The sequence below is a fragment of the Podarcis melisellensis genome (assembly GCF_964234715.1).
Source record: "Podarcis melisellensis genome assembly, chromosome: 17".
Classification (NCBI taxonomy): domain Eukaryota; kingdom Metazoa; phylum Chordata; class Lepidosauria; order Squamata; family Lacertidae; genus Podarcis; species Podarcis melisellensis.
The window spans coordinates 8,831,654-8,972,714 of record NC_138534.1 but is presented as its reverse complement, the minus strand read 5'-3'; the positions used below and the strand labels follow the sequence as shown (position 1 = coordinate 8,972,714).

Here is a 141,061-nt window from a genome sequence, read left to right as displayed (position 1 = left end):
TGTAATTGTGGGGCACCGGAATCGTTGCATCACATAATTCTTGATTGTGCTTTTCACTTATCGGCCAGGAGCAAGTTTCTTGCTCAATATCTTAAGGGAATTGCCGATGATACGACTGAAGCCAAACTGAGATATCTATTAAATGATGATGACCCCCTAAGATCACTCATGGTTGCCAGATTCTTGATCAGCGTCCTATCCCTAAAGAAGAGAAATGGACTCCTGTGTGGCTCGGATAATCCCTTTAAACCATGATCTATGTTTAGGATGTAATTAGGTGATATCACCATTGATGTCTTCTATTAATTTATGAGCAGAGGGCGATGTTTATGCTACAAATTTGTTGTAATGTATGATGTTGGTCTTTTGTTTTTGTTTTGCTTTGGTTCTTGTCTGTTTTTTTGTAAGTTTTGGCGGTTTTAAAATTGGAGGTTCAAGTACATTATGGTGGTGTGACGGGCCAATGGCCGTAATAAAGATCAATCAATCAATCATCCTTCTAACTGAGATAACAGGGTCTGGTGACTCGCAGAATTTGGCTACCCAATGTGAACTTTTTTTATGTACGCTACAGCAGCAGCAAGAATACTGATTGCGAAGTATTGGAAGACACAAGATCTACCCACCAGGGAAGAATGGCAGATGAAGGTGATGGACTATATGGAACTGGCGGAAATGACTGGCAGAATCCGAGACCAGGGAGAAGAATCAGTAGAAGAAAGTTGGAAGAAATTTAAAGACTATCTACAGAAACACTGTAAAATTAAGGAATGTTAGAAGGATGCTGGAATGAAGTTATGTGGTTTTAGCGGCAATGTTATAAAGGAGTATGTAAAAATGGGTTGTTAACAGGTGAGAATGTAAAGTTACAATATATTAAGATAAAGGATTACGATAAAAACAAAGATGGAAAGGATTTGCTGAATTAACTAACTGAACTAGAATACAAAAAAAGGAGGTGTGAGGAGGTCAAGGAAATAAGTAAATGAAAGATATGTTATGGAAAAATTGACTTTTTAAATTGTTTTTATTTTTCAGTATTTTGTATTTTTTGTTTTATTTTTTTTCTTATCTTTGTAATTTTTTGAAATTTCAATAAATATTATTTTTTTAAAAAAGAATTTGGCGACCCAATGAAATGGGTGTGTGTGTCCATTCAAAGTCAGATTTGGAAACTCAGAACGAAAATCAAAGCTGAAAGAGACTCTGCGCACTGTCCCTGAGAAACAATGCACTGTGGCAAAATAAATAACAGAAAGAAGATTTGGGGGGGGGGTGACCCCAAAAAAGACCTATAGAGATCTTTCCAAATCAGGCCAGTCTCTCCCCCTGCCCACAAAAAGCCTTCAGTATCCTCTCTCCTTAGACAGCCGGGGCTAGCCAGCACCCTTGGGTGAATGCTGAGGCAGCTTGGATGGGCCATGAAAGCCCACTGCAGTCAAGCCTGACTTGAGGACAACCCACACTGCAGAGCGAGATGTAAGTGCCCAGGTGACTGAGTGCCAGCTTATGCCATCTGCCACGGTGGCAGACGCAGAGAGGATTCCGCCCATCTGTTCCCTTGTTTGGATTACAGAGGAGAAGGCCTTGGACCGGATTTGGAGAGGGGCTCCCCACTCTCCAAAAGCATAGGAGGAGACCTGGCACTGGATGCACTTTGCCCTGCTGGGATGGACTCCAATGAAGAGTCCGCAAAGGCTGGGAGGGACAGCAAGGAAATGAACTAGGGTCACCCATCTCCTAGCAGCTACGGGTTTGGGGGGCGGTGGGGGGCTAGACCTACTTCCACTCTTTCCGTCTGGCATCTCCTGCCACTCAGGCTCCAGACTGCTGAGCAGCACGTGCTGTGGGAGCAGGGAGCAGAAGGGCACGGGGAAATTAGTGCACACACCAGCTCAGAGGAGCCTGGGAATATGCCACATTTCCAAGGCACGAGAAACCCTCCCCTCTTGGCAGTTCCCAGGCTTCAGCATCTGCCGTTCCTAAGTGCAGAGGGCAATTGTGTGCGTTCCAACGACGGCGCTGGGGCTTTTAAGAAGAGCCCCCCCCCGCACAGCTCCCATCCTTCGAGCCTTTTAAAAAGCCTCTAAAAGCCTCTCTATTCCCTTTGGCCTTCGCCACTGCTGTTCTCCACTTCTCCTGCAGTTCCTGTGCCAGCAGGATATCTCCCACTCCCCAAATGCATCGTAAACACAAAAGGCCTCCTCCACTCAGAATTTGGCTTTGGTCCTTCCAGGCCACAGGCAGGGATGGAAGGAGGTCCCTGAACAGCTGGGCACGCGCCTGTCACTTCCTGCTCTGCCCTCCACGCTGAAGCGGACCAGAAGAACCCACCCATTCCCCTTGCAAGCAAGCAAGCACACATGCAGGTCTCTGATAAACATATTGGCAGCGCCGGATTTACGTATAAGCTAAACAAACTATAGCTTAGGGCCCCACTCTCTTGGGTGCCCCCCCAAAAATTTCACTATTAATATACTTCTTCTTAATTGTACAGTGGTACCTTGGGTTACAGACGCTTCAGGTTACAGACTCCACTAACCCAGAAATAGTACCTCAGGTTAAGAACTTTGCTTCAGGATGAGAACAGAAATCGAGCTCCGGCGGTGCAGCGGCAGCAGGAGGCTCGATTAGCTAAAGTGGTGCTTTAGGTTAAGAACAGTTTCAGGTTAAGAACAGACCTCTGGAACGAATTAAGTTCTTAACCCGAGGTACCACTGTATAGCTTAGGGCCCCACTCTCTTGGGTGCCCCCCCCAAATTTCACTATTAATATACTTCTTCTTAATTGTACAGTGGTACCTCGGATTACAGATGCTTCAGGTTACAGACGCTTCAGGTTACAGACTCCACTAACCCAGAAATATTACCTCGGGTTTAGAACTTTGCTTCAGGATGAGAACAGAAAACGTGCTCTGGTGGTGCGGCGGCAGCAGGAGGCCCCATTAGCTAAAGTGGTGCTTCGGGTTAAGAACAGTTTCAGGTTAAGAACGGACCTCCAGAACGAATTAAGTTCTTAACCTGAGGTACCACTGTATTTCAGTTAAACAATTACTTTGATAAAATACATATTTTGTTATGTGCAAGTGGCTTTAGATACCTATTAGGTCCATAAATTACCATATAGCATATATTCAACACATGCAAAAACAGTGACAATTTGTTGTTGACAAAGGACAGCTGGACATATAAAGGGCCCCATTACCTTCAGTAGCTTAGGGCCTCATCAAACCTAAACCCAGCCCTGCTTATTGGGAAGCAAACGTTTCAAAGCAAGCTGACATGGAGGGATGTAGAACACCGAAAGGGCTGGACAATTTGGCAGAGGCTACAGATTTGGTCTGGGGAGATGTGCAAGAGCTTGCGCTTAGAACTGCTCTTTCCTTGTCCTTTTGCACCACTTTCTTTCTCATACTCTCAGCCAGTGTTTAGGGGTACTCTCATTTTCCTACTCATATTGAAACACTGCCCCTCAACGAGGCCAAACTTAGTTTCATAAAATCATAAAATAGCACCCATAAAATTCCCATGAAGGGACTGGGCACCCACAAATTTCAGTGCCACGGCCATGCATAATGCATGGTGCCCACAGCCCCAGGCACCCACGGTTGCGAGGCCATGTTGGAACTCTTGTATAGTGCTTAATGTTTTAATTTGTTGGAAGCCACCCAGAGTGGCCAGGGCAACCTAGTCAGAACGGCAGCATATAAATAAATATATTACTACTGCTGCTGCTACATATTTATCAATTTATAAGCGAACACCAGACAAAAAATTTCCATGTATGAATCTCATAATCACAATTCTGCTTGGAGAAAAAGAAGCCCTCTATACCTGGATCCAGGACAGATCCTGTTCACAACCAGGGGTACCACTGTATTTACACGATGAGTCCCGTCTGATTGGCTGATTCTGCTTCCCTCCTGGAGCCTGATTGGTCTTCTCCTGCAGACCAATCAATTGTTGCATTCTACGATCCTACCAGCCTAATAGGCTGATTAACTTCCTCCTGGAGCCTGACTGGTCTTTTCCTGCAAGCCAATCAGTTGTTGCATTCTAGGATCCTACTTGCCTATTGTTCTAGGATCCAAGCTTACTACATAACATCTATCAAATTGTGAAAGGAGAATGTGCTTTGTATAAAAAGGTAAAGGGACCCCTGACCATTAGGTCCAGTCGTGACGACTCTGGGGCTGCGGCGCTCATCTCGCTTTATTGGCCGAGGGAGCCGGCCTACAGCTTCCAGGTCATGTGGCCAGCATGACTAAGCCGCTTCTGGCGAACCAAAGCAGCACACAGAAACGCCGTTTACCTTCCCGCCTGTGTGGTACCTATTTATCTACTTGCACTTTGATGTGCTTTCGAACTGCTAAGTTGGCAGGAGCTGGGACCGAGCAACAGGAGCTCACCCCTTCATGTGGATTTGAACTGCCAACCTTCTGATCGGCAAGTCCTAGGCTCTGTGGTTTAACCCACAGCACCACCTGCGTACTGTGCTTCGTATAGGAAGTAGGTAAAGCACTGCAAGGAGGGCAGGAGGCAAAAACACAAAGAGAGAAATTCAGTGGGAGAGGTAGGAATGCCAGAAGAGCCAAGGCGGACCTAGTGATCACTGGCCAGAGAATCTTATAGCTGTGGGCAACAGCAAAACAGCAATGATTCCTCTTCTCCCTGTGGCCTTCAGTGGGGCCAGGCATGCAACCAAGCCTCAATAGAAAGGGGTAGGGGACTCATGGCACAGCACCTGTGGCTTTAGAGCCTTAGAAATGGAAGTAGAGCCCTTGCTGCGAGTCCTCTCTCTCCAGCTAGTAGGCCAGTTTTCCAGTTCCTAACCAGTAGGACAATTCTCCCTTCCTCCAGAAAGAAGGCGGAAGGGAGGAAGAAGAAGATAGAGCACATCTGAAAAAACAAACAACAGGACACAGTCTAGAAGGTGTGGCCTGGTGGCATCCCCTACCCATGGCTTTTTTTGTGTATGCCTCAGTTGTAGGCAGCAGACACCTCCGTCTCTCCCTGTCTTCTCTTGTGACCAGGCCTGTTGGCCAGTTCCCACACTTCCCAGAGCCCCCTCCATGACCTGTAATCATCTCTGTTAGGCGGCCTTTTGACATCTGGTTGTCAAGAACAGGAACCCACAGGACTGGAGGTATTCATAGTTAGTCACACATGCGTAAGAGATGATCCACATTTATGCACGCAGTGTAAGCACACTGGTGGGGATGGAAGCCTGCAGGTGATCAAACTGGGCTTGCATCCCACATAAGAGCCGGATCTGGTGGAGTGCCATCAATTCTATGTGCAGAAAGATTTACCTACTTCTAACAAGGCAAAGCGGATGCATTCAGCAGCAGAGACAAAGGCAGCTCATTGTTAACGGGGCAGACCTTACTGCAATGCCCTGGGCGCATTATCTATACGTACATCCCCAAACAGCCATATTCCATGTTCAAATCCGCCCAACAACAGTCAGATAAAGAATACTTGTCATTTAGGGAAGGAGGGCTGAGCCTGAACCGAATATCTGATGCAATTTCAGTTTTTGTGATTTTTGGATTCCTGTTTGTAGAACTGTAATGTATCCCATTCTGCAAGTTTTCTGTTCGTATTCTGATCAGCAGGGGCTCATTCACACTAATTTTTCACCGTGCTTTCTAGGTAAAGATTCACACTTGCCTGGTCCATGTCAGAGTACCTTTCTCTCTGCTGCTTCCTCCGCGAAAACCGGCTCTTCAATGCTCTTGGCAATCCACACGAACTGCCATGTGTTCCGATTCAGCACTAAAGAGCAGGTTTTCCTGGGGGGAGCAGTGGGTGGCGGGGGAGTGCTTGGACACAAACGGGGAAAGCATGAATCTGAAACTAGAAAGTGCAGGGCAAAAGGTAACTGTGGATGTTGATCAGGTTGATCAGTTTCTTTCAAATCGGTCATTTACTAGTTTAAAGGTTGGTGCTTGCATCAGTGATCATTCTGTATTCTTTTGCAACTCATCTCAACTCGGTGTAATCTGGCTAAGGATCTTCCAACTGAACATTTCTCCTGACTGTTCAGACAAGGAGGATATTGGCAGACAGGAATGTGTGCCGAGGAGGGTGACCAAGATGATCAAGGGTTTGGAAACCAAGCCTTATGAGGAACGTTTGAAGGAGCTGGGTATGTTTAGACTGGGAGACAGAAGACTGAGAGGTGTTATGATAGCCATCTTCTAATATCTGAAGGGTTGTCTGCCACATGGAAGATGGAGCAAGCTTGTTTTCTGCTGCTCCAGATGGTGGGACCTGGACCAATGGAATCTAATTATAAGAAAAGAGATTCCAACTAAACATTAGGAAGGACTTTGTGACAGTAAAGAGCTGTTCAGTGGTGGAACAGACTACCTCAGGAGGTGGTAGACCAGGGGCCGGCAAACTACGGCCCCCCAGGCTCATAAATCTGGTCCACGGACCCTGCCACCTGCTCAGTCAGTCCCCGGCCACTGCAGATGCCTCACCGCGCAGGGACTGACTTCCACAATGCTGGTACAGCTTCTGGGCGGCGGCGAGGCTGGCACGGCTTCTGCAGCCAATCCGAAGCATGGACACCTCTGGGCAGGCGACGACGCTGGTGTGGTTTCGGATTGGCTGCAGGAAGCTCCTGCAGCCAATCCGAAGCCACGACGTTTGGATTTGCGTGCAGGGGAGGCAACAGCGCGGAGCAGAGCGAAGGCAGTGCTGCTGCCCCCAGCACCTGAGTGGGGCTTTGCCCATGGTGACGGTGCATGCTTGGCAAGGGCCCCTGGCTTCCCCTCGGCCTCCTCCGACGCCTCTTCCTCTTCCTCTGCCATTGCTGCTCCTGCTGCTTCTCCTCCTCCCCACCGCCACTGCGCCGGCCACGGCCCCTTTCTGGGCGGCCGGAATATGAAGAAAGAGCCGTCGCCGTTGCAGGTAACTGGGCTTGGGCCTCAAGCGGGGGCCTGATCTCTGTCTCCCCACAATGAAGCGGAACATGCAAAGCAGAAGGGATGATCATTGCAAGAAGATTTGTGTGGCGTTTGCACGGAGCCAGCAATTATGCACGCACACAGAGACCTTGCCACAATATTGTTGTGACCCGTTGCATGGTGCACACTTACCCTGGAGTTGTTGCGCTCTGGTAGGATGTGATGTCAACTTAACTTTTACGCAGAGGGCAGGCCTGCTGGAATGAATGGACCCGGGTTAGGCATGGCCACTCATGTCAACAAGTTTACTCTTGAGGAATAAATAGGGGAGCGACTTCCACATAAATATGCATTTTTTAAAAAACTATAGTCTGGCCCCCAACAGTGTTTGAGGGTCAGTGAACCGCCCCCCTGTTTAAAAAGTTTGAGGACCCCTGTGGTAGACTCTCTTTCATTGGAAGTTTTTAAACAGAGGTAGCATGGCCATCTGTCAGGGATCCTTTAGTTGTGATCCCTGCATTGCAGGGAGTTGGACAAGATGATCCTTTAGATCCCTATTGGAAGACACAAGATTTACCCACCCGGGAAGAATGGCAGATGAAGTTGATGGACTATATGGAATTGGCGGAAATGACTGGCAGAATCCGAGACCAGGGAGAAGAGTCGGTGGAAGAAGATTGGAAGAAATTTAAAGATTATCTACAGAAATATTGTAAAATTAATGAATGTTAGAATGATGTTGGAATGAAGCTACATGGCTTTAGCAGAAATGCTATAAAGAATTAAGTACAATAGATTGTAAATGGATTAAAGGGAAAAATAAGGTTAGAATGTGTTAAGATAAATTATAGGACAGAAAATTGAGGAAGATGGAAAGGATTTGCTGAAATAATCAATTGAAGTGGAATACAAAAAAGGGAGGTGCGAGGAGGTCGCTGAAACAAGTAAATGAAAGATAATAATATTGAAAGTATTGGATGTGTTTTTAATTGTTTTTGTCTTGTTTTGTTATGTATATGAACTCTTTTTGTTTTTGTATTGTATTGTATTGTATTGTTATCTTTAATTCTTTTTCTTTTCTTTTTTTCTTTTTGTAATTCTTAAATTCTTAATAAATATTATTTATTTTAAAAAAAGATGATCCTTTAGATCCCTTCCAACTCTGCGATTCTATGATTCATGACACTTTTTCTTTTTAAGCGCCCATGTACATTCATGCTTTCTAACAGACTGAGCTGCAGGCCTAGAATTACGGTTGCAATCCTACACACACTTTCCTGAAAGTAATTCCCATTGAATCCAATGCATGCCTCAGTACACATGCCTAGGATTGGACTGTAAATTCCCTCCACTGAAAGCCTGCACCACATTTCATTCTCCTTTGCGGAGGACCTCCATATAACCTGCTATCTAGGAGGAACAAGCCAATCTGTTTGGGGCAGATCTACCTTCCAACCTGGATACTTCCTGCAAACATGCCATGAAAACAGAGTTGTTGTTTATACCGTCTTAAGGCAGTTCAAGCTGAAGGAAGGGAATCTTCTGCCAGGTGCCGCTTGCTCTGCCAAAAAACCACAGTGCTAGACCTTGAGTATACCAAAATCCTTTGTACTTTCAGGCTGTTGGTGCTGATCAGACAAGTCTAATGCTGCCGATATCAGTGGATCTCAGCAACTCCCTGAGGTGCCTCAGGGAGCAGATTTTGGGTGCCAATAAGGGTGGCAGAGTAGGGTGCTTCGAGTTGTGTGCTTATTGTAGGATCAGTGCCCCTCATGCATATATGTTTTTCTCAGCATCTACATAATGGCCATTAACAGGCCAGCTTGTCTTTCCCCTTCCATGCACACATTTAATCCGGATGTTACATATTTCCACAGAAAATTGTGTAAGTTAAAAAAATGTTGCTGGCAACTCAGTTTGTGTTATCTGAATGACCCCCTTTGAATATTAAGCCCCCTCTGTAATATTAAGCCCCCTTGGAGGCAGGTGGATCTCCCCCCGCCCCCCCGGGAGGGAGCACAGCCCACTAGGGAGTTCTTTTTCACAGGTCCTTAGAAGTGAATGGCAGCTTTGCAAGTGCCTGTTTGTTTCAATGGGGCTTATACAGAAACACTTCCTGCAGGATTTTGTGCCCCATGTTAATGAGTGGGAGCATTAGGGTGGCTGCCCCATTGATGTAAAGGTAAAAAGGTAAAGGTAAAGGACCCCTGGGTGGTTAAGTCCAGTCAAAGGCAACTGTGGGGTGTGGCACTCATCTCGCTTTCAACCAGAGTCGGTGTTTGTCCACAGACAGCTTTCCTGGTCATGTGGCCAGCATGACTAAACCGCATCTGGTGCAACGGGACACCGTGACAGAAACCAGAGCGCAAGGAAATGCTATTTACCTTCCCGCTGTGGCAGTACCTATTTATCTACTTGCACTGGTGTGCTTTCAAGCTGCTAGGTTGGCAGGAGCTGGGACAGAGCAACGGGAGCTCACCCCATCGTGGGGATTCGAACCATGACCTTCCGATAAGCAAGCCCAAGAGACTCCATGGTTGAGACCACAGCGTCACCTGCTCCCCTTGCCATTGGTGTATCAACCTCAAGCACCAAAAACCCCTGAGCTGGCTCTTGCCCTCCAAGAAGTCTCTAATTCTCAGCTATTAAAGAGAGCAGTTTTACATGCTTGCATCAGCCTATCCTAGCATTAAGGAACAATCCTTATATCTATATTGTTATAAATGTGCATCCCATCTGTTGGGCCAACGACGTACAAAAACCAGTAAAAGACATTCTGTTTTCACAGGACAAGCTTGTGTTTGGCAGAGGAGACATGCAGGCATGCGTAGCCCAGAGAGCACTTGAAAGGGTCTGTTACCAACCCTTGAGAAGATGGAGGGACAATTTATTTAGGAGATTGGGGCAGCAAGGCAAGCCTCCACTGCTCCATCTCTCTTTCTCTCTGTTCCAGAGCTCTGTGTGTCACTAGCCAGAGCCAGAGCCAGGCTGGGAGGTGGCTAGAGCCCCACCAGGCCACCTCAGAAGCAGGCATCCTGACCTGAGCGCGACAGACACTTTGGAGACACCCCCTCTTCCCGGAGGTGATGCTATTTCCCTCTCTGTCTCTCAGGATGACCCCAATGTGCCTAGCTAGTGGCAGCTGGATGGGACTAGAAAGCTGCTGCTCTTCTGCATGGCTGGAGGGCATGAGGACAGTGGTGTGCGTGCGGCATAGCCCACAAACAGCAACACTACCAAATGGCCTGGCTAACATCATGCCAGACTTAGCCATCTGCTCTGCCTGGGCCCTGTTCTCCACATGGCAGAGTTAGCAGCTCCTGCTCAGCTTCATCCTTGCCAAAGCCATTGGAAATATCTATTTTAAAGAAAAGAAGGGGGAGAGGGAAGACCCCCCTTAAGAAGAACTTCCACATGAGTTAGAGGGCACAATTGTACAACGCTTACAGTTTCTTCCTCTTATTTTCCGGTCCAGGCTCGAAGGCTGAGCATGAAAGCTGGGGCAGCATGACCCAGGAAGCCCTTGCTTAGCTTTAGCCCCAGACTTACTAGGTGACCTCAGGTCTCCCTGGTCCAGTCTGGCCTCCAATGCAGATCTACTGGATTAATGAGCTTGTATGTGTGGTGTGGCGCTGTGGGTTAAACCACTGAGCCTAGGACTTGCCGCTCAGAAGGTCGGTGGTTCGAATCCCCACGACGGGGTGAGCTCCCGTTGCTTGGTCCCTGCTCCTGCAGTTCGAAAGCACGTCAAAGTGCAAGTAGATAAATAGGTACCACTCCGGCGGGGAGATAAATGGCATTTCCGTGCACTGCTCTGGTTCGCCAGAAGCGGCTTAGTCATGCTGGCCATGACCCGGAAGCTGTAGGCCAGCTCCCTCGGCCAATAAAGCGAGCTGAGGACCGCAACCCCAGAGTCAGTCACGACTGGACCTAATGGTCAGGGGTCCCTTTACCTTTACCTTTTATGTGTGGTGCAATTTGAAAGGTCCCAAGCAAATCTGAAACGTCGTTCCTCTTATGTGCATCTTTGCTATTTAGCCAAAGGGTCGTCATTTGGGGGGGGGGGTGGAATAAGCAGATGACTCAGAACATGATTAAAAGAAAAAACAGCACAATATTGTGACACCCAACATTCTGCACCACAACGGCAATAATAAACATTACAAGTGAGATTAGTATTATTCAAATGCCCCAGCCTTCAAATTCACTCCCATTCTGACCCCCAAGATGCTAAAGCTCCAACAATAAGGGAGATTAAAGTCAGCAGACTCCCTCCTCCTCCTTTTGCTGAAGGGAACGCTCCTGTGCAATCAGTAAGCCATGTCACAAAATCTTCGTGGCACCGATGAAAAATTTAGAAAGAGAATTCAATGGGAAGGAAGCAGAGCACACCGCTGGGCCTGGGTACGAGAGGCTGGTGGTTGCTTGCCAAGCTGGCCTCTTTGCACCAGTCCAAGTAGCTTTTTATGCAGTTCTTCCCAACTGCATGCCAAATGGGGGGTTTGCTAAAGGGCTAAGTGTGGCCAGATCCACTGCTCCGCAGGGTGGGGCGGAAGGTTTTTGTTGAGCAAGGAGAGCTGAGTTTGGAAAGAAAGCATTCCCATTTGAGCACCACTTCTCATCTGCTGGTGCCAGGAATCATTAAGATGTTAGAGAAAGTGAAGAGGAGGGTCTCCAAAGAGAGGTACTGACAAGAAACAAATAGGCTTAAAGAGGGGAGGAAGCGAGGGAATGGGAAAATGAGGGACGAAACAACCACCCCAGCCAGTTGTGTTCTTGCCACTGACAAATGTGTTCATCCAGACCGAAGCGTTTAATTAACTTGAAAAAAGGAAAGTTGAGTTTCCCTTAAAGTAGGCTGACTCTGGGGGTGTCGGGATGGGAAGAGTGGCATGCACGGTGCAAGCTGGGAATGGCAGGGGAGTCGAGGAAAGCAATTTGTCCTCCTTTTTCCTCCAACACATGCAATTCTCCGGGGAGCGTGATGTTATTAGCGGGGCTCTTAAGCTTCCCCAACTCGCTCCCTCTCCAGGGAACAGGGGAAGGGGACGCCAGCTAAACAATTAAGTAAAAGGCAGTTTAAAGTTGGCAAATGCTACTCGGGGAGATGCTGCTTTTTAGACTCCGGGTCCTGGCTGATGAGGAACTGATGCCAAAGACTGTCAGCTGAAGGAAAAGAAAGCTTACGGAGGGGTTGGGTTTGATGGGAAACAAAGCAAGGGAAAAGTTGCAGGCAGAAATGGAGCCCGTCTAGATTCATTCAGCCTCAGGAGCACATACTTGGTGGGAGAAGTCTCAGGCAGCCGAGTGTCAGCACAGGACCACAGGCAGCCAAGCAGAATGTGTAAATTTTGGCAGTATTCGGTCCAAAGAAGGCTGATCGCTGAAGAATTGATGCTTTTGAATTATGGTGCTGGAGGAGACTCTTGAGAATCCCATGGACTGCAAGAAGATCAAACCTATCCATTCTGAAGGAAATCAGCCCTGAGTGCTCACTGGAAGGACAGATCCTGAAGCTGAGGCTCCAATACTTTGGCCACCTCATGAGAACAGAAGACTCCCTGGAAAAGACCCTGATGTTGGGAAAGATTGAGGGCACAAGGAGAAGGGGACGACAGAGGACAAGATGGTTGGACAGTGTTCTCGAAGCTACCAGCATGAGTTTGACCAAACTGTGGGAGGCAGTGGAAGACAGAAGTGCCTGGCGTGCTCTGGTCCATGGGGTCACGAAGAGTCGGACACGACTAAAACAACAAATTCGGTCCAAGGTCATGCTGGATTGCTGACCTAGGCAGAGCCTAGAACAGGCATCCCCAACCTTCAGCCCTCCAGATGTTTTGGACTACAACTCCCATCATTCCTAACCACTGGTCCTGTTAGCTAAGGATCGTGGGAGTTGTAGTCCAAAACATCTGGAGGGCCGCAGGTTGGGCATGACTGGCCTAGAAGCTTCAAAGTAGGCACAGGAAGTCAAAACAAAAGGCAGCATTGATTGCAGGCAAAGGTCTAAGCCAGGCCAACTTGATGCCCTCCTGATGTTCTGAACTACTTCTGCCAGCATGGCCAAAATACGGTACAAAAGGGGCTGGAACAAGGATGACACAATGCAGCAGCACGTAAGGGAGCTGGACAAGGAGACTTAGAAGAGAGATAAACAGAAATCACCAGGCTGTGTACACACTCCCACTCACTCTGCATTCAGGGCACTCCCATCACTGGTTTGGAAAGTAGAGTGTGCACAAAACAGTAGCTGCAACCCACACCTATCATTTCATTTCTTAGGAAATATTGCATTTTGGTGCATTTCCACATCCCCCCAGAATCCAGCTTCATTCCAAATTGAGAAGACGGACAACCTAGATGCATTTTAAATCAGAAATGTGCAGCAATAAGGGAGTTACACAGAGTAGGCCAAAGGCTAGTTTTTCTCCATGCAAAGAACCAGGTTTGATTCAGTAGAACTGACATACCCTCCAACATTTCTCCAGTGAAAATAGGGACATCCCATTCCATAATGATAATTTTACTATTTAGACTCCACACATCTTACTGGGTTACCCCAGCCACTCTGGGCAGCTTCCAGCATATATAAAAGAAAATAAAACATTAAACATTTAAAAAAAATACCCTATACAGTGGTACCTTGGTTTAAGAACAGCTTAGTTTATGAACAACTTAGATTAAGAACGCTGCAAACCCGGGAGTAGTTGTTTTAGTTTGTGAATTGTGCCTTGGAATAAGAACATGTTTCGCTTCCTGTTGAGTGTGTTCCATTTGTAAATTGAGTCCCCCACTGCTATGGCAAAACACACCTTGGTTTAAGAACACTTTGGTTTAAGAACGGACTTCCAGAACGGATTAAGTTCGTAAACTAAGGTACCACGGTATAGGATTGCCTTCAGACAGGTCGGGGGTCGAATAGCTCCATATCCTCCAACATTTCTCCAGGGAGAATAAGGACATCCAACCATACCCTCCAACATTTCTAAAAAAGAAAATAGGGACGTCCTAAGGAAAAGGGGGACATTCTGGGATCAAATCAGAAACCGGGAGGGCTTCTCTAAATCAGGGGCATCCCTGGAAAATAGGGACACTTGGAGGGTTTGCATTTATAGGTAGAAGGGTTGCCATCTCTGCAGACAGCTCCTGTAGCTGTGCTTTTCACTGCAAATCCATTATCAGATGATCATGCACATCCCCACACCATTGAAATAAAAAAAATTAAGGTCTTATATATATAATGTTCATAAATGTACTAAGCAAACACGCACATAAATATATAAACCACATGTCTGAAGCAGCACAGGAAAACAGCCCTGGAACCATTTTGACTCCCAAACTGACCAAATGTTTTCTCTGCAGAGTCAAAGGAAAATGGAAAAGCCTCCCCATTGTTTTTCCTTCATAAATCCTGTCTTAAGGGTATGTCTGTGTATGAATAGGGTGAGCCTGTGACTTGGCTCAGGAACTAAGTATTTATCATTACAGAAGACTGGCCAGGATCCCCAGGGTATCCAATCAAGTAAGCATTAACAGGTAACTTGCCAGACAGGAGGTAAACAACACACTCAGATTTCTGCTGTAGACCACCCTTTCTGTGATGTAGGTATGATGTATCTGGGGGTGGTCTTGGACTCCAAGGCGGGCAATTTAAAATGTCTATATAAGGGAGGACACACCTTGGTTCTGGGTCCTCCTCCTTTCCTACATGTGAGGGGAGCACCCTGTTGCAACGGTTTGATAAAGATCAGGCTTACTAGCTGCTTTGCTTCTCAATATTCTCTGGTTGGCCTCTGTTCTTTTCTCCAACTGATGGAGAACCTACAAAAGACTCTCTAAGGGCTCTTGGATACCCCATAAGGGAATAAGGGCAGATTTTCGCTTATTACACCGTGAAGCTTCACCTGTTGATTTCTACCAATCAGATTTCTTTTAAAAGCACAACCAGGAGAAATCAATGGGCTCCCTAGAGAGCAGCAGGGGGAGGTAGCCAAAGCCTAAGCCTTGGAAGAACAATATTGCACTTTCTTTTTCTACATTGCGTGCTTGAGTGGTTCATCATAAGGGGTACCAGGAAACTCCCAAGTTAAATCTTGACTGACCCTGACCGCTCTCTTTAATTTACTGCCTGCTATAAATCTGGAACAGCTTAATACTTCCAGTGACACAACACCAATGGCACTTAAACAATACTGGTAGTGTATACTTGTACCTTTGATTATGTAAACACTTGTTTCTTCCATCTGGTAATCATTACTGGACCCTTTTGTTGTCAAGTAATGAAACTGCTAGGATCCAGCAGTTGGGGAGCAGCCCTGGGGTGTCTCTCTAGAGGTCCCGTGGATATTGACACGTAAGTATTCTCAATTGATTGTGGAAACGGGGAATTACATTCCTTTCCTTGTGCAACTGAAATTAAGCTAAAATAAATGAATGAGCAATTAAGCTTGCTTCAAAGATGAAATAAGGAATGAAAGGGTCTGCCTGCAGGAAACAAAAACCGAATAATTAAAGTGCCAATTCAGGACTCTTGTGGTCTCTGCTGAAAGAAAACAACTAATCAAAGGGCCAGTAGGGGAGAAGCAGAAGCTACTTTTATTTTAGTTTTTAAAAGAGGGGTCAAAAGAGGAAATGATAAAGGAAAGGCAAGTTAGTCAGGAGAAGCCTAGACAGCAGACAGGTGGCACTGCAACTGGAATTTCAGGTTTTAAAATCACCACAAATCAAGGCTGGAGAAAAACAGGTAGAGTAAATAGAAATCAGGGACGTGGGTGGCGCTGTAGGTTAAACCACAGAGCCTAGAGCTTGCTGATCAGAAGGTCGGCGGTTCGAATCCCCGTGACGGGGTGAGCTCCCATTGCTCCTTGGAAATCCTGCCACCTGAGGCAGTCACCTCACCTTGCCTCATGGGTGGGCCGGCCCTGATGATGAGGAAGCAACCAAATTAAAATGTTAGTAGCAGAAACCGCTTCTGAAGAAAACAGAGACATTTGCTGAGTGATGTTGCCATATTAAGCACACGTAGGACTCCGCTATACAGCTGCATAAAAAACCCGTTTTAAGTGTGTTGTCAAGTGCATTATACAAATGTGACACTAGATGGCGATGGTGAGCTATGGGGAAATCCAATATTTTGTTCATATATATATATATATATAGAGAGAGAGAGAGAGAGAGAGAGAGAGAGAGAGCGCATTTTCACAACATTTTTTATTTATGTTAGATTCCACCTTAACGGGGCTTGCTTCTTCTGAGTGAACATACTTAGGGACTTGCCCGTGTTGTAGGGCAATGGAGAATGCAAGTACGGTACCTTATTAAGCGCTGCAGGAATGTACAGTCTTAATTCTGCTTTCAGCTGACTGAGGAAGAACAACAATTTAGCAGCCCTAAAAGGTTAAAAAGATGGGAGGGCAACAAAGAAACATTGCAGTTTGCAACGTCTGATTTTTCTTAGTAATGAAGTGAATAAATAATATTAATTTCAGAGAACACTACTAGTGTAGAAGCAGCCCTCTCTCCTCCCCACTTCCTCCACAAATTCATTACATTGAGGGTGGGGGGAGGCTAGAGAAAATCACTTTAAGAGATTGTTACCACAGGATAAACAAGTCCAAATTCAAATGTCCAATGAGAGATCTGAGAAGCCGATCCAATAAAAATTCCAGTAGTTGCCCAGTGCTTGTAATGGACAAAGAGAAACTTCACCTATTGCCACACTGATCTCTGCAAACTTGGGGGATGTCACTAAACTAGGGTTTTTAATTCAGGGAGTAACTAAAGGTAAAGGGTAAAGGGACCCCTGACCATTAGGTCCATCGTGGCTGACTGGGGTTGCAGCACTAATCTCGCTTTACTGGCCGAGGGAGCCGGCGTACAGCTTCCAGGTCATGTGGCCAGCATGACAAAGCCGCTTCTGGTGAACCAGAGCAACGCACGGAAATGCCATTTACCTTCCCGCCAGAGTGGTACCTATTTATCTACTTGCACTTGACATCCTTTTGAATTGCTAGGTTGGCAGGAGCAGGGACCGAGCAACAAGAGCTCACCCCGTCGCGGGATTCAAACCGCCGACCTTCTGATTGGCAAGCCCCAGGCTCTGTGGTTTAGACCACAGCATCGCCCCTGTCCCTTCAGCTTCCATAGTACTTGCGCCAATATTTGAAGAATTCAGACAGAGGACAAATGGCAGTTTGAGCATTTGTCAAAGAAAGCTATTTGTTTTATATTTGCCAGTGGGGAACTGGAAAGGATTTTGTTTATCCAGTTGCCTTATGCTACACATAGAAGGTGCAGTGGTGCTGAAAGTTTCTGAGAAGCAGAAAGTTTGGAGGACATGGGGAGAAGAAACAGAGTAATGCTGAGTCCCACTGTATAACAACACAGGCTAGAAAAGTGCTTTGTGTAAGCAACTTGAACTGAAAGGTGGTGGTGGGAATTCAGGGATGCAGAATTAATGAAATTGGAGCCCAGCCACGAAACAGGTTAACACCCTGACTCTTGGGAAAAGTTAAAGAAAGGATATTTAATGACCACAAGCGCCCCCGAATCATTCCTCCGGTTAAAACTAGTCCAAGCAGAGAACAAGCATGAGAGAGGGAGCGGAACCTTGAGGTAACAGTGCTATGTAGAAATCACACCCTCATTACAGGCCCTTGGGGGTAATTATTATTATTTTTTATATCAGCTTTGCAAAGGGATCATTACCCTTCCGTAGAAATGAGCCATTTTTCCAGTACAGCAATCCTGGTATCTCATTAAAAAGCATCAGGCTCAAAGCAAACAAACCATCACATGTCATTTTCATTTTAATAGGGGGAAATAATTATTCTCACAGCCCAAAACGTACATAAAAGTATCTCATAAAATAAGAGCCTGGTTTCCACCAAGTGTTCAAAACGAGGTGTGTGTGTGAGAGAGAGAGAGGTGCTGATCAACTGTTCGATTGTTAGCCGCCTACGGTGTGAAGGAATGTGAAAGCAGCAGAATACTCTAAATTTAAAATTGAGAAACAAGGTAAGAGTTTGGGGTGAAAGGAATGCTTCTGAAAGGCAACTGATGCCTCCTTGGGGCTCATCCAGACTCCCTTTTGCACTGCGTTTTCCAAGAACAGCTCTGCTTGTCCCAAGTCCACGTCCAAGTGGAGTTTTTCGTCCCGCCGCTTTCCCCAGGGAAAGCCAGAGTTTGCTGCTGAATCGGAATAGCAATTTGCAGAAAACCCAATCTACCTCATCTACTTTTGAAACACATTTCAACTCCATCGTTCCTTCTCCAAGATGGCTTCAAACCTCAGACTCTGACTTCTGTGGAATAAGGCTACCAACAGCACTCTCTGTTTTGATTGGACAAAGCTTATTCTATACTCCGTCCTTGTTTCAACAAACTAATTTTGGATCTCTAGAAATGGGGCTTTGGTGGGCTGGGAGATGGGGGCTCAAGGTTTTAGTAGCCAGAGCTGCCTCCTCCTTCCCTTCAACCATGATGTGCTCATGCTATGTCTGTACAGTGGTACCTTGGTTCTCAAACACCTTGGTTCTCAAACAACTTGGAACCCAAACACTACAAATCCGGAAGTAAGTGTTCCGGTTTGCGGACTTTTTTCAGAAGGCAAGCGTGCTGTTTTGAGTGTTACACTGAGGTCTGTCTGTTTTTGCAATTTATTTTGCGTTTTTGTGGCTGTTTTGTTTTTGTGACTGTGTGGAACCCGGTTCAGCTACTGATTGATTGATTGATTGATTGTGTGACTGCAGTACTGTACATTGTTTATTGCTTTCATTTTATGGATCAATGGTCTCGTTAGATAGTAAAATTCATGTTAAATTGCTGTTTTAGGGGTGGTTTTTAAAAGTCTGGAACAGATTAATCCATTTTGCATTACTTTCTATGGAAAAGCGCGCCTTGGTTTTGGAACACTTTGGTTTTGGAACAGACTTCCAGAACAGATTAAGTTTGAGAACCAAGGTACCACTGTATGAGCTCCAACTGGAGAGCCAACTGTTAAGGTCTCCCCTGAAAGAGTAAGTAACAGTCAAGTAGGTTTTTCGGGGGGTTTTAAGGCACAGTAGAGGGGAAACTGTGTGCCTTGGACCTATGTGTATCTCTCACGCACTGGCCAAGCAGGAGTTTCAATCTCTGCTGTCTCCCTCCTGCCTGAAACCTTGGAGAGTCACTTGGCATCCATCTGTCTCAGGAGACCATGGAGAGGTTTGCCTTCAGTGGTGAAGTCAAACCATTTGAGAAATACAGCACCTGCTGTGGCTGTAGAGACCAATAATGGAAGAGAGAAGTTTTGTTGCAGCTGGGGCAGATGCGCCATGGCATTTCATCTCTCAACGCTCCTCCCAGCGGTTATTCCTCCTCTGGTCACTGTTATGGATACAGGGCCTGACTGCTTGTCTCCAGGAGCTGCGGCCGTCTGCAAGATATTCCTACACAAATGCAAACACAACACTCTGGCTAATAACTGTTTGTAAATATACGTATGATTGGTTATGATATCATTCAAAATATACGAAAAAGCCACTTCAATATGATGTATATATCATACAACACATCTCACAAAATATACAAGTAACTACAAGTTGTTATATATATCAGAGTCAAACAAAGAATCAAACGAATCAATGAATAATGTAAAGGGAATTGGGGTTGCTCGTGCGTAAGTGGCCGCTGCTCAAGGCAACGTTGTCTGGCTAAACCTTTCCCTGGCTGGACAGCCCTTTCTCCGTGGCTGTGTCAGTCACTGGCAGAATCTGTCAGTGGGCGCTTCCTGAACTTCTTCCAGCATAAAAGCTCTTTGACACCAAGTCTCCGCCTAGCCTCCTTGCGCGGAAGTTTTCTGCGCAGAGTGGGTGTGGCCAGCGGTCCTGGGCTCTCCCCGCTGGTCTCTGTGGAAGAGTCTTGGAGCCATCTCTCCGAAGCCCTTCCCTGCTCCCCTTTCTTCCTGGTGTCACGCTGATTTCCTTCCTCAGAGGAAGTGTTCCCTCTCTCCCTACTGGGCCCTTCTCCTGCATCGCTAGGGAGCCTTACCTCCACTCTTGGCTCCGATGGCAGTTCCCTGACAAATAACAAGGAATGCCAAGCCGTCTCTCAAAGGAAGACGTCTCTCAGAAGTCTCAAAAGGACAGTATATCTGGAATAGTTCAACTGTTTGGGAATAAAGTCTCCATCAGTGAATAATTATCAATGAAATATTCATACTAGTGGAGATCATGCAACACAGGGGTTGTGTTTGTTCAGATATTCCTACACAGCAATGTTGATATTGCCAGCCTTCGTGTCTCGTTGTAACAGTCGTGGTATGGAAAACTGAACTGGATGAACCAATGGTAGAAGGGAGCCTCCTATAAGCTGCTGTCACAGGATAGGAGTCCTTTGTGGAGTACAGGCATCCTCCCACTTTTGCACGATCGACTACGCACAGTGCCGGGAAATAAACAGAATCATACCAGGAAATGGAAGGAGAGAGCGGAAGAGTTCTCATGGCTCATGAGGAGACCCTCCACGGTGCATGAAGAGACCAGAGGCACAGTGGGGCTTTGTTTAGGCTGCCAGTGTGGTGCAGTGGTTAAGAGCGGTGGACTTGTAATCTGGTGAACCGGGTTCGCTTCCCCGCTCCTCCACATGCAGCTGCTGGGTGACCTTGGGCTAGTCACACTTCTCTGAAGTCTCTCGGCCTCATTCACCTCACAGAGTGTTTGTTGTGGGGGACAAAGGGAATGGAGATTGTTAGCCGCTTTGAGATTCCTTAGGGTAGTGATAAAGCGGGATATCAAATCCAAACTCTTTTTCTGCTTAGCCTCCCTATCAGCTGGCATGTGGGGTGGCGCAGCTGCAACCAACCACTTTCCAACGTGTCCTCCAGCTGGCCCCCAGAGCTTCAACTCCAGATATTTTGGGCTAGATTGGAGAGCGGGAGAAAAAACTGGAGAGTGCGTTGGTGGTGGTGGTGTTTAGAGGCTTTTTAGAGAATGCTCCCCACTTACGTGATAGTCACTTATTTCACTTATGCATGAGGGGCCCCGGAACCATCACATAAATGGGGGGGGGGTGTCTGTATTATGAATGATGCAAGACCAAAGCAGCTTAATAATAGTTTCATGGTGCATCACCCAGTTTTGTTGTTGACTAGTTAGGTCTAGTTAGGGATGCGGGTGGCGCTGTGGGTTAAACCACAGAGCCTAGGACTTGCCGATCAGAAGGTTGGCAATTCGAATCCCCACGACGGGGTGAGCTCCCGTTGCTCAGTCCCTGCTCCTGCCAACCTAGCAGTTCGAAAGCACATCAAAAGTGCAAGTAGATAAATAGGTACCGCTCCGGCAGGAAGGTAAACGCCGTTTCCGTGCGCTGCTCTGGTTTGCCAGAAGCGGCTTAGTCATGCTGGCCACATGACCCAGAAGCTGTACGCCGGCTCCCTCAGCCAATAAAGCGAGAAGAGCGCCGCAACCCCAGAGTCGCCTGCGACTGGACCTAATGGTCAGGGGTCCCTTTACCTTAGTTAGGTCTAGTTAGGTGTCTGTGACCTATTTTCACTTACAGGCATACCTTGCGTTATTGAGCTTCGCAGATATCGGCCCTTATGAGAATGCAGGGGAACAGCGGGCAGCTTCTGGTCATGGGAGTGGGGCTGGCTAGGACTGGACCGGGTTTTTCCCCTCCTGCCCCTGCAGCCAGGAGCGCCCGGCTTAATAGACTACAGTACAGTGTAAACATAACTTTTATATAAACAAAACCCACTTTATTGCCGTATTATCTTTATTTTGGTGGTCCGTTATCATCTATTCACCATCGCTTGGCAGACTCTCCTTACAATGGTGTGGAATTAATAGATCTTTTTATAGTTTTAATTCTATTCATGATTGTTTTTCTATGTTTTAAGCTGTTCTTATTTTATCGGTAAGCCAGCTTGAGTCCCTGTCGAGGGAAAAGGCAGGGTATAAATAAATGTATATACTGTATAATGATGACAATCTCAAAATGGAGGCATCCGCTTTTATGGTGGGGACCAAGCACAGATGTGAGAAAATATCAGAACTGGATAAATATTGCAATTTGGAGGTAGCAGTAGAAGCTGAGAGGCCAAACTACTGTTGGCAGCCATGGTTAGTACAAAAAGGTTCGCTCCATCTTAAGAACTACAGCTGCTTTCTCACCCTTTATTAGAGAAATAGAAGGCCATAGTCCCAGGTCTGCACTGCAGGACACAACACATGTGTGTCATTATTATCAAGATACAGGCAGACATTAAAGTAAGTATGTTATGTACTAAGTTGAATAGGATCCAAAAGGCAGCAGTCTGACTGGTCCTAGAACAATGCAGCAGTCTGATTGGTCCGCAGGAGCCACCCAATCCAGCTCCAGGTGGAAGTGAATCCGCAACCTGATTAGCCTACAGGAGAATCCCAGAATTAGCCAATCACGTGCGGCCCATTGTGTAAATAATGTATATAAAGCAGATATTTTAGGGGAACATTCATTCCTCACTACTATGAGCTGAATAAGGAGCATGAAATCCACACTCGACTCCGAGTATATTTCAAGGTACAAAACCGGCAATTCACCAACCATCCTGCAACTGTTAGCTTCTAGTAAAAAATCAAGAGAAACGATCGGTCACTCTGAAAGCAAAAAAAGATGCCAAATGGAATATCATGCCAAATGGGTTGCTGCAAAGCGAAATCTGGTTAAATTGTCATGTCCACTGTCCCCTCAAACCCCGCTTTCCCGCTCATAAGAACGCAAGACCATAGAATCACAGAACTGTCAAGTTGGGAGGGACCATAAGAGTTCATCTAGTCCCAACTCCCTGCAGTGCAGGAATCTTTTGTCAGAGTCTGATGTGGGGCTCAAACCCACAAACCTGAAATTAAGAGTCTCATGCTCTACCAACTGAACTATCCCAACATACGAAAATCACTACTGAATCAGGCCAGTGGCCCATCTTGTTTAGAAAAGCTATTAATGTTTCATGTTTTATCATGTTTTTAATGATAAAATTGGGATAATGTTGGGAGCCGCCCAGAGTGGCTGGGGAAACGAAGCCAGATGGGCAGGGTATAAATAATAAAATCATTGTTGTTGTTGTTGTTGTTACTCCAGCATCTTGTTCTCAGCTGAAATGTTGTCTGTGGGGAACCAGGGAGCAGAACATGAGCAAAGAACAACACTCTCCCCTCCCAATTTCCAGCAACTGGTATTCGGAAGCACTGATGCCTCCAACTGCAGAGGCATAGCACAGCCATCATGACTAATTTATTAAATTTAAATTTATTTAAATTTATTTAATGTACTATCCTATACCTGCAGGTCTCAGGGAGGTTCACAGGATAAGATCAGAATATAAAACCACAAAGTATATAATCAAAATAAAGACAACCACCCAATAACAAACACACACCCTACACACATTTTAAAAGGGCATAGGATGTCAATCAAATAATAGCTATTGAAAGCCCTCTCCTCCATGAATTTGTCTAGTTCTCTTTAAGTTGGTTGGCCAGCGCTGCCTCCCGTCACGTGGAAGGGAGTTCCACAGGTTAACTCTGCCGCTGCGCTCTCCTGACTCCTTCCCGCTTCAGCGCGGACCCAAAGAGACTCAATGCCACCCCGCAGGGCGCGTCCCTTTAACCTTTCCTATCTCTGTGGCGATAACGATCAACAAAAGCAACTCTCCGCCGGGCGGCCCAAGCGCGCGATGACGTCACGTTCCAAAATGGGAGCCGCGGCGGCGGCGCGCAAAATGGCGGCGCCCACGCGACCCAGATCCAAGATGGCGCCGCCCACGGGTGGAAGGAGGAGCCCGGCTCCCAAGATGGCCGCCCTCCTAGCTCCGAGCTGCTGGCGAGCCGGCTCCAAGATGGCCGCCCTCAGAAGAGTCCGGCTGGCCCTGGGAGGCGTCCGGTTTTACAACGCTCGGCCGCTGAGGCGGCGGCTCGGAGGGGTTTACCGGCCGGACCCCGAGAACCCTCGCACGCCGGCCTGGCAGCTGACGGCCGCCTACGAAGCGAAGGTGTACGGGCGCCATGGATCAGCCTCCGGGGTCGACCCGGCCGGACTCTGGCCCAGTCCGGAGAAGCTCCGGGAGATGGAGGCCGAGGAGAAGGCCTGGTACCCGTCTCTGAGGGAGATGCAGGAGCGGCTGGACGCCAAGGAGCAGAGAGCCGAAGCCAAGCGGCGGGCGAGGTGAGAGGGGCTGCGGCCGAGGGCGCCCTGCTCCCCCCGGGTGGGGTCGGATAATATGGATAATATCGCTTAAGCCTTAAGGGATGGAAATATGTCTATCGACGATTGGTTTAATTGATTCATGCGACTTTTTAAAAATAATCTTTATTGCATATTAAAGCAATAAATATCCAAAGCTTCAAAACAAAAAAGGAAAAATACAGAAATAGTAAAAATATGAAAAAAGAAAAAAAGAAATTGATCAAGTACGCAAAGTTATTCAAAGGATACAAACGGAAATTTGATTACAGTATTCTATACTCCCAAGTTTCCAGAAAGAAATTACATTTATACTCCATCTTTTCTTTTCTTTTCTTTTCTTTTCTTTTCTTTTCTTTTCTTTTCTTTTCTTTTCTTTTCTTTTCTTTTCTTTTCTTTTCTTTTCTTTTCTTTTCTTTCTTTCTTTCTTTCTTTCTTTCTTTCTTTCTTTCTTTCTTTCTTTCTTTCTTTGCAGTCACGTGATTCATGCGACTTATGCCAGGGTGTTTTTGCTTGTTTGTTCTTTTTTATTACGTTATTGTTCTTTTTCTATAATTTTTATTAAATTTTCTGTTTTACATTTTAGAATGTTCATTCAAACAACCTTAGCATATCAATGACTTCCTTTCCTCTCTTTCCATGGTTCATTTTACAAAACATAAATCCCTGCATATTTTATATAAACTAAACCATTCGGTATTCCATTATTAACATCCATCAAAACTTATTTATGCTGCTTAATTTATCTTAATGCTGCCCACGTTTTCAAATAAACACAGCTTTCCTCCATATATCCTCTTACGTTATTGCTCTTTGTTGCTTTGTAAAAGTCGCTTTGGGATTCATTTGGGTGAAAAGCGGCGTGGAAATGGAATAAATCAAAAGCAGCGAGCCGCCTGCGAGGGTTGGACTAGATGACCCTTGGGGTCCCCTCCCAAGTCTGCAATTATAGGATTCTGTGAAATTTTGGCAGAATAGCAATAGAACAAGTAGATGTGTTTGTATTTTCACATATGAGAGAGTAGGAGGGAGAAGATGGGTCATATAGGACAGCTTGTATTATATATCCTGTCACCAGAATTGGTGAAGCCATGAGAGAGGGCCAGTGCAAAAAAATTTGCAAAAGTACAGGTGGCAGCACACATACTACAAAAACTATTGTATATATACAATAGAGGGAAAGGAGAGGGAGAGACCTTCACAATTTTTATCATACTTAGGGTTGCCATATTCCCTAAAGTGAAAATCAGGACAAAATTGTTGAGCTTGCTTTGGGGTGGAGGGGGCGTCAAAGTTTTCAAAGTTGGGTGCCATTTCGCCGACTGAAAATCCGGACATATGGCTGCCCAATTATGCATTAGCTTGTTCCAAAAAGATTGCAGAAAGCTGGGTATATTAGCACTATTGCTAAAGTATCCTCCAGGTTGGTAAAGCTGACACAAATAGAAGTAGCCCAGGAGGGTGTCTCAAACTTAAGTGGCTAGACTAGAGAACAATAGGTAATATTTGATATTGTAACACACATTGGCGGGGAATAATATGAAATGTGCCTTTTAAGAACTGGTTGTTGCCGGTAAGAAGAGCACCACTGATTACCTTTCTGTAAGGTGACTTAGCAGTCAGTAAACAAAAATGCCCTTTTGGAAAGACATGAATTGTACTCTCAGGATATGGGTCTCTGTGGTTTCTCGCAATGATAGACAACAGGAAATCTGATGTGGAAGGTACCACCCAGGTCACCTTTTAACTGCAAGGTGACACCAGCCTTCTGCCTGCCTGCTCCCAGTCCAGACTACACTGTGTCAAAAGCGGAGACAAAGGGCATTGCAAAAGACAAGACACTCAAAGTATGCTGGGCCAGATATAGTGTAGCCTTCAGCTGGTGGTAATTTTCCTTTCTGAATTCAATTCTGAGGACATTTAGAAGGAAAAGATTGATTTTGCCCCCTCGGTTGTTTCCTAGTTATGCAGGTGACTTGTAGGCAGGCTTCAACAACTACACTTGCCCTAGCAAATATGGCATGGTCTCCTCTTGAGCGCTGAGCAACAAGCCTTCCTCCCAACTTTGGTGTGCAGGGATCATCCTGGCAGCTTCATGGCAAGTCCTATCCCTTACTAAGGTTGAAAGGGAGACTGGAGGTGCTTGCCCTTGCAGCACCTTGGTCCTATAAGGGTTAACCCAACAAGCTTGGGTTTTCAGCTTAGTGGCAGGAGCTTCTGTGGCTGCACTCCGACTCTGGGGTTGCGGGGCTCATCTCACTTTATTGGCCGAGGGAACCAGGGTACAGCTTCCGGGTCATGTGGCCAGCATGACTAAGCCGCTTCTGGTGAACCAGAGCAGCACACGGAAGCGCTGCTTACCTTCCTGCTGGAGCAGCACCTATTTATCTACGGTACTTGCACTTTGTGCTTTCGAACTGCTAGGTTGGCAGGAGCAGGGACGAAGCAATGGGAGCTCACCCCGTCACAGGGATTCGAACCACCGACCTTCTGATCGGCAAGTCCTAGGCTCTGATTTAACCCACAGCGTCACCCGCGTCCCTTTGCTGTTGGGTAGAGGCACTTTTTCCCATCAAGCCAGCAGAGGGGAAGGCTCTGATGACCACAGTTTTTGTCTTCACTTGCAACGCTGGCCAAAATTTTGTAGGCCCTTGCTTTTAGGCTGGTTCCACATTTTCACTCACTGTGATCAGTATGCTGCTGCCCTCTGGTGAGCATTGTGAGTCTTAGCTGCTGCTACCTTGACTTTGGGGAAGGAGGTGGGAATTGTCCTCACAGTGGCCGCAAGATGATCCCTTCTACTCCAAGGCTGAGGTCCTTTGGGCGCTGAATTGCCAATCCACTTGGGGCATCTGGCCAATGCAGGTTGAAACAGAGAACACCTTACGTACCTTCCTTTCCATTGGAGGCCTGAGGCCAAGGAACATCATCTTGGTGATTACCAGGGCCAGTCAAAATTAAGGACATCTGCTGGCGTAATTCTCTCCCTCCAAAGGCAAACCTTTGGACCCATTTGGGATGGGAATTGGAGACTGTATTTCAGTGGTTCTGCTCTAGCAGGTGGACTGGTTCCATAACATGCTGGGGAACTGTTGCTCTGCCATGGCACTGGTAGTATGAAGTTCTGCCAGGGTTTATATCTCACCCTCCCCCAAATGCTCTTTAACATTTATGTTATGCTTCTGAGCGAGGATTTAGGACTGGCTACCATCCTTTTGACTGAATTCAGGTAGGATACCAGAAGTTCTGAACAAGTATCTAATGTCTAATGTGGGTAAGGGCTAAAAATTGACTCACAGTCCAGATAAATTGGAAGTCCCATTGGTAGGTGGCTTGTCTGAACAGGGAGGTAACAGTCAACCTGTTCCACTCTTGGTTAAGGGCCAGTTTGCCCCATGGAGCGCTGTTATATATGGTTCTCACACTAAATGCACAGGTGGCACATGCAACGTAATGCACATTCGCCTGGCACCACATGCAGTCCCTTCCAGATAGAGAGGCTGGCCACTAGTAACAATTTATGTTCCATTTTAAGACTCCTCTGAAATTTCAACTGGTGCAAAGAACACGACAGGTAGACTTCCTGGAAGCAGGGTCAGTCAGAATCCCTCTCAGTTATTTTAAAACAGTGTCAGTGGTTTCTGGTTCATTTCTGGGGTCAACTCAAAAGTGCTGATTTTAACCTATAAAGCCCAGTTAGGTTTGGGACCTGGGTACTGAAACAACAGTAGCAACAACCTGCTCTGTACAAATGTTAAGAATAAGAATACAGTGGTACCTCAGGTTACATATGCTTCAGGTTACTTACGCTTCAGGTTACAGACTCCACTAACCCAGAAATAGTGCTTCAGGTTAAGAACTTTGCTTCAGGATGAGAACAGAAATCGTGCTCCAGCGGCGTGGCAGCAGCAGGAGGCCCCATTAGCTAAAGTGGTACTTCAAGTTAAGAACAGTTTCAGGTTAAGTACGGACCTCTGGAACGAATTAAGTACTTAATCTGAGGCACCACTGTAGCTTTATTGTCAATGTACAACCTGTGTACAATGAAATTAACCGAGCCTCCCTCCCCCCCCCACACAAACACTCAATCTCACTGCACTCTGTGTGCTTGTCGCACAACACACCAACCCCGAAAGTCAGTTGCCCTATATTATTTTCGGTTCAGCAGCCTAACAGCCCATGGATAGAAACGTTTTTTTAGCCTGTTGGTACAACTGATTATACTTCTATATCTCCTGCCCGAGGGTAGAAGATTAAAGAGGTGCTGGCCGAGATGTGAATTGTCCCTGAGAATTTTTCTCGCTCTCCTAAGGCATCGATCCCTTGCGATGTCATCTAGCAAGCTCAGGGACAGCCCATGATAACATGTGCTGTGTTCACCACCCTCTGTAAAGACTTTCTGCCCGTGGCTGTCAAGCCAACGTACCACACCGTGATACAATATGAGAGGACACTTTCTATTGTGAACCGGTAGAAAGAGGTCATCAATTGTTGTTTAACATTGTTCTTTCGCAAGACCCTGGGGAAATGGAGTCTCTGTTGGGCCTTCCTAACCACCTGAGTTATATTGTTTTTCCAAGTGAGGTCTTCACTAAGGTCTTCACTTCCCAGGAATTTAAAGGAAGAGTCTCTCTCCACACACACACACACACACACACACACACACACACACCGATATACAACAGGGTTAGTTCCCTTCTCTTCCTCCGAAAGTCCAACACCATCTCCTTTGTCTTGCTAATATTTAGGTGCAAGTTGTTCTCTAGGCACCATGTAGATACTTTTTGAACCTCCCCCCTGTACGCTTATTCATCTCTACCTGTAGTTAGACCCGTTGTGGTAGTATCATCTGCAAACTTAATAATTGCATTAGATGGACCAGATGAAAATTGCCCACACATTAAGATCATCCTCAAGAGGTTTTGCTCCAGTTGCCTCTGCCTTTGAACATATGGTGACTAGGAAAGAGCCTTATTTATTGAGGTGTTCCAGCCTTGTAATGCTGTCCCAGGATGGCTCACCTGGTGCTTACCTTGTGTGAGTTCAGTTGCTGGGTTCAAACTATTCTAGTTGTCAGAGTTTTTTTAATTAAAAAATAGTTACATTGACATACTTCTTGCTGTTGCTCCTGCTGCTTTATTGTGCCTTTATTACTGAGTTATTTATATTTTCATTTTTTAAACTTAATGCTTTCTGAGCTTTTTTTAATTGAAATGTGAGGCTTGAGTCATTTTAGATCAAAGAATGTGGCATGTCTTGAAGTATTCAAAGGGAGTCTATATCTCTTTTTTCCAGCTTGTTGAGGAGTCTGCAGGTGTTTGATCTTCTGTTTTTGCTCTCTTCACAGAGAGGAGCACATTGCTGCCCAAATGGCCAAGATGCCAGAGATGATTGCAAACTGGTTGCGGGAAAAGGAGGAGCGCGAGACCAAAGAGCGTGAAGAGAAGGAGCGGCGGCAGATGCTACTGGCTGAAGCCCGTGAGCGATTTGGTTACAACCTGGATCACCGCAGTGCTCAGTTCCAAGAGATGGTGCAAGAGATGGAGAAGGCTAGAAAGAAGGAAGCCAAGCTGCAGAAGAAGCAGCGGAGAGAGGAGGCTCTGGCCAAAAAAGCAATGCAAAGCGCACCTGTTGCCTCACTCCCAGACAAAGAAGGGGAGGTGGTAGCAGCAGACGCATCACATCAGGTCACATAGTCTGTTGGGGCTCTGAAAGTGCAGACTCTGGACTGTGCATTGAGTTAACCTGGTGCAGAGGCCCAGCAAGCACATCTCTTGCAACGCTTGATCCTGCCTGAAGGTCATTTCCCAACTTTCTGCCCACCGATGAGAGAATATTCAGCTGTTCTCTCCCTATCTCTGTCCCACATGATCACCAAAAATGGATTTGGAGTATCAAATACCTTTGCTGCTAATGCTTCTGAATTCCTTGTTGGTGGATCCTGAGGGTGATGATGTCAAACTTTGACTTATATCTTTGCAGTGCAGTAAACTACCCTCACTTACTAGCTGGCTGATGTGTTGCGTGCAGTTACAGACAAATAAATGTACATGGTATTTTTAAACTTGGGTTTCTTATATTTTAAAATTAACAGACTAATAACAGGAGAAAGAACCCCAAACCTGCCAAGCCCAACATGTTGTCTATGTTTGTATTTTGCCCTTCCTTCAAAGAGCATAGAGTGTAATCCTCACAACAAAACTGCAGAGGTGGGCCAACCTGTGGTTTCTTCCAAGGCCACTCAGTGACCTTCATGGCTAGGCAGGGACTTGAAGCTCTGGGTCTTTGTTTAAACCCAATTCCAGCTCCTGTGCCACTCTGTGTCTTGATTAGTTGCTGTGTGTCCACCTTTTGAAGGGAGGCTAGAAAGTTGGCACTTCTTATGGGGCAAACGTGTCCTGCTACAAGCACACACAAGCTTCAGTTGTCAATAGAACAAGTGAAGTTAGGGCTTCTCCCCATCTTATTTTAGCAGCTACTTTAAATAGCACTTGTGTGCTTATTTATAGTACCAGAGTATTCATGAGCAACAAGTCACAGTGATTTTCTTCTTCCTTCGGTGTCTAAAACCATAAAGCAGGCAGCATTATTTGAACATATAAATAGGTGATGTGAAACATCATGTATTTCTGACAGCCCCAGCTTGCAAATGAGCACTAATAATTTATTAATTGCTTTGTTTGCATGTTTTGACACCCAGTCACTCCAGACCCCAATAAACAGCTTGCGGGATTTGACATTATCAGCTGGGCCCTGCAGTGCTATGAACTATCATCAAATGTGCAAACTTAATGGGTTCTGCTTCATTTTGTGTTGGGTAAGTCTTGCTTCAAATACGATCTGTTTTGCTCCTGAGCTCTTGTTGTGGAGTCCGCAACTGTACTCGGTTTGATGCGATTATGTTTCGACAGGCAAGGAGCAAATCCCACTCGGAACTTTTCGGTCAGACCTCTGCTGAAACCAGGGACAATTTACATGAACGGCTGGGAAAGGACTGATATGACTGCAAACCTCTGTCTGCAGAGAAGCAGAGGGTGTATTGTCATGTACAGCTATAGTAGTAGCATCAACGGTATCCTGTAAAAAGAGGCCGTAGGCTGCCCTCTCCAAAGTGTTTAGCTGGAAAGGCCTATATGTTGGTCCCTTTTCCACAATGGACAGGCCAAGAGACGTTTGTAGCATGGTGATTGCTTCCCTCTAGTGGAACAATTGTAGATTCAGATCTATCGGACTTCCATTTTCAAAACAGCCTTCATTGGGAGCTGATCCCAAATGACTGAACAGAAAGCAGGGGAAATGAAAGTGATACAGGCCTTTTAAAACTGCAACCCTAGCATGCTTAGCTAGAGTAAGTCTTAAAGAACTTGGAGGAAATTCTGAATAGACATTCAGAAAAGGTTCTGATTTTTTTAAAGTTCCTTCCTAAAAGTCCCTCAGAACTTTATTGGGCAGCTAGAATTTAAAGGGAGGACAGGTACACATAAGATCATCTAAAAGTACATGGAGGGACACATACATGTTCAGCTCTGTCTCAGTTTTTCCCATGACAAATTTGAGTTGCTCTTGATACAGTAATCACCACATGGCCATCCATATACAGTTGCGAACTAACCTCCATCTTTACGTCAACCAGTTAAGCTGCTGCTCCTTTTTGGGGCTGACAAATGCCTTACCCTTTAACCCTGGATTTTTGTTAAATTAAAGCAAAACACCTTATATAAATTATTTTTATTTTACATACATTTGTCAGAATTAATCACCCAGTGCTGGCACCAAAATTTCTACATAAAGTTTTAAAGACCAAACTATGTTAATAATTTTTTAAAAAAACAAAAAAATCTCCCACCCTTCCCCCATCCAGTTAGTAGTAGCGACAGGATTTTGTATGTTTCTGTTTTTCCTTACTTGAGGTGCACTCAAGCTTAAGAAGCAGCGGTGAGCTTCTCTTGCTAGTGGTTCTTTTTTTGGTTAGCATTTTGCTTCGGTTGACCCCCGTGCGGTGTCTACTTTTAGCATGTTTTCATTTTTTTAACGTCAACTCTCAAAACAACCTACACCCCCCCGCAACTGAGTGCCCATAGTGAAAGGCCCAAGTCATAGGCCCACCAGTGTTAACTTATCTACACACGATCATGCAAGATGTGGGAAGCATCTTAACTGCAATGTGTATGTAATTAATGAAAAGCAAGAAGGCAATGCAAAAATTCTCTTAAGGAAAGGGATGGCAAGAGATAAAACATTTGACCCACTCCTGCAGATTAAAAATTGAGTTACGTGTTCAGTGGCAAACCTTGCAGGGCTCTCTCAAGTACATGTCGGACCTATGCTCCTGTGAGTATGGGACAGAGTTGGTCACGGATCACATGGGGAATTTGTGGGAAGTGCCACGTTGTGGACTAAGGTACAGATCACAAGCTTGCCCAAAGAGAAGGGACAGAGACATGTGTGTGCATTATTTTTTTTAAAGGAACACTATATCCTGTTTCTATGGAGCACAGCACATAAGGCAGAGAACAGCTAAGGCAAGGCCTGTCATTCTAGACATCTGTCAGAAAGTTCTTCCTGATATTTAATCAGAATCTCCTTTTTGTAACTTGAATCCATTGGTTCAAGTCCCACCCCTCCAGAGCAGGAGAAAAGGAGCTTGCTGTATTGAGCCTCAATCTTCCTTAACCGGGCTCATGAATTGGGGTGTGCAGGTGCCCAATCTTTTATAAGTACATGAAAGCAACCTGCAGGATCAGGCCAATGACCCATCTAGTCCAGGATCCTGTTCCCACAGTGGCCAATAAGATGCTGGTAGGAAACCCGCAAGCAGAATTCAAGCACAAAAACACTTTCCCCTCCTGTTAGTGATGTGTTGCTATGTTTGATTTAATGCATTCTGTCCATGAAAGTAGGAGTGGAGAAGAGTGCCAAGGAGAGTAGCAAGAGAGTAAGTTAGCAGGCCACTGCTTCCCTCCACAGCAAATAACTTTCCACAAGATCAGTCTGTAGATGAATGGTGACCATGCAAAGGGGTGCATGAATCTGTTGCCGCTTTTATGCTCTGCCTCCACGCATGGAAATTTATTTTTTAACAAATATTTTACCACGTGTGCTCATGATATGAGCAACACTAAATCATGTGGATTGAATACTGATCCTCTCACATGGATTTAACACGCATCTCTAATAAGCAACCCTGAGTCAAAAGTGTGGCAGAAGAGTTCTGGGTAGACAGGGTTACCAATACAGATGTTATCTGCACCCTCTTACAGAACAAATAAGTGCTACCTACCATAGAAAAAATAAGAATGCAAAGTGGTTGTGTTCTTATTCCCCAACTCGGTGAATCCGTAGAACTAGTGACTAGAAGCCAATTCAATAACCACATTGAAAGGAAGACAATTTCAGATGGTAGGCCCATCAGCTGCTTTTAACCAGGATGATCAGCAATGAACATAAACACATGGGCAGCAGTCAAATGATAGAAGAGATCGCATTGCCCCGCAGCCGTTTCCAAAGTATCACAGTCCAGTTATTACTTAGAGGTGGTTTCACTTAAAATATTTACCCACCCTTGTGTAGGACATGAATGACTGGCTGTTACCCTGCTTCAAGAAACTGCTAAAAATCACCTCCTTATTCCTTTCCAACATTTGAAAACTTTGTCCTTAAATGGAGAACGTACCAAAAAGTTGTTTGCACTTTTGAAAACAAGAAGGCCACAGCAGAATGTTGAGATAAACCCAGTTTCTAAGCCAAAGTTGGAAGTCTTGGTAGGCGACTAAAACTTTCAGGTTCAACACCAATGTGAAATGAAAGGCCACCAGATGCAGGATCCAGGGTGCTGTGGCTTGCTGAGTTAAAGATCGGGGACCAAGAAGGAAAGGGGATTAGGATTTGCCAACAAAACAGGAGATAGTAAACCAAAAAAAGGAAGGTGGTGAGTACTACACCCTCAGGTTATTTCCAAGTCTTGATTTGATTGTTGGAGGAGGGGGGAGATATTAACCTTCATTTGTAGGACCTTGAGAGAGGAGGCTGATTAACGAAGATGAGGTCCTCCTTTCAGCTTCATTGATTAGCAAGCAATTATTTCCCCAGCTACTTCCTGGTCTTGGAAGTCAAAATTCTGATGGGTAAAAGCTTTGTCCATTCCCACACACCAAGTATCAAGCACTAGATTGGTAGCCAAGCAGCACAACAGGTGACGACAACACATTCCTTCCAAACACACCCACCCGAGGAAGGAGGGATCATCCCAAGACCTTGTACTTTGGCAGGTTCCCTCTTTGGTCTAGGTGCTCCTGAGAGCAACAGTTCACCTCCTCTTTCGAGAAAGAAGGCATGAAACACACCATTCCCTAGGAAGGGCTGTCTCCAACTGCACCATTTTCTTCCTGGCAGGCCTTGAGTTTGGACAATACAGCATGTATCCGGAAGAGAGTGCGTGACTCCATTGAATAATTCTTGTAGTTGTTCCTGTAGGGAGAGGCAATCAGCAGGTGTTATATCCTGGAATGTGTCTATTCTACTCATTGTATTTAACAGCATCCCAAGGTATGTGCACCTCAGTAGCCAACCAATGAAACAATGGTAATTTGGTTTCGGGATCATATGGGATCAAAGATCTGGTTCAGTACAAAGCAGCTTCATGTTTTGCCTTACTGGTTCTAAGATCTTATTGCCCAGAATGCAGTTTCAATGGTTGGATTAGGGGAAAGGATGAGTGGCTGGACTGGCAACCTTTATTCCTTAACCTCCATGGGGTTAATAAATCTTACAGGATTCCATATACAGGTGAAACTCAAAAAATTAGAATATCGTGGAAAAGTTCATTTATTTCAGCAATTCAACTTAAAAGGTGAAACTAATATATGAGATAGACTCATGACATGCAAAGTGAGATGTCAAGCCTTTATTTGTTATACAGTGGTACCTCGGGTTAAGAACTTAATTCGTTTTGGAGGTCCGTTCTTAACCTGAAACTGGTTCTTAACCTGAAGCACCACTTTAGCTAATGGGGTCTCCCGCTGCTGCCGCACCGCCAGATTTCTGTTCTCATCCTGAAGCAAAGTTCTTAACCTGAAGCACTATTTCTGGGTTAGCGGAGTCTGTAACCTGAAGCATCTGTAACCTGAAGCATCTGTAACCCGAGGTACCACTGTAATTGTGATGATTATGGCATACAGCTGATGAAAATCCCAAATTAACAATCTCAGAAAATTAGAATATTGGGAAGAGTACAGTAGCTATTCAATCCACGATATTCTAATTTTTCGAGTTTCACCTGTACATTACAAGGTAGCAAGAGCTTCCGAGGAAGCTTTTGCTCTCTTCCTTAAAGCCAAGCATTGTGGAATAAACTGGGGGCTCACTTACTTCGCCCGACGAAGCAGCTGCACAGCCTCTTCATTACGGCCTTGTGCCACATAGAGGAGACTCAACTCCAGCAGTGCATTGGGTACCAAGTAGTGATCATACCGGATCCTCTTCTCACTGCAGACAGGGAAGCAAACATGTACATGAAAAGCAGCTGGGTTTAGGGGGAAGGTCTACTTAATCTTTATTTATTTGATTTATTGAATTTATATACTGCCCTATACCCGGAGGTCTCAGGGCGGTTCACAGAATAAAATCAAGATATAAAACCACAAAATACATAAAAATAAAAACAATAGCCACCCCCCCAAGACAATTTTAAAAGGGCACGGGATGTAAATCAGTCCAACCAAAGGCCTGGTTAAAAAGGAACGTTTTTGCCTGGCGCCTAAAGGTGTATAATGAAGGCGCCAGGCGAACTTCCCTGGGGAGAGCATTCCACAGATGGAGAGCCACTGCAGAGAAGGCCCTGTTCTCGTGTTGCCACCCTCTGGACCTCTTGAGGAGGAGGCACACAAAGGAAGGCCTCATAAGATGATATCAGGGTCTGGGTAGGATATGGAAAGAGGTTTTGGAATGGAATGAACATATATGAATTAATAAGAGGTGGAACACAAATGGGAACCAGATGGTTGTGTTTGCAGAGGATTGTAGGTAGAATGGGAAGCAACCTACTCCTTGAGAAGCATCAAATTACTTTCAGCCATCCAAAGGGTAAGGCCTGAGAAGAGGATGCATGAAGCCCTCTTTCTGTGCCAGGCAGAATGATCCTTACTTTGGGGGAAGCCCAGCTCATTAAAGAAAAACCCATATTCTCCTCCAAATAGACTGGAAACTCTTGGGAATCTCACCTGCCATGGACAGCACTGAAGCAAGCCTCTGCTTCAGCCGAACTGTGCAAGTGCTTCAGAACCAGGCCTTTGAGAAGTAGTACCAGACACCGGTCGTCCACCTGGTACTCACTGGCTGAAGGTAATGGGGAAGAATAGGAAGGAAAACAGCAAAAAGAGAGGTGAACCAAGCTAAGCAGTTGCTGCCCCCAACTCCACACTTGAGGAGCAGTTGGCAGTTCATATGCATTCAGATTATTGGTCAGCAGACACTTCCTTTGTTCTCAACTGTCAGGGGTTCAGGAGCAGAGGCACAGGGGAAGGAGGAAGCGGAGAGCGAAGGGGAACAATCCGAAGGCAGTGTAGGTGAGGATGACAGTGGGGCAAGAGATTCCATGAGTCTGTCCAGTGATTCGGAAGATTCCCAGAAGGGGGCACCGATAGCCAGAGCAAGGGGGGTCCCGGGGGGGACGCACCAGACGCAAGGGACCAGCGGTGACTCCCAAAGCAGCAGCTGGAGATCGGGACCAGCTTCCCCACCGGAGCGTAGCGGGGGGGAAGGGTCCCACGTGTCAGGGCCGGCTTCCCCTCCAGGGGAAAGAGAAGATGAGTCAGGGCTGACCACGCCCCTATCGCTGAGTGAGGGAACAGAGGGGAAGTCAGAGCCAGCTAGCCCCCCCCCCCGAAGGGGGAAGCAGTGAAAGGAGCAGTGTAACGGTCAGGAGGAAGGTTGCCGGCTGGGCGCGCGCGCCAAGTTCAAATGCACAGGCGAGCGGCACAGCAGGTAGCCCGGATAGGGAACCAGGTCCTAAAGCCCGCCGGAAGGAGGGACAAGAGTCAGGGGGGTCAGCGTCAGAAGAGTCCAGAAAGGAGGAGACCCGGGGGGGCAGACGGACCCAGAGGAGAAAGGAGCAAAGGAGGAGGTGGAGCAAGGCTAGGGTCTTGAACTGGTGTCTGGGGGGAGGAGATTCAGACGGAGCTTCAGCGGTCTAGGGTTGAGACGTAGAGCTGCGCGCCGCGGCTTTGGAATCGAAACTGAACCTTAATAAAGACTTTTGTATATAACAAGAACTGGCGTTGGTCCTCTGTGAGCTGGGACCTTGGGCAGCTCTGACATCAACACTACAACTAGAAAGGAAAACTCAGTGTTTCCCTGCTTGCATGAATTTCCCTGCCCAGTTTACTTGTGAGCCGGAACAGACACTTTGTAAAAAACAGGCCAAAAAAGGAAGGCATCTAAGCTCCAAATATTATTTCCTGGGATCAAGGAATTGTAACTTTGAAATCCAGTACAAAATATTGTGACCTTGCCTTCCCATGGTTTCAGAGAAACTCTGACAAGTTTCTGACAAGGATTTGAAAACTAAAAGAGGTTATCAATATTTCCTAAACTTTTAGCATGTCATTTCGTCCCTGCAATCAACTGGACTGGTACAGTAAAGAAAAAATAATTTATATATGTTGTATGTGCAATATATATAACATTGTGCCACCAGAGGGCAATGTGGAGTCCTGTTTTTCTCTGCCTGTTTTCCCTGTTTTAAATTTAGTAAAGGTAAAGGGACTCCTGACGGTTAAGTCCAGTCGCAGACGACTGTGAAACTGAAATGCTTCTTTGATCCAGTCCCTGTCTACCTGGCCCCAAAATCTTATTACTACTTATATTATTTACTCCTCTAAATATTGTGCCTATATATTAGGATATGCAACTTCTATTTTTTGCATGCATTCCAGAACATAATTTGCTATTCTAGCAGCTCTGCATGTCCACCCACCCTTTGCCACTTTCGTGAAACCAGTGTGTTACCTGGTGCTTTCTGTAGCATCTTCTCAGCCTGTGTCAGAGTCTCTAGAGTCCCCTTGAGCAGTTCCTGGCGCTTGCCCAGGACGGTGAATCCATTCCACATATACATCATCTCCTGGGAGGGAAAAGCACAGGGAGGGCATGGTGATGAGAGCAGGAATTTGGGACGGAGGTGGGGAGAGGGGAGAGACAGAGGCTGCAGCACCTCCTTTCTCATCAAACTATTTTTGCCAGCAGACAGGGAAGCAGACAGAAGCTTCTTGCCTCTTGAGACTCGTATATGCATCTCTTGTGTGCAACTAGATGCACACAATTGGACGGGTGTGGGAGGACACAATGTTCCTCAGATGTGAGAGCGTAGCAAATACGTTTTCTGCATCAGAATTTATGAGAGGAAAATGCACACCTCTTTCTTTTCATTTCTACGTGCAGCTCCAGGACCAATTTAAAACTAGCAATGAGATGCACAGCTTGCAGATTTAACATATAGAATAAGAAGAATGCACATTTAAAGAAGACTGAAAAATGTTTACTGAGTATATGGGTGAAAATTGTGTTCATTTAAAATGCTGGTAGCATTAAGATAAATTCAACAGTGTTAAAAAGATTTGATGGATGTAACATTGGATTACTGAATGGTTTAGTTCATGCAAAATATTCAGGGATGTATGGTGTGCAAATTGAACCACGGAAAGAGAAGAAAGGAAGTCATTGATTTAAGGTTGTTTAAATGAATATTTTGAAATGTAATTTAGAAAATTTAATAAAATATATATATAAAAAAATAAAACTGGCAATGAGAGCATGGTCATGAAAAGGTTTTCCATTCGCTTGAAACCATGACATCTCTCGCACCCATGCCCACAAGCGTAGAGAGGTCCTGTATCTCCACCCTTACCAGGGCTGGCACAGGCAAAGGAACATGTTCGCTCGCTTTGTAGCGCCTCGCTTTGCGGATGGCGAACTTCTCTGTGGGTGGAGACTTCCCTGCAATCTTCTGCTTGAAGGAGGAAACTTGCCTGCAAGGGAAAAACAGGTGGAGAGCCTCACTGCAGCTTCGTTCCAACAAGGAAGCCAAAGAGAGAAACTCTGTGCTCCCAGAAGTGCTACAGCCACCTTTCAGGGACTCTGGCTACGCTCGCTCAAGGAGCCTGCCTGCTGGCAGGCAGCAAACTTCATCCACAGCTTGCAGCCATTTAGATAGGTGCCAATCACACATCAATGGGACACGGGTGGCGCTGTGAGTTAAACCACAGAGCCTAGGACTTGCCGATCAGAAGGTCGGCGGTTCAAATCCCCGTGATGGGGTGAGCTCCCATTGCTCGGTCCCTGCTCCTGCCCACCTAGCAGTTCGAAAGCACATCAAATAGGTACCGCTCCAGTGGGAAGGTAAACGGCGTTTCTGTGCGCTGTTCTGGTTCGGCAGAAGCGGCTTAATCCTGCTGGCCACATGACCTGGAAGTTGTACGCCGGCTCCCTCGGCCAGTGAAGTGAGATGAGCGCCGCAACCCCAGAGTCGTCCACGACTGGACCTAATGGTCAGGGGTCCCTTTACCTTTATAATCACACATCAGTCCTCCAGTAACACTGCTGTAATTTCTGCACAGGAAATATTCTGGCAAAACACTTGCAGAACTGGGGCTCCTAGGCCAGGGGTACTCTAGTTGCTAACACCTTACAGTTGCAACAAGAGAACAAAACTCAGCCCGCATTGTCCCTCCCTCAATAAGTGCTAGTGTGTGACACAAAGGGGGGCTTTTACCTGAAGAGCTCAACCTCATCCTCACCAAAAGGCCGCGGTTCCTCTGGAGGCAGCATGCTAAGGAAGGCAGCTTTCATGTACACATACATTGCCTGTAGGGAGACAAGGAGGGTATAAAGAAGGGAAGAAGTCCAGCCAGGGACAGAGCAAGGTGGTGAGAGGAAGGGAGGACAGCAGGAGCAGGTTTGCTTTGGGAAGTTTAACAGCCCTGGGAATCATAGTGAGCAAGACTCTTCTGACTGAGCTGGAAAAGGGAAAGGAAAGCACAAAAGGGAAGTCCCTTCAGCTGCAGACATAACCCTGCATTGGCCACTCACAAACGAGGCATTTGGGAAGTTTCAAGAGCTTGGAGGGGCATGTAGCAAGAGCAACACAAAATAGATTCCATTGTTCAAGAGTGCCTGGAAAACACCTAACCCAGATGCATGTCATCTGGCCATAGTGACTAATGGTGATGGATTCTGATCTCATTCAGAAAATAAGGGGTAGGATTAAGAGCCTGGCAGGCAGAATATCGGCTTTAGTCATCAGAGGCTGAATCTGAGAGGGCCTTGCAATGCAAGCCTTGAGGGAAGAGAGGGAGAAAAACTGTGAAGCAGAACACACACAGAGAGCTTGATATAAAAGGCAAAGCCAGCCTGGCTGCATAGGGTCTTCTAGCAGCCACTCATGCTAGTGATAGTTTTAACAAAGTGAGGCCTACAGGGTCCCTTGCCGCATTAAACAGGGTGCAACTCCAGTCCCATAGCACAGCTGCAAAATATTCTGAGCTGGGCTAATTGTATACTAAAAGGGTAAGAAGAAGTATTCCCAGGCAACGCTTCACACAGGCATTGCAGTTCCAGGGTCTGCCTGCTGAAGTTACTGGAGGTTCTGCTATTTTGGCTGTAAAGGTGCCCAGAGCCCTGTGGATCAGCTAGTATCAGAAGAAGGCACCTAGCCTCAGTGCTCTCTTCTTATTTGAAGCAGGGAGAAGTCTCCCACTTTCCAGAACTGAGGTCTATCTCAAAGGAAACCCTGCAGGGAACAACAACTTCTCCGTCCTGATGCTCATTAACCTGTTCACATTTCGCACCTTGGACCATCGATTCTCCTTGCTCAGCAGGTCCGCATAGAAGTAGGCCATCTTCCACATTCCTTTGTAGGCAAAGCACCACATCAGCTCCCAGTAGCACATATGGTGAAACTGCTTCCAGGCCTGCTGGGCTGAGCAGCCTTCTTCAAACTTCTTGATGGCCTGGGCAGAGATGGAGAGGCCAAGCCCAGGTTAGTCCAAAAAGGAGGTGAAGGGTAGTAGCAGCAGCAGCAGCTCAGTACTTTTCACTAGCAAGCACAGTGGGAAGGGCTTTATACTGGAAGCAAAACTCCCAGCCTGTGATGGCCTGGGATTCCGAGTCTGAGAGCGATCCGGAGGAACCCCAGCCGGCACAGGAGTCCCCGCCTCCAGGGCCGGCTGAACTGGGGCAAGGCCTAGTTGCTGAGGAAACTCAAGAGCAGGCACCAGGTGAAATCATTCAGGCCCCAGAGGTGCTGGAAGACTCAGTGGCTACAGGTGAGCCTCCTCCAGGACCCAGTAACCCTTCGGCCTCTCCTGATCTGCAGAGGCTTAAGGCAGAGAGGCGAAGGGAACTGGTGTCTCCCAGGAGGAGTGCTCGCCTTAAGGCCAAGAGAGGCGGGGCTTCTGGGGGCCGGGACCGCCCCCGGCCTTAGAAGAAGATAAAGGTCAGGCAGCCCGGTCTCAGGTTGTGGGAGCAACGTCGTTGTGAAGTATCTGCTTTACCCAGTCCTTGTTTGGCACTCCCAGTGTGCCTATTCCTCGCCTGGATTCCTGCTTCTGCCTTACCAGTGTTCCTGCTTCCCCGCCTGGATTCCTGCTTCTGCCTTACCAGTGTTCCTGCTTCCCCACCTGGACTCCTGCTTCTGCCCTACCTCCGTTCCTGCTGACCTGCCCGGCTCCCTGTTGATCTTGGCCTACGGTAATAATACCTCATCCCCCCTGGGACCAGCACAGTTTGCTCCCGCCACACCCGCACTCCCTCTTTGTTGGGGTGCGTTCGGGAAGATTCAGAGGCCATGGCTGACCAAGCGGCTACATTGTTGGCAATAGCCCAGGAGAACCAGGCCTTGACGCACACCGTGCAGCAGCTCAGTAACGTGGTTGCGGCACTACAGCAGCGTTTGGACGCCCTACCGGCTCCTGGGGCCGACGCCCCGGCTTCTGGCAAGTACCCAGTGGCCTTGCCTGAGAAGTTTGATGGGGCTCCGGCCAGCTTTCCCATGTTCCTTGCCCAGGCCAAGCTGTATATTCAGGGGCGCGCCCGGAACTTCCCCGACGACCGCACCAAGGTGCATTTTTTGATTAGTTTGTTAAAGGACCAGGCGGCCAAGTGGGCGTTGCCGCTGCTCAGGCAAGACTCCCCCTTGCTGGCAGACTACGGGGGGTTTTGCAATCTGTTGGAGGCCGCGTTCGGCAACCCTTTGAAGGGGAGTCAAGCCAACCGGGCGATTCGGCGGTTGAGACAGGGCAAGTCCAAGGTGGCCGCATACACCACAGAATTCCGGCTGCTGGCACAGGACTTGACCTGGAACGACTCTGCTCTTCGGGACCAGTATCTCGAGGGGCTTTCAGATGAGATACGGGACCAGCTGGCCACAATGGAACGCCCCACCACGCTAGACGCTCTTATTCAGCGGAGTCTACAGATAGACGATCGGCTAGAGGACCGGCGTCAGGCTCGGGGCCGCCGGCACCTCCAGTTCTCGGCCCCGGGGTCCACCAGCAGCCCCACAGGCCCAGCTGAGTCATTGGAGGAACCCATGCAGCTTGGGGCAGTGCGGCCACGCCTCTCCCCCGCAGAGAAGTCGCGGCGTCGGGAGGGGAATCTATGTCTCTATTGTGGCGGAAGCGGACACTATGCACGATCCTGTCCTGAGAAACCGCCAACCCCAGTAGCTGAGGGCCCTGGCTCCCTGGGGTCCCAAACAGCACAGAATGGGACCGCACCAATCGAATTTCAACACCTTATGGTTCCGGTACATCTATACCCTCCAGGAGGGCCATGGATTCTTACCCATGCCCTGGTGGATTCAGGGGCAACCCGCTCTTATATGGACGCTGCTTTTGCTGCCCAGCATCGGGTGCCACTTCGGAACAAGCCAGAACCGGTACAGGTGGAGGCAATCGACGGACGGCCACTGCGTTCGGGCGCCGTCACTCGAGAGACCCAGCCCCTGGTCCTGTGCCTCCAGCAGCACCGTGAGATGCTGTCACGGCCACCCAGGACGGGTCCCAGCTCACAAGAGACCTCACTCCGTTGCAGTTTATTTACAGGAAAAGTTTATTGAAGTTTTCTGCTTCTCGTACAGTTCAGCATCGTGGCCGTACGTCTGTCACGTTAGACCGCTGAAGTCCCCTCTGACTCCTCCCCTCTTCCACACCAACTTAATAGCCTGGCTCTAGACCACCTCTTCCTCTCCTTTCTTTTCCGCAGGGTCTTCCTGCCCCCCTGGGTTCCCTCTCTCCGTGACTCGCCTGAGGCTGAATCCTCTGCCGCCTCTTCCCCCCTCCTTCTGGCTTTAGGGCCGGGCTCCTCCCCTGAGCTCTCTCCACTTCCGCGCGCCTCTACGTTTGAACTTGGCGCGCGTACGTTGCTGCTGACCTTTCTTTCGACCGCTACACCACCCCTTGTTCTGCTCTCCACCCTTTCCGGCTGAACACCTTGCTCCAACCCCCTTTCTCTGTTCTCTCCTAATCCTGCTCCCTCCGAGAGGCTGACGACTCCACCCCCTTTACTCCGTTCCGGCTGAGACGCCTCTTGCTGCGTCTGTCTTCCACTGGGCTCCTCTCCGCTTCTCCCTTCTCCTCCCTTTTGCTTGATTAAGGTAACCCCCTTTTGAGAATCCTCTGACTCGCTGCTCAGACTCGTGGATTCCCTCAGAATTCCGTCATCTTCTTCCTCATCCTTCTGCCCCTCCTCCCACTCGCTCTCCGTCTCCTCTGTCATCTCCTCCTCTCTCCCAGAAACCCTGACAGATGCGAACTCTGGATATTGCCTCCATGCCCCGGTTCCCCCTGGTGCTTGGGATGGACTGGCTAGAGGATCACAATGTGCAGATTGATTGGGTCAAACGGACTGTACACTTCCCAGACCCCAGTTCGTCTGCTGAGACTGAGATGCTAGCAGCTGCGCCCACTGAGGAGGCTGCTGCAACGCTCCCCGCGGAGTACCGGGACTATCACGACGTGTTCGAGGAACGGGGGGCAGACCAGCTGCCGCCGCATCGGTCCTTTGACTGCGGCATAGACCTCCAGCCCGGAGCGCCTCTACCGGTGAGTCGCTTATACTCGTTAACAGAGCCAGAGCGCGAGGCTTTGCAGGACTTCTTGCGCAAGAACCTGGAGCGAGGGTTCATTAGACCTTCTACCTCGCCCACTGCTGCGCCAGTGCTCTTTGTTAAAAAGAAATGTGGGGAGCTCCGCCTTTGCCATGATTACCGGGCCCTGAACAAGATTACCATCCCGGACCGGTACCCCTTGCCCCTTATTTCGGAGTTACTGGAGCGGGTGCAAGGGGCGCAGGTGTTCACCAAGCTAGACCTCCGGGGAGCCTACAATTTGATTCGGATCCGCGCCGGGGATGAGTGGAAGACAGCATTCGGGACCCGGTACGGACAGTTTGAATACCTGGTTATGCCCTTTGGTTTGTGCAACGCGCCTGCTGTGTTTCAACGGTACATCAACCACGTATTTCAGGACTTGCTAGACAAGTACGTGGTGGTGTACTTGGATGACATTCTGGTTTACTCTCGTGACCCGGCGTGCCACGAGGGCCATGTCCGGACCGTGCTGCAGCGCTTGCGCGAGCATCGTCTGTATGCAAAGCTCAGCAAGTGCGAGTTCCATCAGCAGTCAGTGGACTTCCTGGGTCATCGACTCTCACCAGGTGGGGTGCAGATGGATCCTGGGAAGGTGGCAGCGGTTCGAGAATGGGCGGCACCTCGGAACCGCAAGGACCTACAGCGTTTCCTGGGGTTCGCCAACTATTACCGGACCTTCATTGCGGATTATGCTCACCGCACCACCCCGTTGACCCGGCTTCTGCGCCCCAAGACGCCGTTTTCCTGGGACAAGGAGGCGGAGGAGGCATTTCAAGGGTTGAAGGCCTGTTTCCAGAGAGCGCCAATCTTGCAGCATCCGGATCCTTCTCGACCCTTTGTGGTAGAGACTGACGCCTCCAGTACGGCTCTCGGTGCCGTCTTGTCTCAGCAGCACGAACCGGAAGCGCCACTCTTACCCTGCGCCTTCTATTCCCGCCAGCTCCTTCCAGCGGAGCGTAACTATACCGTGTGGGAGCGGGAACTGCTGGCCATCAAGGTGGCCTTTGAGGTTTGGCGCCACCATCTTGAAGGAGCAAGACACCCGGTGGAGGTGAGAACCGACCACCGGAACCTGGAATACCTCCAGACCACCCGCAAGCTGAACCAAAGGCAGATCCGGTGGGCGTTGTTCTTTTCCCGGTTCCAGTTCCGGATCCGCTACATCCCTAGCTCCCAAAACCAGAAGGCGGATGCCCTGTCCCGGAAACCTGAAGACAAAGCAGACACGGTTCAGCAAGCAGCACCCACCACGATCCTACCACCAGCTGCATTCCTGGCCACCCAGGAGGTTGAGCCACTGCAGGCTCGGGTGCGGGAACAGCAACGGGTCGACGCTTGGGCCCAGGAACGACTCCGGGAACTGGCCGAAGGATCATGCCCTCAGTATCCAGGGCTGGTTTCGCATCAGGGTCTTCTGCTGCACCACGGGCGCCTGTACATCCCACCAGGGCCGCTGCGGGCTGAGGTTCTCCGGATGTCCCATGACGCTCCAGCGGCGGGGCACTTTGGGCGGTATCGGACCACCCATCTGGTAAGCCGTGAGTTTTGGTGGCCCCGCTTGAAGGCTGACGTGGCTCGCTACGTCGCTGGTTGTGACGTCTGCAGGCGGGCCAAGGGGCCTACCGGGCGACCCCCCGGCCTTCTTCAGCCGTTGCCGGTTCCACCACGTCCTTGGCACACAGTTTCTCTAGACTTTGTAGTGGAGTTACCCCCGTCTCGTGGCTGCACCTGCCTTCTAGTTTTCTCCGACCACTTCACGAAGATGGTGCACTGTGCCCCCTGCCCATCCATACCCTCAGCTAAGGAAACCGCGCAGCTGTACCTTCAGCATGTCTTCCGCCTGCATGGCCTACCTGAGCGTGTAGTATCCGACCGCGGTGTTCAGTTCACGTCCCGGTTTTGGCGTGCTTTGCACCAGGCCCTCGGAACAGAGGTCTGTCTCTCATCTGCTTACCACCCACAGACTGATGGCCAGACAGAACGGGCGAACGCGGTACTGGAACAGTACCTCCGGTGTTACTGCAGCTACCAGCAGGACGACTGGGTCGACCACCTAGCATTGGCGGAGTTCGCTTATAACAACGCGGTGAATGCGTCCACCCAGCAGACCCCGTTCCAAGCCAGTTATGGCCTTCACCCACGGTTGTTTCCGGATGTGCTGCCGGCATCTGCGGTCCCTGCGGTGACAGAGTGGCTTCAGGAGCTCCAGTCCCAGCAACAGCTGTTGATGGAGCAGCTGCGCCAGGCCAAGGAGGCGTACAAGGTCCAGGCCGACCGCCACCGCCAGGTGGGGCCGGAACTTCACGTCGGTGACTTGGTATGGCTTTCCACTCGCCACCTCCACCCTTCTCGACCTTCACGGAAGCTGGACGCCCGGTTCACCGGCCCGTTCCCTATTGTGGACCAGGTCTCGCCTGTGGCATTCCGTCTCCAGTTGCCAGCAAACCTGAAGGTTCACCCGGTATTCCACAGGTCCCTTCTGAGTCCGGTGGCCCCACCCGACGAGTTCCACCCAGACCGTCCCCGACCGCAGCCAGTTTTGGTGCAGGGAGAGCCAGAGTACGAGGTGGAACGCATTCTGGACTCCCGATACCGCAGGGGAAGGCTGCAGTATCTCATTGACTGGAAGGGGTATGGGCCAGAGGACCGCTCCTGGGAACCAGCGGTCAACGTCCACGCACCTGCCTGCATCCGGGAGTTTCATGCAGCGTACCCCAGCAAGCCGGGTCCGGGCCCTCAAGTGAGGGGGGGGCCTGGGAGGGGGGATGGTGTGATGGCCTGGGATTCCGAGTCTGAGAGCGATCCGGAGGAACCCCAGCCGGCACAGGAGTCCCCGCCTCCAGGGCCGGCTGAACTGGGGCAAGGCCTAGTTGCTGAGGAAACTCAAGAGCAGGCACCAGGTGAAATCATTCAGGCCCCAGAGGTGCTGGAAGACTCAGTGGCTACAGGTGAGCCTCCTCCAGGACCCAGTAACCCTTCGGCCTCTCCTGATCTGCAGAGGCTTAAGGCAGAGAGGCGAAGGGAACTGGTGTCTCCCAGGAGGAGTGCTCGCCTTAAGGCCAAGAGAGGCGGGGCTTCTGGGGGCCGGGACCGCCCCCGGCCTTAGAAGAAGATAAAGGTCAGGCAGCCCGGTCTCAGGTTGCGGGAGCAACGTCGTTGTGAAGTATCTGCTTTACCCAGTCCTTGTTTGGCACTCCCAGTGTGCCTATTCCTCGCCTGGATTCCTGCTTCTGCCTTACCAGTGTTCCTGCTTCCCCGCCTGGATTCCTGCTTCTGCCTTACCAGTGTTCCTGCTTCCCCACCTGGACTCCTGCTTCTGCCCTACCTCCGTTCCTGCTGACCTGCCCGGCTCCCTGTTGATCTTGGCCTACGGTAATAATACCTCATCCCCCCTGGGACCAGCACACAGCCTTTCGCCATAGGGGAGCTGTGATGGGGTGGTGTAAGAATGTGTGTGGCCGCTTCTCACCTCACTGATGTTCCCTTTGATCTCCTCTATCCTCCCGGCGAAGAATAAGAAAATGGCACTCTGCAAGGCGAGAGAAAGAGGACTCAGGCATGAAAGACAGGGAGCCACAAGGCATGTGACGCTCAGACTCTTCAATTCATTCATTCACACACACACACACACACACACACACACATACAATATGTGATGGCCTGGGATTTGGACTCGGATGCTGAACCTGAGGGATCCCAGCCTGCACAGGATTCCCCGCCTCCAGGACCAGCTGAGCTAGGGCTGGGGCATGAGCCTGAAGGGTCCTCACCTGTGCTGGATCCTCAGGTGCAGGCACCAGCTGAGTCTGCTCTGGCTCCTGAGGCAATCGAGGACCCATTGTCTGCAGGTGCTCCACTCTCAGCCCCATCAGGGGAAGCTGAGGTTGCCTCTGGGTCCGGTAACCCTCCAGCCTCTCCTGAGCTGCAGAGGCTCAGGGCAGAGAGGCGGAGGGAACTAAGTTCCCACAGGAAGAGTGCTTGCCTCCAGGCCAGGAGAGGTGAGTCACCTGTGGACCGGGCCGCCCTATGCCTCGGGACAGATAAAAGCCGGCCAGCCCCAGTCCCAAGTTGCGGGAGCAACATTGTTGGTTGCTAGTTCCTGCCTGAACCCTGTCCTGCTTTCCTGCCTGAGCTCCTGCCCCGCCCTGGCTCCCTGCTTGCATGTCTGTTCCTGACTTCACCTGGCTCCCTGCCCTGCACCCAGCTTCAGCTACTATGGACTGCCTCCTCGTTGCACCTTTGACCACGGATCGGACTTGGACCTCGCTTCTCGGGTAACCCACAGGACCAGCACACAATATCTGAAGTTGCATGAAAAGCATGGACCCAGCCTCTGAGGGCACCTGCAACCAGTTCAGAGGTGGTGGTGGTGACAGGAGACTCCAGAGCCCCCATTGGTCAACCCAGTTATAAGGGCAGAGAAGAACCCACCAGGTGTTTCCTACAGCATCTCTGAGGGCCTAGGACCATGTTCTTAAGACCCTGAGGCCTTCTGAGGCTGAGAAGGTTAGGTTTCTCCCTCAATGCAGCAGTCAAAAGGCGGGAGAGTCGTGAGAACCCGCCACCCAACTCTAAACACACCATGCTTGGTGCTTTGGATCTGCCTCGCGCAACACCAGAGTAGGGCACAAATGCCGCCCCAGGCACAGGGGCTCCTGCAAAGCCTAGTAGCAGAAATCCAAGAGATTGAAACCCCCACTCCCACCCCTCCCCAGTCACAACAGAGGGTGCCGGCCTGGTCTGCACATGCAGCAGAATGATGTGGTAGAGTCTCAAAGGTGGGAAGCAGCCGCTTTAGACTGCGGGGGCCGTTTTAGAATGCATCCCATTTATCTGAATGCATTTCAAGAAGAAAGCCAGCCCATTGCGGGCAAATGTCCTAATCCCATTTCCCTCCCTGGTGTGCTAGGTTTCTGCCTACAAGGAGACGTATATCCAAGGGAGAATTTAGGGGAGGGAAACAAAAAAAACAAAAAAGATCCCCCACCTGCGGTCCGAAATGGCACAGTCCATTCTACCAATCCATTCCGCTGCTTATGCAGAGTCGGCCTGAGTCTTGAAAAAGACACGGGGCACAGAGACAGGGATGGGAAGAGAGAAAAAGAGCGCAATCTTAATATGGCAAAAACCCTGAACCAGAAGGCATGCTGTCTGCTGCAGAAGTGCTCCAATTGGGGCCATCAGCTCCACCACCACACTCAACTTTAGCCAATCCACAGGTCACTTTCTAGCCTTCTGGAAATAGTAGCTAAGGGGGCTGACACAAAAGGGAATTGTATCCCAGCCCCACTGTAATTTGAGCACCACACCACTGCCTCAAAGTGGGGCAGGAAAAGCCTAACTAGTCCCTCTCTTAGGAACATTAGGCTAGGGGTGCTTCTTTATAGATCACCAGTTAGGAGCACAGGTGACTGCACAGGTATCAGGTGAGTGCTGTAAAGCCTGCAGCACTTCGCAAATCATCCGCACAGTGCCTTACCTTAGGGTAGCGGGCGAGGTATGGACTCAGGAGGGCCTCAGCCTCTGTAAAATTGTCTTCACCAATCCCTGGTGGTGGGAGCACAGAAAGGGGGTGGCGTTAAGCATCTTCCCAAAGGGCACCCTCTCCCCTGATGTCCCTAAGCAGAGCAAGGTCACAATACTTTGCACCACCAAAAGATTTGCTCCAGCTTCTCTTGCAGTGTCCCAGGGGAGACACCTCTCTCCCATTTGGTAATTTCAAGCTGTTAAGGCCAACTCTAGCTAGCTCATGGCTGAAAGGAAACTCGCAGCTCACACAACACATCTCCAGCCCAGTTCAGTCAATATCAGAAGGATTTGAATTTGAATTCTGTACCCTCCCTCCCTCCTCTCACCCGCCTCAGGGCCCTCCTTCATTTCCCCCCACAAACCAACTTCTGTAATCAGAAGAATTCGCATAGACCCCAATGAAGTGGCATAAGCCAGTTGTGGCAGGAGACGTTACATCTGAGCAGATACTGAGCCGAAGGACTGACCCTAAGCAGGTCATGGAATAAAAGCCTCCAAATGGGGAAAAGGGGCCCCAGTTTCCCAGCCTTACTGTTGCCAACCCAGTTATAGGCCACCATTTTCTATTCTGCTTCCCAAAGGTGGAGAGAATACTTTACCTAAGACGAAGGTAAGGAAGGTGTAGTAGCAGAGGAGCAACATTGTACAAAGCAAAGCCCGCAGGTTGGCTGTGGTGGCCCCCTGATGCAGCTGCTGCAGACCGTAATCCTGGTGGGGAAGAAGAAATAAAAATAAGGTGGGGGTTGAGAGAGAGAGTCGGAGGGAACAGCTCTTTGTGGGTAAACGCAACAAAGATCAGCCATGTGAGAGTTCCATTCAGCAAAGGTCTCTGGATGAACAGACCCGGCTTCACCAGAATAATTCCCCAGGAAATACTCAGCTAATCAAAGAACAAGCTGGTGCAGAGGCCTACTACAAACACATCAACACCCATCCCAGCATGAGGGACGAAACAGCACACAATAGATAGCCTTAAAGATCATCAGGGCATTGTCCGTGTCTCTGGCCTGGAAGTGATGGCTTGAGGCGGCAAGTACATAGCCTCCAACATTTCTCCGATGACTATAGGGATGTTATCAATGATGATAACAATAACAGGTAGTTCTGGGTACCTAAAATGTATAGGAACTTATTCATGTATGCGACTACAGCGGCAAGAATGTTACTTGCCCTCAAATGGAAAAAAGCAGAAGTCCCAGCAAAGGAAGAATGGATACAAAAACTTATGGAATACGCAGAAATGGCGAAACATACCAGAATAATAAGAAATCAAGATAACAATTTTTTATTATAAAAAAATGGAAATGGTCTATTGAATATTTACAGCTAAATTATAAACAGATAAAAACATTGGCAGGATTATTGTAAAAACCTGCAGTTTTATAAGAGTATATATTTAAAGATGATTTATAAATGAGCAAATTAAGTTACTTTGGATATGCAGAAGATATAAAAAATAAATTTAAGGAACTGCAGAAAGAGGGGGAAGGAAGTCAAGTTTTGAAATGTCAATATGATTGTAAAATTAGTGAAATGTATAAAATTAGTGAAATGTATAAACTTGAAAAGTATAAATAAACAAACTTTTTAAAATGATAATGATGATACTAATAATAATTGTTGTGTTGTTGTTGTTGTTTTACTATTTATACCCCACCCATCCTACTGGGTTGTCCCAGCCACTCTGAGCAGCTTCCAACACAATATAAAAACATAATAAAACATTAAACATTTTTTAAAAATCCCTATACAGGGCTGCCTTCAAATGGCTCAAGGGTCAGATAACTCTATATTTCCCAACATTTCTCTGATGAAAATAGGAAGATCAGAAACTGGGACGGCTTCTGTAAATCTGGAACTGTCCCTGGAAAATAGGGACACTTGGGAGGGTCTGCAGCTGCAGGATTTGGGTGTTATTTGCCAGTCCACCTGATCCAGGTCTTGCAAGTCCTGAGTGTGTACAAGAACTATGAATAGAAAGCATTCTAGATCCAAGTCCTTAGATACACCTGTCAGACCACACACGGCTTCAGTGACACCTCTAAAAACATGGAAAGGTTCAGGTCAGGCCCACCCACTTTGTAGGTTTGGATTAGGCAAATGAGGTGGCCTCCAGATGTCAGACACAGCTCCTGTCAATCCCAGCCCGCCAATGGCCAGGGATGGTGGGACTTTTAGTCCAACAATATCTGGATGGTATTGTCTACACCAGGGGTGGCCAGCTCCCAAGAGACTGTGATCAACTCATAGAGTTAAAAACAGGCAGTGATCTACCCTGGGTTCAGGTCAAAGTTGTTGAGCATTTTTAGGAAGGAAAGCCCTGTTTTTTAGGGGTTCAGGTCAAAGTTGTTGTGGAGCTTCTTTTTATGGGCTGCAGGGCTAAAATGTCTAGGGGAGCCAAATTCCTTGGGCTTCTTTGGGGGGAGCCAGTGATCTACCACAGATGTCCAGTGATCTACCAGTAGATCACGATCTACCTGTTGGACGATCTACCCCTGGTCTACAGTTACATTAGAGGAAGGAAGAAATAATTGCCTTGATCTCTAGAAAAGCCTCTGCACATCTTAAGTGGTTGGAGGGAACTGCCAGATGGGTGCTAGAGCATGCAGAAGGTCCCGTCGACAGCATCTCCAGGCAAACTAAGCTCAGAAAGCAGGGCTAGGAAAGAGCTTTCTCTGCCCCAGGTTGCAGACAGATGCTACCCATCAAAGTAGATATACAGAGCTAGATAGGTAAATGACAGCATTTATATCTAGAAATAAGCAGACCACATTCTGCCTCTTCAAACACACACACACGGGCAGGCAGTCATACCTTGTCCCCTGAAAACCCTGCAAATTCCAGAAGTCTCAGGATTCGGGGTGGGAAAAGGGAGAGCGTCTGTGGAAGGAAGACATTGACATGAATGACAACGGACACACTTGTTGGGGAGAAATCCTCCTCCTAGACTTTGCCTTTCTTCAGCAGTGGAAAGCTCCACTTTTCGAGTGTGGTCCACTTGCAAATGGACACATCAGAAGCAGACAGTGTGGTCTCTTCCTGATGTTGTTAGGACTCCAATTTCCACCAGCCCCTGCCAGCTTGGCCAGTGGCCAGGAATGTTGGGAGCTGCAGCCCAGCAACAACTACAGAGAAGCTACTCCCTTCAGAGGGAAGGAGAGGAGAGATAAAAATGACTAACTCCAATGGGCTGCTGCTTGTAACTCAGTTTCTGTCCTTATAACCGCTGGGGAAGCGCATGCAGACTCACCAAGTTGAAGGCACCAATGCCCAGTGCAACTCCTCCCTCCAGATGGGCGCGAGAAGGAGAACTCGATGGCAACTGATTGGGCTGGATGAAGCTGTTGAGCTCCCTGCAAATGTAAGAAGGTTTAGAAAACCCCACTGCACCCTCACCTACCAGGAGTGAAGCATGGAACCCAGGCATCCGAACTCACAGTTTTCCTAACCACTAGACCACTCCCACCCTGTCCTTGAGCCGCAGAGTTTGAAGATACTTCATTGTTGTGACAGGGGATACGAGTGAATAGGAAATGCAATTCCTGCCCGCCCGCCCCCCCTCGCCACAAAATTGCTTTAAGGCAAAGAAGGGGTATGTTCTGGATTCAAACATCCAACACACATTTCAGGAACGGTCAGTCTAGAAAATGCTTGTCAAACAAGGCAGTCATGTCCTGGATGGCCACCGATATTGCTGTCCCAGTTTTCCAGAGATGTCCATGACACTTGTGGCCATTTCCGTGCTAATCTGGCAAGTAAGTGGGCAGATGGACATTTCTTTCCTCTCCTCTCAGATACAGACAGTTTCTCATGTGAAAGCATCCAAAAACTGGGAGTGGTTTCCTGACACTATGTGGGATGCATGCTGGAGCAGTAGGTACATCTCAGACTTTTCTCACACACATTCCTCTGCTGGCGTACAACACAAAGATAAATCACATGTTATTGGGACTGTACCATTCCAGGCTCAAATGGAGGGGGAAGAGAGGGGGGAGTGAATATTTCTTACACACACACACACCCCTAGCAAACCAACGGAAAGATTATGGTGCAGGGATTCTGTATCAGCTGAATTTCTCTGCATGCGCAGATTGTCCCAGAAACTTCTCCCTTCCTGAACCTGGCATGGAATCCAGTTCTCCTTGTTATGTACTTAAGTTCTCACCCTGGGCCAGCAGGGGGATACTGTAGATAGTTATGCAAATGAAGGGTCGAAAGTGACGTTCAGTGATTGGATAGTTTGTATGCAAATGAAGAATCGAAAGTGACATTCAGTGATTGGCTAGTTACAGAAAATGGTTACTGTTGCATTCTAGTGGAGCTCTATATAAGCAGGCTGACTGAGCTCCTCAGTTCAGTTCTGTTCCAGCTTACAAATAAAGAGCTGCTTTGGAAGAATCGTTGTGTCGTCTGATATGTTCGCCCACAACTTAACAGTCCTGCACCCTCTTCTTCATCTCATACCCTTCACTGGTGCTGCTTCTCATTCCCAACTTTGTGCTACCTGTGATTCAATACTACTCTGCTGTTCCAGCCCTGCCAGCTGTCACCACAACTCACCTGTAGATGAGGTAGCTGCTACGCACCTTGATTCCTCCTTTTATGAAATTCACCATGTTTTCATCCTGAAAGAAGAAAAGGAATTTTGAAAAGTCCTCAGCTTAAGGAAGATAACTCAAGGAGCTGATGTGTCTGTGTGATGCCTCCGGGACAACTGAATGCAAGCATCCATTGCAGGTCGCTGCTGTAAAGGGAAGGTACAAGCAGTGGGTACCTGGGCACATTGGTTCCAAGCTTGGCACGGATTGGGAATGGGGAAGCTGTGGTCCTCCGGATGTTGTTGGATGACCGCTCTGATCATCCCTGACCATTGGGCCAGGCATGCTGACTGGGGCTGCTGGGAGTCCAACAGAATCAGGAAGGCTGCAGGGTCCCCATCCCAGGCATGGATAGTGGAAGCTAATCGGAGAACAGGAAGGGGAATTGCTCCATGTTGGCCGGCTCTTGCCTGGCTTCCCCATAAGGCAGCATACAGAATCCTTGCATGCAGTCTGTGGCTTGTGTTACATATGAATCTGTGGATTGGGGCACTAAATATATATTGCAATTAAAGGTGGACCAGAGACATTTGCCTCCTGAAATCCAACCCATCAGAGAAAGGAGGAAGAAAAGTGGCTGTTTACCTGCACAACAAAGTTAACATAGAAGTGTGAGTGGCTGCAATGCTAAATCTCTGCTGCAGGAAGGAAAATGCCTCTGACTCCACCTGCTGCAAGACCTCTCTCAATGGGACACCTCCTGCCAAGGGGTCCTGCCCCACCACTTGAAAACTGCTGCCCTGGTGGCCTGTGCCCTGCAGTGGAGAGAAGCTCCCCTTACCTGCAGGAAGGTGAGGGCAGCCCGGTGCAGCAAGCATTCTGCGTAGCACACTTCTGCATGCAGCTCCTCTGCAATGGGGAAAGGGACAGGTTCAGGGAAGACATGTGTCATTCCTAACCAGGCTTACCATGTTCTCCTCTGTTCAACCCTTAAACATTCACATTCACCCACTGGAAACAGTAGCGCCAAAGAAAAAATACCATGGATCTTGCGAACATTTGGAAGCTGGACTGTTTACTTATTTGCAACACATCAGCCAATAATGAATATTCCCTGCCCCAAAAGTCAGGGGGAACCTCCAGACATTGCACACCTTATATTTATTCCTTTCCAGAAGCTACCCTGTGCCTACATCAAGACGAGCCAGAGAAGGTAATGTAAGGATTTCTGTACTGGATCCAAGATCCATATACAGTGGTACCTCTGGTTGCGAACGGGATCCATTCCAGAGGTCCGTTTGCAATATGAAAAGAATGCAACCCACAGTGGCACGTCTCTGCACGTGTGGGTTGCAATTCGTTGCTTCTGTGCATGCGTGTGATGTCATTTTGCACTTCTGCGCATGCGCGAGCGGCGAAACCCAAAAGTAACCCTTCCCGGTACTTCCAGGTCACTGCGGGACATAACCTGAAAGAACGTAACATGAAGCAGACGTAACATGAGGTATGACTGTAGTCCGACCTGCCTCCAGATGTCTCTGGCTAGTGCACAAACATTAGCTTTCCCCACCCCTCATAGACCGGGAAAAAAATGCAGTGGTCTTGAGCCCCCCAACTCTTCTCACCTTCAGTACAGGAATCTCCGCCTAGCCGACTGGAGAAGGATCCGGTCACTGTGCTTTTCCTCCGAAACCTACCAGAGGAACCCCAAAAGGGATGCATAGTTAGGTTCCACTTCCTCCATCCCAACCCCAAGAGAATGCAAGCTGGGCATCATCTTTGGGCTGTCAGCACCAACACCTTTCCCCTCCCCTCCCCTGAGCCTATGCCCACCCAACGACTCCCATCTACCCCTGAAGACCCATTTTCAAATTGAGGAAGAGAATGGTGCTTAAAGAAACAACTCTGAAGGGTATAAGACTTCCTGCTCCCCTGTGAGCAGCTGGCTTTAGTAGTATTGAATCCTGACTTGGATCAGGAGGAGAAAACGAAATACAGTGGTACCTTGGTTCTCGAACAGCTTAGTTGTCGAACAAATCGGCTCCCGAACGCCGCAAACCCGGAAGTAAACGCTCCGGTTTGCGAACGTTTTTCGGAAGCTGAATGTCCGGCGCGGCTTCTGCTTGAGTGCAGGCAGGGCTGTAACTAGAGGTGTGAGGCGGGCCCCCGCCAGGAGCGCAGGCGATGTGGGGGCACAAAACCAGCTAAAAAATATGTCCATAAATATAGGTAAAGGTAAAAGGACCCCTAACCATTAGGTCGATCGTGGCCAACTCTGGGGTTGCGGCGCTCATCTCACTTTATTGGCCGAGGAAGCCGGCGTACAGCTTCTGGGTCATGTGGCCAGCATGACTAGGCCACTTCTGGCGAACCAGAGCAGCGCACAGTAATGCCGTTCACCTTCCCGCCGGAGCGGTACCTATTTATCTACTTGCACTTTGACGTGCCTTCAAACTGCTAGGTTGGCAGGAGCTGGGACAGAGCAACGGGAGCTCACCCCATCACGGGGATTCGAACCGCCGACCTTCTGATCGGCAAGTCCTAGGCTCTGTGGTTTAACCCACACCGCCACCCGCGTCCAGTCCATAAATATAAATATTGATTATTGCCTCATAAGAAATGGTTTTAAATAGAGGGTGAATTGAATGGGGGGAGGGGTTAGAGGAGAGGTGGAAAGAATAGCTAATTTGTGCAGGAAGCACCCTGCAGCCAATCAGAAGCCACGCCTTGGTTTTCAAATGGTTTCTGGAGTCAAACAGACTTCCAAAATGGATTAAGTTTGAGAACCAAGGTACCACTGTACCCACTCACAAGTGATGCAGCCAGGTGAGGTTTTGGGCGAGAGCACCCCCTCCCCCCATTTAGAAGCTACTAACTTGACCAGACACCCCTTCAGAGGTGCCCTACAGAAACAGGCCTTATTCTCCACCCCAAAAGCTCCCCCAGGCTGTCCCCACCTCTGGCAGATTTCCTGTGCCTCTTTCATTGTGTGTCCAGCATGAACAATGTCGTCGTGCTCAAAGGTCATCATGGCTTGCATTTCCAGAATGGTGGCATAGATTAAGGCATGGTACATGCTCTCTTTGGCCCTGTCGAAAGGGATCAAAAAAAGGAAGCAGGTGTAGTTGCAGGCAATATAGTTTTTTTAATTAGTGATGGCAATAGCTAGGGAGGGTTGTATTGTTTCCTCCATGTTTCTCATATTTGCCCACAAAAGGATGTGGGACGGGGGGGGGGGGGAGACATTTGAATTTCACCCGTATGCACCTGAAAATCAATGCCCAGCACTATAACAAGGAAAGAAAGAGATGGTCACATTCCTGATCACAGTTCATTAAGTTATAAAAAGGAGAAGGGTCAACACTTGAAGATTTTGGAATGTCCTCCGCCCAGCGTAGACTCTGCTGGGGTTGAATCCACATAGCCCAGCTATCTGCTGAGTTGAACCCATGAACCAGGATTCGAACCAGTCTAATTTCTTTGAAGCCACTGCCAGAAATCCACATACTTAACGAAGTTACAAATGAAGCTTTGTGAGAATAATAGCATGCAGGAGGTCTTTCTAAGACAGGGAGAGGTTTGAAGAACAATATTCAATGGCATTCTTCTGCTTTTAGGAAAAGCAGAACTCTCCTTTTCATCTATTTTTCTTCCTCTGCTTTTGCTGGCAAAGACAGGAGCAACCTCCCACACACAGGGAGGGCTTTGGGTTTTGTTCGCATTTCTTTTCCAGCGTGCACAAAAGGTGCAAACCTCCATCTTCTAACTTGCACAGAGGTGCTTACCATTAAAGGTATTTGCATACTGCTTTCCTTAAACAAAAAGCAGATTGGGCACGCACACACAAAACATTTAAAGCACAGTAACGAACTCCACAGATTTGACAGACCTCATTAAATACATATTTCTGTAGCCAACCAATAAAAGTCACATGCCATGGCTGAGGCGTTTGTCTCAATTTCCAAAGGTCATGTGAAATTAATATATGGGTTTTGCAACCCCTCCAGAATGCTAAATGGTGGGATGTGCTCTGGTACTCCAAGCACCACCACAAAAGTTGAAGTGGTTTCTCCCATTTGGGATTATAATTTTTTTGTTTTACATTTGCAGGTAATTTCCAGGTCACTCTCCTCTCCTATACCACATCACTAAACTGGAACTAGACCAGGGCTGGGCGATATCTGGTTTTCAGCATCGTGTGATATATCACCAGCTAAGCATCGCAATATACCAATATATCACTGTGTCTGAAATAAGGATGGAGCTACAGTACATGGAGACATTGGCTGGCATCACAGTTTTTCCTGCATCGTGATTTTTGCTGACGCCTGCTCTTACGATTCGCTGCTCCCTGCATGAGGTAGTGCAGAGCTACTTGTTGTTGTTGTTTATTAAATTTATATGCCGCCTTATACCAGGGGGAGGGAGTCTCAGGAAGGCTTCTAGTCCCCCTCCCTCCAATAATTGTTGTTCCACTGTGTTGTTGTTTTAAAATATTGCTACTATCGCTACTGGAGGAGACTCTTGAGACTCCCATGGACTGCAAGAAGATCAAACCTATCCATTCTGAAGGAAATCAGCCCTGAGTGCTCACTGGAAGGACAGATCCTGAAGCTGAGACTCCAATACTTTGGCCACCTCATGAGAAGAGAAGACTCCCTGGAAAAGACCCTGATGTTGGGAAAGATGGAGGGCACAAGGAGAAGGGGACGACAGAGGACGAGATGGTTGGATGGTGTTCTCAAAGCTACCAGCATGAGTTTGACCAAACTGTGGGAAGCAGTGGAAGACAGGAGTGCCTGGCGTGCTCTGGTCCAGGGGGTCACGAAGAGTCAGACACCACTAAACGACTAAACAACAACAACACTATCACTACTATTATGGATTTGGTCACATCCTTCTTAGCACAACCACACACCCTGTTCCAGCCAGAAGTGACTACAAAGTTCGAAACAATGACAAAGTGCACAAATCAAATTCTCCTCCAAGGCCACTTGGTCTCACTATCCATAGACTCCCTTCGTTCCACCTTACCAATTTGTTTTGGTTACACACCAAGGGCCACTCAGGTGCTCCAGGGAAGGAGTGCTGGAGGAAGGTTCAACAGCTTATTCGGGAGGAGAGGGAAGCCCTGGGTCTGATGTGTCCCCCCGTCCCCTACTTTCTGCAAAGGTGACTGGATCAGGCCCTTTCCCCACTCACCTGGGTTGCAGCATCTCCAAGCTCTCACTGAACTGGTTTTTCAGGAAGCAGTTCAGCGCTTCTGTGCACTCGGCCAGGGCAGCCTCCAGGGAGCTGCTGCGGAGAAGGAAGGTGCAGAAAGAGAGAGCTCAGTTAGCCTCCCCCGAAATGGCCCATGAGACCTTTGGTAAGAGAGTCACAATCCACACATTCAGAACACATTTGAATCACATGGCTTCCCCACCCCCACCCCTTGCCGGAAGCCTGGGAACTGTAGTTTGGAAAGCAAGCCAGGAATTGTAGTCCTGTGAAGGGTGAACTACAGTTCCTAGAATTCTTGGGGGGAAGCCATGTGATTTAAGTGTTGGCACGACATACTACTTCAGTGGTACCTCGGGTTAAGAACTTAATTCGTTCTGGAGGTCCGTTCTTAACCTGAAACTGTTCTTAACCTGAGGTACCACTTTAGCTAATGGGGCCTCCCGCTGCTGCCGTGCCGCCGCCCGATTTCTGTTCTCATCCTGAAGCAAAGTTCTTAACCCGAGGTAATATTTCTGGGTTAGGGGAGTCTGTAACCTGAAGCATCTGTAACCCGAGGTACCACTGTACAGAGAAACATAGTCTAAGTGGGAGCCCTAAAAGGAGACAAATAATAATAATAATAATAATAATAATAATAATAATAATAATAATTGTATGCCGCCCATCTGACTGGGTCGCCCCAGCCACAATGTATGCCCAAGAGGTCCATGGTTCAAAACCACACTTCGCACCAGCAGCTTCAGACAGGCATAACAGTGTGTCATACATACCAGTCAGCCATCCTGTTTTTAACTGGGACATCCCAGAATGACAGAAGCCATCCTGGTGTTTGATCGGATTCCGAAATGTCCCATCTTTTAGTCTTGCAGAAGAGCACAAGACTTGTTTTTGGGTTCCTCACAAGTCAGTTGGCTCATTTTGAAAATGAGAGAAAATTGTGTAGCACCCCTTCTTAGTGGGAGGCTGGAGCTGTGCTCTGTGTGCCCTCTGCCACCTGCATATCTCCTGAGCACAGTCACCTCTTCCTCTCCAAGGAGGCGGTCCAGCTTCACTCTCCTTCTGGCCACAAGAAGGACCCCAAGGATGCTGCCAGCTGCAGGCTCTGCACTCCAGCTGCCACTGCTGCTCTTGGTGGCCCTCCCAGGGTCCTCACCGAGGCCCACCCACTGCTGCGCACCCTGCATGATGCTGCCTTCACCCTCTTGCTGCTGGTCGGGTAGAGGGAGTGCTTCTACCAGGCCACAGCTCCATAGAGCTCAAGTACCAGGTACGGGGGGGGGGGAGGGCGGGTTGGATGGGGCGGTCCAGAACCCAGCCCCCGATCAGGCGCATTGGGAATGAGGTGGTTGGGCAAATGGCCCTCTTCTTCGTGCTTAGTGCCTGGTGGTGGTGGAGGAGAGCAGCAGGTAGACTGCTCCTGACGGTGGGGTTTCCACTAAATGGGTTTTACTTCTGACAAGACCTGCCTAGGAGAGCGTTACCAGAGTGACTATTTTTCAGTGTACAGTATAAAGCCGTAGATGAGGGGTTTTTTAAAAAAAAATGTTTTTAAAGAGAGACGTAAATACCATTTCCTCATCTAACTAATCCTCAGATTAACCCTGTGAGGTATTAGGACAGGGTTCGTTGAACTGAGAGGGGAAACAGGGATGGCCTAAGAAAGTCAGATTTTGTCTCGTGCTATCAGGGGAAGGCTTCCTGCTTCCTTCCCTCCCGCAGAGGCTAGAAGGGAAGGGCCTGGTGTTTCTGTTTGTGAAAGCAACAACCTCCCACCCAGCTGGCGCACTTTACTCAGCCCTTCCAGCAAGCACAGAGTTACCAAGTTTGAACACTAAGCAAACACAGGCTTGGCAAGGCCTTTGCCAGCACATCCACCCCACCTTGTTCAAACAGGGCCGAGGACCTGGGTCCTCAGAGGCCAGACATGCCCTGCTGACGCTCCAGATGGTCTTCTGAGGGAGATGGGGCAAGTCCCAGAAATACTGGGTTGGCCACAGGGCTAAGTCCCTGGTGATCCCTGCTTCAATCCCTGGCTTATCATAGCAAGCTGCACTGGGCCACCGAACCCAGTTTTATCTACATGGGCTGATAGCAGCTCTCTAGTATTTAAAGCAGGAGTCTTTTCCTAGAAGGTTCCAGGGATTAAATGTAGGATGCTTTGCTTTCACCGCTGAGCCTTTCATCTTCAAGTTAGAGACGTCCACTTAAAGGAGGACTGGGGAACCAGTGGCCCTCCAGATGTTGCTGGACTACAACTCCCATCATGCTTGACTATTGGCCACACTGGCTAGAGCTGCTGGGAGATGGAGTCTAACAACATCTGGAGGGTCACAGGTTCCTCACCCTAAAGGGTCTCTCAGGCAGAGGGTGCTTAGCGCTATCCTACCAGATACGCAACTTGATAGCTGCACCACCTGCAGCACTCCAAGGAATCCTGATCGTAAATATCAGGATCTGAGAGAGAGAGAGAGATTTGCCTGAGATCTCAGAGAACTTCTGTCCATCACAAAGCCATTCATGAGGAGCCACTGCTCTGAATTGCAGAGTAGCAGCTAATATATAGCAAGCAGCATTCGAAATCCGCCAGGCGCATTTTGCACCTGGCTAGCGGCCATTGGCGACCAAGTGAAGATGCTCAGGCTCCAGGATGGTGCCTGACGTCTCCACCATCTTGAGATACATGCCTGGGAATCTCTATTATATTTTATCTGCACAGTCAGAATGAATTTCAGGAACCAAAACATCATATTGAAAAATATGGCTTTGAAGCCGCCTGGCCCCAAAATGGCAACTAGGCATTCCGTTTTGGCGACTGTAACTGTGGGTTTAAGGAGCCGCTGGACCCCTAGCTTATATACTGTATCTGAGTTTCTAACACTGATAGCAAGTCAGGAAGATCCTGGCTGAAGTATAGTTGTCACAGTGGCCTGTAACCATTAATGGCCACCTCACACGCTTAACCTGAAGCCATCTCAGCCCAGGCACTAACTCTGCAATGTGGATGTCGCAGCACAGCTTACCTTTCATGTCAATCATGATTACCCCACAAACCCCACTGAAATAAGAGGGGCTATAAACATAGCAGTCAATTTTTCCCTTTTCTTGCAAGGAATCCTATTCGGAATAAGGGAATTTCCCTTTTAAAAAGGGAAACGTTGACAGCTATGGCTATAAATGGACCACCATAATAACTGGCTTCCTGGATCACACCATTTGGTCCTGCATTTGGGCTCCAGATGTTTGTGTGCCCTCAAGCAAACAAGGCACAGAGGCCTATATCTCCTGGGCTGCTCCTGTCCTGAGCATCTACTGTTTACTTATGAACCTGCAGGTGGAAATTTACACCTCAGAAACCAAATTATAAATTATAAAATGCAAAGTTCAGATTTCAGACTTGGACACCTTCATTTTAAGATCATAGATAGATAGATAGATGATAGATAGATAGATAGATAGATAGATAGATAGATAGATAGATAGATGATAGATAGATGATAGATAGATAGATAGATAGATAGATGATAGATAGATAGATAGATGATAGATAGATAGATAGATAGATAGATAGATAGATAGATAGATAGATAGATATAGATAGATATAGATGATAGATAGATAGATTAGATAGATAGATAGATAGATAGATAGATAGATAGATAGATAGATAGACAGACAGACAGACAGACAGACAGACAGACAGACAGACAGACAGACAGACAGACAGATATGAAGTTCTACTTTGGATGCAGATGGGAGGGAACACCGCAAAGAGGTTTTTGAAAAGTCAAACATCCCATCGCTCTGAGTTTTGACCCTCAGTATTCTCAGCAAATACTGCAGGCAGCTGGAGGCTCTTTCTTCCTAAGGAACGAAACCGCATGCAAGATCATCCACAACTAAATCAGGTCCCAGTTGCAGAGGTGGTCAGCCTTCTCAACATATCAGACCCATCATCCCTGACCACTGGGCTCCACTGGCTGTGGCCAACACGAGAGTTCAAGATGCTGCCCCCAACCCGGTTTGAGAACTTCCCAATTCAAAATCCACGCCACAAAATCCTGCTTTATGCTCCACACGTTCAGAGGTGTGCTTTGTCTTGGGTCAATGTGCGTAGCCTTTCTGCTCAGTTAGGGTCACTCACAAGGACTCGCCTTCCCCCTAACCCTACACTTGCCGCCCTGGGAAACATAAGGGAGACAAAGGGCGGGGGGCAGGGGGGGTTGAGGGCAAAATAACTGGTGGCACCAAAGAGGAGATGACTGAGAAGCCCCAGCAGGGGGCTGGACCAGACGGGCCTTTGTCAGGAGGCCTTGGGGAGAACCTCATCCAAGAGCATCAGGACTCCAGGGACACCCTGCATCTCCCATCTCTTCCCTCGCCACCCCCCCCCCGCGCAAAAAAACCCTTCCATTTGTTAAGTGCTGTCTTATGCCCACCCCCACCCCCGTTGAACCCCAGGGACCCTGGCTTGGTCTCCCTTTTCCACTCCTTATTGAAAGCACACCCCCCCCCATTTTTTAGCCCAAAGGGGGGGTCACCTCTCTTCGCAGGATCGCTCCCCCCCCCCCGTTCAGCCCTCTGCCTTGGAGAGAGACTGCATTGCAGTGCCCCCGAGTCAGAGCCCTAAAAGTCTCCTCCGCCTAGGAAGCGGGATTTTTTTTTGGGGGGGGGGAGCGGGAAGGAAGGAAAGGAGGAGAGATGGAGCCGCTTTCCGTCCGGCAGCGAGGAGGGCTGCTGGTTTCCCTGCCTCGCTCACCTCCTTACCTGCTGCTGCTGCCGCCGCCGCCTTCCAGAGCCATGCCGGGAGAGGTGCCAGGCCGGGAGCAGGAGTCGCACTCGCAGCCCCTTCAGGAATGCCAGGCGACACGCAGGCGAAGCGGCCGGGCTCGGCCGGGCTCCGCCCTGCAGGTGGCTCCCTCCCATCCCCTACCTGGGCTGCGGAGCACAGGTGACAACTCCGCCCTCCCCTTCCTGCCACCCGGACCGTGCCGGATTCTCGCCTCCCCCAGCCCGGCAGCGCCTCGTGCAAGAGGTCTGGACCAAAAGCAGGCAGGCAAAAGTCACAGCCACGAATATAATGCATATACACACCTCCCCCAAACCAGACAGCTTTTCGGGTCTCTTTTCTCGCTTTCCCTGGAAGGGCTCCTGCGGATATTCGACAGGCGCGCCTGTGCCAGCTGTTCCTTCCCATTGTCTTAAGACACAGATGGAGAGAGGGAAAGGGAAGAAGGGTCTACTGAAAAGGTGCTCAGGGTTGGGCATCCATGTGCAAAACTTACGAAACAAGTCACCAACTTTTGTTATGGAAAATTACAAGCACCCCTTGCCAGACTGTTGCTTGTTGTTGTTGTTTAGTCATGTCCGACTCTTCGTGACCCCATGGACCAGAGCACGCCAGGCACTCCTGTCTTCCACTGCCTCCCGCAGTTTGGTCATACTCATGTTTGTAGCTTCGAGAACACTGTCCAACCATCTCGGCCTCTGCTGTCCCCTTCTCCTTGTGCCCTCCATCTTTCCCAACATCAGGGTCTTTTCCAGGGAGTCTTCTCTTCTCATGAGGTGGCCAAAGTACTGGAGCCTCAGCTTCACAATCTGTCCTTCCAGTGAGCACTCAGGGCTGATTTCCTTCAGAATGGATAGGTTTGATCTTCTTGCAGTCCAGGGACTCTCAAGAGTTTCCTCCAGCACCATAATTCAAAAGTGTCAATTCTTCGGCGATCAGCCTTCTTTATGGTCCAGCTCTCACTTCCATACATCACTACTGGGAAAACCATAGCTTTAACTATACGGACCTTTATTGGCAAGGTGATTGTTGCTTAGGGTCTGGCAACATTTTAAGCTTGTTCCAAGCACCCCAGGTATATGCATTTATCCTGGTGGTATAGCCTTTACAACAGTCCTGGAAGATAAGGTCTTTACTATCCCCCTTTCGCAGATGGCAAGACTGAGGGTGAGAAAATAGTATCCACCCACCTATCCGGCTTCTCCTTAATCAATTTCCAATCCCAGACTGGATTACAAAAAGAAAAAGCATATACACATGGGTAAAATCACAGCACTTTTCAAGAGGGTTCTAATTTTGGTTAGGTAAAAGTTGCTTCCTTTACCACAGATCTCCCAGAATCATAGAATAGTAGAGTGGGAAGGGACCTATAGAGCCATATACAATGCAGGAATCACAGCTATGGAAACTGCAATTGTTTAGGCTTGGTTAGCGCCAAAAGAAATATCAGCCTCAAAAACTTTAATTGCTTCCTTGAGATGAATTTCAGGAATAGAAAGAATCCCTTCATTCGCTATCTGCCCTAAAGAACAGGGCAGCTTTATTATTTCCTCTTTCATTGATCTGTTTCTGCACTAAATGTGACCAAACCTGCTTTCTGGAAACGCCCAGAGTCTTGCAGAATGGCCATGTGGTATGGGGAAGTCCACAGGGCAACAGCTATTTTAAGCACCCAGTAAACTTTAAGAAGAGCAGTTCTAAGCTCTGTTAACGTTGGGCAAATGTCACTTGGCTTTCGAAGCTGTTCTGTGGAGGTACTAGGATGTAAAGGAGTTCAGTAAGCTAGCAATAGAAAACTCAAATCACAAGTCACACACTAAAATAGCAGCTGCACTGACCAACAAGGGAATGATAAAATTTACAAAGAACTTGTAGCATTAAAAGTCCTTGTTAAGGAAATGCATGAGAATATGAGGTTGAGTAAAATATTTGGGTCCTGATTAGGGATCTTCTGATGCTTTGGAGATATAGGAGCTTGTGTCTGTGTGCAGTAGCTAGAATCCTAGAGAACTGAAATCTACACCCCTTTTGTTAAATATTCTCCAGATGTTTAGCTGCTAAAGAAGTCCCCAAATGTTCTCGAGGTATTTTATACCTGCGTACCTGACAGCCAGTGGCATCTGATTTCAACATTTGATAACTGCAATTGATACTTTGCAGTATTTGATAGTTGGCAAGCAATGGGTTTTAGTACTGGAGTGTACTGGTGTTTGATTTTTTTAAGGTAAAGCGTGGTCTAAACCACTGAGCCTCTTGGGCTTGCCAATCAGAAGGTCAGCAGTTCAAATCCGCAATATGGGGTAAGTTCCCATTCCTCTGTCCCAGCTTTTGCCAACCTAGCAGTTTGAAAGCACACCAGTGCAAGTAGAGAAATAGGTACCGCTGCAGCGGGAAGGTAAATGGTGTTTCCATGCACTCTGGCTTCCGTCACAGTGTCCTGTTGCACCAGAAATGGTTTAGTCACGCTGGCCACATGATCTGTAAAGCTGCCTGTAGACAAGCACCGGCTCCCTCAGCCTGAAGCAAGATGAGCACTGCATCTCTTAGTCACCTTTGACTGGTCTTAACCATCTAGGGGTCCTTTACCTTATTTAAAAAGCACTCTGCTTTCAAAATAGCATATCCCCAGAAAAAATATCCCACATTAACATCTGCATTGCAGAGGATTTGAGAGGGGTGGTATGTGCACTCAATTTGCTTGGGCCAATGCTGGTCCTTTCCACTGCCTACTGGTAAACTGAGGATTTGCATAAAAATATACCTAATAAGTGCATGGTTGCACATTGCAAAGAAAGAACAATATGAGTGGCTACATTGTATTCAGCTGTTGCTCTAAATGGGAAACCACAATAAGACTCCCAAAGAAGCCAAGGTTCCCCAGAAGAGATAATTAGGACTTGTCGATCAGAAGGTCGGCGGTTCAAATCCCCGCGATGGGGTGAGCTCCCGTTGCTCAGTCCATGCTCCTGCCAATCTAGCAGTTCGAAAGCATGTCAAAGTGCAAATAGATAAATAGGTACCACTCCGGTGGGAAGGTAAACGTTTCCGTGCACTGCTCTGGTTCACCAGAAGCGGCTTAGTCATGCTGGCCACATGATCTGGAAGCTGTACGCCAGTTCCCTCGGCCAGTAAAGCGAGATGAGTGCCGCAACCCCAGAGTCGGCCATGGCTGGACCTAATGGTCAGGGGTCCCTTTACCTTTACTTACTTATTAGTCAGTATTTATAGCTGACATGTACCTATTCTAAAGCATGAAGAAAGCAAAATACATACCTGAATTTTGCTTTACAACTCATGAAAAACTGAATTGTGAAATTAGAAAATTATTTGCAGATGTTCAGAGTCTGCATATTTGCTTCAGCTCTGTGGCTGCGACTCAGAATCAGCCGACTCCACCCTGAACTGAAGAGATCCTACAACTCTCAAGCAACTTCAAGAGCTCTGTGAGAAAGATGCTGCCACTAAATAGGCACATTTCAGCTGCCTTTATTCTTCCCTTCCGTTCATGCATAAAACCTTTCTTGTCAACAACCAGGCCTCTGTCATTCCCAAGGTCTTCAAGCACAATCAGACGTTAAAAACAAAACAAACAGCGTTAAGGAAGCCCACACAGATCCTTGCCTAGAAATGAAGAAGCATATGGTGCAAAACAGGTGGCAAGTCGTGTGCACCTCAGAGAAGTGGATTTAATTCCAACATTTGGATAGAAGTGTGATGCTAACCGGCATTACCTCAGGGGTTGGTAGCTAAATTGCTTCCAGGCTCCTGCCATGGCATTTCCACAGGTGCCAAGGGCCCAGTTGTTTGATCCTCACAGTTGCAATCTGGCCTCTCAGCTCCCAACACCAGCTGTGCCTCAAGAGGTGGTTGCTTAGCAACCAACAAAGCAAGGCCTTGCCGCTGCGACAGTATTCCAGGGGCGTGCCTCCTCCTGCCAGACATCCCTGGGGAGCTGTGCCAGGGGAAGGCCTGCCTCTTCTGTCAATCATCTGCTTGGTTTGCCAGCAGACACCAAGCCTGTCCCTTAGTCTCCTGCAGAGCTACTGAAGGGTTGTTGGAAACTGAGGCATGGTAGGAAAATACAGCAAAAGCCCTCCTCGTTTCTAATAAGACCTGGAGTTTTGTGCCTATACTGCAAGCACATTCCATGAAGAAACCCTGATCTAGCCCTTTTACCAGGTTCCAGACCAGCTGACCTTCTGACGGAGCCCCACATTTTTCATTGCACCCTCCAACACTTTTGGCATGTCATAAAGGTAAAGATAAAGGAACCCTGACGGTTAAGTCCAGTCGCAGACGACTCTGGGGTTGCGGTGCTCATCTCACTTTACTGGCCGAGGGAGCCGGCATTTGTCCGCAGTTTTTCGAAGTCATGTGGCCAGCATGACTAAGCCACTTCTCGCACAACGGAACACCAAAACCAGATCAGCGCACGGAAACGCCGTTTACCTTCCCGCCGTTTACCTGTTTATCCACTTGCAGTGGCGTGCTTTTGAACTGCTAGGTTGGAAGGAGCTGGGACCAAGTAACAGGAGCTCACCCCCCCCAAGTCGCTTTTCATAGCACTCAGCAAATTTTTACGATACGATAATCTTTATTGCAGAACAAAATTGGAAAATCTACATTAGACATTCAAAAACCCACAAGCCTGTTATCCCAGCTATCCCAGCCTGGTTAGCCCTTAAAAACTCTGATACCCCATAATTGAATACAATATACTCACATAAAGACTACCTTACAGTGTTTAAAACCAAAATCACATTTGGATAGAAACTGTTTCTCATGTCGCTAGTCCTAGTCTTTATAACCCTGTCCCTTCTTCCAGAAGCAAGAAGCTGAAAGAGATCATTCCCGGGGTGCGCACTATCTCTGCAGCTTTTTTATGGCACCTGGAAGCATAGATTTGATCCAAGGTGGGAAGAGTGCACCCAGTTATTCCCTCCACAGTCTTTACAACCCTGGACAGCATTGGTTTTTCCTGACCGTGCAGCTCCCAAACCACACACACAGACCGTAAGTTAATACACTCTCAACAGTACAATGGTAAAATGCCATCAACAGGTCCTTTGAGAGGTTATTTTTCTGGATTCTCAGAAAATAGAACCTCTGCTGTGCTCTCTTCATCAGGTCTTTGATGTTTTCTCCCCAGGTTAGGTCATCTCTCAGCTCCATTCTTAGAAATCGAAACACCGAGACCTGTTCCTCAGGACAGCAAAGTTTTTCCTCGCCAGGTTGCCTACTTCGCTCTTTCACCATCTCCCTTTTTACAAAGCAGCCTGGAGGCTTTAATTGACAGCCCCCACTTGAAGGGGCTGTGCCCTTTTATAAAGCTCCTCCCACCTGTACTTAGCTGTGATATGCCAAAGAGGGGAACAGGTCCTGGGGACAGGCTGAAGCAGAGCAGCCTACAGCAGCTTCTTCTTGGTCACTGTGTCTTGAGGTCCAGGGAAATATTGTGGACCTTGGATTATGAACGCAAAGACTATTCTTGCCAAGACTTTGTTTTAAAACTGACGCAAGAAGCACCAAACTGGTGGCATTTATGTGCCAATGAACTACAGACAACTCTTAAAAGGACACTTGCTTTTAAAATCCTAGCAGAAGCTTCCCCAGCAGCTATTCTATACTGTTTTAAACCATTTTTTATAATTCAGTATTATTAAGATAACACAATTTTGAAGGGGTTTGGGGGAGGGGTGTCACAAAAACCTTTCAGCATCACAGCAAGAGTAACCAGTAATTATTTTAAGGATAAATGGGGGGGGGGTTCTTGGAGATGCAACAAAAAACATTTGGGCATTGACAAGAGCCTATGGGAGCAGTCTGATTTTTTTTAAATTAAAAAGTGGTGTTTTTTTAGAAGCAGGGAATAGTGGGGCTGGGGTGTGGACAACACAGTGGGAGACCCAAAGGATTGGTCATTAAAAAACCCCCACTAATTTTAAAAATCTGTTTTTCAAAGTAGCAAATTGGAGGTGGGGTCTTGGGGACTACAAACCTCCCATCTGTGGGCAGAAACATAAAATCTAGATCTCTCTCCCCCCCCCCCCATCCTGTGGCTTGACTAGTGCCACCAATTATGGCTAGAGCCCACCTGTCTTTTTGCCCCCCCGTTGTAAAAAGTTAGGTGCAATGAGGCAAAAGCATATGCTCAATGCACCAAAAAAAGAGAGATATGCAAATACACTTCTTTTCGTGAACCTGTTCTGCTTTCACACTTGGTTAGCTGCAAAATTAAACAACTGAAAAAAATCCCTCTTTCTGGCAAGTAGCAAGGCAAATGGCAAGTAGGGGGGAAAAAAAAAGTAGCAAGGCAAATGGCAGGTAGGGAAAAAGCAGTGCTGGGAGATAACAACCAATACTGAAACCCCATCCTTGGAAAGCACTGTGGCCTCTTGCAAACTGATATGACCCCGAGAACAGGAAGTGTAATTATTTAAGAAAAGGCGAGGCCCTCCCATGTTTACACGGTGCACACCCGTTATATGCACACACACACACACACACACACACACAATGCTTCTGCTGGATCTTCCTTCCATCAGCGAAGCTCTAGCATCTGCCCTTGTATTTGAATCATGCTGCAATCCCCTGTAGGTTAAAACTACGAAGCTGGAGTCAAATTCAAAAAACAGAATCCAGGCACTGGCAAATAATGACACACACCCCCCCCCCCCATACAGAAGAGAGCAGATGGCAGGAGGGGAGAGGAAGCTGCTGCTTCTAAGCATTAATCTCAAGTAATTAGCCAATTTAGGGAGAGGCAGCCAAAAGACAGCTGATGTGTGTGGGCGCGCATGCAAACGCCTCTCCCTCTCTCACACACACATGCACACAGTCACCAAACGCGGAGCAGAAATGAGCAAGTTGGACCTGAATTGCTACTCACAGGACACCTGCCATTAATCACCATCTTGCTTGGAGGGATCAGAGCCTTCCCCCCCCCCCAACAGAATCCAGTTCCCAGCCAAGTTTCTCTGGCCACCGAGAACACCCATTTCAACGAGCCAACCGTGCACATGGCACATGGAAGAGGCCAGGAGCCTGGAGGAGCAGACAGAGGAGCATCCAGACTGACGGGAGCAAGCCCTGGGTTACTGAGCAAAGGCCCCAGCTGGTGCCAACCGGAGGGAGCATTATGTGGGCACATGACCACCAAAGTGCTTGGGGGGGAAACGCCTCCAAAGGTCAAGGAGGCATAACATTACATACCAGACGAGTTGGGCCCTTCTTGCTCTGGAGAACTAGAAATGAATACTGAAACTTCTGGACCTGCGAAAAGACTTAGGACAGACTGAGCTGCTCAGCTGCAAGAACTTGGACCACAAACATAGCTTGGCTCAGTCCTGGAGTTGCCAGGTTCAAGGAAGCCTGTCTTTTCCTTTACCCTGTTTCCCTTGCACAGAGAAACACAAGATCTAACAAATAAATTATTAGCCGCCCAAAACTTGGTAAGAGAAAGATGCTACTTTATAGCCTACTTAGCCAGTATCCTTTCAAGAACTATTTTGAACATGTCAGCAGCCCTCTTCTTCTGTCTTCTTGGGACTTGGGAGTTCTTCTTCTTCTGTTGCCTGGAGCTCTTACCACTCAGACCCATTCCATTTGGAAATTAAAAAGCAAGACACATTCACTGAAGGAGATCCATGTCCCTTTCCTGCCACTGAGTGGCTTCGAGAGCTTGTTTATTTCATATTCTGTCCATAGTGCCCCATCAGATACAGAGAAGAAGCAGATCTCTTCAAGGTGACACCCACCCAAAACTTGGAAGGATAAAAGGTCCCATGTTTGCAGCTGGGGGCACAAGTGGCTGGTTGCCCAAACAGAACTGCAATTAACTCATTAGCTAATTTCCCAAAAGGGGTCTGGTTGGTGGTGTTTGCTCTTTTCAGACTTAGCAAGTAAAGCTGGTCAAATTTTTAATTTGTTTTGCAAGCCATTTCTCCTCTAGTTCTTTCCACCCATCTCTGATAAAATACACAGCTGCAGTTTGTCTCACCAATACCTCAGCACCTGAGAGAATGTGCTTAAATCAAATTGCTGTGTCAAGCAGCTGAATCACATTTTGCAAATTAAGCAGTGTTGTGTATTGCTTGCTTATTTTGCATAATTGATTCTGATTTTTAAGTCATAGACTGGGGAAGAGAAGCTATACAAAGGCCCCTGCCGTGTAAACCTCAGGGTCTCAGGCACAGGATTCAGCACCCAACTTCTAACTCCTGGGCAGCACACTCAGTGACTTTTCAGTCCATCCTAGGAGTCAACTGCTGCTGCTCTGAAAAGAGCCGTAAATCAACAGTGACATAATTATTCTGCTCCCACTTCTTAAAAAAAATTCCATGCCACCTCAATCATCAGCTTTTGCTTACTACCCAAAGATACCTCGATGCTGTCTGAATGACTAAGCCAAGTCACAAAGTCAAGTGGAACAGCCATCTCAGGAAGCCTTCAAACGGGGTTCACAGTGGTACTTTGGTTCTTGAACTTAATGCATTCCGGGAGTCCATTCGACTCCCGAAACCGTTCAAAAACCAAGGCCCGGCTTCCGATTGGCTGCAGGAGCTTCCTGCACTCAGTCGGAAGACGTGTCGGACGTTCAGCTTCCAAAAAACGTTCACAAACTGGAACATTCATTCCAGGTTTGCAGCGTTCAGGAGCCAATTTGTTCGGAAGCCAAGCCATTCATGTACCAAGGTACCATTGTATTTCAGCGGAGAAAAGCAACTTTGCTCATCAAATCAGGAGAATCTGCACTCTTTAGCTCTTACCTACAGCTATGTTTATAACCACCGGATACTCGCTTTCAGGCTTGAGAACCAGAAATTCCCCTTTCCTCCATGTCTGCCCCCCCCCGAAGAAAAAAATCACATTAGTTTTACTTATCCAGTACATATTGCACACTGTCAGTCATAGCCACAGAACAATATCACACAATTTAGCAGTAATTTATGGCTTCGGAATTTATTTTTGAGGCATAGAGGCAATACTCCTGATCCCTCTGCAGTGGGCATGTGCTGAGGAAAGAGTGGGACTCGAGACAGGATTGTTATGAGGGTAGAGGGGGAAGGCAGAAGTCAATTTCATGGTTCATCGAAGAAAACGGGGGTTTAGACAGGTGATACTGACAGTTTTATTGATGTTCAAACCAGCAACAATTTTGACCAACATTCCTATGATAAGGTGAAGGATGAGCTAAACTGGAGGAAACTCTGCAGTTCTGTCCCTGTGCATCTCAAGTTCAAGGTCAATTTCACTGGATATTTGAGACTGAAGCCAAGTACCAGGTCAGCTTCCGGGTGAGATCAATCAGGATATGTTCAAGTGCAGTCAGCTCAAACTCAAGCTTCAAAAAGGTACATCAAAGCAGAATTTTCCTTTTTACATTTTCCTATAAAGATTTGCGAAAATATGTCAATTTGATATTTCCCACCAAATTAAAAAAGCAAAGCGCCCCCCCCAACATTTAACAATAGTATCCCCCCAATACTAATGGGTTTCCTTTAAGGGGGGGGGGAGTCCTTAAAATGCAAGAATCTTTCAAACAACAGGTAAATCAAGTTAATACTAGAAAATATTAATTTCCTTAAAACTTCCACAACACAGAAAATGTTAAAAATGGAATTCATTCAATGGACACAAGCGCCAAAAAGCCGCTTTTAAAAGACTCGCGTTTCAAGATGTTAATGTTAAAACAATTCGAAATCAAACTCTGCTGAGCAATGTGTTACATGAGTGATGAGCCCTGCTTAGGCAAGTCTGGGGAAGCGAGACGGCAAAGGCAGTCCAGCCACTTCTCCAATTCTGCAGAGTAGCCATGGGAAGTGGGATAAATTCAAACAGTCAAAGGGCCCCAAGGTAGGAAACCTGCTGTGTCAAAGGGCAACTGTCCACCAGGCCCCAATTTCCAGTGCTACTTCTGAGAATTAATTTAAGAAGAGTGCCAAGGAGCTGCAGTTACATGGTGGGTGGCTGCTTAGCAGAGGAGGATGAAAGGTAATACCAGGGCTGGGAAAGGGGATTTATGTGCAACATTACAAGGTATTCCTCCATCGTGGCAGAGCCTCTTCAGTGCAAGCACAGTTATCAAAAAGATCATCACAAGGCAGGTCACCCACCTAGTGCAAGCAGCTCTCTGGAACACGGATGAAAAACTGGACTTGTTTCAAAGGCCAGTGGAAAGGGAAGGGAATAATACTACTGACAGAATTAGCTGATGAGCCCAGACACATTTAGGCATTGTAGCACTGTGCATTGGTGGGGGGGGGGGGGATTTGCAAACAAAAGAGCAATCTGTTTGCACACACGCAATCAGCTCAGATGGGAGGAGGTCCAATCGAACCCATCTGCCATGTCAACCTTTCCCTGAACATCCTGCTTGCCAGTCCAAGGACTGACGTGGGATGCAGCTGGGCTCAAAGGCAGCCCTTGTTTTTTGGGGAAGGAAAGAGGAGAAGGTGCGTTAGTTCTGCTTTTTCCCCAGCTGCCCAGTTTCCAAGGTAAGAGTATTTTCCTCCAGCCAGCAAAATTGCCTGGGACATTCTAAAATCATACCATTCCCCCATATCCCAACACGTGCCCCTTTAAATAAACGAATATTTATATAGAGAATTTTATATAAAACTCTTTTCTTTTATCACTCGTCATCAAAGTTCTGACTCAGCAGGAAGTTGGCCGCCAGATTCTCATTCTTCTCACAAGCAAAGTAGGCCTGGATCACCAGGCTCTCAGGGAAGCCCAAGGCCTTTAACTAAGGGTGGGGAAGGGAGAGAGAAATAGAGAGAGAAAGAGGAAAGGAAGGAAAAAAGTTAGAAACGCTCTGATTGGCAACACTGTGCGTCCTACAATCTCACCTTTCCTGTAAGGAGCCAACTGCCAGGAATGCTGCCAATGATGATGATGATGATGATAATAATAATAATACACAGACCCCCTTATGGGAGATCCCAACATGCTTATCCTGTGTTGGGTCAGGTCTGGGCAAGGCAAGTACCAAAATAAGGACCATGGCACTCTACAGCATGGTTCACCACAGGAGTGCAGTAGGCAGACATCATTAGTAGGGTTAGCGTAATTATCAGTTCGGCTGCAAAAAAGGCTCGTTCTTGTGTTGTCACCCTCCGGACCTTTCATGGAGGAGGCACACGAAGAAGGGCCTCAGATGATCTTAGGGTCCGGGCAGGTTCATATGCTCCCACACTGTGGTATGCCCTTCCTCTTCAGTTGCCTCAAACATAAGATATATATATTTGCTCAGGCTTTCCCTGGACCTTGTTATTACTGAACTCTTGTTTTTATAATACAGCTTTACAGGTTCTTGTTTTTCTCTCTGCTTTCGTGATACTGTTCTATTGTTTATTTGTTGTTAAAGATTTTAACATATTAAGCAGTTTAGAAATGTGTTGGGGTTTTTTTAGACAAATATTTCAGTACAGAAAACTGGCTTGTTTGGTGCAGAACTGGCTTATGCATAACCATGGTTCTATAGCCTTAGAGAAAGACAAAAGCGAATGAAGCGAAACTCCATGTTCAGAGCTCACATGCCAATCCGTTTATTGCCAGGCTGCTGGCACTTCTTGCCCTAAAGCTCCTGTGCTGCCCTCATTCTATTGCGGGGCTGACTAACCTGTGAGCCCTGAGGGAGTACAGTTTCCAGCATCCCTGCCCTTTGGCCATGCTGGAGGTGGCTGGTGGGAGCTGGAATCCAACATTATCTGGAGGTCCACAGGTCAGCCAGCCTAGCTCTAGTCCACACAGCAAGGTGATGGGGAGTGACTTGTAATACTAGGCAGTAACCTGAAAGTCTCACCCTTTCCACTGTACCCACCAAGATGTCTCTGTAGCCTACAGGAACTAGCGCAAGACGTAGAGGCCACCACCCTGGCCGCTTAACTGTTCTGTATCTCATGAGGGAGCAAATCCTACAGGGAGAAGCTCCAGTACAGAGAGCAAGAGACTTCCCTTCTTGTCCCTGCCCCAGGTCACTGCTCCCCTCTTTTACCCTTTCTATGGCTTCTTTTTCCTGAGGCGTGACTTGGATGTAATTCATCTGAGGGGCTTCCTCCCCAATAGCACCCATCTCTCCTTCAATGTCTGCGATGTCAGGTACTTCACCCAGTGGTTCATTGAGCATCTGAATGAACTGCTCCTGGTGTTGGCTGATTTGCTGGAGGAGGAGGAAGAGAAGAACTTGCTGTTATCAATTAACACATGCCTACACCCTGCAACCCCTCGGGGCCCCTGGGACAGCAAACCTCACACAAGCACCTCCAAAGGACATCAAACCCTCACAGGAGACCCTCCAATTCGAGGGGAAGAGAGGAGACCTGACCTGCCGTCCTTTTCTCCTACGCTGAAGTCCTCATTCTTATACCACTGAATTTTCAAGTATGTTGTATTCATAATCCTCCTCCTCTAGTGCCAACACACACTGCATCCACTGTTAAAGCTTGCCCATATATATTTAAGGCAAAGCAAAGGAAAATGACTGAGCCAGCAGTGATCACCCTAACCCAGGGGTCAGCAAACGTTTTCAGCAGGGGGCCGGTCCACTGTCCCTCAGACCTTGTGGGGGGCCGGAATATATATTTTTTTGGGGTGGGGGGAATTCCTATGCCCCACAAATAACCCAGGGATGCATTTTAAATAAAAGCACACATTCTACTCATGTAAAAACACAAGGCAAGCCCCACAAATAACCCAAGATGCATTTTAAGTAAAAGGACACATTCTACTCATGTAAAAACACGCTGATTCCCAGACCATCCATGGACCAGAATCTAGAAGGTGATTGGGCCGGATCTGGCCCCTGAGCCTTAGTTTGCCTACCCATGCCCTAACCCAAAGCCTAGGGTAGGCAAATCAGGAGAACTGGGAGGAAACTGAGCCATGAGGGTTGGCAGCAACATTTAAAGTAGGAACCCCAGGGAAGCAAACACTCATCTGAGAAGTAGGATCTGGCTGTACAGGTCAATGACACGCAAACAATGCATGCAACAGCACAAATGGTGCTGCCTAGCATACCCACTTGGCTCTGTTGTGCCAGCTTTTTCTGCTGAAATACCAAACAACAGCCCGAGAGATGCTGAGAGTCATGCTGCCCATGCTGGCACCAGCGGATCTCAGACCAGTGTAACTTTGACCCATCTGGTTGCTCCAAGGCTGTCCCCAACTGACTGAGACAACAAACGAAGCCCGTCCGCTCAGTTACCTGCAGCAGCTGAGGGTTCTCTTGGCCTAACTGCTGGAGCAGGGCTGGGAGCAGAGCTGGGTTCTGCTGGATCACCTGACGCATGTTCTGGAACTGGGGCTGGTCTCGCAGAAATTCCAGAGGGTTCTCTCCTGTAGATGCAATGAGTGTTAAAGCCATGCATGCAAGCAGAACAGCAGCAAGTGGGAGAGGGGCTGGGCATGGGCATAGAGAGAGGAGTGCGTATGAAGCCATCAAGGGGCAGCACTCTCCCCCAACATGCCACTAGCCAATGCACTGCAGCCTAGTCAGGCACAACTCCCCATAGTCCACCGCTCCAGTAAACTCTTTATATGAAAGTAGGGGACACACACCTTCTGGTGCCGACTGCTCTTGAGGCTGGCTCTCCTGGATGGAGGCTCTCTCTGGTTCTGGGCTACCTGGGATACCCTGCAAAGTTAGAGAAAGCAAAGTTAATGGAACTACCTCCAAATCATACACTTTTCAAGATTCCATCCACAGCACACTAATGGCTACACTCAAAGACTGATGGTGTATGGGAACTGTTCAAGGCAAAACAAACTACGAAGGCAGTTTCTCTTGGGGCAAGACTTCCAGTGACAGGGGGGAACATTTCTCCTCTCCAGATTTCCTTGCCCAAGTCCAGTCGTGTCTATTGCCTGCTCACATCTCTTCAGTTTCAATTTTATTTTCCCGTATTATGTAACTAAGGATGTTTGGTTACATTTACAAAATGTTCATTTTGAAGGGATTTTTTCTGACTTCCAAATTTAGTTTAATGTAGGAGTGCAAGGATCCAGCCCTCAGCCCTTTGCAAAGTGCCCAACTAACCTCACAACTGTTTAGATAAAGCAAGCTCCTTGGTTGGCATCCGTGGTCTTCCTCTGTGCTATACTAAGCAGGGGAGACACCAGAGCAAGCAAGATGCACAGAGCTGAGAAACCAGTATGGGGTCATCCTTCTAGAGGACCTGTCTGAGATGGTTCAGAAAGCATGGTGCTCTCCCTCTTTCAAGCAACCCAGGCTAGCAACAGAGTTGTGGCGGCAGTGAGCAGGAAATGATTATAGCACACCAGTGAAGTGGAAGGAAAAGGAAGCCAGGAACACCCCTTGAAGAACTGGAGGAAAGCCCAAAATATATTGATGAGGATAGGACAAACCCAGTATTTCTCCTTACCGTTAGCAGGTATTCCACAGCCCGGTGAGGGTTGTTGTAGCTGGCCCGCAGAGCTGCCACCACCCGCTCTCGCTCATAGCCCATTGACATGATTTCATTCAGCATTGTCTCATACTCTGAGCCAGTAACTGGAAGCGGAAAAGGAAGACAGTTTGACGTTAGGGGAAGAAAATGTGCAACTATTTCCACCTGACCTTTGCATATGGGAAGGGGAGCAAGATGGGCAGCTGGACTGGAAGGCAACAGGTCACTTTGCCATTGCCAGTATCCTCATTACAATGTCTGCAGAACCAGGAAGCCTTGTACCCTTGGGGCTTTGAACACCAGTAAGCTCCAAAGCTTCAAATCCAGTTTCTAATGGCTGAAAACAGAATTAAGATCTCAAGCCTCTTTCCACCTAGAGAGACCGCCCTCTCGAAAGCCCCCTGAGTTTCCCTACTAAATCTCATTCCCCTTACAGAACTGGAGGCAGCATCAGGATTCCTGGGTTTTAACCACTAGACGGCTTCCAGAAATGGGGATGGAATCCAGAATTTCCAGTTTCCATGGCCACAGCTCAAGTGCTAGACACTGCTCCTTATGTAACACGGGCACAAAAGGGCAAGCAGGTGCCCACTATGCTGTAACCTTGATGGAAAGAATACAGGTATCAGTGGCTGATGACAGAATTTGGGGGTGAAATCTGCCAAACTGTTCCCACAAGCAGTGTTCAACTTTCAGACCCAGGATCCATCTTTAACCCTAACCTGCAAGATGAGACCCACTTTAATTTTTTTACTATGTATGGGGTTTTTTTGCTGCCTACTCTCCCCACACCCTACCCACCTAAAGAAGCCTAGAGCAAAAATGATGGTGCAGTCTCAGTTGCAACCAACTTGTGGCTCCCAGCTGACGCTTGCATGCCGGATCCCCATGAAACAGTGGTGGAAGGAGAAGTGTTTTAACCACTAGAGACCATTAGAGGGCAGCACTTCCTAAGTTATCCCATGCTGTGTATTTAGAAGTCCATCAACTATGGATCTGGAGACCATAGAAATTTACCAGTTGAAACAGCAGAATAGGGAGAGAGTGGTCCCAATCTTATAAGAGCAAACTGCAGCCAAGGAGCTGAGAGCTCTCCCTTGTGGCAAGCGAAGGAAAGGCGCTCACCTACCTAAAGTGGAAGCTGCATCATCTTCACGTCCCATGCTACCTGAAGAGGGAACAGAGCTGCAAATTTAAGAGAGAGAAATAGTAGCTGGGTCCTTTCAGATAACTGGCCAAGAAAACTGAAAAGCCAAATATAAACTAAGCAACAGAACAGCTGGTTTTCCCTTCAGTCACACAATCTCTCTTCTACCCCCATGGCTGACAAACAGCAAGCAACTGCTTAGCCTAACGATTCTTACCACCACCGAGGCCTGGAGTGCAACTACAATCGCCACATTTCAGGGGTACTGTTCTGAGAGTGGGTAGTGGTGCTAAAACTGGTGGTACGAAGCTGTGAAGCAACAGAGGCCAGGAAAAGAGGGCTGCTCACCTCCAAAACACATGCTCTCATGTACCTTCTTGTTTCCTGCCCCAATCCTGCACCTTTTTTATAGCCGTCTAATAACACCAGTTAGCAACCCAAGCTGCATTCTGACATCACAGGCCTTCACCTCCCTCTTCCTCTCCAAGACTGAGATTTCAGGCACCTAGGCTGTGTGGTTGGCAGCCCACTTTCTTTTTTATATAATAATTTTTATTAAATTTTCCATTATACAAATTCAGCATATCAAACAATTTTCAAAAATTCCAACTTTTTAGACTTCCATCAGCTTCTCTGCCAATCATCCATATTTTTTAAAAAATTTTCGCATTTTCTGAATTTAATATTGCCTTTTAGTATACCCTTACTATCCTGTATCTTTTTAACAATACTCCTCTGTCTGTCACAAAGCTTCTTTAAATCCCACTAGCGTTGTTTGTTCATCACATATACCTGCAGCCCACTTTCAAACCCACTCAAATCTCCACGTGTGGAGAAAGAGTTGCCACGTTAAAGTCCTCAAACGTAGAGGAAAGACTGGCAATAAAATCTAACAGCTAAACAAACACAAGACCACAACCGGCTGGTCCAAGTGATGGTAGGCTAATTCTGTGTCCCATTAGCATCTGCTCTTGAAGTTATCCCCCAATCAGTTTACTCCAAACTCCAAACATTGTTGGATTTTCAGAACCAATCATGATTTCCAGGGCCTAGAATTTCTCCCTCCATTATATCATTCCAGCGTCACCTACAAAACAAATGAGAGTGCGGAGGGTGGCAGGGCAAGCCAAACTTACCCAACTGATTCCTGGGGGGAAACAGTCACTGTCTCTTCAGGAGGCTTCTCCTCACTTGTTGGAGTTCCTAGTGGGGGTGAAACAGTAGCTGCTCCAGGCAGCAGCATCTGTCCAGAGGATGGTGTAGGCTCTGATGGGGGCGCTGCCTCACTTGGTGAGGGGACAGGAGCTCCTGAGCCTGTTTTGTTCTGAACAGAAAATCAAAATGAGACTTAGAAGCGGATACAATGCATTTCTATCCCACAGAGAAAAGCAAAGGGGATTGACCTTCAAGTTAATTCTGAGAAACCAAGAGAAGCTACTCCTGGAATTTTCAATGCCCTGTAATCGCCTTTCTTGGATGCACCCACACCCCAAGGCCGAAACCTGCACTGTCAGAAACATGCACCAAATCTGCTTCCTAGCACACCATCCTTTGAACCACAGCAAGGCAGGGAGGGGAAGCTACTGAAGCAGAATCAATCTTCTGTTCCCAGGAAAGCATTCCCATGGAGGTGCCCAACCATACCTTGGTGACCATCACCACCACAAAGTTCTTCTCATCAATCTTGTACTCTTTGATAGGGACATCATCACTCAGGATCTTGCCAGCATAGATAAGCTTCTGTCCCGACACTGGGAACGCTTCCTTGCCCTTTTCAGCCTCAATCTTCTCCTTAAGAACTCGGACCTGTGGGTCAAGACCAAACTGGTTCCACCATCTGTCTTGTACTGAATGTCTGAGAGTCAAACTTTTTCCAACCCAATAAGCGTGGCTGTAGAGATATTTGAATTGTCCCGTAAGCAACATTCTTCCAGCACAGTGAACTCTGTCCCATATCTAATGCTCTTTTGAGTACTGTCTTTACTCCCAATGAGGAGAGATGGGTTCAGAAAGTCCCTTGTTTCTAAAAGCTTTTAAGAAAGCCAAACCTGTTGCCCTGCCATCTATAAATACCAAAAGCAAGGGCAGTCACAGACTTCATGGTACTTTCACCAGTTCAAAAAAATTATCTACCCCCCACCAAGTACCATTAATAGGCAATCTTCCCAACTTCTGGGACTGCTCTCCATTCCCACAAACACAGTACAGCTCCACACCTCTGTAGGATTTTATGATTATATGGTGTTTGGCAGCATATAAAACCACATTCTGCACTACTGTCAAGGTTCAGGGAATCCTTTACCTCCCCTGGTGGCAGCAAAAAAAAAAAGGTGACAAGAAGAGTCCTTACCATGTAATTTATTCAGGATTTACAGAGCGAGACAAAGGAATGTAGTCCCTATCTATCAATGGCGTTGCTCCAAGAAAAATCCCAGCCCCCTACATCGTCCCTATTCTATGTCACCCATGCGCCGGCCTCTGAGCTCTCTGTTCTACTACTCTCAAGGCACGCCTGGTTCTGGGAGGGGGGTGGTCTGGAATGCTTTCTAAAGACACTGAGTCTGTCAGCTGTGCTTTTTCTTCTTCCTGCTATTCCTCTTCCAATATTTCCCAGCTTCTGCCCTTTGCAGCCTCTGAACTATGCCGCTCTGCAAAACACTGTTCTAAATCTATACCAGGCACAGACAAACTCAGCCCTCCAGGTGTTTTGGGACTACAACTCCCATCATCCCTAGCTAACAGGACCAGTGGTCAGGGATGATGGGAGTTGTAGTCCCAAAACATCTGGAGGGCCGAGTTTGCCTATGCCTATCTATACAGTGGCACCTCAGGTTACAGACGCTTTAGGTTACAGACACTTCAGGTTTCAGACTCCGCTAACCCAGAAATAGTACCTTGGGTTAAGAACTTTGCTTCAGGATGAGAACAGGAATCACGCAGCGGGAGGCCCCATTAGCTAAAGTGGTGCTTCAGGTTAAGAACAGTTTCAGGTTAAGAACGAACCTCCAGAATGAATTAAGTTCTTAACCCGAGGTACCACTGTACTGTCCTCCTGTTCTCGGGAAGGTTCAGGAGAAGGGGGGGCACCATTCAGTCCAGCCCGACAACTGCATTTGTAAGAACTCAATTGTTTCATGGGGCAGCACCCAATCTTTGTAACTCCCTCCCTATTGAGATCAAGCTGGCACCTTCACTGTACAGTTTTCAGCGCCTGTTAAAAACATTTTTGTTTCAAAAAACCTACCCAAAGCTTAGAAAGTTGAGGTAATTTTAGTATTTTAACTTTGTATGTTTTAAATATGGTCATGGATTTTTCTTTATTTTCTTGCTTATCTTTTTGTAAGCCGCTTTGAGATTGTTTTTCTTTTGGTTTTTTTACAATTAAGCACTGTATAAATTTTATGAAATAAAAAAATAATAATAATAACAATCATCATCCAAAAACAGAAGGTTCAAAAAATGAAAGGAGGTCTTGGATTTTTTTTTTAAACTTCCTTGATAGGGCACAAAAATACTTTCACCTTTGTGAACAGTCAGCAATTGCACTGTGGTTTAGGTTAAAAAGGAATTTTGCAAGATGAGATTGCACAGGGAGGCAGTTGTCCTCTGCATTGTGTGGCTGTCTCTCTTGAATGAATCCCCAAAGCTGTTTTACTTCTATACTTCTGTGCAGGGTGAGACGATGGATGAATGGTCCTGCCCTGGCCATACAGTTAAATTTTGATAAAAATAACTCACTCTACCAGGATGAAACATATACCTCGCACGAAAGGGATCATGCAGCTTGTGACAAAAGATAAATATTTTTTTCCTTTCAAAAGCTCATGTTTGGGAATCCTTACTAAAACAGTTTTGGAACTTGAATCAAATCAGAACATGAGAAAAGCTAGCAAATTGGTTAAGTTCAGGGCTTATTCATATGTAGGTACTGGTGTTTGAAAGGATTTACTTTGTTCCACTGAAGTTAAAAGCAAGTTGCCAAAGAGGCAAGCCTCTTGACCCACAATAGGCAGAGACTGAAAAATAATAATGAACTCTTAGTAGTTATCACTCCTCATATGTGTTCTTCCAGGATTATATGACAAGGGAGGAATCAAGGTGATTACTCCAGATTTATGTTACTTTTAATATCTGGATTCATATTCAGACTCACTTCATTAAAAAAAACCCAGATGAATCAGTATAATGTTGAAGCAAAGGAGGCAGAAATCTACCTATAAATAGCATGGGTAATAAAATACATAGAACACTGATTTAAAAACAAAAAGTGAGGAAAGATAGACATCGGTGGTGGGAAAGAAGCTACCAAAACAGTAAATCTGATAGACTGTGCCCTAGGACAGCTGGTCATGGAACTGATCAGAAGAGTGGTAACCCTGGACCTAATCTTGAGTGGTGCCAACGACCTGCTGAGATATGTGGGTACCGTTGCACCAATTGGGAATAGTTACTATAGTGTTATCAAATTCAATTTATATACAGACAATTGCCAAGAAAACTCAAAAGTCACATTTGACTTCAATAGAGGGAATGTCCCAAAAATGAAGGAATTGGTAAAAATGAAGTTTAAAGGCAAAGTCAATAGGGTCACATCTCTCAAAATGTTCAGGGATTGTTTAAAACCACACTAGAAGCTCCGTTTAAATGTAAATAGCAAATCAAAAAGGTACCACCAGAGCCAAGAGGATCCCAGCATGAATAACAAGCAGAGTTTAAAAAGCTATCAAAGGCAAGAAGGCTTCCTTTCTAAAATGGAAATCTTGTCCAAATGAGAAGAAAACAAAACACAAACTTTGGCAAAAGAAATGCAATCGAGCAATAAGGGATGCTAAAAAAGAATCTGAAGAGCATCTTGCTGAAAACATAAAGACTAACCACAAACAATTATTTAAATACATTGAAAGCAGGAGACTGGCTACGGAGGCTGTTAATTGGACCTCTGAATGACAAAGAAGTCAAGGTATGCTGAAGGAGAAAAAGGAGACTGCAGAGAAGCTAAATGAATTATTTGTACGTATCTGCCTGCACAGTAGAAGATATATGAGGGACCCCTGTACCTGAACTAACTTTTAGAAGGGAACTTGCCAAACTGAAGCAATTAGAGGTGAAAAGATACAAAGTTCTTATAGGCCCTTATTGAAAAAATATAATTTGACAATTGCTGAGTCTGGATGGCATCCAGCCAAGAGTTCTGAAGAAACTCAAATATGAAAATATTAAACTTCCAACAAAAATATGTAACTTGTTCCTAAGATTCCTGCCTCCATACCTGAACACTGGAAAATGATCAATGTAGTGTCATTTCATAGGAAGGGGGGGGACTGGGGGCAGGGGTAATCCTGGAAACCACAGACTGGTTAGCTTAGCATATCTTCCAGAAAAACTGATTGAAAGTATTGTTAAAGATAGAATTACCAAGCATATAGAAGAACAAGTCTTACTACAGCAGAACCAGCATGGCTTCTGTAAAGGTAAGTCCTTTCTTACTAACATTTTCAATTTCTTTGAGAAATAAGCATATAGATTAAGGTTACCAGGTGTCTCCATTTCCCAGGGACAGTCCCTGGAGTTACAAATCAGTCCCCTGACAAAATCCATCTATTTAGTAGGGAGTTGAACAGTGTCCCCAGATTCATTGAAAAAAAATCTGGTCACCTTAATATACATAGGGGTAACCTAGTTAACAAATACTTTTTTTAAAGCTTTTGACAAAGTACATAAAGTACCTCATCAAAGACTCCCAAGCAAGGTTAGCAGTCATGGAATAAGAGGAGAGGTGCTCTTGTGGATCAGTAACTGGTTAAAAAGCAGGAAGCAGATATAAATGGACAGTTCTCCCAATGGGAGGAATGGCACAAAGTGGAGTCCTCCAAGGTATTGGGACATGTGTCATTTAACTTGTTCACAAATTATCAAAGAGCAATGAAGTAACCAAGTTTGTTGATGACGCCATTTTTTTCAGGATGGGCAAAAAAAATAAAAAATCTTCGTTTCACACATACATTTATGGGGTCTTAACTAGCAGTGACTGACCAGGAACAAGATGGTAGTAGATAGCTTGATAAATATATTGACTAAGAGTGCAGCAGCTGTGAAAAAGGTGAATGCCATGCTAGAGATCACTAGGAAAGGGATTGAAAATAAAACTGTTAGTATCGTAGTATCTTTATACAAATCTATGGTGCAACCACACTTGGAATACTGGGTACAGTTCTGGTTCTTCCTTCCTCTTAAGAACAGAACTTGGGGCCATGCATTGAAGCAGAATATTGGAAGGCTCAGGACAGACAAGAGAAAGCACTTCTTCACATGGCACAGAGTTAAACTATAGAATTTGATCCAACAAGAGGCAGCAATGGCTACCAACCTGGATGGTTTTAAAAGAGGATTAGGCGTTGATAGAGAATATGGTGACCAATGGCTACTAGTCATGGTGGCTGTGCTCTACCTTCAGGATCAAAAGCCATATGCTGGAAGTAACAACTATGAAAACAAAATGATGCCAAAATAACCAAAATGTAAGCCAAAACTCATGTTCTGCTTGCCACAGCCTCTGTGAGAACAGGATGTGGGACCGCACGTGCCTTTGGCCTGGCCCAGCAAACTCTTCTTATGTTCTTGATTTGGCGGGGGGGGGGGAGATTTCAGGACTACAAATACTAGGCAAGGCACCCAGAATAGGAGATGCTAAATCGGAAAACCACCAATCTGCATCTGATTTTGAACTTAAGCACGTGCTGGGAAAGCTGGCGCAGGGAGGAGGGGGTGGAAATGGGAGCAGCCCCTTTATAGATGTTGGTGTAACTATGTGCTACACAGCACAGGGTGTGTATGTGGAATTAAGAATAAAGCGCGACTGGAAGGAAGGCGCCCGGGGGGCGCGCGCGCGTTTGTGTGTTACGTGCCCAGCAGCGAACAGATCCTTACGCCAGTAAGGATCAAGGACTGTGGCTACACGTGTGTATTGAGAGAGAGAGAGAGAGAGCGCGCGCGCGCCTTCGAGAAACCCCTACTTGACAGCTTTTCCTGTGTGAGCTTTGTGGCAAACCAAACGAGGTTGTTCTTTAAGGACTAACTTCTAGATCGGGAGAAGTTGGAGGATCGCCTCTGTAAGGCGACCCGGGGGCGGACTGCTTCCCTTTCCCTCCCCACCCCGCGATGAATCTCCTGCGAACGAGAAAGGGGGATCTGGAAAGCGAGAGGCGAGAAGTACCGCCCGCTTAACCTGCAAGGCGAATGGGGGCTCCTGGCGCCAGAGGGCTGGGGGCGCTGAAGAGGCCGGGGGAAGGAGAGGGGGGTGGGGAAGGGGAGGAGGAGGAGGACGACGACCCGCCGCCCCTCACCGTCTCGTCAGGCTCCATGCGGATCTTGAAGGTCTGCTGCTGGAGGGTCTTCAGGGTGACGGTCACCGCCATGGCGGGCGGGCGGGCGGGAGGGAGGCAGGGGAGAGGGCGGCGGTGGCGGCGGCGGCAACTGGCGGTTCCTCCCAACGGACTCAGCTGGGGGTCCCCCACAACAACATGCAACTTCACGACGCCGCCATTTTAATCGCGTCCGAGCGCCGCTTCCGCTCCCTGACGGGCCCTTCCCACGTGACAGGGGCCAAGGAAGACAGGCCGAGGCGTTCCTTAACCATAGAGTCAGGAAGGCTAGAAAACGCGCCCGCGCGCACGTTGCCCGGCTTCCGGTTCGTTTCGGGGATTTCCGTTTCGCGCGCCTTCTGCGCAAGCGAGTAACGCCGTGGGAGGAGGGGGTGATTTAAGTTGGGGGTGGCTTTCGATGGGGATTTCTTTTCTGGGCATCCAATGTTCAGGAACAAAGCGGAAGTGACGCGGTAGGATTTTCCCATGGGAGGACACGGGTTTACTTCCGAGTAGGCGCCTCCAGCCTGTAAATATTGACAGGGCGACTGTACAATGCACGACTGGTGCTAGTTCCCCATCGCCTCCATGCCACCCTTCTTAATTATGGGTCTATTTGCGATTCGGCATTTTCCTTAGGCGAATCAAGGTCCTTGTGCAGTACAGCATCAGCTACTGACTTTGCCTCTCTGTAGGGTATTAAAGGCAGCTGTTACATTTGCATGCCAGGTGAAAGAATGGCTCTAAATGTTAGCAATGATGTTGATTTCAGACAGCGGAAGCAGGTCTAGAATTTTGTCCTGAATGGGAGCCCAGACATGTGACAAGGACACTGACCATAGCTTTCCTTCCATATGGGGGAACTTCACCAAAGCAAGGCTGAATACTCAAGTGATTCTCTTAAAAGGAAAACCTTGTGCTAGAAAGTAACTCAATTCCTCATTGACAAGGGACACGCCATAGTAGCTTTCCATAGGATGGGATAATCCTATGGATCAGGTAAAAGCCAACTAGAGAGTAGCCATGCTATCATTTATTTTCTACTATCCTATATTCTCTTTCAAGAGTAGAATTTTATATACTCTTAAACCACTTTCTGGCAAGTGACCTTGCTTTGCTATGGAGCACATACTAGCTCAGAATACAATGATCATCCAAACACAGTACAACACAACAAATCTGTTTATGGGCCAGACATGAAGTTTAATTTAATAGAAATTTTCTTCAATCTTCCATACATTCAAGTGTGAACAAGTGAGATGACTCCTTGTGTTAGTCTCTGCCTCCATAGGCTCTTCAGTTCCTAGCTCTCTGCCCGGACACATCTAAAGCAGAAATTTATCACCCCACCCCTAGTGATCCTCCAGCTGAAGCTCTGCAATGACCACCACCACACCCTGACACACACAAGGCTGTCATATGAAATATCTAAAAGCTAAGGGTGCCATCCAAATTGGGTTAAAAGTAATAGTTTGCTTTGCCCATTGCACTTTGTGCTTTTTAAAAAAGCACCTGATTTGTCTAATGGGCACAGCAGCAAAAGTGACCGTTACTACTCTTAGAACAAGACAGGATGTCAACATCCGTTGTCTTACACATCATACAATACTGGTTGTCTCCATTTTGTTTTCCTGGAAGCCATCTAATATTCTATTCCCAGGTATCCCACCCCTTTTAAGTATGAAACCACCATTTGGAGCTTCAAGTATCTTAAAAGGATAAGCAAAAGGGCAGGCAATACAGAGGAGTTCTGCTTTATGGACATCCATTTCTGGAGGGTGACTGGAGTCAAACTTTAGTGAAAAAGTGGCCATATTCTTAAAAAAAAAAAGAAATAGAGATGGTCAATGGCACCATCCCCATTTCAAAGGGTTATGTTCCTACAGTTAGCCACCTTAGGACGCAGGTTCTAGTTCTCCCTCTACACACATGAATGAATAACTGATGACATTTGGGAAGAGGGTTAAGACAAACAAACACACCAATAAAAAAAAAGTTCTTTTGTCTCATAGAGACATTACTGTTATTCCCCTCTCCTTTGTTGGGTTCAACCAAGCAGACTGCATGGTACAGGCCCAGGGCGAGGCTCAGCCAACAAGCACACCTAACCACCCCTAATCACAGCTCATCCTTCAGTGGGCCATCTGTTTCTTCCTCCTCATCCTTTTCTTCCTCTTCCTCCTCATCCTCTTCATCCTCCTCATTATCTTCACCCTCCGGCTCATCGTCTCCCTCCTCTTCTTTCTTCTTCTTGTCTTCTTCCTCCTGCTTCTTTCGTTGCTCCTCATCCTGCTGCTCTTTCATTTTCTTCTCAGCATCCTAGTGACAATTTAAAGGGATATATGTTCTTGAATAGGGCTTATCATGTTAAGTAGGACTCAGTAGTATGGTGCTAAAGGCTTGAAAACCATGCAGCTGCTCTCATCTCTCAGCGAAGATATATCATAGAAAATATAACTTACAGAAGTTAGGCAATTGTTACAAGCTTTGAGTGTTTCTTCATTCCATACTTAAAAACTCATGGAGGGCAGACAGATAGTAAGCAAAAGTCAAACCTCCATATTTAGACTGACAACTTCCCATTTGTGCACAATTGGCAAGGGGGCAGAACAGGGCAGGCTTATGCCCATCCCATTGACAGATACAGTACCTCAGAATGCAGCCTCTCCATGTAAATATGGAGTTGCCCGCATATGAACGGGGGAAGGCCATCACTTCCATACTTTACCCACTGTGTTGGACAAGGCATCTGGCTATTAAAGAGAAGCCTGAGCCTTCGGCTCTGATCCACCAACTAACTTAGCTCTCTATATCCCACCCTTCAGCATACTATACTTCCAAGTCTAATTCATGAAGTATTAAGAACATAATGATAAAAAGTAAGGAGCAGCAAGATAAAAGCAGTTGAAAACAAATTTGATAGAATCAGTTGAAAGAGACCCCCCCCCCAATTGGGGTGGGTGATATTTGGTTTTGAATATTGTGCCAAATCACCAGCTAAATATTGTGACATTACAAACATTGTGGTATATCAGTATAAGGATGAAGCAACATTGGCTGGCTTCATGGTTTTTCCTGTATCATTTTTGCCAGCACCTGCTTTTATGATTCACTGCTCCCTGTTTGAGGCAGGGGAGAGCTCAGCCAGCAGAGCAAATACGGGCTGCAGGAATTCAGAGAAGCATTGGTTGGCTTCATGGTTTTTCCCACATTGTGATTTTTGCAACACACACCAGGATTCGTGATATTTTGCAAGGTCAAAAATTATGAAACCAGTATCACAATATGGACTTCAAAACAGTTTTGGACGATATATCATAGAAGGAATGAGATGGAGGCCAAAAGTCACCCTCAACATTTTAACATAGTCCATAGCAGTTTCTAAAGTTCAGAATCTGGAACTTGCTCATTTGAAGTGATGGATTATTCATTTAAAGCACTTTACAGAACCTAGGTAAAACAAGATGATGTGGTGATGACCCTGGCCATAAAGATAAAGAAAAATGACTTCTCACCTTAGTGGCACCCCAGGTTTCATTGCCAACTTCTTCAGCAAATTTCTCATCATCAGTAATCAGGAAGTTGTCAAAAATGGTGCCAGACTTGACCTGTAGCAAAAAACAACAATGAGCTCCAATGTTTCTACATAACTCTTTAGGTTTCTGACAGCTTATAAAGCAATGAAACGTTTCAGCATCATCAGCCATAATTTCTCCACCAACCGCTCCAGATTCATTTAAGTATTTACACTCTACTTTTCTCTCATAAATCTTGCAGCTGAACACAGAATAAGACATCACAAAAGCTGCTGCTTTTGATACCACATTTTGAATCAAGACCACTTTAATAGCATAACTATTACAGTCTTGGATAAAGATTGTTTATACGTTCTCTTTTATTACATCATAGTTATGGTATTCCTATAATTTGGTGTCTGTTTGGACACAAAACTGCCTTAGACTTGAGACTGCTCACGACTTCTATTAACATTTATATTACTTATTTCAATAATTTGTACCCTGCTTCCCCACTAAATGAATGCTTGAGAAAATTGGCTGCTGTGGCAACTAATTTATCAAGTTAATATGTTTTCTATTTATAGTTTTCTATTTCATCAAAGCATACACAACAGGAGTATATACAACAATCCTGAAAGTCAGGAATGCCACCAATAAATCCAGAATACATTCAGATGTTGGGGCAGGAAGCATTGGAAAAACAGGAAACTATGCAAACTTGCATCCTTAGATACAAGCATAGAACATTCTTCTATGCTTAACATCTGACCTGAACTTTTTAATTGTAAGCTTCTGGCCAGGTATATTAATGTGGTAGCTTCTATGTAGTTTGTTGTGAACTGAGCATGGAGAAGTGGGATATTGTATCAAGAACTCACCTGCCACAAGTCCAAGCCAATGACACCAAAGTTTTCAAAGAAGTAAAGGTCGGGATCAGGAGTGTACTCAGGATTATCTATCTCAGGATGAATCCATTTCCCTTTGTAGTTGGGGTTGTCTATCTGACGAGGTTTCCACTCCCCCTGCAAAAATATAAAAAACATAGGAAATCCAGAACCAATTTTAATAGAGTCAGTTTTAAAATAAATCTCCAATACTTAGTGGCCAGCACATTTGACAACTTAAGCATGGAAGGGACAAAAGAATAAAAAATGAATGGTTTGCATTAATTCCAGTTTTAATTCAACCTTCTTATACATGTATGTGTACATTCCACATAAGGCTCTGGTGGAGTTTTAAAAAAGGACACAAATCACCATACTTTTCAGTGTATAAGACTAGGTTTTTTTTACTAAAAAAAATAATATCATGTTTAAGATAGGGGGTCATTTTATACATGGATTGTGCATGGGGGAACGTAGGATTGGTTGATGCCGCAAGCCAGAGATTGTCTGCAGTGTGTTATTGGTATCTGATGCAACAGGTAGTTGATTGGGTGTCACTGTGGCAATTGGGGACAGACCTTAGAAGGATGTTGTGACACATGTGTGTTAGCATCGGTCAGGCAGGTGAGTGATTTCCTCCCAAAAAAGCTCAACAACTCTGGGCAACCTCCCCCAAAATAAGGAGTGTGTTATACACAGAAAAGTACGGTATGTTCATATTCCTGCCTTGTTTAAAACATCCAAGGTTTAATTTGATTTTTTTTCACCTGGATCATACTATTAACCAATATACTTCTTTTCAACATGTCTAAAACTACCTACCCAGAAAAACAAAGATAACACTGAAATTTTATATATAGCAAGGCAATTTTAGACCAAGAGCTTGAAGTCTAACTCCAGTACGATAAGTAAGTGTGATGGTTTTAAATCCATAGTAACAAACCCTCTTTACATTAAGAGGTGTTTCAAGGGCAACCGTTAGAACCATCACCCTATAAAGATTTAATCTAACTCCTATTTGCAGAGGACTAAAATATTCTATATTAAAAATGACATTTTGATTAAAGACTAATCATGGTGGAGATCACTTTAGAAGAGGCATTCATCTGTGTAAGGGACAAGGGGGTGCCTCTTCTAGGATTGCTTTCTTTTAGAAGTCTATTACTCAATTAATTAGAGGCACTTAAGTGAGGAGTTTGGTGGTGTGGCTTTATAAATGAAAACATCCAACACGGCAGCCTTAGCCACTATTTACCTTATATTCTGGATTTTGGATTACTGGTGGTTCCCACTCGCCATCCATCTCTTCATCCCAGTCCTCAGGCTTCTTGGCATCAGGATCAGGAATATGTTCTGGCTTATCCCAGTCCTGAAAACAAGTGGGGGGGGGGGAACGGGTATTAGGCAACCTTCTCACCCAGCCAAGATCAGTATTGCCTTCCTGCATTGCAAGGGGTTGGGCTAGATCAGGGGTCTGCAACCCGCGGCTCCGGAGCCGCATGTGGCTATTTTACACCTTTGCCGCGGCTGCGGGGCGGATACTAGCGAGGGGAGGAGGCGCATTGTGCGCCCCGACACTCCCCACTGTGGCGGGCGCTGTACTAGCTGTGACGTTGCATGGGGCGGTGCGTGCATTAGTCACGCACCGTCCCGACGTCACCTTCCCGCCCGCTGTCAGCTCGGAGGGCAGCGGCGCGCATGCAATAGTTTTGCGGCTCCTAGTTTCTTTTTCCTTCGGAAACAGGTTCAAGTGGCTCTTTTTGTCTTAAAGGTTGCAGACCCCTTGGCTAGATGAACCTCAGGGTCCCTTCCAACTCTACAATTCAATGATTCTGCACAGCCATCAGTTGAAACTACAATGTCACAATCTCTTCTCACCCACTCACAAAGAACGTAACCATTTCCCCAGCTCCCTCTTATTGTCTACCCCACAGTTGAAACTCTGGTTTCAAGTCTGGTGCCTCTGTTTACATTGCTCTTAAGTGCAGTGTACATTGTTGGTGCTATACCGCCACTAGTACACACTAACCTCTGGTTTTGTGTCTTCAGGATCATCTATCTTTGCTCTTTCATCCCAGTCATCTGGTTTCTTTGCCTCTGGATCCTTAATTTTCTTGGGAGGCAGGAAATCCCAGTCATCCTCCAAGCTGCCAGACTCCACTTTGTTGTTGTCAATCTTTACTTCATATGTGTTATCAGGCCGCACGATGAGGGTATAAAGATGTGTAAACTCGTCATCCTGTCAAAGGAAACAGCTTAAAACTGAGGATAACAGATTCCCTTTAGCCTAGGGTGGAATGCTTTTCAGCAAGAAAAAAAAAAGGCAGATTTAAGTCAAGCTTCCCACTGATACTGCATACATTTCCTAAACTATGGCACAAGTCTGACTACTAAACCATGTTAATTTACAACTAAACAGAGTATTATTTACACAGCTTCATTTTTAGTTGCATCTGATAAATGAACGAAAGTATCAATTTAGACAAAGGCCTCATTGAACTCTCTCTCTCTATATATATATATGTGTTACAGAGCACCAACAATATTAAATTAGTAAGAAATTTTGTACAGTATTAAAAAAATTCTACCCAATGGTAGGCCTATGCAGAGTAGCTCCATTGAAAATAATAACCAGTGATCTCATTGGGTGCAGTCCAACAATAACTTTGGGGAATACAACTTAATATCTGGTTTGATTTAATTTAATATCAATTCTATCCATTTTTAGCCATACTGCTTTCTTTCTAGGATCAGAATTTCAAAAGGACTTTGCTCAGTTTGGCCTCCAGACACTCACTTTACAACGGATGTCCTTATTGATTAAGACATTTTTGCCTTTGTAGTTGAAGATCACATGAACCTTCTTGGTACCTGGGCCACAGATATCAGGACCTGCATTGGAGACAAAGGGCATAGGATTCATAACAGAATTAAAATGGAGGCCCACACCCATATGATCAAAAGTGGGCAGCAAGCATTCAGTTCAGTCTCAAACTAACACCACAATGCCCACTTACAAGAATACAGAAAATACTCAGGAGTTCACTACTGCATAACTTAATCATTCCCCAATAACAAACGATATTTCTCAAATTAGGTGCCATTCCAAAAGCAGAGCAATGTAAGTGTTGTAGAATGGTTTCCAATGCTTGCCTAGCATCATGCAAGGCTATACCCCCTGCCCTCTAAAAACCAAACACTATCATGCCCATTTACTAGCATACACGGAGGAGGCCCAAGGGAAGGAGCATCAACCCTCAATTTGCTGCATGGGCCTCTTGTTGACACCCTCCTACAGCCTTACAGATTAGCAACCGCCCAGACAAGTATGTATTTCAAGCAAGCGCACTCACCAAACATGATGTTGTACTCAGAATCCCCATGCATGTCCTCTTGGTTCAGGGTTGAGGGGAAGAGTTTCACATAGCCACCTCCACAGTCAATGTTTTGTTCATGTTTCACTGTGAACTGAACCACCAGGGTCTTATCCTTGTTGCTGAAGCGATCAAAGGTAGCAGAGAGTGCATAGAAACGAGCATCCTGACTTGTCTGAAGTCCTGGGAAGATGAAACACAGTCAAGGTGTATATAAGAGACGGGGATATCATGACAATAGTGTACAAATCTGATTATACAATGCCCTCACAGAAACCCTCTCAATTTTATTCCCTAGGGGACCAGAAGTGGAAGAATAATCCAATGTCTACAAAAGTTGTGGCAAGTGAAAACTCAGGGATTGCCCTGATATACTAACATTTAATAAGGCAAGCCTGATCCCGTGCAACACTGCAATCATCACATTCAGGACTCCATTTGTGACTGAATTAAGAGAACACAGTCCTCCAGAACATCTCCTTACCTTTGTCTTTCTCTGCATCTCCATAGAATTTGCCAGCAGTAAGCTTGAATTTCCCATAGTCAGACTTGTGCTTTGATTCTACCCAACGGTTTGTCCAGGCATCTAAAAGGAACGAAAGGAACAAATTTTGAAACTAAAGAGCTACAATGATTCACCACATACATTTGGTTAACACTGGGCTACAAATGCTCCCAAGACCACAGAGGGCAAATAAAACCATTCAAATGCAACATGTGGCACAAACATTTTTTTATGTTCAGTTACAAAAATAATTTTTGCAACAAGCTTACAACGTTTTTGCAATGTTGCAGTGACCCTGTACAAGGAAGCAAAACGTCAGTCAAAATCAGTCAGTTTTGGTTGCAAAAGTTCAGACCCCACCTTGAATCTTTTAAAATCAACTTACCACTCAACTTGAAGCAAGCTAAAATGGATATAATAATGGACTATCTGGTATGATGACTACAGGTATGAGTTGGGTCCAAAACCTTGCTCTTGGCCATGACATGTAATGGCAGTCCCAGGACAAATGCCCAACACAACATCTACTTTGCTTTAAGTGATTTAGCATATAATAGGTTCTGTGACAGATTTATATGTGGCCAACATCCCAACCCCTTTTCAATGCTGTGATGCATATGAGATTTGTATGCTGATTCTGCTTTAGATGACTTCCCCTGTTGTCTACTGCAACTCTTGCCAATCTGGCTCACACCAGGTATATTGGGAGCACAATTCCCCAGCAGGCATGCACCAAGTTAGTGAATTGTGATTTACTAAATGGTCCTGTTTTTGTGGGTTCCCTTGATCTTTCCTCCCAGCCAGATCTACTTCACAAGGTTGTGGAAGATCAAGTTGGCAACATGAATTTGACCCATAGCTCATTAAAAGGGTGAATTGCAAAAGTGAGCAAATTCTGATCATGTGTAAGTTAACACATTGAACACAAACTGAACTAGAATTTGTTAAGATAAAACACTTGTCTTAACCTGCAAAATCCTGGCAACAATTTCAGCAGTGAATAAGAACATGCTTTGCCTGATCACTGCAGATGCAAATGATCTACCTAATTTCTATCCACCATAAATTGCCTACATATAATATGCTACAAAAGAAAAGCAGTATTAGCACCTTCACTTTTGGGGTACTGCTCCCATTTAAGACAGGGCACTGCAACTGCATGGCTTTCTAATGAAACAGCTTTGTTATGAAAAATATTTAATTAAAAAATGTGTAATTAAAAGTGTTCAGATCCACAAATGAAATGATTAAGACATAATCCTATACATGTCAAAACCATATACACCAATGTGTTAAACATGGTTTACTCCAAGTTAAATGGATGAAGATTGCAGCTTAAATCTCTACAAAGAGGAACAAGAGAAAATGCATGTCAGATGCTCCGCAGCAGCTGGGCCTCAATACTGGCAATTTCAACTGTATTATCAAAAGGCTCTACTGGACAATAGTTGACTCCAGCAGTGGTATACCAAAAACTAGTATTGAGGTGCTAAAACAATCTAAACAGCTTCCACTCCCATCTTGCACCAACACCCATTTCTATCCTTATTGCCATGCACATAACACACGAAAACCACCATATTTCTGTAGAGTTCTTAAGAGAAAACCAGCTGGCAGTGTCTACACTGCTTTTCAATTCTCCACACCAGGATGCACCTGTCATTTTCGATACTCCAGCAATGGGCGGTCTGTGTGTTCTAGAGACATCCCCACAGCGATCTATTTAGCCCGTGTTCTATATCCCCATGGCCCCTGCTGATTATGGCTTAATTACCAACTCCCCATCGCATCCCAGGTCTAGACTAGACACAACAAGACCTATGTCCTTGTCACACATGCAGTTAAGGTGGCATCCTCCCCAATGTGTATGTATGTGTGTGTGTTGGGGGGGGCTATAGCAGGTTCCATCACATCTGCTAGCTTCTCTCAAGCGAGGCTCTTAAAAACAGCAACTCAAAGGCAGTATACGAAGATGCTCCTGTAAAATGAGAAGAGTATTGGCAGGCTGAGAGTTGCTCCTGAAAAAATGGGAAGGAGTGTGACAGAATGAATGCATCCTTCGCACAAGTTCCCCCTCTTAAGGTACAAGGCTTCTTAGGTACGCATTTTTACCTGGTGGGGGGAGAGAGAGCAGCCATACGTTCCTCTCCACATCCTGCCCTTCATGTGACAAGATCCTGGAGCCCCCAAGGAAGCAAGCAAGCCCCTTCTCACTCACTACACCAGCCTTAAGGGACGCTTTCTCCCTCCTGGTTCTGACAGCTGCAGAGCTCGCCCGCCCCCCCCCGAAACCGAAACCCGGCCCGCTCCCAGTCGTGCCTCGGCCTTTGCTGGCTTAAGCCGCAGAGGGACCTCCACCCCGCAGCCCATCCTCCAACCCCAACAGGGTAATAACGCCGACCCCGTCCGCCCTCACGAGGCCGCATCGCGTGGAAATACCAGAAGGGCTGCAAGGAAAGACGAATATCGCGATCCTGTCATACGACATTTGGCAATTCGGGGGGGGGCAGAGCCTCCTAAGATGGCGGGGGGAGCAATTACATCGACGCGCCCCCCCCCCGCCGCCTCTAAGCCCCTCCTGAGGCGGCACAGCCCTAAGCGAGGCCCGAACCCCCGCGGCCCAAGGGAAGCCCACCCGGCCCCCGGGAGCCTCCAACCCGGCCCCCCAGCCAGCCAGCAGCGACCCTCACCTCCGTCCCCGAACTCCTCCCTGAAGTACTGGGCAGGCCCGGCCGACGCGAGAGCCAGCAGAGAGCAGAAGGCGAAGAAGGGACCCATCTCCCTGTGTAGATTTTATTTCCCCGCGAGGAGGCCCTTTCAAGAAGAGCGAAAGCTTCGGTGACGGACACCGACGACAGAGCAACTGCGGCCGGCGAGGAGCTTTCGGTGCCCTTTTATAGGGCTCTCCTCCGAACGCCCGCCCACGCCGCTCTCCGATTGCTCCATCCGGCCCCGGCCGGCGCTGCTATTGGTCCACCGGCAGCGCGGCGGGCTGGGCGGCACCCCCGAACGTTGGCGTCCCAGATGGCTGCTTCTTATTGGCCGCCGGTCCCGGCCAATGAGGCACGACCACGCGTTCGGGGGGAGCCGCCCCCCTCCCCTCCGCCGTGGATGCGTCACCCGATCTTTTTCCCTTTTTTTTCGCAACAGCCCCACGTGAGCCCAGCGGGGTTTTAAAGGGCCAGTTCACGGCAATCTTTCCCACGCCCACCCCATCGCCTCCCAAGCCAACGCGTTAACTGGAATAGCCATATGCAGAATGTGTTCCCAGCACTAACAAGCACATCAAGGAAGCACAGTGAACAGCTGAATAAGCCTTGTGCTATCTAGCCAGGCAGTACCTAAATCAGTGGTCAGCAAATATTTTCAGCAGGGGGCCGGTCCACTATTCCTCAGACCTTGTGGGGGGCCAGACTATATTTTGAAGGGGGGAAATGAACTAATTCCTATGCCCCACAAATAACCCGGAGATGCATTTTAAATAAAAGGACACATTCTACTCATGTAAAAACACCGGGCAGGCCCCACAAATAACGCAGAGGTGCTTTTTAAATAAAAGGACACATTCTACTCATGCAAAAACACGCTGATTCCCAGACCATCTGTGGGCCAGATTTAGAAGGCGATTACGCCAGATCTGGCCCCCGGGCCTTAGTTTGCCTATCCATGATCTAAACTGTACTGGCAGATCTCTAGTTAGATGGCGAATACTGTAACTGGAAAGGAACCTGGATCTACAGGACTCAAAACAAGTGCCTACCCCCCCCCCACACACGAATACCCGCCCCCAAATTGCTGGAGCTGGAAGAGCAACAGTTGCTTCCACACCTGACAGCACCATAAGAACACACCTGGAAGATTAACACATTTCTTAAAGCATAAGTTTTCCTGGACCACAGTGCACTTCATCAGATGCCTCGTGAGATGTTGTCCTGCCTAATAGAAATGTCTTGGGGATGGAAGCGGGGTTGTAAACCTGCTCAGTGAGGAAGCCCACCAAGTGACCTTATACTAGATCATCGGCATGGGCCTTATAGATTCATAGAATCAGAGATCATAAAGTTGGAAGGGACCCTGCGGATCATCTGGCCCAACCTGAATATGCAACTGTCCCATACGGGGATTGAACCTGCAACCTTGTTATTATCAGCACACCTCTCTAACCAACTAGCATTATTTATCGCTAGTTGTTTTGAGGACAGCATAGGAACCTTGAGTTCACTGGAGGAAAGGTGTAATAGAAGTGTAGTAAATAAGTTAAATACATAAAGGAGAGCAAAATTAATTAAATGCAGGAAATGCAAGTGGTTGAAATTATTTACAGTGCATAAAAAAGCTGTTGATAATGCACAGACATGTTGCCGGTAGCACAATTCCCCCATCCTCTATGGGTGTCTAATAAAGAATTCAAAAAAATTACAATGCCCATGATTCTTTGGGGGGAAACCATTACAGAGTCTTTGGGAAGAACATAGACCTGTAGAGTTGGAAGGGACCCCAAGGGTCATCTAGTCATACAATTAAAGTGCAGTTGACTCACAACCTACACACATTTACTGTATTTTTCGCTCTATATGACACACTTTTTCCCTCCTAAAAAGCAAGGGGAAATGTGTGTGCGTCTTATGGCGCGAATGCAGGCTGCGCAGCTATCCCAGAAGCCAGAACAGCAAGAGGGATTGCTGCTTTCACTGCTCAGCGATCCCTCTTGCTGTTCTGGCTTCTGGGATTCAGAATATTTTTTTCTTGTTTTCCTCCTCCAAAAACTAGGTGCGTCTTATGGTCTGGTGCGTCTTATAGGGCAAAAAATACGGTAACTTGCGCAAATTCAGTTTTACGCACTTAGCTGAAAACATTATTTTAAAGGGGGGGCAGGCATGGGGGGAGAATTAGCAATCCCACCCACCGCAGTTCCAAGCATCTTTAGTGGGTGGGGTGGGGGGAGATGGTTTAAATGTGCTTGAAAGATATGGTGTGTATGTAGCCTGTTGAAAAGGCAAATAGTAAAATGCAAATATTTTCGGTCACATTTAACTGGCTAAAATATTTCATATCAGGTTGTAATAGTCTGTTCAGAGATGGAGAGCACCAATGTGTTTGCATGCTCTCCTGAATCTATCCCCATGATAGCTCTGCAACATTTCTACAAAAACCGAACCACTGGTTTTACCAACGATATGTGCTAAGAAAAGTACAGTGCTCAGTTATGTTTCAGAAAAGAAAAGAGAAGAGAACACTGAGGAGGCTGTGAGAGCTAGCACAAAGGTAGTTTCGCAGAGTGATTGAGTAACTTACTCAGCATAAAGCATGGACAGGCAACCTAAGGTCCGGGGGCCACATCCGCCCAATTGCCTTCTAAATCTGGCTTGTGAACAGTCTGGGAATCAGCGTGTTTTGTACATGAGTAGAAACGTGTCCTTTTATTTAAAATGCATCTCTGGGTTATTTGTGGGGCATAGGAATTTGTTCATTATTATTTTTTTCAAAATATAGTCCGGTCCTCCATAAGGTCTGAGGGACAGTGGACCGGCCCCTTGCTGAAAAAGTTTGCTGACCCCTGGCATAAAGCATAGAGACACAACCTGGACTGAAAAACAGAAAACAAAGGCAGCATGGCTGGGGCAGAAGAGGCTAATAATGATATAGGCTGCAGGACTAATATAGCAATTGTTATAATCATAAGGGCTTCGGTAGGATGTATGAGAGATTGTTGCACAAGCAGAAAAAGACAGCTTTACTGGAATCAAATTATTACATTGGGGAAAGCCTGCATGCAGCACAGACAACTGTGCCACGCACTGCCATAGCCATAGGCAACTGGGAACTCACAGCAGCCCTCAGAGCTTCCCTTCAGACCTCCTCGATTGCAGTCAGCAATCCCAGGTAGGCCTTCTTATTGTGCAGCTCAACTACCTCTCCTCAGATAAGCAGAGCCAAAGGTTGTATGTCAAACAACCCCCTACTTCTTTGATCCCATCAGAAGGAAGCCCTCCCCTCTATGGACCTCAACCAGGGGCTTACCTAGGGCTTGGCCAGGTTGGCATGAGTGCTCCAGACTCAGGGGAGAAAGACAAAAAGCTCTTAAACGCTCGCTCCTGCACTTATGCGAGCAAGCCATTGGTGTGTATAGAAAGGACAAGAGTTCTACCCAAGCCTCTACTGCAGGGGTCAGCAAACTTTTAAAGCAGGGGGCCGCTCCACTCCCTCAGACCTTGTGGGGGACCGGACTATATTTTGGAAATAAAAAATGAACGAATTCCTATGCCCCACAAATAACCCAGAGATGCATCTTAAATAAAAGTACACATTCTACTCATGTAAAAACACCAGGGAGGTCCCACAAATAACACAGAGATGCAGTTTAAATAAAAGGACACATTCTACTCATGTAAAAACATGCTGATTCCTGGACCATCCACGGACCAGATTTAGAAGGCGATTGGGCCGGATCTGGCCCCCGGGCCTTCGTTTGCCTACCCATGCTCTACTGCTATTATTCTCCTTGGAGACCTTTTCAGGACCAAGGACCATAGCTGTCAATGTTTCCCTTTTTTCAAGGGAAATCCCCTTATTCTGAATAGGATTCCTCGCAAGAAAGGGGAAAAGTTGACAGCTATCCCAAGGACTGTATTGGCACCTTCCAACCTCTGCAGAGAGGAGGGCATACACCAGCAGTGGGCATGGCCAAAAAGGGTGTGTGGTCCACCCAACAGTTTATTGCCTGTGTCTTGACTGACACAGGAGTCAGTCAGGGAGTAGAGCAACTGTATTGCTGGCTTTCCTTCCCATCAGAATATATAGTCCCTCTGAAAAATGAGTTGCCACCTGACTGTTTTTAAAAGCCTGTTCACAAAAGTATATTTTGCCATTTCTCACAAGCATACTAACTTGGGTTTTCTTTGGTGGTTATCAGTAGACAATGTTCTGTAATGATTGAAGGACCCTGTATTTTCTTTTTTCTTTGCTTTCTCCCCCCCCCTTTATTTAGATTAGCTTGGTTTTTTATTGTATTGTATGGCAAAAAAAATCAATAAAATCTATGGGAGGCAGGGAAGACCCTGCTCTATATCACAAGCTGTTTCTAAATGGGCAGGAGTGGCTGGGGAAACCCAGCCAGATGGGCGGGGTATAAGTAATAAATTATTATTATTATTATTATTAACAACACAGCATCCTCTCCTGCAAAGCTTAATGGGGGAGTGTGGGGACATATGGGGAGAGGTACTTTCTAACAGCTAAATTATGATTGTACATTTTTAGTGAGAATTTGATTGTTTTATCTTTTTTTGTAAACCACTTTCAGGGTTTTTTTTCTAGAAATGGTATATAGTTCTTTTGTAAAATAATAAATAAATGCGGATCACACTGAGTTAACAGGCTTACACCCAATTAACTGTGTGCATTATTGCATCTGAAATATATGTAGCATACTCATAGTCTCTGTATCTTCAAAGTGTTGGAGATGAAAACAGCACCTTGAATTGTACCTAGAAGGTAACAGGTAATCAATGCAATTGCTACAGAACCACTTGAATATGTTATTTTCTCTTCCCCCCTGCCCACCAAAAAAGGGATCTTGGTCAGAGTTAGAACTGCCTGAATCTTCAGAGCAGTCTTCAAAAGCAACATTAGATCACATTGCAGTAGTCTGTATCTGAGGTTGCACACACATGTAGAAAGGCAACTCCAGTCTGTGTTTTCCATAAGAGGCCCACCCGGCATATCAGACATGACTGAAAAAATGCATTCTTGGCTGAAGACACTACTTTGGATTTCAGGAATAGTGCTAGATCCAGGAATACCCTAAGCCTGATGATCTAGTCTTTCAGGGCTGCGTGGAGTAATGTATGCCACCACTAGACTTTTATGTCCCAATTATATTCTGCATTTCCAAAACTAAGCCTGCAATTCTATGCATACTTTTCCTGGGAGTGAGCTCCATGTGGGGCTTCATATCTGAGTAGATGCTCTGATTGCACTGCAAGGCTCTCAAAATGGCTATTTCCCCCAGAGCCATTGGCTCTCCACCATCTGCTTCATCTTATCTGGATTCAACCTTTGCCCAATTCACTAGGCCCCCAGACAAACACTGGTTCAGAACACACTGCTGCTGCCCTTGTATTAGTTGAAAATAAAACACAGAGCTGTATATCATCTGCAGCCTACTGATTACACAGAATTCTAACGCTCCGGAAATTTCTCTCAGGGGCTTTTGATAAACAAAGGTGACAGGACTGGAAAATGGGAAAAGAAAGGCAATCTGATTTATCCACCCATAAAAACATATGAGGCAAAAGTTATCTCACAATGGTTTATGGGGCGGGAGACCATGGTAATTTGACCCCAGCTGAAATGGCACAAAACACCTATTTAGGAGAAGGCCTTTTTTTGTACAGTTCTCCCTACAATGCAATATCCCCTTCAACAGAGATGAGCAATTTCAATTTTATTAATTAGATTTGTGCACCACCCTTCATCCAAAGAGCACAGGAAGGTTCACAACAACAAAATACGAAATGAAAACACAATTATTCTACCCCAAACTCCACAACAGGGGCTTCAGACAAACCCACTTGCCCCAAGGGGAGCGGAGAAGCTTCAAGGCAGACAGTTGTTTGTCTTTTCCGTTTTTAATGTATAGTTTTTATTGGTGCTAATTATTGTTATGTACTGAAGTTCTCACCCTGGGCCAGCAGGGGGATACTGTAGATAGTTATGCAAATGAAGGATCGAAAGTGACGTTCAGTGATTGGATAGTTTTAGAAAGTTGCTACAGTTACGTTGTTCTGGAGCTCTATATAAGCAGGCTGACTGAGCTCTTCAGTTCAGTTCTGTTCTGGCCTCTCAATAAACAAGAGCTGTTTGAAGAATCACTGTGTCGTCTGATATGTTCGCCCACAACTTAACACTGGCGACGAGGATGGGATCAATGGACATCAGAGCACAGCCAGATGCGGCCACCCTCTGAACTGAGCTGAATCACTGAGCTGAATCACTGAATTATGGTGATACATTTTATGGAATTTCACTTCTATATGAGCAATATAATATTGTTTTGTTGGCATCTGTCTGTCTCAATAGAAAATGGGAGTGGGCCTCTGGGGTTGAAGTAAAATTGCTGGAGAATCACCACACCTAATGTAGCTGCAGAGATACCCCCCCCCTTGGCCTCACGGATGTAGTCCAAAGGAAAGCAGAGCAATATGTTTCACTCCAGCTTGGTTGCAGGGGTTGCCAGAGGGAGATGTACAAGGCACCATCCAACCATATTAGGAACTCCAGCCCAGATTTATGTAAAGTTTACTCCTTAGCCTTTTCTTCTCCCAAAGATGTTCTGAAAGGTCTGGACTTTCCTTAGGGTTTATTCCCAGAGTCTTTCCCACAAATGTGTGGCAGCAGATGTTCAGGATCAGTTTTCCTTCTCCTAGATGGGCTACCTTCCCAGATTGATGAACCCCACTTGCCCCCTCATTTCCCTTTATAGCACATGCAGAAACTGCTTCATTGACTGTTGGACCAACCATTGGTCTCGTCCATTGAATTCACTGGAGCCTGTCTTGGAATGCAGAGGGAGTCCACAGTTCACCAAGGGTTTGAGCCAGTCAGGAAGTAGAGCAACTGTATTGCTGGCATTCCCTCCCATCAGAATAAATAGTCCCTCTGAAAAATGAATTGCCACCTGACTGTTTTTAAAAGCCCATTCGGGTAAGTATATTTTGCCATTTCTCACGAACATACTAACTTGGGTTTTCTTTGGTTGTTATCAGTAGACAATGTTCTGTAATGATGGAAGGACCCTGTATTTTCTTCTCTATTTATCTCTCTCCCCCTTTATTTGGATTAGCTTGGTTTTTTATTGTATTGTATGGCAAAAAGTTTCAATAAAATCTATGGGAGGCTGGAAAGACCCTGATCTATATCCAAGCTATCCAAGTCAAAGCCATTCCCAGGGTGTGGCCGCTGTCGGATGCTGACAGTTTCTAGATGCCACAGGTTAGAGCTAAGTGCAGAGAGCTAAGAAGCACGACATGTCGTCCACCACAGATACTCCTCCTCCCCGAATGCCCCATATATCCCATAAATACTGCACACATTACAGTGGTACCTCGGATTACATACACTTCAGGTTACATACGCTTCAGGTTACAGACTCCGCTAACCCAGATAGTGCTTCAGGTTAAGAACTTTGCTTCAGGATGAGAACAGAAATCGTGCTCCAACAGCGCGGCAGCAGCAGGAGGCCCCATTAGCTAAAGTGGTGCTTCAGGTTAAGAACAGTTTCAGGTTAAGAACGGACCTCCGGAACGAATTAAGTACTTAACCCAAGGTACCACTGTATATAAATACTATAAAATAGTATACAACTGCTTTCAATGCTGCATTTCATAACAAGCATTAGCAGAGCAAGGGTTCTTCATGCTATTCCTGAGGATACTTAGTCCAGAAACTGTTAAGCCACTAAAACCCAAACTGAATATGTGGTTAAGACACAGGATATGGCAGTTCTTCAGACATCTTGACTGCTTCACCCCCACCCTCCCTAAATTTAGACACAGAATGGAGATTTCATCATGCATTTATATCAGACTGGAAGCAGGCATGAACTGAGATCTGGCTCATTATTTTGCTCCAAGTGTGAGCGTTAGGACTTTGGTTCAGGGCCGGCCCTATCATGAGGCAGTCAGGTAGGTGTCTTAGATGGCAGATGCTGAGCAGTGGGGAATAGACAGAACTATGAGTGCCACAAGGCCTCCCTGTACCCCCCTACACTAGCCTGCTGCCCTCAAGTGCAGTGAAGGATACTGTCCTTTCATCAGTATTGAAGTACGACTCAACTACCAGGCCAATTGGCTTCTGTATGAGTGCTGGAGGAGGGCACCATCTTCTCCTTTGCCTCAGGCAGCAAAATGTCTTGAACCGGCCCTGGTCTGAGTGCTCTTCAAAGTACCATGCACACTTCTACTGTGCTGCCCTATTCTGGGAGACCCCCCTTCTGAGCTAAAACTCTCCCACATGAGAGGTGTGTGAGGCTGGGTGTCGCACCGTGAGGGGCATCCCCTACCTGAGTCTGCTGCAAGCAGAGGTTTATATTCCACTGGTGGCATGTGCTGATTGGCTGCCAATCGCTCCAAATTCAGAGTGCATACCCAAAATGGCATGAGTGCGTCCAGCATGTGGAGTGAGGACCTGGTTTTCTGAGATGAAGCATAGGCCATTGCCTCTTATGGTAAGTATCCTGAGGCACCACCCTTTTGGTGGGTGTAGTTTGCGCCTAGTTATAACGCATACCCTCCAACATTTCTCCGATGAAAATAGGGATGTCCTAAGGAAAAGCGGGACATTCCGGGATCAAATCAGAAACTGGGGTAGCTTCTGTAAATTCGGGACTGTCCCTGGAAATCAGGGACACTTGGGGGGTCTGACAATGGTAAGCTGAGCAAGCTGAGCAGGAATTGGGTGTGTTGTATGTCCTTTGACCTGCCTGACCCTGCAATTGTTGGCTGCTCATATATACTCTTTCTTCATGATTTCTCCTTTGTTCCATTTCTTATACGGGCCCTTCTAAAATCTCAGCTCATCTGCATGTTTCTTATTCTTCTGCAGCCACACCAGTTTCTTTAGATGCCTCAGACTGTTCTTTCTACAGCCTGTAGTAGTTGGAAACTGGATAGGCAGGTAGCATCTCGAGAAAACCCACGTCCCTGTTTCTGGAATACTTGCTGTATTTAGGGCAGGAACCCAGCTGTGCATACGGTGCAATCACATGGAGTGCCTGGAGATGATTGGGTGCTGAGGCACTCCGTCTGTGTGTACTGCATGGATTGGATGTGCTGCTAACACAGATCACCCCTAAGTTAGGCACACCCTAAACACCGTGCCAGAACAGACGTTGCTGATGTTCTTCCACTGGATTTGATTAACCACAGTCTTGTGCAACACATCATGCTCGTTGCTTGAGGTGAAATTAATAGACCAGGGTTGTGAGCCATACAGGCCAATTCAGTGCATACATATTCAAAGTAAGCCTGCGTAATTCAAATATACTTGATCCCCAGGTGGGTGTGCATACGATCACAGCCTGTGTGAGTTTATGTAGAAATTAGAAATTAGAGCCTTAAAACAACGAAGGAAATTGTGAAGGATAAGATTATCAGAGACTGCTATCTCTAGCTCAGAGGTTGCCTCTGAATACCAACTGCTAAGAGAGGAAGGTTATTGCCTTCCTATCTTACTTGTGGGCTTCCCATAGGCATCGAGTTAACAGGATACTAGACTAGTTGCTATAACCTTCAATCACATACTGCAAGTCTCTTCAAGGAGGCTTAGTTTGGTCAGACTCAAGTAAAAATAAATAAATACATTACTTCTGGTAAATGAGCCACCATAGCAGCTAGAGGTCTGTGAAAATTTGTGTCCTGGGCTTTTTAGACTTGTCTACCCATGTACTATCTGAAACCAAAGGAGCACATTGTTTGCCAGATGTGATTCCCGCTCCCAGGTCTCCTACCCCACTACCAAGACTTGTACACCAGAGAAAAGGAAAGTGTCTGTCTTGGGATGCTTACTGTCTGATAACAACCGAATTGGCAGCTTCCTTATGCTCTGTGTGTTCAACAGCAGACAAAACATTTCCTGATACATAACTCAGTTTAATCTATAACTTGGTGATCATAATGCCGAGTAAAGCTTCACCTAGTCAAGCCTGCAAGTGGCTTCTGTTAAAGATTATAAGAACTGGGCTAGTTTGTTTGTTTTTATGTGGCAATCCTAAACTCTCACCAGGTGCCCCAAAAGACAGCACTCCTATGCCTTTAATAGTTCTGTAGAAAACAGATGAAGAGGCAGAAATCTCAGGAATGATCTGGATTGATGATGAGGCATTATGATGGGGTGGGGAGGAAGGAGAGAGAGCGAGAGCAAGAGAGAGCCAGTACGGATTCACCAGAAGTGGCAGTTTAAGCAACTTTCTTCACTTCCCTGCATAAGAAGCTGTACTAAGTGTCTTCTTTCCCACAGCTGCTGAAAGTGCCCAAGTCATCCTACGACTGGAAAGCAAAAATAATGTGGAATGCAGCACAATGCATTGATGATCAGGGATGGAATATTGCTTTTTCGTGTTTTGTACATCATCCTGAGATCTAATATGATGAATGTTTTAAAATATAATATAATATAAATGTTTTAAATAAATAATGTTTTAAATGAATAAATCCTTATATTTAATAGTTATGAAGAAGTGGGGCTTTTGATGGTCCCACAAACACACTCCTGCACTGGACTGATACATCACAACACTTTGGGGAGGGGGTCCTGTTGGATATGGAATCAGGACCTAAAAGAACAGAAGGAGCTGAACTGGAGGTGCTGGTGTTCAAAATGAAATATTCTTTAAAGCGGTCAAGTATGGCTGATGGTGCTCTGAAGACCAAAGGGGAAAGACTTTATAAACCAAAAGAGCGACAGCGAAAGAGAAGGAAAGAGATGAGGCGGCCTTAATGCAGGGAAGATTTTGACACATTAAGAAGGCTAGAACAGACCGTTCTGTAGTGCAAAATCTGATAGGTATGCCTCAGGTCCCTTTTCAGTATTATCCCCCTATAAATATTGCTGCTGCCCCAGACAGACAACTTAGATTGCTTGGGCTATCAGGGCTGCCTTGCAGAGAGACTGCTGGTTATGCTGATGTCCATATCTACATGTACAGGACAGGGACCAGGGTGTACCTAAGGCTTTCTGGCACGTGAAGTTCAGGCATCAGGTATGCCACATAAGCACACCCAATCTCTACATAAGTCCCCTACGGGCAAGCCCTTGTAATTCAAGTGACTTTCATATTATGTGAAGCCCAGGTAGTTTCTGTACCCAACAGTCTGCCATCTAACTCTGGGGAACAAAGTTACCGTAATTGTTTCTTTATGAACAGTCTCTGAAGACTGTGGGAACAGAAGGTATGCTTCCAAAATCCCTCAGACTTCACCCCCTGTATTTTACAACTTTGGAAGAGGTTCACACCACTTTGAATAACCCTGAAAAAAATCATCGTAGTTGGCATCCCGGGTGACCCTATACAGAGACTATGTCTCCTGTACTTTTACCAAATGTATAAAAGGTAAAGGGATCCCTGACTGTTGGGTCCAGTCACAGATGACTCTGGGGTTGCGGCACTCATCTCGCTTTACTGGCCGAGGGAGCCAGTGTACAGCTTCCAGGTCATGTGGTCAGCATGACTAAGCCACTTCTGACGAAGCCAGAGCAGCGCATGGAAACGCCGTTTACCTTCCCGCCAGAGCAGTAACTATTTATCAACTTCACCCCGTCACAGGGATTTGAACCGCCGACCTTCTGATCGGCAAGCCCTAGGCTCTGTGGTTTAACCCACAGCGCCACCCGCATCCCTGTATACCCAAATGTATACAGGAGGGCATTTCAGCAAGTGCAGCTTCTCATCTTTACCTAGCCTGCTGTCCTTGCTGATGTTCTCTCTTCTGCATAATTCCTGTCCTGGGTGTCTAGTGATTCTATTTGTTGTTTATTTTTTTAAAAAGTAGCCTCAAGAGAAGTCATACGGGGCTACATCACAGCTAGCACAAGCTCTCAAAAAGGCAGGAATGGGGAACCTGTGGCCCTTCAAATCCCTAACCATTGGCCAAGATGACCAGGGCTGATGCGAGTTGAAAGTTTAACAATATTTGGAGGGACACAGGTTCCCCATCCCTGCTCCAATGGAAGGTAGTCTTGATAAGACTTACACTCCCTCTGAAGGAACAGGTATGTAGCTTGACATTACTTCCTAGTCTCTAGGAAATAGGGGACTTACTCTGTCTGAATACTCACTAAGCCACAAATCTCATCAGACACAGCTTTGAAAGCACGTTCATTATAAAGAACCATATGGAACCATATACCATAATCTGGATCATATAAACCATATAGATCATAATCTGAGGCCTTTCTTCACGTGCTCTCTTCCACTGAAGGTCTAGAGGGTGCAACAAGAGAATGGGCTTTTTCAGTGGTGGCTGTCCACTTTTGGAACGGCACATCTGGCACCATCAATACATATCTTTAGGTGCCAGGCAAAACGATTCCTTTTTAATTGGGCCTTTGGCGTTTCCATATCTATGGCCTTTTTGCATAATGTAGATTAAAAAAATAATTGCTGGTTTTACTTTCTTTTTTTTTTTTTTGCTTAAAATATTGTAAGTCGCTTTGAGCCATGAAGAAAAATGATTTATTATATACACATTTTTTGCTTTACACACTATCACTAGAACATAAACCCCCACGCAAATTAAGTGGTGGCGCTGTGGGTTAAACCACAGAGCCACATGACCCGGAAGCTGTACACCAGCTCCCTCGGCCAATAAAGCGAGATGAGCGCCACAACCCTAGAATCATCCAGGACTGGACCTAATTGTCAGGGGTCCTTTTATTTTACCTATACTACAAAGTATTTATTTCTTCACAGTATAGGTTTGTAATATGGCTGGTCTTGTATGGCCACACCGTCCTTTATACCCACCGCAAATCAATAAAAGCTCACCTTATTTTAAGCTAGGCTAAGAAACTAGCACTTGAATTTTAAGTATATGCACATACAGAAATAATGAGCTGCTAAACCCCTTTCTCAGAGTATCAGTAGGTGGCGCTATAACCAAACATGTTGAAACCTACTGCTCACCTATTTTGCCATACAGAAAAATGGTACCCACTGAGCTATTTCTTCTAGGGGGATAAAAACAAAAGATCTGGACAAATCACTCACTCATGGTTGTGGCTGGATTCCTGAACATGAAATTTTAAATACAGCAGAGGAGCGTTAAGGCCTCTGTTTTTTGCTTGCACTGACAGACTGGCTAACCATAAGAGTTATTTTGCCCACCGTTGGCAGTTGGCTAGTGGCTGTTATATTGTTGTTGTCTGTCTCGGGAGGCAACGGAGGAGTGCACCTTTGGCCTGTTGGATGTTTGCAGTGCCTGCTGTGGTTGTAGAGAGACATATTTTGTTCCAATTGTAGAGACGTTAAACAGCTGGGGAGGGAGGAAGAAAAAGCTTTAGAAAAAGCTTTTTTTTAAATTGGCATTCATATATCCTAAGAGATGAAAAGCTGTTTTCTAACAGGCTGCAAATGCCAATAAGAGTGTTTCTTTACTTTGGTATTACAGATAGTGTTCCATTTCAGCCAAAATGGTGCCTTTTCCTTTCAGAAGTTTGGCAGATGCAGCTATCTTTGCCCCATCTGGGAGGAAAGTGTCTGTAGAATTTCTGCACAGCCTTCAAAGCAGGAAAGGATAAACACTTAGCCAGTCACTGCCACAGCATACATTTAAAGCATAAATTTAGGGTTTCCCCCAAAGAACCTGGGAACTGTAGAGAGAAACCGGTTTGTCGTCTTCTCCGTTTGACCAAGCTACACCAAGCTTGGGTCGCTCCTCTAAACCTGCGAACAGAACAGCCACATGCCACGGTTGGACTCCAACTCAAATCAGCCCTGGCCACCATGGACAACGGTTAAATACTATGGGTTGCAGAGCAGCAACATCTGGAGGGACACAGCTTCATAGTTTGTGGGGTGTGAGGGAATAAAATATGCCTGTAAAGGGAAACTTTAACCAACACTTCCTTGTCTTTGAAAGATGGCTCACGAAAGAAATCCAGCCGGCGAGGCCCTCCTTACCACTGTGACCTTTCAGCTGTTCCAACTTTCCCTGTTGCAAGTTATTTAGGAACCCTGCCTTTAAAAGATGCAAGCATTTTGGGGTGGGGAGAAAGACTGCGCTTCGGAACTCCCTGCCTGTTGAGATCAAATAGGCGCTTTCACCGTATTACTCTTTTCGGCGCTTGCCAAAAATCATTCCTGTTTAGGCAAGCCTACTGGGATGCTAGGAAAGCTGAGGTAATCTTAACCCGTTTTAGTATCTTAACTTTTTATGTTTTAAAGCAAGGTTGTGAATTCCCCCCCCCCTTATTTTATTGTTTTATCCTTTTGTAAACCGCTTTGGATTTTGGCTTTTTGCAATCAAGCGGTGGATAATATTTTATGAAACAAACCAACTAACTGCTGTTGTGAGAAGGCGGCGGGGGGGGAGCTGAATTTCAAAGCACTGAAAACTGTTATTCACCCCCCAAAAAAAAATTAAAACTCCTGTGTAATTACACTTGTTCTTCTACCTGAGGATGAGGAGCTGGAATATGCTGTCTTCCAACCTCGGACAATTTAATTTTACAGTAATATCACAATGGAGGCTCTCTAGCACATAAACGTCAAAAACTCTATGCTCAGATCGTCACTTCCGCTTCCGGCCAACGCAGGAACTCCTTGTCAGTCGTTGCCGGGAACATGGCTCCCACCGTGGAGTCGGTGGCGGGTCCTGGGTCGGCGGCCGAGCTCCTGCTGCAGAGACTAGAGCTAGTAGGAGCCCAAGGCGAAGCGAGGCTCTGCAGCTTGGAGGCGGCTGCGGCGCTGGGCTTGGACCACCAGGTGCTGGTCGGGGCCGTGAAGAGCCTGCAGTCGTTGGGGGAGGTAAGTGGGCGTGGCGGTGTCTGGCCACGCCCCCGTGAGCCGTCGCGGGAGTGGCGTCATCCTTACCTGCCCTCGGAAGGAAGAGGGACGCTTCTGCGTACCTGAGGCGGGGGAAACAGGAGAACTGCGCATGCGTGCTGCCCTGTGTTCTCTTGGTAGCAGAGCGCCGCTCTATGGCTCCTTTAAGAAAATGACAGGGGGCGGAGCGTAGGATCCCCACAGAGTTATAAAAAGTGTAGATGGGCACACTCCTTTTTTGAATTGAGGGTGTGTGGACTTTGCTTTGTTTTAACATTTTCCTGAGGTGTGAAAGCGAGAGTTGCAATGTTGTATCCCCAAATTTCAGGTTAAGCCTGACTTAGCAGCCTTTCTTCACCTTGTGTCTCCCCCCCATATGTCGTTGACCTACAACTCCCAGCATCCCCAGGTAGCAGGACAAGCAGCTAGGGATGATGGGAGTTGTAGTCCAACGTCAGGACGGACACCCAAGTTTGGGAAAGGCTGGTCTTGAAAGCAAGCCACTTGTGTTCTGCAGTTGCTGCTGCTTCACAGGCTGGGCCAAAACAGAGAGTAGAGCCTTACTTAAAAACAAAACAAAACAACCAACAGCCTGATGTTGCTCTAGGGGGCTTAGTTTGGTTAGAATCGAGTATACACTTCCAGACTTAATGCTAAATGCATTACTTCTGGTAAGTGAGCCACTATAGCTGATGGAGGGCTGTGAAAATATGTGTCCTGTGGGCCTTTTAGACTCGTCTACATATGCACTAGGGACGCGGGTGGCGCTGTGGGTTAAACCACAGAGTCTAGGGCTTGCCGATCAGAAAGTCGGTGGTTCGAATCCCCATGACGGGGTGAGCTCCCATTGTTCAGTCCCTGCTCCTGCCCACCTAGCAGTTCGAAAGGACGTCAAAGTGCAAGTAGATAAATAGGTACCGCTCCGATGGGAAGGTAAACGGCGTTTCCGTGCGCTGCTCTGTTTCGCCAGAAACGGCTTAGTCATGCTGGCCACATGACCCGGAAGCTGTAGGCCAGCTCCCTCGGCCAATAAAGCAAGATGAGCACCGCAACCCCAGAGTCGGTCACAACTGGACCTAATGGTCAGGGGTCCCCTTACCCTTACCTTACTTATGTACTGTCTTAAACCAAAGGAGTGCATTGGTTTGCAGGTGTGACCCCCCACCAGCTCTCCTACCCTGCTCTAAAACAGTATGGAGTAGTTGATAAAGTGTAAGATTTGGACTTGGGAAAACCAAATTAAAATCCATCCATAGCTATAAAGACTAGAGCAGGGGTGGCTAATATGTGGCACTCATATGCTGCCAGACTTGCAACTCTCATGATCTCTAGCCAACATACCCAATGGTCAGGGATGGTGAGATTTGCTGTCCAGTAACATTTGGACAGCCACTGGTTGGCCATTCCAAGCCTAGAGAGCAACCCTGGACAAATAGATGTTAGCCTAACCAACTTGACAGGATTAAAATGCTCTCTTTTTTTAAATGTCTTTCCAAAGTGCTCCTTCACAAAGTTTCCACTTGTCCTCTAAGATAGTCATGTCCTACAGTAGATCTTTCCAAACTGTGTGTCACAACATGTCAGTTTGTCAATTGCTGTGTGTAGGTGTGTTGTGCAAAAACTCCCTGTTCTCCTCTTGGGATTGGAAAGGGGCTAGTTTGACCTCCAGTTTGCTAGTAAAACTGACACTGTGTCGTGAAATGATGGTTATTATTATTTATGTTTATTGTACTTTATATTGTCACTTTATAAATTAAAAGTATCTCCAGGTGACTTACAAACAATAACACATAAATTTAAATCAACATAGGACTAAAACTGAGTGAAAGCTAAAAATACATTCACATTTATAACGAGGCAGTACTTACACATCCCACCTACTGAAGAAGGCCACAGAAAATTAAAGACCAAAGAAAAAGGTTTTTGCCTGGTGCCTAAAGATAGATAGTGATGGTGCCATGTGTGTCTTCTGGGGAGATTATTCCAAAAGCAAGTTCAGTCTTGTTCTGACTGAAGAGCAGTTTCCTAAGAAAATGAAATCTAGTAAAGACTTTTTTTGAAGGCTTGCTAGGGAGAAATCTCAGTTGTTTATCTCAGCATTGATATGGTGGGGGGGCATTGAAAGCACCCTAAAATCTCCATCTCTCAGCTGTGGCCTACTTTCTTTGAGTCAATAAGACTGTGTCTGTGCTGTTCCATTTCAGGCTGCAAGTGTATTACATGATGAAGTATGATAATATATGACAAAGAAGATATTGCTAGAATTTTTCTGGCTGATATGCTTGTTTTTCATGTGCAAGGATTGTTGATTGATTGCATGGAAAATCAGTTGCCATGTGAACCCCTAGCTACAATCTGAAGTGATTTAGCAAAGGCATATGTTAGCCCTTTCAGCAAAAACTAGGACTGGATCGGGGTGGGGTTCTACACAAACAAATATTCCAGATGGACAGTAAAAACCAATGAGCTGTAAGATAATTGGGGTCTTTTCAGATAGGACCACAGGTATTCAGTTGTCTTTCAAATACCGCCTTATAACACTCCCTTTTTTCTGCTTCAAGCTCCAACCCCCTCCTCCTTTCAGACCCTTTCTACCCGTGCTGATGTTCTCAATTGTCCTCTCTAGGTGATTGAGGCTGAGCAATGCACATCCAAGAAGTGGGAGCTGACACCTGAGGGCAAAGAAATTGTCCAGGAAGGGAGCCATGAAGTTCGAGTGTTTAACAGCATCCCCCCTGAAGGCCTGGTCCAGAGTGAGCTGATGGTAAAAGTTTACTGAGGTTATCTTCCCTGTGGGCTTATTTGATTATGTGGCTTTTGGATACCTGACAGTGTCACTTTTGGTTCTTTTCGCTGTAGAAGCTGCCAAGTGGAAAGGTGGGATTCAGCAAAGCAATGTCCAATAAGTGGATCCAGCTAGACAAGACCGCAGAAGGTGGACCCCGGGTCTTCCGGGCGGTAGGTAATCCTTAGTCCTTATCAGTTTGGGTTTGGGTTTCTGCAGGGTTTGTGTCAGAAAAGGGGTTGGACAGTGCAGATCAGTGTTGGTTTCAATCCAAGGATGTTGGGATGGGGAAGACGGCATCAGGGCTCTGAAGTTTCCCTTTTTTCCCCTTCTAGGTGGAGACTGTGCAGGACTCTGTCAGAGAAAAGCTGCTGCAGGTGGAGCAGGGTGAGGGTGACAAACTAGAAGAGAAGGACAAGAATGAACTGAAGAAGCGGAAACTCCTGGCAGAAGTGTGAGTTGAGCCTCTGTCATCCCACTCTGCATGGGATGATCTATGTTTTCAGGACTAATTTCACCCTTTTGCAGTAGAAATGTTCTACAGTCTCAATGAGCAGATTAGTTCATTGTGCATTCTCAGGGTATCTGAATGTGTGCCTGAACATTGGAAGAAAATTTCCTGTTTGGAAAGTGAGTGCTTTGCAGTTACCTCATTTATTGTTGCTTGCATTGCCAGGGAGCTGAGGCTGTGTGTGTGTGTGTGTGTCTGATTGGATCTATATCTGTGTTGGGATTTGAACCCACCTCTCTAGCATTGTATCCACTAGACTGCAGGACCTCTTTTTTACTGTGCTTGTTGTATTTTGAAACATGTTTATATTTGCTTTCAGGACCATTAAGAAATACTGGATCAGTAAAGGAAATGCTTTCAGTACCACAGTTAGCAAGCAGGAAACGGACCTCACTCCAGAGATGATTGCCAGGTAAGAAACTGTTCTAGTCCTTGTTTAAAGTCGGACTAACAGGGTCTGTCTGTGTCTCTTTAGCTGCCATTTCAGTTTGCTCTTGGATTCTGGGTGTGAACCTTGGCTGTGAAAATGCTGGCTTCAAACCATAGAATCAAGATTATCCCACTCAGCTGTTGTGGGATTGCTGTTGTAGATATTAACCGTTTTGTAACAAATCTTGGCAGAACTCTTGACCACTCTGCTTGTTGGTAACTGCCTTCTCTGCATTCCTAGTTCTGCATGGAAGGTGATCTGAAAAGACCCGCAGCCCGTTGCAAAGTTAACTTTCCCCCCTGTTTTCCCTACACTTGTTCCTAAACTTTCAGTGGCTCCTGGAAAGATTTGAAGTTCAAGGCGTATAACTTTGAGGCACTGGGCATTATGCCTGAAAGTGGACATCTCCACCCACTCCTCAAGGTCCGCAGCCAGTTCCGGCAGATCTTCCTTGAAATGGGGTGTGTACTTCAATGTCTGCAAAATATTGGGGTATGTGGGTGTGACAAAATGGTGATTATGGGTGGTGAGGTGTTTCCACCATGCCATGTGCGTGGTACATGCCCATGAGGCTTGCACAGCTGGCTGTAGATTCAATAAATGCCTGTCTTGGGGATTCTGCTCATCCTTGCTTCTTATCCTCGGAGGAGGCAATGCATTGTAACCCAAGCTTGAAGTCATGGCACAGTCTGCTGAGGAGACTGGGCTAGCATTTGTCATTTACCTGCCCATGCAGACAACTCCACGTGACAAAGACTGTGCTGGCAAAGCACTGGGACGGCAGCAAACCTTCCCCCACTGCTCTTCTAGGCTTGAGTACATCTTAATGTCCCTGCCCTATGCCCATTGTCATTAGCCAGTCTTCTGTGATCTGCCATATTAATGGGGGTGGGGTGGGGATAGACTTATTGCAATTAATGGGTCTAAATTAGTCATTTTAATTAATTAATTTCAGTGGCTCAACCCTTGAAAAAAACTTTGCTTAATGGCTGTGTGTTTTCCTTCTCAGTTTTACAGAAATGCCCACTAATAACTTTATTGAGAGCTCCTTCTGGAACTTTGACGCCCTCTTCCAGCCACAACAGCATCCAGCTCGGGACCAGCATGACACCTTCTTCCTAAAGGGTCAGTCACACTGCTTGGGCCACACACGACCTTTGCATCTGCTTTCATTGCCAGCAAAGAGGCTGTGGATCAGGATCTTGGGACAGCCAGTTGAGCCCCAAGTATCTAGCATATGTTCTCTTCTTTGTGTTGGGTGTTTCATATCTTACGGGCTTTAGTGGAATGGCTCCCTATCTTCCTATGGATAGTGGGCAGTCCTCACCTCTCTATATCTGGGGAGTAGTAAAGGGCTGACTCCAGCCTCTTTCTTTCTCTACTGGACCATCTGGAGCCCCACATGCCCAGTCACTTGCATGTGCCTTCTTCCTTCTAGATCCTGCTGAAGCCATCGACTTCCCCATGGATTACCTGAAGAGGGTAAAGAGGGTTCATTCACAAGGTGGTTACGGCTCTCAGGGGTAAGACTCGGCAGCAATTTTTCTGCAGTTGTTCTAGTGCTGGGCCTGGAAGTGCAAAAAGCAGGGCATGGTTGTGAAAAGCATCTCTGCCCTAGTCAGCTCACATTGGTGTGCAACGCGTTGTACAGGAAAACAAATGGTTTGTTGCAGCAGCATAGAGTTTTCTCCCATTCCCAAATCTAGAGGGTGATGGGGGCACTTCTCTCTGTGACACTTGTGCTACAAGGTTAGGTGGAGAGAGGAGTTGATTGGCAGGTGCTGTCGTCTGGGCCACAGTGCTCTCGGAAATAGCCATGGGGTCCATGTTCGTTTGTAAACAGCAGAGGAGTTGGGATTTTGATAAGTAAGGAAGGGAAATCCCAAATCTGTATCATGTTGTTGGGAAATGGGAGACTCTTCAAAAAAGAAACCTGAGTCTAGTAGGCAAACTGTTTATTTCTCTTCATTTCCCAAGCAATAGCACCCATCACTGGGCCTGTTTCAGCTCCTGTACCTCAGATATTAACTGCTGGAGTCACACTCCATATCTCAATCTTTCCCTCCCAGGTACAGATATGAGTGGAAGCTGGAGGAGGCTCGGAAGAACCTCCTTCGGACGCACACCACATCCGCCAGTGCTCGCATGCTCTATCAGCTGGCGCAGCAGGTAACTATCCAGTAAAAACTCTTTCCTGCCTGGATGTATCCTAGCTATGAAGGGTGACAAAACAACAGGTCATTGAAGAGTTTCTGTACAAAGTAATGCCAGGCTTCATTTCTCTAGGAACTGTCAGGCTGGAGTGGGGAGTACAAATTCAATTACAGTAATAATAGTAATCTAAAGCTGGTAGGATAAAAAGGCTCTGAGGCTGTGATGGTCTGCCTGCTGAGACTGAAGTACTTGAACCAATCCAAAGTGTGGGACTGTGACAACTACTTCTTCTCCTGCAGGAGAAATTCACCCCCGCCAAATACTTTTCCATCGACCGTGTCTTCAGGAACGAGACGCTCGACGCCACCCACCTGGCTGAGTTTCACCAGATTGAAGGAGTAGTAGCCGATTATGGCTTGACACTGGGTGACCTGATGGGTGTCTTGAAAGAGTTTTTCACCAAAATGGGTAAGAGCTGTTGAATAAGAGGGAGGATACAGAGTGAACTCCAGTTGGGAAGCAGTCCCGTAGGAGACAGGCTCCTTGGTGGTTGCCTTCTCAGTTTTCAGGGGACCAGCCTCCCAGCTCCATTCATATCTCTCTCTCTCTCTCTCTCTCCCTCTCTCTCTCTCTCTCTCTCTCTCTCTGTGGCAGGAATCACCCAGCTGCGCTTCAAACCCGCTTACAATCCTTACACGGAGCCCAGCATGGAGGTGTTCAGCTACCACCAGGGTGAGTGCAGGAAGATAGCCATGTACCATTCTGTGGAACTGTGACGCTGTGCCACAGGAGTCCTCCATGTCCCTGGCAGTATCTCTTTGCTCCTGCCCTTGGGAATCAAAGCAAGTTGCCTAGTAGCTGAGCTGAGTAGCAGCCGGCATTACTGGCAGCAGAGGTCAGGTACACCAAGGAAAGGCCGTAAATCGTGGGTGGCTTTTGAGGGAACAGGGCAAGCAGTCCGATCACTCTGAACTCGACTTGCATTCTTACCTGTGAGAAATTTCAGTTTTCCACCTTTGCCAAGAAGGCAGCTGCACACTCAGTGCCTTAAGAAGGAATTCCAACTGCCCCTGAATTAGCCTTTCATAATCCCCTTATGACTCATACAGTTGCAAAAATTCTTCACCCTGATAATGCGCTATAAATTAGGACACTTTTCCACTGTGTCAACAGTAGTCTGAGAGTATGCCACCTATTCATAGGCACTTCTATTTCTGGAGGTTCCATGTGTCCTGATATTTAAAGGACGTGCCCCGAACACCATGGCAACCTCCCCAGCCCTTCATTTGAAATGCAAGGCTGATGAATTTGATTTTACTTGAAATCAATACCTTCTTGCCTTTCAGGTTTAATCCTCATAATGCCCCTTTTCTCTATAAAACATGAGAATAATGAAGTCAGCAAATTGATAAAGGCAACAGAGAAACAAATGTTCCTTAACCCTATTCTGGGAGTGGGGAAGGGCAGGTGAGGCAGGGGAAGAGAATCATTGGAAGAGAGATTGGGTGTGCAAAGCATCCGCTAAAAATGTTTCAGTGTTTTTAAAGGTTCTTAAGCTTTGAAGCAGCAGGAGCCACAGAACTAAGGCACAACCATAAAGAATGTCTCTATGTCCTCATTTTTGCTAGTATGGTGGTCTTTTATATTAGGGCCCAAACCATTTAGGACTTCAGACATCAACATCATCCTGAATTCGCTCACAAGGCTATGACAACACAGAGTCAGCGTTCACCCTTTGCCCCTTACAGCTGCTGTCACAGCCTCACAAGTTGCAGTGGGCTCCAATAATGATTCTCTTGATTTGACCTGGGAAAGTGTTGTGCATGAGCAGCCTGACACAAAAATACCTGCTTTGTGTTAGCAATTTTCTTTATGGGTAGGAGGTGTCCATATCTCTGACTTGCCCTCTGTCCCAGGGTGTTGTTCAGATTGGACTTCAGCAACCCCAGAGCTTTGGCTCTGTCTAGGCATGTGGCTTTGCTGCCCACCCTGACCCATTTCACTAGCCTAACAATACAACTTTTTTTCCAGGATTAAAGAAGTGGGTGGAGGTGGGCAATTCAGGAGTCTTCCGCCCAGAGATGCTGCTGCCTATGGGTCTGCCTGATGGGGTGACCGTCATCGCCTGGGGCCTTTCTTTGGAACGGTAAGTGTTTTGGCTGGAATGTGTGCCCAGGTTAAGCAATAGTGTCCTGTCCGGAAGGGCCCCAAGCCTGGGGGCTGCCTGTGTCTCTTGTCAGGGACCAAGGACTAATGCATGTTGCACCCTTTTAAGAGTCTTAAGTCAGCAGAGGCTGGAACTAATCTCAATAAAGCTTCAGTCTACAAATTGGCACCTTCTGTCTCCCAAGACTATAAATCTCTGTCGTGCGGCTGCATGACCCAAAGCCATGTGCCTTCCTCGCCTCTGCAGGATTAAACCTCACTCACCTCTTTCCCTCAGACAGGCTATTTTCCCAGATCAAGCTTGTGAGCATCAGCAGTGCTGTAGCCTGTGTGTTGAGCCACAGAAGTTAGGTCAAAGGTGTATCCCATATTTAGAATGCCAAAGGGTTTGGGGAAAAGATCCATTTGTTGGGATAGTTTGGACAAACCTATCCTGCTCTAGTTGTACTTCACTGTGACTTTTTGCTATGGTCTAGTACATTAATACTATTTTTCACATTTTATTTTAATGTCTGTCTCGTGTTGTTGCCTTTTGAAAAATGCTAGGGACATGAAAGTGGTATGAATAGAGATTCCTCCCTCTTCTCTTTCAGGCCCACCATGATCAGGTATGGCATCAATAATATCCGGGAACTGGTTGGTCACAAAGTCAATCTGCAGATGGTATATGACAGCCCGCTCTGCCGCTTGGATGCTTAGTCCACAGAAACTTTCCTCTCTTCAGAGACATCCCTATTTATTAGCACTGCTGCTTGTTGGAAAACTGGGCCTTTCAGGCTTCTATCCTCCACACTTTTGGTTCCTTTGGGGGAAAGTGCCTGTCAAGCTATTCCGCTGTTTTGTATGGACGCTTTAGCCCCTACACCTTTTGGAGGGATCATGGGTGAATGGGTTCTCCCAATTTGTGTGGGGAATAAACTTGTAGCCCATGTTACATTCAGTAAAAGTGTCTCGACTACGAGTCTGTGATTAGTGTAAATAGTCAGGAATCGCTGCAGTTCTACTGATCTGTAGAGCGTAGCTTGTCAGCTTTACCATCGTGGCCTGTGGGAAAGTAACATAGTTGGAAGGGGAACTTCTGTACCTTTCACCACCCTGCTTATACCAAAATATTGGGGTATTTTTTTGGGGGGGAGGGGTCTTTCTTCTGCATGGTGGGAACTGGCTTATAGGTAGGATACGATTGCCACGTCTCCCTACCGCACAAAAATTCAGCATTTAAAAAAAAATTCTGTGCCTTGAATTCTTTCCTCTATTTGTCTCCATCTCAACCTTTCCTCTTCTCTTCCATTATAATCATTTTATTGTCTCCTCTTCATCCCCAATCCTTCTGTGTCTCATGCCCTCTTCAAAAGAACCCACAAGCAGGGCTGCTGTTGGTCTTAAAATGTTGTTAAGCATTAGAACATGAGAGGACAGTGGGTTGGTTTTACGTTGAGCCTTTTCCTATCAAAAGCTGTATTTTGGGAAGCCTGGTAGGAGGCAAATGTTTGGAAAGGACTTGGTATATACACATTTCGATATCCTGATCTCTACAAGCAGGTGTCAGATAAAGCACACACAATTTGAGGGGGGGGGGGAAACTAAAGCAAAATCTGGGCTACAGCTACTAAGGGGAAGATCTGCAAAGAAAGAAAGTCCATGTTCTACAGCTTGGGGAGTTCTGCTAAAACTTTGTTCATATTCAAGCTCTCAAAAAGGAGCTAAGACCATGACCAGGCCAAGTACCAAATGAGGAAGCATAGTCACTACCTCTTGTCATATTAACTTCTTGTCATAATGGCAGCATTCAGCAGTTGGAGACAAGAGCCCACAAGGCATACAGGTTTAATTACTTTATTGTACAAAAAAAGCCGCTTTTTGAAATGCCAGAGCTGTGTGAATAGTCCTTGCCCTCCCCAGACTCTGGATGTTCCACCTCATGGAGTAAAATATGACAAAGCTGAAGCAGTGTTCAACAACCAAGTGGTTCCAGATCCTTGTTTCCTAGGTTCTGTCTGCAGGTACCATTTTGGAGCCCAGCCCTTCCTCTCGCAGTCTAGACAAAAGCCTCTTAGGCCCAGAGCAGTAGTCTGGTTCATGAAGCTGGTTCAGTGAGTTTCCAGTGATTCTCCAGTTCAGTCTTAGGAAGAAAAAGGAGGAGAGGCCACTGGCTATAAAACTAAAAAATAATGATAATCATGGAAGTTGAGTTCATGGCGTCAGAGAAGCAGAGTCCCAGAAGTTGAGGAGCAAGACAGCTGTTGCCTTGAGAAGGCGGGACGACTGCTTCAGAACAAGCCGGTGCTTCTTTACGTGGTCGTCTGCCTCCTTCCTTGGGCTCTTTTTGCTGGTCTGCCATGCCCGTTTTCTCCCATTCAATTCAGGAAGCCAAGAACTCCGCTCTCCTTTTCCGCAAGGCTGTGCTGCCTGCTCTTCCACGGTCACTATGTCACCTCTAATGTTATATGAACCTCCTCTTGGTGGTGGTGTGTTGAGCAGCTGCAAGTGCGGGCCTTGGCCAAGAGGGAGGGCTGGAAACCTGTAAGAGGTGGGGGCTCTGGCTCCTCCTCGTCAGGCTCCTCAGGCGCTGGCCCCAGCAAGCAATCTAGAGGGAGAAATTAAAGGGGGCACATGAAACTGCCGTCTACAGTCGCTTTATCAAGGAGGGGAAGGTGTTTCAGCCCTGTATTGTCAGCCAAGTTGTATTTCCCTGATTTGCTATCCAAGATACATTTTTAAAAGGAGGTGCCAGGGAGTAAGCCTGAGTCTTTGTGCCTATAGAATCATCCTCTCCCACTAAGCTATATATCCTATTCCCTAAAGGCAAATGTCTCCAAAGCTGCCATCCTGTGTTTTCCTTTCCTGTAGGAAAAGCACCTTAGCATTGCAGGGGAGAAAGCACCACTAAGAAAATGGCTGGACTAGTGTTCTGCATTACAACCTTACCTGCTGATTTATTGTAAATGAAATGCAGCTGCTAACAAAACAGGAGCCTACTATGGATAGCTACTGCCCTGTTTTCATCTGACTCTGTATCAGATGGGTTTCTGCATTCTCCATGGACCGGCAGGGTGTGGAAAGAGCATCTCCTCCCTGCCCCCCCCCCACCTCTATTCATCAACTTGAGCACATGGCCTCTAGTAGTAACTGTGATGGACTGCCACACAATATAACAGATGTGCTTTGATACAATACAAATATAAGGGCAAGCAGTTTGATGTTGGTTATGGCAAGTGAATGGAGACAGGCCAGCTCAGCTCACATAGATGGTACCGTGTAGTGTTGGCTTTAAATAAGTGTTCAATTATAGAACAAGATAATGCAAAATAGTACTTTAAATTTGTGTCATGTGTGGGGATAGTGGTGTTACTATGCCCAAGTGGGTTTTTTTCTTTCTTTTAAGGTGTAGGTCAGATTTATGCTGTAGTGGTATATAGTCATATTACGCTATGCTTTGTGGCACATATCTAGTGATGGAAACACTTTACAACCCCAAATATTTTCTGCAAGTAAAGGTAAAGGACACCTGGACAGTTAAGTCCAGTCAAAGGCGACTATGGAGTTGCAGTGCTCATCTCACCAGCCTTCATCCACTGACAGCTTTCCAGGTCATGTGGCCAGCATGTCTAAACCATTTCTGGCACAACGGAACACCATGACTGAAGCCAGAGCAGCGCACGGAAATGTCCTTTACCTTCCCACTACAGCAGTACTTATTTATCTACTTGCACTGGCATGCTTTTAAACCACTAGGTTGGCAGGAGCTGGGACAGAGCAACGGGAGCTCACCCTGTTGTGGAGATTTGAACTGCCGACCTTCCAACTGGCAAGCCAAAGAGGCTCAGTAGTTTAGACCACCACGCCACCCGCTTCCCTACTTTCTGTAAGTAGAAATGAAGGGCTGTAGGGGAGATGGTCACAGTATCCATAAATTCCTAGTGTTAAACTTCTGTCATTGCAGCTCCCCCATCTCTTTCCCCTATCCCAACTAAAGAGCCCTATAGAGATGGGAATTGTGTTACGAAGCTGGTCCCACCAGAAAACATTTTATTGGAATGATCATAACTCTATTCACTGACCTTCAGACCTCAGCACTACAACCAGATTGTGTAGCATTTCACAGGACTGTTGGAAATTTCTATGTGCAAAACATTATCACATCTTGGAATCAAGCACATGAATCCCATTGAAATAAGTAATGAGTTTTTTGTTTTTTTAACAGTCATAAAAGGCTGGGCTGTGTGTATATTGATTGTATATATTGTGTGTGTGTGTATACTGTATATATATATATATATACACACACACACACACTACAGGAGCATAGGCAAAATGCAGAGTATGGTACAGAGTTCAAAGTTAGTTTCTTCACAATTTCCATTCAAAAATGTTTCTAGCCCTAGTAGCTAGAAAGCATCTCAACAGTGTCTGCTTGGAAAAAACAAAATGTGTGAATTAATAAGATTTACAGAAATAAAGCTTAGTAATATGGATCATAATCCTGAGAAGGTAGCCCATCTGATCCTAAACTACTTCTGCCTTGTGGGGATATCTTCAGGAGAAGAAAAGACTAAGGAGTAAACCTTACACAAATCCAGAGTGGAGTCGCTAAGACAGCTGGATGGCGCCTTGTATGCTTTCTTCCGGTAATTCCTGCAGCCAAGCTGGTGCCAGACATCTTGCTCTGCTTTCTATTGGACCACATCATTGATGCTGAGAAGAGGGTCTTGTTGTCTGGGCAGCCCAGGACCTCCATACATACTACCCAGGCTTGTGTCCCGGGGAGGTCACTAGAGCACTGCTAACACAAAGGTATGACTTCACCCCCGTAGGTGCACTCCATTGTCTCGAGACAGATGGATGCCAACACAGAGAAATAAGGCTCTGTGTGGTTTGTGTCCTGTATTTCTCAGTGTCCATTCTCATGGCTAGTAAACCAGAATACAGTGGTACCTTGGGTTACATACGCTTCAGGTTACATACGCTTCAGGTTACAGACTCCACTAACTCAGAAATAGTGCTTCAGGTTAAGAACTTTGCTTCAGGATGAGAACAGAAATTGTGCTCTGGTGGCGCGGCAGCAGCAGGAGGCCCCATTAGCTAAAGTGGTGCTTCAGGTTAAGAACAGTTTCAGGTTAAGTATGGACCTCCGGAACAAATTAAGTACTTAACCCGAGGTACCACAGTAAATTGGGCAAAGCTTGAGAAGCCTGAATAATTTATACAGGTCACAGAATTCAGCTTTTCTTGGTGCAGATTGTGGGATTTTTTAAAAAAGCACTGAATGCTACAAAGGGCATAGTTTATTGTACATCACTGCTGCTGTCACCTGCCACACTCACCTGCAAGATCATGTGCCAGGTCTTTGATCAGGTGACCGACAATGGCATAGGCCACACTCACCACCACCATCACGGCCATGATCATGTAGAGCACAGCTTTGGGCAATGGAACAAGGTCATAGGCAGCTGGCTGGTATTCACTGTAAAGAGGGCTCTCATTGGAGGAAGAGGGTTGAGTAAGTAGTGCCAAGGTCTCGGTGCGATTTGAGGAGCTCATGTTCATTGGCCACGTTTGAGAGGGGAGAGCCATGTTCTGATATTGTGGAGCCTTGTTGCCTGGTGGATAAGTGGCTGCAGGGACAGGGAGAGTCTGAAACACAAGGGGAAGATACTTTGGTTAGTTAGGGGCCCATCACGAGCCCTGTCCTGATGCCATTTGCAAATGACTTATACTTGCTTTTACAGCCAAATTTGCAGTGGTATTGGAGAAGGGGGGGTTGCCTTACCATGCAGGGGTTTTTGTTGGGGGAATGGAGGATGGGTTGGCAGCAGCAGCTAGGAAACCATCGATCTGCACCCCCTGTGGTATTCCCAAAGGGTAACCCCTCCGAAATCAGTTTGTTTGGCTCACTGTTTGTTTGACACCAGCCAACAGGTTTCTTAGCATCCTACTGCAGGAACACTGGACTTAAAAAGAGACTAGTGTTTCCTAGCAGCTTCTGCTTTAAGAGTTTTTGCTATTTTGGGCTCAGTAACAGCTTTGGAAGTGACAATTAGATTGGCAAAATGGCACTGGGGTCGGGGAGAGTTAAAAACCAATGAGGGTTCTCCAATGTTTGTGCACATGGAATCTTTTCAAAAACAGTGTAAAGCAGCACTTTCTGGACACAGGCTTACCACCTCAGTGAGGACTAAGCTCTAGGTGTGGTAAGAGGTTTGCATAAAAGTCCAGTATGCCAGATCCTGTCAAACCTTGACAGAACTTGTAATTTCATTCCGTCAATCTTCATCCATTTATTTAGAATGCTGCTTTCCCCCATCCTTTTCTAAAATATTCTATACCACTTCTCAGTTGAAAATCACAAAGCTGTGTATAGCACCAAGTAAATAATACTGTACAGTAAAACCCAACACCTATACATAAAGAAACAAGTTATCCAGGCAGTTCCTTGAGTCTTCTGCTCCAAATAACTAATCCTATTTCCCTCCCTAGCCATTAGAAAAGAGCCAGGTCATTTCCCCCTCAAAATTCGAAAGCAGGTACCAGTCCTTTTTTATGTCAAGCACTCAAAATTATCATATAAATAAATATTCAACAGAAACTGAAAATTTACTAGGAGTCCTACAAATGGGTTACATCAGCATTTACCAGCTTTCAGCATTAGAATTCCCTATTTTAACTTCGCAAATAAGGGGAATTTTTATTTTTTTAGCAATTTCAGGTTGTGATTCTACAAGTGCTGCACCACCAAGAAAAACTACCTGACAAACTTCCCCATAACCTGCAGAGAGCAATTAAGAATTGATCTACTAGTGGTGACAGGTTGGCCATTGCCAGGTTACATCACCCTGCTGTCATCAGTATGTTGCTAGCCTACAACTGCCATGCCTCAGCACTGGCCATGGTTTCCGGGATTGATGGGAGATAGAATCCAACAACATCTGAAAGGCCACTGGTTCCCTACTTCAAGCACAGATGGAGTCTTGGTACTGTTAAGAAGGATGCTCCAGGCAGATCCCAGTTCTACTCTAAGAAGGGGGTCCATAGGCCATTTTATCTCCCAGAAGTTTATCTGTCTCTTTTGTGACAATCCCACAAGCTTCTCCCAGCCTTTAAATCACAGGATGGGAGTGTTCCTCAAGCAGGGTGGCAGGAAAATTAAACAAATGGGCAATTGCATCTTACCACACATGCTCAAAACCCAAAAGGGAAGGCAAACCTGTTGCAAATAATTCCTTCTTTATCCCAAATACAGTCAGGAGAGTTCCTCTTGTGCCTTTCTAAATGACACTCCCGCCAGAGTCACACCCATTTAAGTAAGGTGCAAATAATGCTACTAAGCATGTACAGTGCATTGCAGGATTTCAAAGCATAATATTTGCAAACAGATCCATTAAGTAGGCTACTATTTTCATATTGCTGCAAAGAAGAGATTTTAATGAGGTTTTGCATACTGTACTTTTTGCTGCTTTGTTAACACCCTTAGTACGATGGCAAAAGCTCTGACCTTAAATGAGTTGTCTGCATTTTGTACAGTATGAATGGGCTGGAGTTTCAGCCCATGTGTTTTCAACCTCCTGTTTCATAATAAATCTATCCCGGTGTGCTCCTTTACTGACCTCCTACTATGTATATTCACCAACTGGCAAAATGCCCTCTGTGGGAGGATGATTAGGTGATGGGCAATAGCAGCTAGCTTTGTCAACGATTAGTACTGGCATCTACTTCTACAGTTATAAAGTTGGTAGCTGGAAGGAGCAAAATTAATTGTAATGATGTGGCAATTTTAAGTCAGAATGGGGTACTAGTTCTTTCCACAAAACCTTCCTGAATAATCAGCAAAGGATCTTGTGGCACCTTGAAGAGTTACATTTCATTATGGCATAAATCATTCCTAGACTAGGCAGTTGTCAGTTGCAGATATATATACACACACATGGTGATAGTAAAGAGGTGCAGAGCTGTTAACTAGTGAGGTCAGAAGGAAATTAAAAGCGAAAAGTACGGATAGTGACAATTCAGTTTGATTTATAATGTCTCAGTAGTAGGAGTCCTAAGACAAAGCCATGAGTACAACAGCAAACTGGAAGTCTGCTCAATCTCTTTGCAATAACTTGTTCTGGGTTATTGATGTTAGCTGATGCTGCATGTTGGTCAGCATAGCAGGATTGCTGTAAAAAAGACACCTTCAGACTTCATTGTAGCCATGCAATACAGTTCAATAATCTTACAAGTTAAGACTCCTGTAGAAGCACTTCTTGCCAATTCAAAGAAAGCAGCAATATTTGACTGGGCAGAAAAAAGGTCAGCCAGTAGTGAATCGATGTCTGAGCTACGATGGCCTTTTAAATCTTTTCCTTTAACACTTGGAATGTTTCAGAATGCAGTTCTAAAACGGATATAGTTTTAGCTTTCTCTCTGTGATATACAGTATTTACCTTTTTAATGCTTCTTTTTAGAATTGTATATTGAGTTTTATTGTTTCTATTATATGACAGAATCTTGGCTGTTGGGCAACTAATAAACATGGTAATTTAAAAAAATGCTTTTATAAATTTTATAACTGTGTAGCCAAGCCATAGGCCAGGAACTATCCCAGAAATTTGGCAGAGGTGTGGGAGCTCACCACAAGGAAGCAGGTCCCATGTCTATGTTGTTAGAAGTATGCATCAATAGGAATGCGGACATGCAAGACAGCATAGCAAATTAACAAATCAGTATCAATGAGTGACCTTCCTATTGCCTTCCAAAGGCTTTTTATAAAAAAAACCATTTAGGACCTTGACCGATGGGCCATGGGGCCAAAACAAACAAGATGAATTTTAACAGGGAGAAATGTAAAGTATTGCACTTGGGCAAAAAAAATGAGAGGCACAAATACAAGATGGGTGACACCTGGCTTGAGAGCAGTACATGTGAAAAGGATCTAGGAGTCTTGGTTGACCACAAACTTGACATGAGCCAACAGTGTGACGCGGCAGCTAAAAAAGCCAATGCAATTCTGGGCTGCATCAATAGGAGTATAGCATGTAGATCAAGGGAAGTAATAGTGCCACTGTATTCTGCTCTGGTCAGACCTCACCTGGAGTACTGTGTCCAGTTCTGGGCACCACAGTTCAAGAAGGACACTGACAAACTGGAACGTGCCCAGAGGAGGGCAACCAAAATGGTCAAAGGCCTGGAAACGATGCCTTATGAGGGACGGCTAAGGGAGCTGGGCATGTTTAGCCTGGAGAAGAGGAGGTTAAGGGGTGATATGATAGCCATGTTCAAATATATAAAAGGATGTCACATAGAGGAGGGAGAAAGGTTGTTTTCTGCTGCTCCAGAGAAGCGGACACGGAGCAATGGATCCAAACTACAAGAAAGAAGATTCCACCTAAACATTAGGAAGAACATCCTGACAGTAAGAGCTGTTCGACAGTGGAATTTGCTGCCAAGGAGTGTGGTGAAGTCTCCTTTGGAGGTCTTTAAGCAGAGGCTTGACAACCATATGTCAGGAGTGCTCTGATGGTGTTTCCTGCTTGGCAGGGGGTTGTACTCGATGGCCCTTGTGGTCTCTTCCAACTCTATGATTCTATGACTATTCACCCAACTAGGGCCACTCCTAGCAGCTAGGATCCGGGAACGTGCAGCTTTTCAAAGCCTTGTAATATCTCCAAAAATGCATTTTAGCTACGCAGCTATTAAGGATAACAGAGCCTTAGTTCATCGCACTAGCATGGCAAATGGGAACTAGACAGCTGTACTGTATTTTAAAAGTCAGAAAGGTTCTCACCTGACAGAAACTTCATGACATTGTCCAACAACTTGCTGAAATGAAGGATTGTGTAAAAAAGCACCCTGTCCCTTAGAAAGGAAAACTGTCTCTATTTTGAATATTGGAAAAGCAAGGCAGGAAAAAAGAGTGGTTTGCCCCTAATCCAGGCATGTCCAAAGTCCGCTAGTCGGTTTAATCCAGCCCCTGTGGCAGTTTATTTCCTGGGGTTAAAGCCTTAAAAAACCTCAACAACTTCAACCCTAAAAAAAACCTCATAAAAAAGGTCAACAATTTCAATCCTAACAATCCTACAAAAAGGTCAACAACTTTGGCTGGCCCTTTGGCTGGCCCTCACGGCCCTTCACTTCATCAAATCTGGCCCTCTGAGAAAAGTTTGGACACCACAGCCTGATGTAGTAGTGGCATATTAAAGCTAATAAATACAATGCATCATAAGCCTTCTTTGTTAAATGAATTTTGCCACAGGAGTCTTATTTTTTCCTACAAGAGACTAACATGGCTACCCAACCAGATTCATCAATAGGAAGTGATGCTGCCTCCTCCAGTCGGCTATAACAGTTGTTGGTACTGAGCAGCACTTAATTTCTAAGGGGGGAAAGAAAGGTAGAAAGACACCATTGAGAAAAGAATTCAAATTTTAAAAGCAATAAAGTCATTTGTGGGGAAATTTGCCTCCTCACCTTCTTGCTAATTCCAGTGAGGGTTACTGAGCAAAGGCTTTGTGGAATCCTGTTACTTGTTTCTAAGCCTTCCAAGAAGTTATTAAGATTTACAAGGCTTAAAATAACTGCTCTTTTGTTTGCTTGTTTCCCCCCTAGCCTGCCTCTGCAGTTATGGCTTGAAAGAAAAAAGAAAATGCACACACAAAAAACCACTATCTTTAAATTGTTAGTGCCAGTTATGAGTGGCTCTGGGGGTGCATCAGTTTATAGCTAGTCACAGAGAGACAGAAGGGAAAGTACATCAGAAGGGACGATTTGGCATCAGCTCCTGTTATATGACTCTCTGCCCTCCCGACAAATCCAGCATAAAACCCAGGGGTCTTGTATTAATGCACTGCTGTTCAGGCAAGTGAAAAAGCAAGCAGACACATTTTAACATGTTCCATAAGGAGAGCAAAAGCAACGTGTACCCTTAACACTCTCCGCTGGTGCAGCAAAGGGAATTCTGGTGGGTGCTGCTTATCATGTGAGGAATGACAGAAACTAACATCATTTTCCTGCACAGTTATTAAAAGTTTCCTTCCAGTTTCCACATACCCCTCCCCATCTTTTACCTGGGTGGTGATGTTGGATTTTATGTTCTCGTCCCCTGCTTTGATGGCGCATCTGCTTCTTTGCAAGTCTGGCAGTCAGCAGCTGAGAAGAAGGCAGTTCTGGGCTCCTCTGGTTTCAGGACTCCGCTGAAGAAGCACAACAAATAGATTAGCAGCTGCGGTCACTGCCCAGCCCGCTGCTTTGAAAAGCGCAGAGAGCGCCTGGCCAGGGAAGCCCAGGGGAAAGACTCCGCCCACTCAAGTGATGTCACAGAATGGTTTCTTGTCTGGTTGGATCTCATTTTGGGCTTGTGAATGCACAGCTGATGATAACAGCACAGTAGTATATTTATTTCGGTCAATGACCAGTAGAGAAGAGCCTAGGATACAAGATAAGAATAGTCAACTGAACACACATCTCCTAAATGTAGTGGCTTAAAGGAGTTACAACTATCAGCATGAAGTGAATTTGTTTTGAAGGGAGCACATTATTGCAGGAAGCTGGCCACAGCATGCATATGTGTGTGTGTTTGTTGTAATGTATATAAATTAGATAGATGGTTCATTTATATACATTACAGCAATTATTCAACCATAATTTTAACATTTCCAAGGTCGTCTCCCTTCCCCTTCTTTCTGCAGTTCTTTGAATTTATTTTCGTCCTTTCCTGCATACTTTAAATCACCTTAACTTATTCTTTTATTCATCTATTCTCATATATATTTCATATACATTTTTGAAACAGGTCCTGACCCACCAGTTGAAAACCACTCCTGGAAATCTAAAACTGCCTTTCTGAGCTTTTAACTCTGCAAAAGTTTGATTTTAAAATTATTATTATTTTAAAAAATCATTTTTATTTTTAAAATAAAAGCTGAAAGTAGCTTTTTTGTTGTTGCTATTAATTAACTAGTCCATAACATATTGAAATGAATTGCCTGGGATATTTGCACATTTCTGGACTTAAGGAAATGTACTTGGATGAAACACTCAGCAATATTTATCTCGACAGGGTTCATCCTCCCACCTGGTAGCGCTGCCTCCTCTATCTTGCGTTTCTTTTCTTATCGTTTTTCAAAATATCGCTCCACTTTAACAAGAAAGTGGGGTGGCTTTTGCTATAGTGCTCTGTAGTGTAATAATTTTAGTTTAGTAATCCTATTAGCCAAGGCAAGGGGGAGGTGTGCCCCCTTTTCTTAAGGTGCAAAGCTCTATTTTGGTGCTGTCTGCACATGGATTATGATAGTAAAAATACACCAGCTGGCAAATCTCATATGTGGTGTCACCCAAATCCAGGACAACTCACAAATCCTCACTGATTGTGGAATCTCAGTCTAGATTTGTTAACTTTTAAATGACAAGAGTCTTCTATCCATCCTCTGGATTTTCAGAGTCATGGCTTTCAACTTTCTTATCCTGTCCTTACTCTACAAATCAGTCTTTGCAGAATAGCAAATTAATGAAAGAACTGTCAGATTATATGTATATATATATGTGTGTGTTTGTGTATATTATATGTAAATATTGCCCTGGACTTGCAACTAATGTTTAACTAATTTTATTTTGAACTGAGCAAGAAGTGGACATTGCCAGGAGAAACTGCAATATCCACAAACCAGTGGATATCCACAAACCAGCCTTCCAGGACACTCTTTAATAAACTTATCTTAAGGTGTCCATTCTGGACTCAAGGAAGAATACAACATGAAACAGCTGAATTACAATACATGAAAAAGTTCAACGCCACTGCTTTTGGGTTAAATAGAAATTATTATTTTTTTATAATACTGTATATGTTAATTAGCTGACCAATGCCAGTTTATCTATGCTATGTATTATTGCAAATGTAGTGGTTCCTGGCCCCACTGTAGGTGTCATTAAATCATCTCAGTTGTTCTCAATTATCACCAGTCTGCTTCTATAAAAGATTAGAAGTTTGCCTATTTAATATACATTGTCACTGTAATTTTTACCCAAGGTACCACTGTATTACAATTTTAATTTAAATGGTAAAACATTAAATACAATGAAGTGGAATTCAACGTCCCACTATGACGTAGCATGAGGTATTGCTGTACAGTGGTACCTCGGGTTAAGTACATAATTTGTTCTGGAGGTCTGTTCTTAACCTGAAACTGTTCTTAACCTGAAGCACCACTTTAGCTAATGGGGCCTCCCAATGCCACCGCTGCACGATTTCTGTTCTCATCCTGAAGCAAATTTCTTAACTTGAAGCATTATTTCTGGGTTAGCGGAGTCTGTAACCTGAAGCGTATGTAACCCGAGGTACCACTGTATAGCTATTCCCTGTCAGGAAAAGAGGGGGGAGTATAAATAAATATGTAGTAGCATAAATAAATAGAAAAATAGATAGTCTTTCATTCGAACAGAATGTGTTCTGGTGGCTGGTGATTTGGAAATGCAGATATTTGTTCCCAGGCCCCTTGCTGCTGCCCTGAGGGAATTTTGGGCGGGAAGCAGCTTTCCCTCAGGGCAGAGTTTGGTCCAGTGAAGGAAAAAAGTAAACTGTGACACCTTTCTCACAAAATCAGTTTCAAGCCCCAGTCCCCACTCCTATTTTTCCTTTGGGCTCTTCTTCCATGCACAATCCTTCTTGAGAGTAGGGGGTGTGAATCCTTTTTCATTTCTGTGAGATTATTTATATAGCAATGTCTCTTAAACATGTCCTGAGTAGTGTCCCATGGACCTCGTAGTTAGTCACACATCAAGACGTTTGGTTAATATCAGGTGGAGAGAAATGTACCCCATCAACTCCCCTCCCTACCGTACACAGATTACACCATTTTGTAATCCCCCCCCCTCGTGCTTTCTTTTCTGTGGTAAAAAACCCCTAAAGTGCCAGTACATGCACATTGTTAAAAGTGTTGTGGGTGCCAGCACAAAATGGCTGCCGCTGGGCAGCAAGAAGGTGCCAGGGTACTGTACAAAAACTTGTTACTTTTGTGACTTTTTCAGTCATGAAAATGACCTGCCCCTCCTTATCTCTAATTGTAACATTAGCAAAGCTTTAAAAAGTGGGGAGGTGTTTAAGAAAGACAAATTTTTCCCATTTTAAATGGAGAACTGAATGGTATACGTAACTTATAAAAGCCTAATTCTCTTACAATAACCTCAATTTTTCATACAACATGACAAAAACGAGGGGCTTGGCCAAAGTCACACAACTTCATGACTGAAGAGGTGTCTGAGCTGAGGTTTTTCTTTGCTCCCAAGTCTCATCAGCCTATCAGCTAAAAAAACCCCAGTTTTCCATCTTGCATGCAGATATATTTTCGCTCTGGTTCTGGAGGAGAAAAACTGCTTCTTTAAAAATTTATTTAACATTAATATTACTCACTTGAAAAGAAGCAAACCATCATACATAGTGATTCAGATTCATTCTCAGATATACATATAGAGCATTAGATTGCACTTAATTCCTTTCCTATTGGAATTTCCTGAACACAGTGACTATAAATGAAGCAGGATAAATCAAATTGTGGATAGAATGCTCTGCAGCCAACTCCAAGCTGAACAGATTAGAAGTTGTTCAAGAAGTCATCGTTTCTTTGGTTCTCAGCAAACTAGGGGTGGAGGGTGAGGAAAGTTAGTTCAGATTATTTTTTTCTATTGCAGGTTTATTATTTAACCTTCTCAAATTGCTGTCATTATGTAGGTGGGCATGTGAGAGAGATGGGCATCTCTGTCCTCATCTTATTAACTGTTTTTCCATATTAGCCACAATCCAGAGTAGGAAATATATATCATTTGCATGCACAACACATTGAGTGTCTTATTTTACTGTTCAGCTGATGCCTCTGCTGCATCAAAACCTGTTTTGGGGTGTCAGAAGTGGCTTGCAGTCTAATGTCCTGTCCTGTGATGGAAAAATACGGGCCCAAACCAAGGATGGAATCCAAGTAAACATAGTTATTGAATGCTAGGCTTGGATTTCATCTGGAACTAGATGAGGATTTTATCTCTTTCATGACCCAGGCAAGATCAGTAAGAGCCATCTGAGATTTTAGCATTTTCCATCACCCACAACAGATTTGATTAGTGGATTCTGAATGAACACTTACATGTACTGTGCTGACCACAGACAAAATATGCCTAAATCTGCTCAGCATGCTTGTCCTGAATTTCTGAGAGTATTCACAGTTAGTTACAGTATTTATTATAATTTTCCTTATAGAGAAATGGTACATAAGTTTTGTAATACAAGTATTTTGTAATTATCCTTTGGCGTTTTTTAAATCTCTGTGTTATAGATAAACTTATTCTCCTCATCATTACAGGCTGCTATGTCTAATAAGAAATTTCAGCTCCAAGAGTCAGAACAGGAGCAAGATAAACCTGATAGTCCATTTGACATCTTCACTAATCTAGAAAGAAATGACTTAAGTGATAATCCATCCAGGTAAGAATTACAGTACATTTTTTAAAAAACACCAAATAAACCAAAATACTGTTAAATCTTAAAATAACTGTGCATATTGACAAAAGCATGTCCTAATCTAACGATTTAACAAATGTGAAGGAGTTGATATGGGTAACAAAGTTGGAATCATTCATAAAGCAAACTTTTTAGAGAGATTGGTTTTCAGTGTGGTTCACTCCTAGTATGGGAACACTTAGCAGTATCAGCTATGGCTGCACCATTGGAACATAGGAATATTCCTTATAGTATTGGTTCATCTACCTCAGTATTTTCTACAGACTGGCAGCAGCTCCTCAGGGCTTCAGACAGGTGTGTTTCCCAGCCCTGCCTGTAAATGCCAGGGACCGATTTGGGACCTGTTGCATGCAATGCAAGACCAGGGACTATTCCTCAGAATATTCCAGTGACCCCCAGTGAATTATGGGATCAGAGAGAAGGGATGAGTCCACATTTCTTCAATCAAGAGAATACTAGATGAAATGTAGGACTTTGGATGGGGTTCTTTGGCTCAATCATGAAATTCACTGGTGGGCTTTCAGCCTCCAGGGTTGTTGTGAGGATAAAATGGGATAACCTTCTCAATGCTCCCCCTGGGCTTTTTGGAGGAAGGGTCAGTGGCAGAGACTTGGATATGAAGAAAACCTGGAATCTTTTGGTGCGAGTGGAGGTAATTCTCAAAGTGTGTTTCATTGGCAGAATATGCCAGTGCAACTCTTCCATACATCTAAAACAACCTCTCCTGCTTGCGATGTTGGCACAGTAAAGAGACTTACTTGGTGGGAGTGTCCCAAAGCAACATTCTTTGGGGATATGATTTTCATCAATATCAACTGTATTATGGGCCAGGATCTTCTGCCTATTCCATTACTGTGAAAACTAAAATGAAGGCTGAAAGCTCAAGGAACTTGTAGGCTTCCTATTAATGACAGCCAGATTGGTTATCACTAGACATTGGGAATACCTTGACCTCTTGCTGGGTACCTGGTACAACAAAGCCTGATTCCTGTCAGTCTCAGAATAATTAAGCAAAATATGTCTCTTTAGGGGACAAATTAAGAAAGATACATTTTATAACATCTGGCAATTTTTTATTGAATTTACAGTGAATATGTTTGCCCCCAATGAGAATCCCCCCCCCCAATAATGCACCTTGGTTTGGAATCAGAAACCAGTTTGGTGATATGTCCCCTTGTGCCTGGACTGAGTGGTCTTGACTTTTTCTTCCTGTTACTTTTTTGAGCAAACTTTCTTGATAATCCTGTGAAGTAGAATATGTTGTAAGATATGACTAAATTATGATTCATTTCTTTTGGCTTATTTTGTGTGTATGCATAACCAATTTCTTTATAATTTGAACTTCTTTTAAAAATCAGATAAATTGAGTGGCCCCCGCTCTTGAGTAAAATATTGGTGCCTTTGCTGTTTTGAATTCAAAGGCAAAAATGAAGACAATTCAAACAGCATTTGACATTTTTTCATGATCTATAGGAAAGAAACTTCCAACACCTCTCTTCCTAATTCAAATACAACTGGAGGGGAGTCGGACAGCAAATCCTCAAGTTATTTTATAGCCCTTGATTCATCTATTGAAAATCTGCAAGAAAGAGCCCAGCAAATTATTGATAAGATGAATGAGAAGCGTAAAGAAGACCAAGTGCTCATGAACAATTTCCGAGAAGGTCTTTTGATGAAGGTAAATATGTGGGGGTAATGGAGTGCAGGGAATCTGAGGATCAGGAAAGAATTATTGAGCTCCATCTTGCCAGTTAGCAAATGTTTTGTATTATTTTCCCCCAAAACATTACAAATCTACCTGGTGCATTTAACTAAGATTTACAAATTGTTAACACCAGTGTCCTGGAAAAATGTTAAGTACCAGCCTTGAGTTTATTCCCTCATACCACTTCCCCTCCACCGACTGGACAAACTCCCTCAATTCTTTCCTCTTCCCACTTCCTGTATTGAAAGGTGCTTTTTCCACATCCATATTGACTAATTTGCTCATCTTCATCCGTGAACTCTGCACTGTTCTGTCCTTGGCAGAAGTGGTTCTATGGGTGGTGTGGAGCTGCTACACTAGTTTTCCAGTAGGTGGGTCGCTGTTGTTTAGTGGGCGAGGCAGTGGGGAGACCAACATGGTGCAATCAGTGTTTAGCATGCCACCCTCTGCTTGCCAGGCTCTCCTTCCTATGTTTACTGACATGTCCATGTTGCATCAGTAACACCTGAAAAAGCCCCACAGTGACCACACCACAAATAGCGTTTTGTGATCACTCCCAAGGGACTCACAATTACTGCATGGTTGCCTATTTGATTGTGTTCTAACTTGTCACAGCCCGATCCTGCCATTTCATTTTGCTATACTTCCTAGACCCTACACATAAATGTGACTGTCATACAGCTGATGTGTGAGCATAGCCACTCTTAAGGAATTATCACTTAATCCTTAGCTACTCATAGGTGGACACATTTGTGTTAGAAATGAAAAGCAGGCAGTCTTTTTATTTAGGGAAACCCGATTACTAAGGAGTCCTTAGAAATCTAAAGTCTCCTTTAACTCCTGCTTCTTTCTCTTTCTACCAAAAAGGTTTCAAGCTTGGCAGAGAAGTTGGAAGAAAGCATGTTCCCTGTCTATGATCATCATAACAAGCTCATTCAAGATAAAATCCAAGAGCTTTACCAGATAATGGAGAGGATCAAACAAATTGAAACAGAGCTCAGGAAGGTCTGTCACACTGTGGAGATGTTATATAAAGACCTGTGTGAGCAGTCTGAATTGTGATTGCATGGAGAGAGAAAAAGTTGGGGAATATTGTTACATGTCCTTTTCCATCACTGGTGAATGTAATGGATATATACTTACTTCGTACCCCAAGCCCCTGTAACCTGAGTTCTGACTGTTTTTGTTGTTCTGAATTTGTTACTTGTTTTAAAAATACTTTTAAAAATAATGAAAGTAGGGAAAGGAAGAACGTATTTAAACAGAAAGGAAAATTGAATCCCAGTTATCAGGATCAAACTAGACATGTTCATATTATATAGCAGATTTTTGTTAAATGGCTAAAGTGGAAGGGTGGGGTAGCAGGATTGGGACCATTGAATGGCAGGAGGGTGCCTTTACTCCTTTGCCCATGCCACAGGCCTGGCTGGGCCTATCTCACACACCTGTTACATCACAACTGGTGTCATGGGAGGTGGGATTCCTATCACAACACAGTAGGAACAAAGAGTTAAAGGCTCCTCCCCTTCATTTAATAAAAAATCAACTACAAAACCAAACTATGCAACAGATATCACATTTGGCCCTCAGTAAGCAAATTTCAGGCACTTTGTTTGTCATTCTTTGCTTGTGTGTACGAGTCGAATTATTCCAGGGTGAAAACTCAATAAAATTGGAAATATATTGGCATGAAAAGCTGTACTTTATTTTTGTTTTACAGAAGAGTTTGAACTACTGCCATTATGTCTTAAGGAACTATAAATATAACAAAATGGCTTGAAAAGATACTGACTAAAACAGAATGAAGGGAAACATGGTCCCCGATTTCTGTCTCCTGCTTCCATTTTGTCATCATTGAGCTATTTCAACAGGACATTTTTTTTAAAGGGTGCTGAACTATTCAGTTGTCTGGTCATGATGGCTTATTAATTATGCTACTACTGCTAGTCATTTCTGCAAGTTTTGCACCAGAGCATGCATTGCAATTAAGCCAGGGATTTTTGTTACCCCCAAGATAATGATATACTCCTTGCAAAGACAATTTAGGGTACTGATGATATCCAACACTATCTCATTTGATATGCAGGGCTGGTCCAAAACATTTTGCTGAAAACAGGATGGATGGACTGGAAGTTGGTATTAAAATCAATACGGATGATGGGACAGTATCCTCCACTACATGCAAAATTAGCAAACTAACTTAAGGAGTGAAAGGCAGGCTGCATGGCGTTCACAGCTGTGTCCCATGATCTTGCCACTGCTCCCTGCATTTTCTTGAATTCAAGTTACACTAGAGGCTCAGGTGGCCTCAGTGGCTAGTAGTTCCTTATTTTCAACTCCAGCTGCCGCAACAGCTCCATACCCTTTTGGACAGAAATGATTTGGCTACTGTACTGCAGGCTCTGGTAACTTCCAGATCAAAGTACTGCAATGTTTTTTTCATGGGGCTGCCCTTAAAGATGACTCAAAAAATTCATCTGTTTCAAAGTGCATTGGCCAGATTACTGGCCGGGGTTCCATTTAGAGTTAATGTAACCCGTTTTAAAACAGGTGCATTAGTTGCTGTCATATACTATATTGATATAATTGGATATAAATTAGTCCATGCCTGGCAAATATTCAGAGAAGCTCTGTAAGATATTTAACATCATAATTCACCAAGGAGAGCTTTGTTTCAGCTCTAGAACGCCTGGGATAGAATTGGTATTCAGGATCACTATTGAAATTGAACTTGCTAATTTAAGTATGCATGCTAATTGGTT

The 141,061-nt window shown here is 46.1% G+C and overlaps 7 protein-coding genes and 1 long non-coding RNA gene across 22 annotated transcripts; 3 read left to right on the top strand and 5 right to left on the bottom strand.

The window, feature by feature from the left end:
- Positions 1–23,594: 23,594 nt before the first annotated feature.
- GADD45GIP1 (GADD45G interacting protein 1) lies at positions 23,595–30,179 on the top strand. Its single transcript, XM_081894705.1, has 2 exons — positions 23,595–24,097; positions 29,463–30,179. Exons 1-2 carry the CDS (start codon positions 23,610–23,612, stop codon positions 29,809–29,811), a joined length of 837 nt encoding a protein of 278 aa, XP_081750831.1. The 5' UTR covers positions 23,595–23,609; the 3' UTR covers positions 29,812–30,179.
- A 2,487-nt stretch (positions 30,180–32,666) lies between these two features.
- On the bottom strand, positions 32,667–73,157 carry LOC309359899 (tetratricopeptide repeat protein 39A-like). 8 transcript variants are annotated; one of them, XM_081894253.1, is made up of 18 exons: positions 73,100–73,157; positions 59,525–59,617; positions 57,280–57,411; positions 55,948–56,015; positions 55,164–55,231; positions 54,345–54,409; positions 53,035–53,137; positions 52,599–52,664; positions 50,384–50,492; positions 49,735–49,802; positions 47,725–47,784; positions 40,954–41,115; positions 39,879–39,970; positions 39,015–39,135; positions 38,120–38,231; positions 36,334–36,448; positions 35,483–35,599; positions 32,667–34,582 (listed from the first exon to the last, which is right to left on the bottom strand). In XM_081894253.1, exons 2-18 carry the CDS (start codon positions 59,536–59,538, stop codon positions 34,465–34,467), a joined length of 1,590 nt encoding a protein of 529 aa, XP_081750379.1. In that variant the 5' UTR covers positions 59,539–59,617; positions 73,100–73,157; the 3' UTR covers positions 32,667–34,464. The 8 variants fall into 8 exon arrangements, 6 of the variants coding, with proteins under 6 accessions (XP_081750379.1, XP_081750377.1, XP_081750378.1 ...); XM_081894251.1 differs by lacking the exon at positions 73,100–73,157 and adding an exon at positions 68,063–68,320 and having other exon boundaries at positions 59,525–59,620; XM_081894252.1 differs by lacking the exon at positions 73,100–73,157 and adding an exon at positions 68,063–68,320.
- A 108-nt stretch (positions 73,158–73,265) lies between these two features.
- Positions 73,266–87,474, bottom strand: RAD23A (RAD23 homolog A, nucleotide excision repair protein). Of its 2 annotated transcripts, none has more exons than XM_081894615.1 (9): positions 87,230–87,474; positions 81,531–81,692; positions 81,023–81,210; positions 79,869–79,903; positions 78,716–78,843; positions 77,892–77,967; positions 77,539–77,669; positions 76,330–76,494; positions 73,266–75,078 (listed from the first exon to the last, which is right to left on the bottom strand). In XM_081894615.1, exons 1-9 carry the CDS (start codon positions 87,299–87,301, stop codon positions 74,965–74,967), a joined length of 1,071 nt encoding a protein of 356 aa, XP_081750741.1. In that variant the 5' UTR covers positions 87,302–87,474; the 3' UTR covers positions 73,266–74,964. The 2 variants fall into 2 exon arrangements, with proteins under 2 accessions (XP_081750741.1, XP_081750740.1); XM_081894614.1 differs by having other exon boundaries at positions 79,869–79,924; positions 87,230–87,473.
- A 955-nt stretch (positions 87,475–88,429) lies between these two features.
- Positions 88,430–98,406, bottom strand: CALR (calreticulin). The gene is made up of 9 exons (XM_081894520.1): positions 98,219–98,406; positions 95,508–95,609; positions 95,003–95,206; positions 94,447–94,541; positions 93,679–93,888; positions 92,905–93,018; positions 91,644–91,787; positions 90,763–90,855; positions 88,430–89,566 (listed from the first exon to the last, which is right to left on the bottom strand). Exons 1-9 carry the CDS (start codon positions 98,304–98,306, stop codon positions 89,366–89,368), a joined length of 1,251 nt encoding a protein of 416 aa, XP_081750646.1. The 5' UTR covers positions 98,307–98,406; the 3' UTR covers positions 88,430–89,365.
- A 12,055-nt stretch (positions 98,407–110,461) lies between these two features.
- Positions 110,462–112,755, bottom strand: LOC309360366. Of its 2 annotated transcripts, XR_014164056.1 has the most exons (3): positions 112,701–112,755; positions 111,412–111,559; positions 110,462–110,508 (listed from the first exon to the last, which is right to left on the bottom strand). It is a non-coding gene; the product is annotated as an uncharacterized lncRNA (long non-coding RNA). The 2 variants fall into 2 exon arrangements; XR_014164057.1 differs by lacking the exon at positions 110,462–110,508 and having other exon boundaries at positions 111,308–111,559.
- A 77-nt stretch (positions 112,756–112,832) lies between these two features.
- FARSA (phenylalanyl-tRNA synthetase subunit alpha) lies at positions 112,833–122,075 on the top strand. The gene is made up of 13 exons (XM_081894660.1): positions 112,833–113,052; positions 115,697–115,834; positions 115,930–116,028; positions 116,191–116,309; positions 116,686–116,778; positions 117,129–117,257; positions 117,806–117,921; positions 118,235–118,319; positions 118,866–118,965; positions 119,250–119,418; positions 119,605–119,682; positions 120,982–121,096; positions 121,710–122,075. The coding sequence occupies exons 1-13, from the start codon at positions 112,870–112,872 to the stop codon at positions 121,813–121,815; spliced, it is 1,530 nt and encodes a 509-aa protein (XP_081750786.1). The 5' UTR covers positions 112,833–112,869; the 3' UTR covers positions 121,816–122,075.
- Positions 122,076–122,340: 265 nt separating this feature from the next.
- LOC309360276 (small integral membrane protein 44-like) lies at positions 122,341–132,283 on the bottom strand. Its single transcript, XM_081894957.1, has 3 exons — positions 132,159–132,283; positions 126,441–126,750; positions 122,341–123,703 (listed from the first exon to the last, which is right to left on the bottom strand). The coding sequence occupies exons 2-3, from the start codon at positions 126,688–126,690 to the stop codon at positions 123,543–123,545; spliced, it is 411 nt and encodes a 136-aa protein (XP_081751083.1). The 5' UTR covers positions 126,691–126,750; positions 132,159–132,283; the 3' UTR covers positions 122,341–123,542.
- A 119-nt stretch (positions 132,284–132,402) lies between these two features.
- On the top strand, positions 132,403–139,994 carry SYCE2 (synaptonemal complex central element protein 2; the record flags this gene model as incomplete). Of its 6 annotated transcripts, none has more annotated exons than XM_081894856.1 (4): positions 132,403–132,564; positions 136,437–136,558; positions 138,068–138,272; positions 139,167–139,994. In XM_081894856.1, the coding sequence occupies 4 exons, from the start codon at positions 132,403–132,405 to the stop codon at positions 139,359–139,361; spliced, it is 684 nt and encodes a 227-aa protein (XP_081750982.1). In that variant the 3' UTR covers positions 139,362–139,994. The 6 variants fall into 6 exon arrangements, with proteins under 6 accessions (XP_081750982.1, XP_081750987.1, XP_081750983.1 ...); XM_081894861.1 differs by lacking the exon at positions 132,403–132,564 and adding an exon at positions 134,651–134,659; XM_081894857.1 differs by lacking the exon at positions 132,403–132,564 and adding an exon at positions 134,811–135,075.
- Positions 139,995–141,061: the final 1,067 nt, after the last annotated feature.

Coding starts and splice junctions, on each gene's coding strand:
- GADD45GIP1 (XM_081894705.1), top strand. CDS start 23,610: ATGACGTCACGTTCCAAAATGGGAGCCGCGGCGGCGGCGCGCAAAATG. Junction 24,098..29,462: donor GAAGCCAAGCGGCGGGCGAG/GTGAGAGGGGCT, acceptor CTCTCTTCACAG/AGAGGAGCACATTGCTGCCC.
- LOC309359899 (XM_081894249.1), bottom strand. CDS start 64,468: ATGGGAGGGAGCCACCTGCAGGGCGGAGCCCGGCCGAGCCCGGCCGCT. Junction 50,493..52,598: donor CAGGGTTTTCAGGGGACAAG/GTATGACTGCCT, acceptor CTTCCCCACCAG/GATTACGGTCTGCAGCAGCT. Junction 49,803..50,383: donor CTTCCTTACCTTCGTCTTAG/GTAAAGTATTCT, acceptor TCCCACCACCAG/GGATTGGTGAAGACAATTTT.
- RAD23A (XM_081894614.1), bottom strand. CDS start 87,301: ATGGCGGTGACCGTCACCCTGAAGACCCTCCAGCAGCAGACCTTCAAG. Junction 81,693..87,229: donor GCATGGAGCCTGACGAGACG/GTGAGGGGCGGC, acceptor CTTGACCCACAG/GTCCGAGTTCTTAAGGAGAA. Junction 81,211..81,530: donor TGGTGGTGATGGTCACCAAG/GTATGGTTGGGC, acceptor TTTTCTGTTCAG/AACAAAACAGGCTCAGGAGC.
- CALR (XM_081894520.1), bottom strand. CDS start 98,306: ATGGGTCCCTTCTTCGCCTTCTGCTCTCTGCTGGCTCTCGCGTCGGCC. Junction 95,207..95,507: donor AGATGCAGAGAAAGACAAAG/GTAAGGAGATGT, acceptor TCATCTTCCCAG/GACTTCAGACAAGTCAGGAT. Junction 93,019..93,678: donor CTGAAGACACAAAACCAGAG/GTTAGTGTGTAC, acceptor ACTTGTTTTCAG/GACTGGGATAAGCCAGAACA.
- FARSA (XM_081894660.1), top strand. CDS start 112,870: ATGGCTCCCACCGTGGAGTCGGTGGCGGGTCCTGGGTCGGCGGCCGAG. Junction 117,258..117,805: donor CAGATCTTCCTTGAAATGGG/GTGTGTACTTCA, acceptor TTTCCTTCTCAG/TTTTACAGAAATGCCCACTA. Junction 119,683..120,981: donor GGTGTTCAGCTACCACCAGG/GTGAGTGCAGGA, acceptor CTTTTTTTCCAG/GATTAAAGAAGTGGGTGGAG.
- LOC309360276 (XM_081894957.1), bottom strand. CDS start 126,690: ATGGCTCTCCCCTCTCAAACGTGGCCAATGAACATGAGCTCCTCAAAT. Junction 123,704..126,440: donor CCTGGCACATGATCTTGCAG/GTGAGTGTGGCA, acceptor TTCTCCCTCTAG/ATTGCTTGCTGGGGCCAGCG.